The 144,179-nt window shown below is 34.2% G+C and overlaps 7 protein-coding genes and 1 gene segment (V, D, J or C); 4 read left to right on the top strand and 4 right to left on the bottom strand.

Moving 5' to 3' along the window:
• Positions 1-725, bottom strand: part of tspan7 (tetraspanin 7) — an 11,891-nt gene extending 11,166 nt beyond the window's left edge. Inside the window, exon 1 of the mRNA XM_056472106.1 lies at positions 514-725. Coding sequence (XP_056328081.1) covers positions 514-600 — 87 coding nt within the window. The 5' untranslated portion in view covers positions 601-725. The remainder of the gene's footprint in view (positions 1-513) is intronic.
• Positions 726-4,028: 3,303 nt separating this feature from the next.
• Positions 4,029-49,242, top strand: chrnb5b (cholinergic receptor, nicotinic, beta 5b). 2 transcript variants are annotated; one of them, XM_056472518.1, is made up of 6 exons: positions 4,029-4,145; positions 31,179-31,324; positions 31,556-31,600; positions 32,553-32,662; positions 43,877-44,840; positions 47,326-49,242. In XM_056472518.1, the coding sequence occupies exons 3-6, from the start codon at positions 31,574-31,576 to the stop codon at positions 47,470-47,472; spliced, it is 1,248 nt and encodes a 415-aa protein (XP_056328493.1). In that variant the 5' UTR covers positions 4,029-4,145; positions 31,179-31,324; positions 31,556-31,573; the 3' UTR covers positions 47,473-49,242. The 2 variants fall into 2 exon arrangements, with proteins under 2 accessions (XP_056328493.1, XP_056328492.1); XM_056472517.1 differs by lacking the exons at positions 4,029-4,145; positions 31,179-31,324 and having other exon boundaries at positions 31,535-31,600.
• Positions 49,243-53,105: 3,863 nt separating this feature from the next.
• Positions 53,106-63,565, top strand: chrnb3b (cholinergic receptor nicotinic beta 3 subunit b). Of its 2 annotated transcripts, XM_056472192.1 has the most exons (6): positions 53,106-53,283; positions 53,936-54,084; positions 57,820-57,864; positions 59,330-59,439; positions 61,578-62,451; positions 63,419-63,565. In XM_056472192.1, exons 1-6 carry the CDS (start codon positions 53,223-53,225, stop codon positions 63,563-63,565), a joined length of 1,386 nt encoding a protein of 461 aa, XP_056328167.1. In that variant the 5' UTR covers positions 53,106-53,222. The 2 variants fall into 2 exon arrangements, with proteins under 2 accessions (XP_056328167.1, XP_056328166.1); XM_056472191.1 differs by lacking the exon at positions 53,106-53,283 and having other exon boundaries at positions 53,933-54,084.
• On the bottom strand, positions 63,514-92,229 carry itga6l (integrin, alpha 6, like). Of its 3 annotated transcripts, XR_008838787.1 has the most exons (26): positions 91,979-92,229; positions 88,896-89,023; positions 88,672-88,763; positions 88,318-88,555; positions 88,075-88,173; positions 86,482-86,698; positions 83,924-84,129; positions 83,758-83,849; positions 83,186-83,313; positions 82,085-82,174; positions 81,933-81,997; positions 81,484-81,635; positions 78,609-78,752; positions 77,963-78,078; positions 77,112-77,268; positions 74,052-74,135; positions 73,880-73,959; positions 73,679-73,753; positions 73,265-73,367; positions 72,864-73,040; positions 70,945-71,055; positions 69,250-69,360; positions 68,433-68,531; positions 67,486-67,611; positions 65,391-65,508; positions 63,537-63,607 (listed from the first exon to the last, which is right to left on the bottom strand). XR_008838787.1 is itself a non-coding variant. In XM_056472190.1 (25 exons), exons 1-25 carry the CDS (start codon positions 92,140-92,142, stop codon positions 63,582-63,584), a joined length of 3,075 nt encoding a protein of 1,024 aa, XP_056328165.1. In that variant the 5' UTR covers positions 92,143-92,229; the 3' UTR covers positions 63,514-63,581. The 3 variants fall into 3 exon arrangements, 2 of the variants coding, with proteins under 2 accessions (XP_056328165.1, XP_056328164.1); XM_056472190.1 differs by lacking the exon at positions 65,391-65,508 and having other exon boundaries at positions 63,514-63,602; XM_056472189.1 differs by lacking the exon at positions 63,537-63,607 and having other exon boundaries at positions 64,789-65,508.
• Positions 92,230-101,183: 8,954 nt separating this feature from the next.
• Positions 101,184-104,127, bottom strand: nitr14b (novel immune-type receptor 14b). The gene is given in 7 exon segments (XM_056471670.1): positions 101,184-101,441; positions 101,443-101,474; positions 101,876-101,925; positions 102,061-102,129; positions 102,231-102,317; positions 102,860-103,192; positions 104,088-104,127. Coding segments are annotated over 7 exon segments (672 nt in total). The 3' UTR covers positions 101,184-101,380.
• Positions 104,128-109,667: 5,540 nt separating this feature from the next.
• nitr13 (novel immune-type receptor 13) lies at positions 109,668-113,506 on the top strand. The gene is made up of 6 exons (XM_056471669.1): positions 109,668-109,710; positions 110,049-110,396; positions 110,594-110,938; positions 111,991-112,107; positions 112,282-112,319; positions 113,315-113,506. Exons 1-6 carry the CDS (start codon positions 109,668-109,670, stop codon positions 113,474-113,476), a joined length of 1,053 nt encoding a protein of 350 aa, XP_056327644.1. The 3' UTR covers positions 113,477-113,506.
• Positions 113,507-132,713: 19,207 nt separating this feature from the next.
• On the bottom strand, positions 132,714-135,505 carry LOC130240239 (T cell receptor beta variable 11-2-like). The segment is given in 6 exon segments: positions 132,714-132,779; positions 133,243-133,292; positions 133,435-133,494; positions 133,594-133,677; positions 134,222-134,554; positions 135,439-135,505. Coding segments are annotated over 6 exon segments (633 nt in total).
• Positions 135,506-140,843: 5,338 nt separating this feature from the next.
• LOC130240236 (uncharacterized) overlaps positions 140,844-144,179 on the top strand; it is a 4,766-nt gene continuing 1,430 nt past the window's right edge. Inside the window, exons 1-5 of the mRNA XM_056471668.1 lie at positions 140,844-140,886; positions 141,196-141,543; positions 141,734-142,078; positions 143,447-143,560; positions 143,726-143,763. Of these exons, the coding sequence (XP_056327643.1) occupies positions 140,844-140,886; positions 141,196-141,543; positions 141,734-142,078; positions 143,447-143,560; positions 143,726-143,763 (888 nt within the window). The remainder of the gene's footprint in view (positions 140,887-141,195; positions 141,544-141,733; positions 142,079-143,446; positions 143,561-143,725; positions 143,764-144,179) is intronic.

Here is a 144,179-nt window from a genome sequence, read left to right on the forward strand (position 1 = left end):
ACTCATTTCAGCCACGTTTGATGAACAGTTTATATCAGTTCCCAGTATAAATCAATATTTTTCTGCATAAATCGATATTTGAACATCGACCAAAACTAATGTAACTTCTATCCAAAGTGCTTAAACGACAAAAAAATTCTTAATCTGGAAGAAATTAAATTGTAAATCCCGAAACTTGTGTTTTACGTTATAACGTTACTTTTGATATACTACTAATGATAACGTTACCAAAAACGTCACATTAATCGACACATCCTAAATAAACCGGTAAGTTAATATAAGGTCGTCGATGGGATTTATATGCAGCTTTTGTTATACGAGTAAGTAAAGCTAACTTAAATAAATAACTAAATAAAGATTAGAAATGGGTCTTGTTTGATATAAGGAAAACGAAGCTAGTAGTTAAAGTCTCAACTAGCTTGAAACTGTTAGTCGGCGAGCCCATTGTTCAGAGTTAGCAGCGCTGATAGCCGCCTCAAGCTAACGGCAAACCCGATCAAAACACAAACTCACCCAGAAAATCAAACTGTACGAAATGAGAAACGTCTTCAGACACGTTATCACGGGTTTGGTTTGCAGCCGTGCTGACGGAGGGGACATTTCTGCTGTTTTCCCTGCGGATCTGGCTGGAGACAGGGGGTTTTCAACGGAGAAAGAGCTGGAGGAGGAAAAGTTGCGGCTCGGAGTGTGAGTTGGTGAAGTTTGTTTGGGAACTGAAGGCTGATGATGATGATGATGATGATGCTGTGGAGACTTTTCCCGACAGGAAGTACGGATAAACAAGATAAAGGACTGGGAAAAGCTAAAAATATACTAATTGGACATTTAAAAGAAAAAATGTAAAAGAAATATAACAGATAAATGTTCTCTTTTTGAACAATTGTGATATAATGCAAAAAGTAAATTGTGTAGGTTATTTATTCAAAGCCAATCCTGCTGGTGAGTTTACACTGTAAACAAGGTTTGATTCCACACAATGGATTTGTGTTGGCACAACATAAAGGAATGAAGTTATCTTATTAGTTTTTACAAGTCTAAATGGATTGAAATCAATAATTGTGTTGTTTCAGCTTAATTTAAATAAGTAGTTTGAACAAACTACAAACATAATTTCTTATGCACAGTTTCTAAAAATACACCACTACCATGCTTATTATAGTTAAACACTTCTCTAAATAGTTCATATTAAAACAGTAAAAAAACAAACCAAAGGGTTTTTAAACAGGTCTGTGGAAATATTCGGGGAAAAAGCATAAGAAGTTATAATAATGAATTATAAACACTTATATTAGGTATTGTATTTGTTTAGCATTGAAGTTAATTATCTAACATTTTATTAATTTAAATAAACAAATGCATAACAACATTCAGCAGTTTTTAAATGAAACAATGAAAAAGCTAAAAACAGGATTTAAATAAATAAATAATGTGTAAAGAAATTAATAAATACACTATTTGAAATGTGTATTTAGAAACATTCAATAATGTAACTAAGGAGAAAATTTGATTATTTTCCTAAAAAATATTATTATATTCTTTTTTTAGTGAATAAATAGGGTCTAGAAACATAAATGTCTTTTACATTTTAGTATGAGGATCCCTTGGATAATCATATTGGGGGTAAAAGATGAAAATATCATTAAATATTTGGTTGGAGGATTTTCTTACATTTTTTTAACATCAAATGCATGTTCCTAATTATACACCAACATCATGGTTATTATAGTTACTTCAACACTTCAGTAAATAGTTCATATTAAAGCAGTAATAAAACAAACCAAGGGGTTTTCAAACTGGGGTCTGTGGAAATATTCAGGGATAAAGCATAGAAAAAGTTACAATAATGAAATATAAACACTTATAATAAGTATTTGTTTAGCATTAACATTAATTATGTAACATTTCATTAAGTTAAATAAACAATTGAGAATAATAGTGAGCAGAGGTTTTGAAACAATAATAAATAACAATAAAATAAAAATAGAATTAAATAAACAAATGATCAAACATTTGATTAAAAATAAGTGAACACAAGTAAGTGTTTTTGTTAAATTTCCATTAAAATAATGTTTAAATAAATTATAACAGTATTTTAATTATATATTTGGAAACATTCAATAATGTGACAAAATGGAGATTTTAATATTTTCCAAATAATATCATTATATTAATCTTTCAGTGCATAAATTGGGTTTTCATACAAACTACATGTATTTTACATTTTAGAAAGGGGATCCCTTGGATAACCATATAGGGGAGTCTGTGCCATGTAAAAGATGTAAAGCCCTGGTTTAACGCTGAATATTTGGCTGAAATTTGTTTTTATTATATATTTTAACATTAAACGAAGCATGTTTACCAAAAAAAAAAATCCTTTGCTTTATCTGGTTGAACATAACCATTAACTATGTAGAAGACAGGCAAACTTAAAATTAAAATGAGTTAATACAAAAATAAAATCAACTTTAAGGAGTTTGTGTCAAACGAATTTCAGCGGTTTTCTTTATTAACCCCCATTCTCCCAGTGGTTCAGGCTGAATGTACACTATGCAGCATATGAAATTATGAATAAGCTTTATAAAAGTGACAGCAAGATGCCGAGAACAACATCTAAATCAGCTTCACTGTCAGAGGTGGTAGTTCAGCCTAATGCACAACTATTCACATTAATAATTCATGTAAAAGAAAAGAAAAGAGTTCACCTGTTTAACCTCAGGAAAGAGAAATGACAAATAACTTCCTTGTTATTTTAATCTCTTTTCACCGGAAGAGGGCGCTGTTAGCCAAAGACCTGCAAATGCCACGCTGTGCGTAGGTAAACGAGTCTCACGTCTGGAAGTTAATCTAATATGTGAAGCAACATAATGTTCATTTATCACTCTGTATCTCGATATTTTGCTTGTGTTTTTCATAATTCATTGCAAAGTATTCAAAATGAAGCACATTTCCGTTTTGGCTATTTGCAAAATCTCACACGAGGCTTTTATTTACCTCACAACAAACACAGAGTACAACTGCGTCGTATGGAAAGTTAGAAGGTAGAGATATCTTTTCTAGCTACTATGATAGAAGGAATGGGGTGATAGTCGACAGCTGGTAAATTATTGATCAAGATATGAGATTTATTCAAGATAAAAGAACTGGTTTACCCTAAAATTGAAGCTTACTAACAGTTAGCCTACTTACACTCGTTCAAATCTTTGTTCTTTTGACCACAAAAAAAAAAAGGTGTTTCGAAGAATGTTCGACCATTGACATCCACATTAGGCTATTTTTTTTATTACCATGGAATTAATGGCTTCAAAATATCTCCTTTTGTGGTCAAGATAACAAGAAACTCTCAAACAGATATGTTTGAAGTGCATTTTCCACTCGCTTTGTTTTGGCTATTAGCAAAACCTCACACGTGGCTAACATTTACCTAACAACAAACACAGTACAACTGCGTCATATGGAAAGTTAAAAGAGTAGGATCTTTTCTGGTTACTATGATGGAAGTGATTGTATGGTAGCCGACAGCTGGTTAATTATTAGTCTTTATATGAGATTTATTCAAGATAAAAGACCCAAAGGTAGTATGGTTCACCCTAAAATTGAAGCTTACTAACATTTAGCATATTAACACTTGTTCAAAACTTATATATTTGCTTTTTGACCACAAAAGAAGATGTTTTATAGAATGTTTGGCTATTGACATCCGTAGTAGACAATATTTTTTATTACTGTGGAAGTGATGGCTCTCAGTTTCCAGCATTCTTCAAAATATCTTCAAAATAACAGACATGTTTCGATCCAATTAATGAGTAAATAATGAGTAAATGTTTAATTTTGTGTGAACTAGGCCTATCCATTTAAATATATTAATTTAAAAGTGCAACAGTTAGCCTACTACACTTGTTTATATCCAAAAACAGCATTTACATCATCCTACATGATTTGAAAGTTTTATGTGCAATATTGTTTATATTTTGTGCATGCAATTTTAAAACAATGAATTATATTATTGCTTTTTTTTCATTCTCAGATTATTGCGTTTATTCCAAGTGGAGAACGAATGACACAAGCTACATTTCACCCTCTGGAGATCAGATGACTGAAGTGTGTAACAGATGCTGAAGACTGAAGTGGTTGATCCTGGATCTGTGGTAGGTAAATGCTGTGAAAATCCATGGATGAGCGCTCTTGATGTGTAAACACGGAGCATCAGAATGGTGAGCTAATGTCTGTTAGCACTGAGCTCTGTACAGAGCAGTCTGCTTCTATCCCCAAACACCTCTCATTGGGGGAATTGGAGCATGAGAGGGATGGATAACCAGATTTCATACTGCAGACAGTCAGCAAAGGGTAATATGTGCAGTATATGGCAGTGAACGTCTAGCCTTTTGGGAAAAGAAAATTAAATAAATTATACATACAGCGCTCAGCATAAATCAGTACCTCTTACTGCTCTCTGTTTTAAATTAATATTTTCAACAGGATGATTTATAATAATTTATGTGTCCATAATCTGCATATACAGTACATTAGATTAGTCAGTTCTAAAGCCAAACAGGAACTAGTCTAGCGAAAAAAAAAAAAACAAGTAAGAAAATCATTAAAAACTTAAAAATTGCTGAAATTTTGAAATACATACAGTTGAAGACAGTATTATTAGCCCTCCTTTGAATTTTTTTAAAAATATTTCCTAAATGATGTTTAACAGAGCAAGGAAATTTTCACAGTATGTCTGATAATATTTTTTTTCTTCTGGAGAAACTCTTATTTGTTTTACTTTGGTTAGAATTAAAGCATTTTTAAAAATATTTAAGAACCATTTTAAGGTCAAAATTATTAGCCCTTTTAAGCTATATTTTTTATACAGAACAAACCATCATTATACAATGACTTGCCTAACTACCCTATCCTGCCTAGTTAACCTAATTAACCTAGTTAAGCCTTTTAATATCACTTTAAGCTGTATAGAAGTGTATTGAAAAAGATCTAATAAAATATTATTTACTGTCATCATGGCAAAGATTAAATAAATCAGTTATTAGAGATGAGTTATTAAAACTATTATGTTTAGAAATGTGTTGAATAAATCTTCTTTCTGTTAAACAGAAATTGGAGAAAAAAAATAAACAGAGGGGCTAATAATTCTGAATTCAACTGTATACATAATATTTTTTTATATATCTGCCCTTTTGGGAAAATAATAAAATATATATATTATGATAGATTTATAAAAAAAATATTTGACTGTTTTTCTTTTCTTAGAATGGTTTAACTTTTGGGGATTTTTTTTAATACTTTATGGTACTTTATGATATGTTGCTATATGGCAACAATGTCCAACAATAGATATAACTTAGAAATTTCTAATTTAGAACTTTACTTATATTTAATAATGTTGTTGTTTGTTTTGATTTAATTGGTGCTGTTATTATAATCTTTAACACAGAATGACACCTTATACTGTACATACTTTCCAGCAACTGATCTTCCTACAGCTTTCATTTAATCCATTCTTTTTTGCTGAATATTATTGAAAACAAACATAATATTGTATTATCATGTATACAACATACAGTATGTATAAATATTTCCTCCAGTAAATATTATAACAAATAAATAACAAGTCTAATACATTCAGATGCATCAGAATAATGTACAGTTGAAACCAGAAGTTTACATACGCTCTAAAAATAGAAATATAACCATTAGTTTTTTAAATGTCTAATGTTAAATCATACTAAACGTTTACTATTTTAGGCCTCTTAGGATTACCTAAATGATTTACATTTGCTAAATGCCAGAATAATGAGAGGAGTTTTTTTAGAGAATTTTCTAGACAGTCAAAAGTTTACATCCATTTCCTTGATTTTTTTATTTATTTATTTTTTTTTAGCTTTTCTTTTGAATTGTATAACTTTGGTCAAATGTTTTGGGTATCCTTCCACAAGCTTCTCACATTAGTTTGCTGGAATTTTGGCTCATTCCTCCTGACAGAACTGGTGTAACTGAGTCAGATTTGTAGGCTGTCTTGCTCGCACAAGCTTTTTCAACTTTGCCCACAAATTTTCTATAGGATTGAGGTCAGGGCTTTGTGATGGCCACTCTAAAACATTCACTCTGTTGTCCTTGAAGCACATTTTAACTAATTTGGCGGTATGTTTAAGGTCATGGTCCACTTGGAAGACCCATTTGTGGCCAAGTTTTAATTTCCTGGCTGATGTTTTGAGATGTTGTTTCAGTATTTCTACATAATGTTCTTTCTTCATGATGTCATCTATGTTGTAAAGTGGACCACTCCCTCCTGCAGCAAAACAGCCCCCCAACATAATGCATGATGATACTTTACAGTTGGTATGGTGTTCCTAGGCTTGTAAGCTTTCCCCTTTGTCCTCCAAATGTAACACTGGTCATTATGGCCAAACAGTTTAATCTTAGGACATTTCTCCAAAAATGAGTCTTTTCCCTTGTGTAATTTTGCAAATTGTAATCTGTCTTTTTTTGTTGATTCTGGCTCGTTGACTTTCCCATGTTGTCCCACAAAGAATTAGTGTGTTTGAGGTTTTCCTTAAATACAATTCTACAATTGTGCCTCCAATTAACTCAAATGTTGTCAATTAGCCAATCAGAAACTTCCAAAACCTTGACACCATCATATGAGCTTTTTCAGAGGCATAATAATCTTACTGTATGTAAACATTTGACATTCAAGAAAAGTTATAACAATTTCTCAAAAAATATCTCTCTCATTAATCTGCTATTAAGCATAACAGAAATTAATTTGATAATCCTAATTTACCTAAAAGGGAAAAAGTTTAGTCAGATTAACATCTGACTTTTTTAAATGGTTATAGCTACTAACCAACAATGTTCATACAGGGTGGGCTATTTATATGGATACACCTTAATAAAATGGGAACGGTTGGTGATATTTACGTCCTGTTTGTGGCACATTAGTATATGTGAGCGGGCTCATGAAAGAATAAAGTTATGCTAAAACCAAGCATACCATTGTTTTTTTGTGAAATTCCCAATAAGTTTGATGTGTCACATGACCCTCTTCCTATTGAAAAAACAAAACTTGGATCCAAGATGGCCGACTTCAAAATGGTCACCATGGTCACCACCCATCTTGAAAAGTTTGCCCCCTCACAAATACTAATGTGCCACAAACAGGACGTTAATATCACCAATCATTCCCATTTTATTATGGTGTATCCATATAAATGGCCCACCCTGTATATTATACTATATACTACGCCTGTCTTATCTGCCTCTGAGCTAACTTAATTGAACTGTCTCCATCACTGCTCTTATCAATTGTCCAATATGCATCATACTCATGGTCACTAAAACCCTTCTCATCCTCACTTTCATCTGCATTATCCATAATGCAAATTCCATTAACACATGACTCATCAACATTACACTACTAGCATTCATGATATTATTGTTACAACTTAAAAGATCACAGCTGACCTTGCTAGCTAGCAAACTTACCTATTGCAATATTGCACATTAAACTATTGCCATTTGGCAACACATACATTTACAAAAAGCTAGTTTGATAACTTTTTGTGGATCTGACATGGGTTGATCCTTTGTTTGTATTGACGTTTGCATTCAGCAACAACTCACAATAAACGCAAGTCTGTCAGAAATCACACCACAGAAAACACTGCATGTCATGAGACTTAACCAAAGCATATCATTGGCTAAATTAAGGTCTTTTTCCAGCAAAATAATTAGAACGTTGGTCCTGAAGAAACAATGGCAGGGAAATGAACATAAATATTATGTTGCCATATGGCAACACCATGCGGTAGAGCGTTAATGCAGTTATGAATGTGAAAATTGTGCTTCACTTCTACATGTCACAGTTTTATTGAAACAGTTTTGACGTAGATACACATTTTATATATAAATATGAGTGTTGATAGTGTTACTGAAAACAAATATTACAACTTTGGGGAAGGATTTTGGGATGATTGTATGTGTTCATGATGACATGAACATGATAAACAAACAAAAAAACAAAGAAACACAAATAAATATAAACAATTGTAATCATATAAAATATGTGCATGCATGCTATATATGTTCAAATATATGGTAAATATATAAAATATAAAATATATATTAAATTTAAAATGACATTATATGCAGGGTGGCATGGTGGTTACCATTGCCGCCTCACAGCAAGATGGTTGCTGGTTCGAGCCCCTGCCGGGTCAGTCGGCATTTCTGTGTGGAGTTTGCATGTTTTCCCCGTGTTGGCATGGGTTTCCTCCGTAGTCCAAATACATGCGGTGTAGGTGAATTGAATGAACTAAATTGGCTGTAGTGTATGTGTCTGAATGTGAGTATATGGGTGTTTCACAGTACTGGGTTGCAGCTGGAAGGCCGTCCGCTGTGTAAAACATGGGCTGGATAAGTTGACGGTTCATTCCGCTGTGGCAACCCCTGATGAATAAAGGGACTAAGCCGAAGGAAAATGAATGAGTGAACATTATAAGCAAATAAATTGTAATTTATTATTTAATATATGAAAATCATGGCATTATTTACTGCATTATTCTCTAGAATTGTAGAATACATTCAATAATTTCATACATTCATCATTCATATTTTGGAAACTTAAACGTTTTATTCAAAAGACTATGTAGGTTTTATATGCATTCAGTCCTGCATTTCATAGGTTTCATAGATTGTCATATGACATGTTTTAGAGTGCTCAAAATTGTTGATGTTTTTCATTTAGAGTATTTAAACTAAATGTTACCACAATTTAAAATATTATTGTTACAGTTTGTGTCAGAACATATATTTCATGTATGTTCTTAAAAGAAAGCTGCACATCAGAACAAACATACAACCATGTCTCTGTGCAGAAATCAATATTGTGCATTGTATGTGTATTTAATTATTTTGTTTGTATGAGGTCACACAATGTAAGCTCCTCTTTCACCCAGGAGCGAAATGAAGTTAACAGCCATTTACCCAACACTAATGGCTGTAAGATTTGGGCATGGCTGAGCGAGAGAGCCTTGAGTATAAACATGCTTGTGTGTGAAAATGTATGTGTATGCATAAGTGACTTAGATTTATAGCCACTTTGTAGAAACACCAGCCTTAAAGCCTCCATTTAGCTCTCTTGCTCGTTCTTGCTCTGATGGTTTTTTGATTTCTCACACATTCACTAACAGTCCAAAGTTTGGGCTTACTAACAATCATTAAAAAATGTAAAAAAAAAAAAAAAAAAGAAGCATGTTCTGCTTACCAATGATTTGGCAATGATTTGGTCACCACAGCGGAATAAACCGGCAACTATTTCAGCATGCACTCATACATCCATTCATTCATTTTCTTTTCGGCTTAGACCCTTTATTAATCATGGGTCACCACAGCGGAATGAACCGCCAACTTATCCAGCATATGTTTTACGCAGCGGATACTCTTCCAGCTGCAACCCATCAATGGGACACACCCATACACTCTCATTTACACACACACACACACACTACGGACAATTTAGCTTACCCAATTCACCTATACCACATGTTTTTGGACTTGTAGGGGAAAGCGGAGCACCCGGAGGTAACCTACACGAACACGGGGAGAACATGCAAACTCCACACAGAAATGCCAACTGACCCTGGCACTTGAACCAGCGACCTTCATGCTGTGAGGCGACCACTGAGCCACCATGCTGCCCTAACTATTATTAATAATAGTAATATGTATAATAATATGTTGTTGTGTTAAAAACTGTTGGGCTTCTTTATGTTTTTGTAGAAACTGTGATATAGTACACAATAGTAGAATAGTGAAATTAAATAGATTTCTAATTTTTAATATATTATTATATAATTATAATTTATATTATTTAAATATTTAATAAATGCTGTAATTTTGAACTTTTTTTTTTTTACAATTGAAAAATCCTAAAATGTTTAATCAAAACTATGAAGCAGGAAACAGTTTTCAACATTGATAATTATAATAATGTTTTATGATTTAGTATTAATACTAACTTATCATAATAGAGCTACTATCACAGGATATTTGCAGGTTTGTATCAGTTACATCTAAGACTTTTTAAGACCATTTTAACACCACACAAAATGAAATTTGAGACCAACTTAATGGTATAATTTATAGAACCGTATAAAAAAAAAGCACACAACTAATTAATTACCATCCTTATCACTCTTTATTATATATAGAAATAGTACAAAAACCTCAAACTAGTCTTTGAACTGACTAAAAATATCTAATAATAATTGGCATGCAGCAGAATCACTGGTATCCCAGTGAGCAAGTTCTACCCGTTTTGTTCTGGATGACACTGGGGTATATGCACACCGACTTTTAATTTCAGCCAGCCAGCCCCAGGGCTTCCGGTTAATTGTCATCCCATATAAAATCGCGCGCATTAAATATCTGATTTCATTTAAAACCAGCAATCTTCACTGCCTGGCTGAGATACAATATAAAAGTGGGTCTCAGACCAAACAAAAAGCACTGCACTAAGTAATATTTTTCCATGTCATGTCTTTAAAATATGGAAATTAATTTTACTCGAGAATTTTCAATGGAATTTCTGTGCTAGCCTGCCCCTAATGACGGGGCCTGCGTTTAAACGGTCTTTCATCTCTTTTTACGCTTTAACAACTAAATGAACACTTAAGTCTATTTAACAGATCATATTTGAATTACATTACAACATTGTTGCTGTAAAAGGAACCTTATGAAGCTTTAAATAGTCAAATAAAGCTCTCACTGGAATTTGATCATTGGCTGAAAAACACTAGCTGTGCATAGAGCCCATTAGACACAATTGACAGATCTTTATGCTCGATTGCATTTTTAAGGTCTTTGAGACGCAGATTTAATAAATTTTAAGACTAAATAATTTTTATACTTTAAGACTTTCTTCAGTATAATATTTCTGAAGAATCGTGACTGTCATATTGATGCTGAAAATTCAGCTTTAAATCAGGGGAACAAATGTCGATTGCAGATAAAAAAAAATCTTCCTTCAACAGGAAAACAGTTATTTTAATTTGCAATATTTTTTTCAGATTTTTACTGTATTTTTGGTCATATAACTACAGCCTAGCTGAGCAGAGTATACTTTTTAAAAATGAAAACCATTAAAAATCTCACACAGGTAGTTTTCTATTTTATTCTTCTGTTTTCTATTTTAACATCAGGTCCCTGCTATGCTTCTTCTCAAGAGTCCACTGCTTGGTCATGTCTTTTCTCATGAGAGTTTACGTGTGACAGGGTGTGAGAGATTAATTTGCTTCTCTGATTGGGGTTTTCATGGTTAATTAAGTTCATTGAAAGTTAATTAAGAAAACAATGCTTTTCTAGCATTATTGATCCTTTGAAGTGAGCGCTGAAACTGCAGTAAACTGCAATGAGCTCTGTACTGAACCTGACACACTAAGCTCTTGTCTGGGATGAAGGAAAAATAAAGTGATTTTGAGGAGAGCAGTGCTATAGTCTCACTATTAGTGGACATTTTTTAGGGTACCCTTAATTTGAAAGTCAGTTTTTGCAACACGCAATAAAACAAACTGAATTTAATTGATAAAAATATTATAAATATCATTATCAAAAATCTTAATTACTGTAGTGCCATGATTAATACTTGACAGCACTGAAAAAAAGAGTCTGTCAGAGATAAAAATACAGTACAGTATGTTTAATGAATTATATTGTTGTTTAACAGCATGCCTATTGTTCAGCTGGTAAAACTTTAAATAGACAGAACTTTGAATGATTATAAATGATTAATGCTTTTTTTTTTAGGATCTTTAGGCTTTAGGCTTTTTGGCTGTGCATGTTCACAAATACTTAATCAATGTTTTGACCATTGACCATTGGTCATTTTGGTGTCTGGTAAAATTAAAGTTTAAGCTTAGATTTATTTTATAGAAATCATGTATAAAAGCTTGTAACTATATATATATATATATATATATATATATATATATATATATATATATATATATATATATATATATATATATATATATATATATATATATATATATATATATATATATATATATATATATATATATATATATATACATACATACATACATACAGTTGAAGTCAGAATTATTATTAGCCCCCCTTTTATTTATTTATTTTTATATTTCCAAAATGATGTTTATTTTAGCTAGAATAAAAGCAGTTTTAAATTTTTTAAAGCCATTTTATGGTCAAAATTATTAGCCCCTTTAAGCTATATTTTTTTTCGATAGTCTACAGAACAAACCATCATTATACAATAACTTGCCTAATTACCCTAACCTACCTAGTTAACCTAATTAACCCAGTTAAGCCTTTAAATGTCACTTTAAGCTGTATAGAAATGACTGGAAAAATATTTAGTCAAATATTATTAACTGTCATCATGGCAAAGATAAAATAAATCAGTTATTAGAGATGAGTTATTAAAACTATTATGTTTAGAAATGTGTTGATGTGTGTATATTAGATTGTTATTTCATTAGTATTTTAGTGATAGTTGACAAATGTAAAATGACTGGTTTGAATATTTACAAAGTATAAAGATTAAAAACCCACATTTTAAACACACCGAGTATTTTGATGTCATTAAAAACTGAATAAATTATTAGTCCGTATCTTTCTGTAAACCATTGAAAAATGTATGATTTTTAGTAAATAATAAAATTAGACCGGACACATTTAAATGCATCTATACTTGTTTAAAGTTGCTCTTCTGTAGCTTTGATGCTTAAAAGGTGTTTTCTTTTTGACTCACATTGTGACTGTATGGGGCTGCAGATACACAGTAGCAAAATATGATGATAAGGGACTTTTGAACCAGCAAAATATTAAACCATTGTAACCATTCTTAATCCTCCAGTGCTTCCGATAATTGGCCAAGATGTTCAACCAACTCGTAAAAATGTGCATTTAATAAACTGTTTAATATGATCCATGATGCATAACACACAACCAGCAAACTCTCCTCCCTCGTGACGCACACCTAGACCCAATTGCCCATGCAAAACTCAGTGCCAGTTAACAGTGCAGTTGAGCCAGTAATTACCATGTTCACTTCATTTTCTACTATTTAAAGCGATTTTAAAATCGATAGGACATGAAAGGAAAGGACAAACGTGGGTCTAAATAGTCTTCAATAATATTCTCTAGTGACTATGAACTGTATTTAAGACTCGTTTTTGGCATAATCTGATGTCTTGAATTGCGCTCGCGGATGTCGAGTCTCCGGCGCGCGCCACAGAAGCGCACAGTCTGGCGAGAGCGCGCGAGTCGGTTCGCGTGCAGAAGAGAAAATCCCAAACAGTTTTAATCATCACGCTGCTGATTGTGGCTGATTATCCGTGAAAGGGAAACCAACATCTCTTCAGGCGTAAAGCACGCTCGTACTTCTGCAACCAGAGCGCATATTAAGCCTGGATTCTTCAGTGTCGCGCGCAAATGTGTTAATTTTAAACGCGGGGACTGCCGTGAAGTGTGCGCGGAAAATGGATCAGTAAAAACGCGATTTTTTTTGTCTGTCAATTTGTGTAAGTGTGGACGGAATGGTTTGATGGCAGCTCAGATGGCTTCAGGACTTTGGTTTGTCGCGCTCACCTTGGCGAGTAAGTAACAACGTGCTGTTTTTTCTATTGGTGTGTGTTACTGACAGTGATAAAAGCGTGTTATTATTAAATTACGCTTTTATACCAGTACGATTAGGTCTTACACACTTACATAATCATTTGGTCTCACTTTACAATGTTTCATTAGTTAATGTTAGTTAATGTATGTATTCGTATGAACGAATGAACAATACTTATAGTTCAACATTACCAATGCATTATTGAAATCACAATTCATGAATTTTAATAAGTTAATGCAGTGTGAGTTTGCATGAACTCACAGTGAACAGTTTTATGTACATTAATGTTAACAAAAATTAATAAACACTGTTATAAATGTATTCTTTATTGTTTGTTCATGTTAGTATTAACTAATATTAACTAAAACAGTCGTGTTAACCAATTTTTTTAACACAGAAAAACTTATTGAAAGCTTGTTTTATTCGTAGTTGCAAAATGTCTTTAAAAATGTCAAAACTACTGCGATGAAAGTGAAAAAGATGAAAGATGCTTGCATATAACTAGTCATTATGGGGAAAATATAATATAATGCTCAAACGGAATAGTCTTTACATACTAAATTATACATTTATTATATATTATACTTAAAATGTGAAATATTTGACTAGTAACACTTTATTTGTCTTTTATTTGTTTGTCTTTTGCATACTGTAAATAAATCCTGGATGCCTTGATTTTTTTAAGCTGAATCAAATTAACCTCATGAGTCCATTGAACTTATATTATGTTAAACTGACTCAAAACAGCTTGCATAACTTATAAAATTAAGTTAGAACATGATTCACTTTAGTTAATTCCTTACATTATACAATAATAAAAGAAAATGACGCATAATTGCATGCAATAACAATAATTCTAACCCTAAACTCAATAATTACATTTATGATGACACTAAGACCATGAAATAAGTTGTAACTGCCTTGTATGAGCTTTTACAGTACACCTTCAATTTTGATATGTGGTAAATATGAGGTATTATGACTTATTTTTATAGTTATACATGCAATAATTAATCAGATATATGACTAGATTCACATGAAATCATTACAAACTGCTCTTTTTATAGTATTTATATTAAGTACTATGACAGCTCTTCAGAAAATGCATTAGCAAGTCTCTTTACATCCTTGACCAGTGGGATTAAAGGGGTTAAGTTGGGTCAGACATCATCGCACGTTGTGTGTGTGCTTCATAGTTCAGTTCATCATTGCACACACAGCAGGGTTTTATGAGTGCATCATGTTTCATCCAGTATGAATGATGAAGTCTTGACATCCAATCTCTTAAAATCATTGATCAGCCTCACTCTAAACATGAAACAACTGTTAGATGATTTACAATAGTGATGGTTTACCTTTTGTTAAAGAGATAGTTCACCCAAAACTGAAAATTCTTTCATCACTTGTCCAGAGATTCTATTTTCTGCACAACACGAAATAAGTTATTTTGAAAAATGTTGGAAACTCATAACCATTGACTTCCATAGTATTTGTTTTTTCTACCATGGAAGTCAATGGATACAAATTTCAAATCAACTTCTATTGTGTTCAACAGAAAAAGGAAACTCATAAAGGTGGAACCACTTGAGGGAGAGTAAATGGTGATACATTTTCATTTTCTGGTGAACTGTCCCTTTAAGGTTGCATAATCCAGTGTGCAAAAAACAGTATTGGAGTTTCTTTTTTAGGGAACGTGTACTAGGGATAGTGTGTATGTGTGTTTTGGTTCTTGAGGCATGCTCTGTCATAACTTTGATTAGATCTTTTGCTCAGTGAGTCAGAGTTGCAGATAGGGTCTCTTAAAAACATTCATAAACACGAACACAAACATGGAGAACAGAAAAAGACCACAGAGACACTTTTATAGTCTTCTGTAGCAACCAGGCAATGTTGCCTCACCACAAGAAGGTCGCTGGTTCGAGTCCCGGCAGGGGCAGTTGGCATTTCTGTGTGGAGTTTGCATGTTCTCCCCGTGTTCGCGTGGGTTTCCTCGCCAGTCCAATGACATGCGCTATAGGTGAATTGAATAAACTAAATTGGCCGTAGTGTATGTGTGTGAATGTGTGTATGGGTGTTTCCCAGTACTGGGTTGCAGCTGGAAGAACATCTGCTGTGTAAAACATATGCTGGATAAGTTGGCGGTTCATTTCGCTGTGGCAAACCCCCGATGAACAAAGGAACTAAGCCGAAGGAAAATGAATGAATATAGCAATCAGCATTTTTCTAAATATCTCCTTTTGTGTTCAACAGAAGAAATCAACTCAAATAGTTTTTAAACAAGTGAAGTATGAGTAAATGATAGCAGAAATATTTTTTTTGGTTGATCTAAGACTTTAACACATCCATGCATTATCAAAATATTAGAAAAAACGTACTGTGAATTGCACAAATATATCACAGTTGGCAGATTTTTAAGAGGCAGAGTCTTAAAGGGCATCGATTATGGAAAGCATATTTTGTAAGCTGTTTGGACAGAACTGTGTGTAGGTATAGTGTGTCCACTGTCATATTGGAGTGATAGAAACACAATAGGTTTATTTTTTTAATTTAAAATTTCCTGACTTTAAAATAGGATCCAAATCCTTTCCAATTTAAGGCCCACCGCAATGTGATGTAGGAATGCGGTTTCCCTGCCCACCGAATTGGTTGACAGCCACATATTAGCATGTCTCTGTAGTAACGCATATAATCACATCAACAAGACAGGACGTGTGCAAAGTAACCGGGATTAAAAGATCTGTTCAGCTCTCTGTGATCAACAATCATCATCAAATGTGATCAAGAATGAGTTTTACAAGTTTAAATCCTTTTTAAAATAGTGCATGTTTATAATTACAACAACACGTGGGAACGATGGGTGGGGAGAACTAGCATTAAAGGCACAGGCAACAAAAACAGCTACACTGTGGTCAGAGCTTAAAATCACATACTTCTGAAAGGTATAATAAATAATCTGATGGGTGTTTTGAGCTGAAACTTTACACATTTAGGAGACACAAAAGACTCATCTTAAATCTTGAAAAAGGGGTAAACTATGTGCCCTTTAAGTGAATTTGTTAACTTTGTTTTATGCCTTAACAAATGATAAGCTAAGCCATTGTATGAGCTATGGATAAGGACTGGGCCCCATCTCGGTATGTTGTGATTGCCATTAGCAGTATTGATCCGTGTATCAGAGCTTCCGTTAATGACTTTTATTGCTGAAGTATTTCCACTTGTTAAGCAGTGAGTCAGTTGCACGTAGGTAATCAAGGTCATCATAATAAAGGGATAGTTTGCCCCCCCTCCCAAAAAACCTTCTTAATGTTTATGAGTTTCTTTCTTCTACTGAACACAAAACAAGATATTGTGAATAATGTTGGACATAAAGCAACCATTGACATCCAGTACATAGTAGGAACAAACAATAATATGGAAAGTCAACGGCTGCTTTCACCCTCCAACATTCTTCAGAATATCTTCTTTTTTGTTCAGCAGAAGAAAGAAACTCAAAGAGGTTCAGAATGGAGAATGAGTAAAATAATGATTAAATAATGACAGAATTTTAATGTTTGGGTGAACAATCCCTTTGATCAGATATACTGATTTTGTTTCATTTTTGCTGTTGTTGTTGCACAAAGCAAAGCTGCTTTTATAACTAACTACCAATATTTTTACATTTAAAATTTCAGTATTTAAAGTTTTTAATTTATTTTTATTATGAAAATCTCAATGTTCAGCTTTATTACTCTTTAGCATCACATTGTCCTTCAGAAATCATACTGATTTAACAATTTGGTGCTTGGATAAATGGTTTTTAATGTTCTTTCTGGAATGAAAACTTAAGAAAGAGCAGCATTTCTTTGAATATTTGTAAATGTAAATGTTTTGTCAATGTAATGCTGACTGAAAATGTTAATTTCTTTTAAATAACATTAAAGTATTAATACAATAACATTTCAGAAAGACTTTAAACATAAATATTTGAGTTTTTATATCAGTGGGAGTTCTCTTCTCTCTTCCCCAGATCGCCAAAGCTCTGCATGCACTGGTTGTGGAAATCATACAAATGTAGAAGTGAGTAGAGTAGAAGTGTGTTTTCTCCAGCACATGGGCTTTGAAATGTCCAAAGTAGAAATGAGTCAAAATAACACTTTTTGTTTTAGAATAAATCAGCTGCTTTGAACTAATTGGATAAACAAGCTCATAACATCATTTATTGCATTGTGATTCTAGTAAATTATCAAAACCTTTCATTTTTTTCAGTTTTGAAATTTTATCATTATTGTTATAAAACAAGCAAGCTAATTATCTTTATAATATAATAATTAATAATAATAATTATTATGAATTATGGTAATTCTATTTATAAATTGAATGCTTATTAATATTGATTGAATTTATTAATTAAAACGATGGTTATAAAAAAGGTTTATTTATTATCTTTTTGTTAATAGTATTAGTTTATATTAGTTTAAAAGCATCAATTCTTCTAAACAAACTAAACAATTTTATAATAATTATATTTATTTAGTTTATTTAAATAATATTATTAAGATGCTGTTATAATTGGAATTACAAGCCGGAATTGGTCCAAGATGAACATATAAACAAAAACAAAAAAGGACAAAAACAAGGATATCAGTAAACACAAGTATAGTAATAAAAGTCATAAAAAATAGAGAAAAAAAAGTGAATGAATTCAAAATCTTTCCTAAGCAGTAAATTTAAATCTGTTGGATAAATTTAAAGTACTAATGAAATCAAAACTAACCATATGATTTTGTTAGCTCACATTGCTAGTTTTATGGTGAACAATTCATCTGTGCATGTCATTAAGAAAAAAACAATGTTTGCCCTTGTAATCTTTAATTGAAATCTGAAAATGCACTTCCTGTTTGTATTCAGTTAATTTCTGTCTGAGGTATTGGGCGTGGCTAACATACTTGACCAGTCCCTCCAACTGTCAGTATTGACAACAAACAGAAATGGTGAGGAGGAGGTTTCTGTTAATAACTCTTTAAAAACCCATTTCCTGATCATTCTGGATAAAATGCCTACTTTACTACATCCAATCAGCTCGCAGCAGAAAAAACAAGCCACGCCCCCTGTTTTCTCATTTGGCATTCCATTTCTCTAGAAACTGCGTCACAATACGAAAAAAACAAAAACAAAAAAGGTTGCAGCTTCCAGTTTATGTGGACTTTAAGGAGTGCCGGTCTGATGTAGTCTTGTTTTCAGCTCCTTAAAATTTTGGTCTTGGTCTTTGCTACAACACCACACTACAGTAATATAGTTACAGTTACCATTCTTGGTGTGAACAAGGCATGTGCTCAGTGTGCATTTAAAAGGAAAAGTTCACTCAAAAATGAAAAGTCTGCCATCATTTACCCCCCCTTCTCTCGTTCAAAACTGAGTTTCTTTCTTTTCTTGAACACAAAAGAAGATATTTTGAAAAATGCTGATTGGTGCAACCCATTGACGTCCATAAGCTGCATCCCAAATGGCACACTATACACTATGCACTTATGCACTTACACACTCAGCAGCAGAGTATATGAATGTTATGAAGTATATGAATGAAGTGCACTTATTCTTTGTAGAATTTCAGTATGAATGCACTACTTACACTATTTATACTACAAAATGGCATAGAATAGTGCATAAGTATGCAATTGGGGACGCACCTATAAGCCCCTTTTACACAGTGATACCAGTAAAAATCCAGAAAATTTCCGGAACGACTTTACTGGTGAATTAAAAAAAGTGGTGTTCACACAGACAAGGACGTTCAGGAATTTTTCCAGAAAAGACCATTTACACATCTATTCCAAAATACAGGTAAATTCTGACATCATTAACCAGAAAGGAGCTCTAAATGGCCGTGCGTGTATTTGTAAACATAGAAGACGTCTGGCTTTTGTTGATGGTTTCACTTTTATTTAAAGCTTTAGCATTTATGCAGCTGCTTTGTTCCAAAGACTTCCACAGGCAGAAGCTCAAACCGCAGCTAAATGTTTACACATTTGACGACATTACAAATTTTGTGGATGAATAAGTATTGTGAACAACTTTGATAAAAACATATGGAGGAACTCTTTCGCATGTCGAGATGTACATAATATGTGTGTGCTGGCACTCACTGGAGCACTTCTTCACGTGCACACGCGTCAAGCAACTGAAGCAGAGCTTGAGGATAAACAAACAGCGGTTTTTCATAAGCATTTTGTCAATAATTTTTTACACAGTTGGCATTAAGAAGGATCATAGAAGCGTTATCTGACTAACATCTAGCAGCTAAATGTGTTTGGAAAGATATTAAAGGCTTATATATTCATAAACTGCGCAGATGTGAATGAGTCTGAATGTTCAGATTAGCTGAAGTGGATGTCTCACGTACGTCTCTTTCCGGCAATCTTCCTTCTGTGTGCACACAGAGCAGTATTCTGGCAAATTGCTGATAATGTTACAACTGCTCTTTCCGGAAAATTGCCGGAACGAATAATTTTTTTTTTAATAATAATTTTTTCAGGGTTTTCACCTTTAATGGACAGGACAGTAGAGAGTATTGATAGAAAAGCGTGGGGAGCAGAGAGAGGGCAAGGATCGGCATAGGACTGTGAGATGGGAATGTGTCTACGCACTAACCACTACACCACTGGCGCCGACTGCCGGAATGAATTTACCGCTATTTTCAGAAAGGGCCTGTTCACATATGATCCTTTTCCAGAAAATTGCCGGTAATTTTCCGGAAAGGTCTGTATGTGTGAAAGGGACTAATGTCATTTTTATCTTTCCAGCAACCAGCATTTTTTCAAAAATATCTTCTTTGAATTTAACATAAGAAAGAAACTCATAAAGCATTAAAACCACATGAAGGAGAGCAAATGACAAGGTTATTTCCATTTTGGGGTGAACTATCCCTTTAACCTGTTTCAGACTATGCAGATATTGTGAATACTTGTTCTGTTATTCCAGGAAAAAGTCCTAAAACCTCCACATCATCACATACTCTTTATATAATGCAAACTGACACTGTAAAAAATGCAGGGTTCCGCTCAATTCATTCATGTTGTCCCTACACAAATCGATTAAGTTAACAAATTTAAGATTGAACAAAAAAAAATCTGAAGTATTGTGTTGTTTCAGCTCATTTTTTATAAGTAGTGTGAACAAGCAGCCACAGTAACTATTTTGTGTTGCACAAAAGAAAGAAGCATCTGATCGAGGGGAAGAAAGTGTAACACAACGTGAAATCAGACACACACACACCACCTAAAACTGCGGCACTGGGGTAACTTTAGGGCCACAACTATGTGTATATGTATTAATGTAAGATGTTTGATGCAGTAGAGCTTGGCCGCAGATAGAGTATTCCCTTTAATAATTTAGCTGGTAGATATTTATGCCACTCAAACACTAGTAACACACATTCGCCGACAGTCAAACAGTAGAGCCTAATTATATTTCATTGAGATTCAGATTTGTTTATATGCAAGTCTTTGCACCAGTGCTGATATTAAACGCTCTGAAGTGTTTTTGTATCCCTAGTAAAGTATTCAGAGAGTTAGTCCAGGTTTTTTGTGTGTGTTGGTGTGTGTGCATCTGTTGTGGTTGTTTGTGTGATGAGCCAGGTTTTATTTTAGTGCAGCTGAATTATTCACAGAGTTGAAGTGCACCGGGGTGGAAAAGCTCAGTGCAAGCAACTGTGAGTGTGTGCGTGTTGTTTTGTGTAATCTTGAGATGGTGCAAGTGTGTGTGTTTTTTAAGTCTATGGTTGGTTAGGAGTGTGTGTTTTTAAGAAGAGCCCTGAAGCAGGACATGAGGCTTGTCTGAGCAAGTCTGGGTTTTAGTAACACTTTTTTTTAATCATATATTAGTCATTGTAGAAAGCATCTTCTATGCGTGTTTTTAGGATGTCAGCGTTTTTAGGCTGAGGATGGTGTATCTATCACAATTATATCACTGTTGTTCATGTTTTTTGTTGTTGTATTGTGTTACTTTGTTAATTAATGAATGCTGAATTTAGAATAGAGGGCAGCAATCAGGCTCTGGAAGTACAAACCAAACTTTAATGAGGAAATTTAGAGTTACCAATAACTTTTTTCGTGGAAGTCTGAAATCCATGTTTGCATTAATTCAGCTTATTTTTAAAACAATTAGCTTAATAGTGGAATTTATGTAGAAAACTACATCACCCATGATTCTTTACAAACATTCTACCAATCAGATAGTTAAGCATGGTGACTTTGGTAATCAATAAAAAAAAACATACAAATATTGCTCTAATATATTTAAAAAGGTGTATATGCTTTTTTTGTTGCAATGAGCGTGATATGTTTTTTAATACCAACCACTTTAAATGATAAAATAATTGTGCTTATTGCAGTACATCATAGGATTGTAGTTCTTTCCCTCATTAAAGCTGTAAACCTCACAGTCTAATACTGATGTTGTTGAGTTTTTTTTGTCCAATTTTCATGTACAACTTTGCTTTAAATCAATATTAAATATATATATATATATATATATATATATATATGTATATATATTAAAATATATATATATTAAATATTTTGAGAGCAATATTTGTGTTTTTTTTTTTATTGATTACCAAAGTCACCATGCTTAACTATCTGATTGGTAGAATGTTTGTAAAGAATCATGGGTGATGTAGTTTTCTTCATAAATTCCACTATTAAGCTAATTGTTTTAAAAATAAAAAAATAAGCTGAATTACTGCAAACAGATGAATTTCAGACTTGTAATCATATATATATATATATATATATATATATATATATATATATATATATATATATATATATATATATATATATAGTTGAAGTAGGGCTGCACGATTATTCGAAAAAAGATCTCCATTCGACCCTCCAGTCCACACGATCTTAATCCACTGTTTTTACAATTCAGCCAGTTGTATTTTCAAGTTCGGGAGAAGCCCAAAGGCGGTGGCACAAGTTTTCACGTTGTTTTATAAAGTTGCTCAGCAACATGGACGCCTCCAAATGGTGTTAAAAGTGTCATATACTGTATTTATAAGGTATAATTCACCCAAAAATGTTATTTCTGTCTTAATGTAAGGTTGTATTCGTGGCTGTGAAATTATACGTGAGCTGATGCACTGTTTGTTTACTATTGAGAGGACGCCCGCGTGCCTGCGAATAATGTATATTTAGTGAACAGAACCTACATAGGCTGTGAATAACAGGTAATAAAGTTGTAAATAACGTTCAGTTTGTTGCACAGAGTAATGGTTTGGGAGCCGTGTGGGACTTATGATTTGAATGTATGTTTTTCCCTCAAAGTGCGGCAGCCATGCCATGAGCGCACTCGGCAGTGAAAGTGAAATCGAAAGCACGCACATGATTTAAATGATCATATCAAATTTAAAAGTTATGATTACGACAAGTATTTTTTATGTTTTTTATTCATAGTGAACACAAAGTATTGTGCATGAAAATAAATGTTTAACAATGTCAATATAACTACTCCAGCCTATACAATGCTGAATATAATCTAATAATGACAAATGTCTCATTTTACCAGTGATAAACAAAAAAGAGCTAATAATGTTGTCAATGACAAATGGCAAGCATTCGTCTCAAACATATAATAATAATAATAATAATAATAATAATAATAATAATAATAATAATAATAATAATAATAATAATAACAATAATAATAACAATAATAATTTAAAGTCTATCCAAGTCCACCATTCCAAGTTTATACAAAATGTAGCATTTTAGCAACAGTAGAACTATAGGTCTAATATTATATTGTTGTTTTACCATATGTTTGAGAATTAACAATGATAATAGTCTACTCATATTAACCTTTATTTTACCTCTTCTTGATTTTAAGCAAAAAAATAATAAAAAATCAAACCTGCATAGGCTTGAACCTGCAACGGAAATACGATTTTTTTTCAACACACTAGTCAACATATTCAACACACAACATAATAGTTTTAATAACTCATTTCTAATCAATGATTTATTTTATCTTTGCCATGATGACAGTAAATAATATTTGACTAGATATTTTTCAAGACACTTCTATACAGCTTAAAGTGACATTTTAAAGGCTTAACTAGGTTAATTAGGTTAACTAGGCAGGTTAGGGTAATTAGGCAAGTTATTGTATAATGATGGTTTGCTCTGTAGACGATCTAATAAAAATATAGCTCAAAGGGGCTAATAATTTTGACCTTAAAATGGTGTTTAAAAAATAAAAACTGCTTTTATTCTAGCCGAAATAAAATAAATAAGACTTTCTCGAGAAGAAAAAATATTATCAGACTTACTGTGAAAATTTCCTTGCTCTGTTAAACATAATTTGAGAAATATTAAAAAATGAGAAAAAAATTCAAAGGGGGCTAATAATTCTGACTTCAACTGTATATATACACAGTACATAAATGTGTGTGTGTTTACTAGTACAAGACCTGAAGCCATCCATTGAGTTAATTCAAATTAGCAAAAAAAAAAAAAGACTTTATACCTATGTTGCTTTCTATAATATCAACTCGTAACCTGATATTTCAGCATGATGCTCATAATGCAGAACATGAAGCCATCGAGAATGAAAACTTGCATGGTTTCTGCTGTGTTTCTGCTGCTGTGTGTTGTGATGTTCATCCTCATTATGATAATTACCATCAGCCTGTGCTTTCATACACTGTAATGTGAGAGGTTGTGATAAAGTGAATGTGTGCTGATAGAGCAGTGATGGGCTCCACTGCTGACTCATGTTTGGCATTAAGAATGATCGTCCCCATAGGGTTTTAATGGCATAAGGATTGCATGACCCTCTGCGTGTTGTCTGTGAATCATGAGGATTGTTGCTTCAGTGCATCTTATTTACAGATGAGCGGGGCTCTTTATGCAGCTGTCTGGATTCATAATAATGGATGTGTTAATTCTTGTGCGAGGGCAATGAAATTTGACATTCATAAGACAGCGGTGATGGAGTGTGCATGTTTTCCACGTGCTGTCGTGGGTTTCCTCCGGGTGCTCCGCTTTCCTCCACAGTCCAAAGACGTATACGCTATAGGTGAATTGGATGAACTAAATTGGCTGTAGTGTGTGAGAGTGTATATGGGTGTTTCCCAGTACTGGCTTGCAGCTGGAAGGGCATCCGCTGCATAAAACATATGCTGGAATAGTTGACAGTTCATTCTCTTGTGATGAGCCCTGATAAATAAGGGATTAAGCCGAAAGAAAATGAATGAATTAATGAGTAACTGGTGAGAAGATAACAGAAGATACTTGTGTATTATTGATTTGGTCTCTTGTAAAATTTTTAAAAAGAGGGATTTTTTAAAATACAAGATGGCAGTACATACTATTACTTTTCATCTAATTTTCTTTTTTGCAAAAGTAACCTTAAAAGTAACCTTAAATTGGTTAATTAGGTTAACTAGGCAAGATAGGTTGGTTGGGCAAGTCATTTGGACAAAAGTGGTTTGTATAGCCATTTGATTTTTTTTCTATTATTAATATATATATATATATATATATATATATATATATATATATATATATATATATATAGATAGATAGATAGATAGATAGATAGATAGATAGATAGATAGATAGATAGATATATATATATATATATATATATATATATATATATATATATATATAGATATAGATATAGATATAGATATAGATAGATAGATAGATAGATAGATAGATATATATATATATATATATATATATATATATATATATATATATATAGATATATATAGATAGATATATATATAGATATATATATATAGATATATATATATATAGATATAGATATATATATATATATATATATAGATATATATATATATATATATATATATATATATATATATATATATATATATATATATATATAGATATATATATATATATATATATATATATATATATATATATATATATATATATATATATATATATATATCTATATATATATATATATATATATCTATATATATATATATATATATATATATATCAAGTTACACAGTAAATTTAGTTCAAAGTTCTTTTATCTGTAATCTTATTTGACAAAACCGTTTATTGTAAATTTGGTTACATTAAAATTGTTAGATTTTTTAAAAATTGATAGTTTTTTATGAATGTAGGTCATTATAATTATTATAAAATATAATGATAGAGGATAATGATATTTTGTATAATGTTTGCATCAGGGAGAATGCAAAATTACTATTAAAATTACTTTTGAATGGACACATTTTTTACTTTTTTTCTGGGTATTATTTAATATAATTTTTAAAATAATAATAATAATAAATATAATATTAATAATAATAATAATAATAATAGTAATAATACATTTTATTTATGATGCACCTTTTTTAAATACAGCAACAAATAAAATGCAACTCAAGCCAGAATTACAAGCCTATGTAAAATTCCAATAACAAGCTAAAAGTCATACCGCAATAATCAATGAAACAATAAAACAGTAAATAAGCAAAAAGATTACAAACTGCATAAAAATGACAGTGATAATCACAAATAAAATACTAAAAAGATAAGCTTTTGAAAACAATTCAGAGAAACGGCGTTCCTGACAATTGTGGGTAATGCATTCCACAATTTAGGTTTTGTTTTGTTTTGTTTTGTCTCATGTCATGTTTTGGCATTTTTGACGTTTAAAATTTTTATTTTAAAGTGTGCTCTCCAAAAAATGGTTCTGTTGCATGTTATGTTTTGTTGCATGTTTTGGCATTTAAAATTTTTATTTTAAATTGTGCTTTAAAAAAAGGGTTTTGTTGCATATTTTGTTGCTCGTTTTGTTGCATGTTTTGATATTTTTAGAATTTAAAATTTTTATTTTAAATTGTGTTCTATAAAAAAAGGTTTTGTTGCATGTTTTGACATTTTTATTTTAAAGTGTGCTCTCCAAAAATGGTTTTGTTGCATGTTTTGTTGTATATTTTGTTGCATATTTTGTTTTGTTGTATGTTTTGACATTTGACATTTTTATTTTAAAGTGTGCTCTCCAAAAATGGTTTAGCTGCATGCTGTGTTTTGTTGCATATTTTGTTGCACATTTTGTTGCATGTTTTGGCATTTTTAGCATTTAAAATTTTTATTTTAAAGTGTGCTCTAGAAAAAAATGGTTTTGTTGCATGTTTTGTTTTGTTGCATGTTTTGACATTTGACATTTTTATTTTAAAGTGTGCTCTCCAAAAAAATGGTTTTGTTGCATGTTTTGTTTTGTTGCATGTTTTGACATTTGACATTTTTATTTTAAAATGTGCTCTCCAAAAAATGGTTTTGTTGCATGTTTTCGCATTTTTAGCATTTAAATTTTTTTTAAGTGTGCTCTAGAATAAAATGGTTTTGTTGCATGTTTTGTTTTGTTGCATGTTTTGACATTTGACATTTTTATTTTAAATTGTGCTCTCCAAAAAAATGGTTGATTAGAAAGTAAATTTGTCTTTTCTCATATGTCCCCCAAAACTCCTCATCATGGCGTTGAATTAATTTCTCTGCTGTTTGAGTTGTACTTGTTGATCTGTTAGTCAGATGCAGTGTGTGTGTGAGACTGAGCAGAGGCGGGCTGATGGTGTGTTGAATCCTGACTGCTGCCCCAGTGCTTCTACTGTCAGCTTCAATCCTGTAGTCTCAGTGCTTTCTGTCCTCACACTGCACTGCTCGTCCTCAGACTGATGCCATTGGTCCTGACTTGCTGTCCCTTAGAGACTCTGCCACACAATCACCAGCAGAGTTTTGGGCTTCACTTCCTTTTAAAAACTTACTCTTTGGAGTCCCAATTTTGATGTGTAGCTTGTAAAGTTTTCCAAATGATCCCTTTGATACACTTGTCTTTAATTAGATGCAGTTGTCATTGACTACTTTTACATGAACATCAGTAGTCAAATTATTTTCCTTAATCTGAATAATAACATGATTAAGGTGTTTACATGAGTTGCTTTTGGAATGTTCCCTTCATGATTCTGTTTTACATGTTATAGCATATAATTCGATTAACTTCATTGCGTCACCGCGCTATCCACGTTTCCTGCTGAGTTTCATGTAATTTCATGCGTTTCATTCTTAATTTGTCGACTTTAACTGCAGTTGGGCACTTTCACTTTCATTCAGGAACATTTCATTCATGCCCCCATGACAAACGAGATATTGGATGCGAGTATGAACTGCTGGAAGAGGGTAGTTATAATGAAATTTGATCCCGCATGCTGTATAAGAAAAAAACCTCTGCATTTCATGATGCAGGTGTCTGTGGTCCTTCACTGACTCGGTGCATAGTGCACGGAAACAGCCGTGTGTGTATGAAATATCCTGTTGCAAAATGCGGCAAAATTCCTACACAATGGTAATAGTTTGATTAGGGTGTTTACATGTCTGTACTGCACTTGAATAATGCGACTAAACTTGGCGTACTCCACATGTCTTAATTCGATTTCTGTTTAGTTTAATTATGACTTTAGTCGGATTAATTTAATTAAAAATGACTGTTTACATGGTAGACTCTTAATCAGAGTATTGTCTTAATCATACTGAAATCGAATTATTGGTGTCCATGTAAACGTACTCATTGACCATGGCCAAAATGTTTTCTTGGTTATATGATTACGACTGGATATTTATTGAGCTGTATTTATTTGGTTCTGGAGCTCCAGATTTTAAAATGGTAAAAATGTTTTTGAAATTGTTTTGGTGAGTTTTACTTTAATGTAAAAGTTTTTATTATCTAAATTTCAATATTTATAATAATAAAATAATTAAATTATGAATAATATAATATAATAATTATTTTGTAACCTATTTTCACAGAATTGTATTTTTTTTCTCATAATTGTGATTTTTAAAGGCTTTCTCACAATTATTACTTTATATTTTACAATTCTGTGATATAAACTTTTGCAATCATGCAAATAAATTAGGAATTGTGGGATGTTAGAATTGTGGAAAGAGTTAGAATTGTGAGGAAAAACTACAAATAAAAAACTACATTTAAAAAATGTCATAGCATGGTAAATACAAGCTTCTTTCTTATCTTTTAATTTACACTTAAAACATTTACTTAACTTATATTATTTCCTAAAAAAAAACTTTTTTTGCCAAAGTGTAAATTTTGCATCACAAGAAAATGACTTTTTTACACAGGGTTTCCACACTTCTTGAAAGTATTTAAATATGTGGATTCAAGGCCTGGAAAGTACTCAAAAACAAACACAGGTCCTTGAAAGTGCTTGAATTAAATTTGTTTATGGTTTTATTTCAACAGCTGTACTTAATTGTCAAAAACAGAACAAAAAAATCTGAGAAATTCTTAATTGTAAATCTTGTACACTGACAAATAATGCACATTTGATCAATATTTCATACTTGATTGTCCGCATTTGATTGTCACCAGTATCTTGAATCCAACAAGTTTTATTAAAGTTCTTTGAAGTTGAAGTCTCATTTTGATGTTACATAAAGATAGTTGCAGTGGTTGATGGTAATAATAAATAAAACTACTGTCCAGAAAGGATGAACAAATGAATTAAATTTACAAATATGATAAAACATTGAATTAAAACAATAACATAAAATACGAGAAAGTAACTACAACAACAACAGCAACAACAAAATAGCAAAAACTAGCAAACAAAATAATCAATTATTCAGTGTCACGGTGGCGCAGTGGGTAGCACAATTGCCTCACAGCAAGAAGGTCAGTGGTTCGAGCCTCGGCTGGGTCAGTTGGCATTTCTTTGAGGAGTTTGCATGTTCTTCCCGTGATTGCGTGGGTTTCCTCTGGGTGCTCCGCTTTCCCCCACAGTCCAAAGACATGCGCTATAGGTGAATTGGGTAAGCTAAATTGTTCATAGTGTATTTGTGTGAATGAGTGTGTATGGATGTTTCCCAGTGATGGGTTGCAGCTGGAAGGGAATCCGCTGTGTAAAACATATGCTGGATAAGTTGGCGGTTCATTCCACTGTGGCGATCCCGGATTAATAAAGGGACTAAGCTGAAAAGAAAATGAATGAATCACTTATCAAAGTCTAACAGAGGTAATGTGTCAAGAAAATGGCCTCAAATATAATCAAAGTCTGCTGGCTTTTTTCTGACAGAATACAATATTTTCTCTGCAGCACTATAGGATACAAGCTCATTGATCCAGTGTTTTTTCTAAGGGGGATTCTCAAAGATACTCTTTTTATTTAAGTAGACATTTTTTTTAAATGCAGTGCTTGCAAGCAAAATAAAATAGCTTTTGTGGTAGGTCAATTGAAGTGAACTGATATCACCTAGAATCCAAATTTTAGGATCTGGATCAATTTGATTATTTGATATTTCAGAAGATGTTGCAATGATAAACTTCCAGAATGTCTCCAAAACTGGACAGCTCCAGAGCATATGAAGAAGTGCCCCAGTAGATATTTTACACCTTTGACAGATGGCAGAGAACTTGGTTCTAAGTTTGTTTAGTCTATAAGGGCGTGTAATACGTCCAATGCAAATTATTAAATACAATTTGTCTGTGTTTAGTGGATAGCAATACAGTTTGTGATGCTTTTAAAAGAGTACTCCAATCACTTTATAAGAACACTCCAAGTCTGATTCTCAATTTTGATTTAATAAAAATCTTTGGTACGCAGGGAGATTGTTATTTAGGTTTTACTGTATATGGAGAAAGTTAAACCCTATGTAGATGCATATCTTAAGTAATCTGTCTTCCAGTAGAGATTTGTTAGGTATGTTAGGGAATGACTCCACTGATTGACTTCTAACCCAATGTCTTATTTGTAAGTGTTTAAAAAATAGTGCTTTACTCTGACATAAATATTAAGTGTAAGTGAAATGTTGGGTACAGTAAGGACTTTAATGGCACTACATATGATGGGATATGAATTACAAAAGTGCTTGATTTAAAATAAATGGTGCTTCAGAAAGTCTTTGAAAGTCATTGAATATGCCGTTCATGAAAGTGTGGAAACCCTGTTTTAGGCATGGGCCGGTGTAAGATCTGACGGTATGATAACCTTGGATAAAAATATCACAGTTTCACAGTATCACGGTATTGTGATTACTGCTCTAAAATATATTCTTTTAAGTGTCTGGGTTAAAAACAAAAACTTTTTTCCCTTTTGAACACAGTATATTTAATTTTGAGAAACATTTAAAGTATTTTAGAAGAGTAAACATGTCAAGCTGGATTAATTATTGACTTCTGCTGTCTTCATTTTTTTTTAAACAGATTTTTTTAAATTTAAAATGGCATCTTTAGATATATTTTCTGCTGAAGATACTGTTGTCCTAAAAAACAACAACAAAAAAAGTAAATAAAAAAATCATGCACATACCTTTGGAACGGTATTGCAGAAAATTTTGACTGTTTTAAAACCTTGACTTTTCCAAACCGCGGTATACCTTGAAAACGGTTATCGCCCCATGCCTACCCTGTTTATATTATTGCTATTATTAATGAACATTTTTAACCTCTTCATGTTTTTTTTGTCCAGCTGTTTGGTGTGCAGAAGTGGAGGAGCGCTTGGTGAACTATTTACTCTCCCCTGACCGGTACAATAAGCTGATCCGACCGGCGGTCAACAAAAGCCAACAGGTCACCATTGCAATCCAAGTGTCCCTTGCTCAGCTTATCAGTGTGGTGGGTCATTAAAAAAAAACAAAAAAAACAAAAAAAAAAAACAAAACAAAACAAAAAAAAAAAAAAAATTAAAAAAAAAAAAAAAAAAAAAAAAATATATATATATATATATATATATATATATATATATATATATATATATATATATATATATATATATATATATATATATATATATAATGCCATACACATCTTTTTATATCACATAATATGTTAATATTTGAATTTCAGAATGAGAGAGAGCAGATCATGACCACCAACTGTTGGCTTACTCAGGTAAGAGCAAACAAGCTTTAATTTGGGTTGGAATAACTGACGACGGGATGTTGAATTATGAGAATAATAGCTGCTACATCTTGAATGAGTATTATGTTCATGATATGGAACTGTAATGTGGTCAAAATCTGCCTGTAATTGCTTTAGCTGTGCGGTTCCTTGGAATGACACCATAGAATGTTCATCAGCCAATCAGAATCAAGCATCCAGGAATCCCATAGTATTGATCTTAGTCTGCAGTGTGGAAGTTTGCTTGTTTTAGTACTTCTGATTCAGTCACCTATGGGACAAATGACTAGGAATAATGAACGGCAGAAAATGGGCAAACTACTTGCTCTACAAACATGTGTGTTCATGACTCATGAGAAGTAGGGCCAGACGGAATCTGTGGACATTTTGCTTTTCTGCACAGAATTTTGTACAAAATCTGCGGATTATGCAGAATGATTTTGGGGGTATGATAACTAAAACCTTAATATATGAACTAAAACGTAATACCTTTTTACCTTGTATTTAATGTTTACAATGCATATCCAATTGGATCCACTTTATTTGGTAAACAAAGCAAGTCTTCTATATAATATATCTACAAAAAGACTAAAAATATTACTTTACAAACTGTATTGTGAATAAATTTTATTAACATTTTCATATTAGTCAATAATTATTATTATATAATTAAAACAGAAATTCACATTTACACAAGTAAATAAACAGAATCAATGATAGGCTAAAAATCTGAGGAAATCTGCAGATTTTTGCTTGCGCAGATTCCATGTGGGCCTAATGATAAGTATAGTAATATAATACGGAAATATCAGTTTACAACATTAAGCAGCATAACGAGCTGTGAGGCCCGAAGTATGGAGCCAAAAAGATTCAAATGGCTGCGCTTGCTCATATTTGAAGAAGAAGGTCAATAAAAACACTTAAAAAGTGTGTGTTATTTCAGGTATGGAATGATTACCGGTTGATGTGGGATCCAGAGGAGTATGAAGGGATGAGGAAAGTTCGCCTTCCCTCTCAACATATATGGCTGCCTGACATCGTCCTGTACAACAAGTAAGACATTATATAGCTCTTAAAAGTCTACATGAAGTAAAAAAACAACAACAACTAATCTTTAATCAAAATCTGACCTCTGCTTCTGCTCGAAATATTTAGTTAGGGGTGGGGTTTTATTTATGTGCTTCTCCTGTCATCTTTCACTCGCAGCAAACCTACAGCTGGAGGGGCGTGGCTAATCATGTTTGGCCCAATCTGTCGAACTGACATCATTAGAGAAGGACTGCCATTCCAGAACAGAAGCAGATGCTCAGGTTTTGGTTAAAGATTACCAAGGGGGGGCGCTGTCGCGCGAGCACGATGCAGACGTGTTTATAGTGAGCTCCTCACAGGTGACATTTCATTTAAATAATAATCAGACCTAGAAGTTAATTTCAAACTTTCTTTTGCTTTAATACGACTTATACATACATTCGGACTGTAAATTTGTGGATATCGTGTGTGGAATGGCTGCTCCTGGCAATAAACGAGGTGGCAAAGATACGCGAGCTAACACAGCTAACATTAGCTCGGCTGACTCACGAGGTACTCACGAGGGAGAATCACTTTCAGCTGAAATGTTTAAACAATCGCTGGAGTCTATGAAAAACGACATTTGTATAAAAATTGAAAGTGCGATCAGCAGTCTGCAATCTGATATCAACGGAGTGAAGGAAGAGTTGACTTCAGCTGTTGCCACAATTCAACAATCGCTTGGCTCACAGGAGGAGCGGCTGAGAGCTGTCGAGGATTCAGCGACAGCAACGAGCAATTCTCTAACGTACCTTGAAACTACCGTGGCTAAACTCCAGACTGAGGTTACGGCTCTGTCTTTAAAGTGTGAAGATCTTGAAAGCAGATCAAGGAGGAATAACATCAGACTGATCGGAATTAGCGAGGGAGAAGAAGGCAACCGTCCAACGGAGTTCGTTTCAAACTTTCTCTGCGACCTGTTGAACATGGAGGAGAAGCCGTTGCTTGATCGAGCTCACAGGTCACTTCAACCAAAGCCCAAACCTGGTCAACCACCCAGGCCCTTCATCATTAGAATCCACTTTTTCCATATTCGTGAACAGATTCTTCAAATGGCGCGTCAAGAAGGAAGGCTGACATACAAGGGAAAGCCCGTCTTTCTCTTTCCTGACCTCACGGCTAACGAGGCTAGGAAAAGAGCGGCTTTCGGAGAAGTGCGCAAATTCATACGGAACGTTGAAGGGGCTCGATTTGGCTTTCGTCATCCCGCCAGATTTCGAATTACCTTGCCGGGTAATACAGAGCAGCTGTTTACGGATCCTAACAAAGCGATGGAATATGTGAAAAACACCCTTGCAGCTGACGTGAGTGGAACAAAGACCAGTGTTCTGCCTGAATAACTGAAAATCATTCGTCGGCTACCTTTTGAGGTGACTGTCCATTCTGGATTTTCTTGCAAGGTACTTTATCTTTGGAATAATCTGGATTGATTGCGTTTTACTTGGACCAGTCCATTATTGTTCTATTATTATTTCACTCTCTGAAAATCAGTCTGAGAACTCTGCATCTGACTGTTTATTAGCCTAACAGCTAGATTTAAAATCTTTTGATGTTGCCATAATTTAAAGCACTATCTGGACACATACTGCACATTGTGGTCTGCGTGCTAATTTTTTTTTCTCACCTGAGGACGCGCTTGTCTGAGTTTATTTTCACTAGCGCATTCTAGACGACAAGTTCATCGTCCGTGTTTTTTGTCTCATGGGGTTTTGTATACACCTGGTTAAGGGAGGTGTTGAAGTGGGTGGGGGATATCAACGTGTTGTAGTTCAGAATTTTGTTTTATTTTATTCTATTATTTTTTTCTCCTGTTTTTTTTATGTTGTGGCTACTTATATTTTACACAATCCATTCTGCCTGCTAAGCCTTAAAATATCTCTATATATTTTCAGTAATTTATCTAAAAAGTATATCAATAAGTAAAATCATAAATTTTGTAAGCTGGAATGTGAAAGGACTTGGTCGTCCCACTAAGCTTAACAAAGTGATCAATCACTTGGATAATTTGCAAGCTAAAATAGTCTTCTTACAGGAAACACATCTCAATGTTTCTGACCACACCAAGTTACGTAGAAAATGGGTCTCACAATCTTTTCATTCCTTATTTACCAGTAGAGCAAGGGGAGTGGCTATTCTTATTCATAAAGATATTCCTTTTAATACATCAGATGTGCTGGCTGACCGTAATGGTAGATATATCATTGTCTCTGGGTCACTTTTTAATACTCCGGTTGTACTGGCTAATATCTACGCACCAAACTTTGATGATGATAATTTTTTTATTAAATTCCTCTCCCTCTTACCAAATTTACATTCAAGATATCTGATTATTGGGGGAGATTTCAACCTCTGTTTGAATCCTCAACTTGACAAAGCATCTTTAAGGGGAACAGCTCTCTCAAAGTCAGCAAAAATTATAAATTCCTTTCTTAATGATTATGCAGTTACAGATGTCTGGCGATTCTTGAATCCACATACACGTGGTTATTCCTTCTTCTCTCATGCTCATCAGAGTTTTTCTCGGATTGACTACTTTTTAATTGACAACAAACTTTTACCGTGTGTTCAACATTGCGCTTACAATGCAATAGTCATCTCGGATCATTCTCCTCTCACATTAGGACTTAAATTTGAGTGTAGAAATGTTCAGCGTCCACTTTGGAGGCTAAATGTTCGTCTATTAACCACTGAGGATTTTGTCCAGATTATTTCCTCCCAAATAGACTTTTTTGTCCAGGTTAATGCTTCCCCAGACATTACACATAGCACACTTTGGGATACATTTAAAGCCTATATTAGAGGTCAAATTATATCTTATGTGTCATTTGAAAGGAATAAATATAAAAAATCCATTGCGGATCTGACAGATCAAATCTCCCAGTTAGAAAATCAATATGTAAATAGACCTTCTCCAAACATACTTAAAGAATATCTCCTCTTAAAAGCTGATTTTGACACACTTTCTACTGTTACAACAGAGGAGATGCTAATAAAATCAAGACATGCTTATTACGAGTATGGGGATAAGGCACATAGGCTTTTAGCTCACCAGCTTCGACAGTCCTCTGCCTCCCATATAATCTCTTCTATTAAAGCAAATGATATCCTACTGTCAGATCACTGTGAAATCAATAACGCATTTTTGGAATTTTATCGGTTATTGTATTCTTCTGAACAAACTTCTAATCAGGTGGACTTTCATAATTTTTTCCAAGATCTTTCAGTACCTCGCATTAGTTCTGCAGATATGAAATTTCTGGACAGCCCTATTTCTTTAGATGAAGTTCACAATGCTATATCAGCAATGCAAAGTGGTAAAAGTCCTGGACCAGATGGCCTACCAGCTGAATTTTTAAAGACATTTTCTGGACAACTAGCTCCTCTTTTACTAAATATGTACAAAGAATCATTTGATCTAACTTGTCTTCCTCAGACTTTGCGAGAAGCTTCAATTTCTTTAATTTTGAAAAAGGACAAAGACCCTCAGTTATGCAGTTCATATCGACCAATATCACTTTTAAATGCTGATGTAAAAATTTTAGCCAAAATTCTTGCTCTACGATTAGAAACTATTCTTCCTAAAATTATTTCTTCTGACCAAACTGGCTTTGTTAAAAACAGATTTTCATTCTTCAATGTCAGGCGATTATTTAATGTCATTTATCATCCTATGTCTTCATCTGTACCTGAAGTCTTGATTTCACTTGACGCAGAGAAGGCTTTTGATAGAGTGGAGTGGGATTATTTAATTCATGCTCTTAAGAGTTTTGGCTTTGGAGATAATTTTATATCTTGGGTCAGTTTATTGTACAAAGCCCCACTTGCCTCTGTTCGTACCAATAACGTTTCTTCTGCATATTTTCAGATTAATCGAGGCACAAGGCAGGGCTGCCCTCTCTCGCCTTTATTATTTGCAGTTGCAATAGAGCCTTTGGCCATTGCATTGCGTCAAAATACAAATATAGCTGGTATAATAAGAGGGGGACAAGAGCATAAAGTGTCTCTATATGCAGACGATTTGTTGCTTTACGTTTCTGATCCATCTAAATCCTTACCTCATATTCTCAAAACGTTTGATGTGTTTGGCAGGCTATCTGGCTATAAATTAAATTTACAGAAAAGTGAAATATTTCCCATCAATAATGCTGCCCGTGAGTTCTCCTTTACATCTTTCCCATTCAAGATATCAAATTCATTTATATACCTCGGCATACGTTTATCTAACGCTTACTTTAAGCTCTTCGCTGAAAACTTTATCTCCCTATTGGAGCGAGTTGAACAAGAGTTAAAGCGTTGGACCTCTCTTCCATTATCAGTCGCAGGTCGAATAAACTCTATTAAAATGAATGTGCTACCTAAGTTCATCTATTTATTTCAATGTGTTCCAGTGTTTATTCCCAATTCCTTTTTTCGTAGGCTGGACAGTGCTCTCACTTCATTTATATGGAATGGTAAACCTGCTAGAATGCGTAAAAGTCTTTTGCAACATCATAAATCTATAGGTGGAATGTCTTTACCTAGTTTTAGATGTTACTACTGGGCTTCAAATATTCGTCCTATACTTCACTGGCTTTACGAAGATCCTGGGGCTGATGCTTTATCATGGATAGCCATCGAGTCTACCTCATGCTTGCCCTCTTCCCTAGCAGCCTTAGTTTATGCTCCTCTTTCCTTCCCTTATGACAAATTTACCAAAAATTTGCTGGTAAGATCCACACTTAAAATTTGGAAACAAATTAGACGTCATTTTGGTTGGCAAACCATATCTCCAAAATCTCCCATTCATTCTAATCCGGTTTTTAGACCATCAATAATTGATAAATCATTTGCTTCCTGGCAAACTAGAGGTGTTAAGGAAATAAATGACTTATACCATGAGGGAATTTTCTCTTCATTTCAGCAGCTTCGCGAAAAGTTTAATATTCCAAATAACAACTTTTTCCGCTATCTCCAAATCCGTGATTTTGTGCGTAAAATGTTCCCTCATTTTCCGGCATCGCCTCCTTGCTCCTCATTTGATAATTTACTGGAGAAGCCGACAATTTGGAAAGGGGTTATATCATCACTCTACTATAAAATTATGGCACCAACTGATACATCCCATTCCCAAATAAAATCTGTGTGGGAAGACGATCTGGGAATCACAATTTCAGATGAGGATTGGGAATCAGTCTTATACAGAATTCACAAGTCCTCTGTCTGTGCAAGACATGGATTTCTGCAGTGCAAAATTGTGCATCGTGTACACTGGACAAACCTAAAGCTCTCAAAGCACTTTCAGCACATAGATCCGGCCTGTAATCGCTGTAATTCCACCCCAGCCACGCATGCACATATGTTTTGGTCTTGTATAAAGCTTAATTGCTTTTGGCACACTATTTTTAAAACTATATCTGGTTTTTTGGGTATATCTATCTCCCCTTGCCCACTGATTGCCATTTTTGGAATTTTGCCTACGTCGTATAACCTTACAAAAATACAATCTGATTGCATAGCTTTTATTGTGCTCCTGGCCAAACGACTAATATTGCTTAGGTGGAAGGATCAGAAACCTCCAACCCCAACACAGTGGATCCGTGATGTCCTCTTCTTTGTAAAGTTGGAAAAAATTAGACTGTCTAGAGGTTCATCTAACCAGTTTCAGAAAATTTGGGACCCATTTAGGAAATATATCCAAGAACATGTTTTATTGTCAACTACAGACCAAGTCCTTGTTCCAGCAAATTGATTTTCTTTCTTTCCTAATTGCAAATTAGAGTGTATTGTGTGCTTCAGATTATACAATTGTAGTTTTTGTTAAGCCACATTATTATTATTTACATTTCTCTTTGTTGGTATTTTTATTTTTTTATTTATTTATTATATTTTTTTTTTGTATTTTTATTTTTTTCTCATTGTGTGTGCTTAAGTTGATATTATTTATACTTTTAATTAGAAATATATTTTTGCTTTTGTCATCCTTTTTTTTTTTACTGTAATTTGCTATAAAAGTCATAAATAAATAAATAAAAAAAAAAAAAAAAAAAAAAAGATTACCAAAACAAATAGATTTTTTTTTTAACTTGCATGGATTATTTGTTCACCATAAATGGGACCTATTATGCAAAAATCACCTTTAAACACAGCTGTGTGGCAACAGTGTGTGTGATTATAGCCAGCCTCTAATGGTAAACATGAATTAACTAGATTTTTTATAAGCACACTACATAAAAAAGGATGCACAAATGACCACTGTATAAACTACCTTCTTTTGACATTTTCGTTTTTCCACAGAGATAATGTTAGTCCTGTTTTCAGGGGTGGATTTAGGCCCCCCAATAAATACCTAGAATTTTTAATAATTATATATAATGGCGTTTTGTAACATGTTGTTTGGTGAGTGTCTAACAAATACAATTTTACCCTAATTATTACATCCATGCAAATGTGTCCCCCACACCCCAATCATGGATCAGTCCAGCATTCAAATCAGATGAAGATTTAGTTTAAAAAACCAAATAGTTTATTCAATGTTTTTAGTTATGAATTCATTTTAAGCAAACAGATAATCTAAAATATATTGATTGCATTAAGATAAAAATAGTGAAAACAAGACTGAGTCATATATGAAAAAGGCAGCTAAAAAAATAAATACAATATAAATATGAAGGGTGCATATTACTTTAGGACTACTAGGTCCTGTGGCTGGAACTGCTTAGGGCCCCCCAATCACTAAATCTGCCCCTTGAATCTGCTGCTTTGCTGAGGCATAGATGTTTGTAGCTCCGCCCTGTTTTTAAAAAAAGAGCACAATCTCATTTGAATTTAAAGCAACATTCACCAAAATGGCATAATTTGGATCAAAGCCTAAAAGGGGCAGTTATAACAAATAATTTGTGTGTATTTTGAGCTGTAACTTCACATACACACTCTGGGGACATCAGAGACTTATTTTACACATTGTAAAAAGGGGCATAATAGATCCCCTTTAAGACTAACAATGTGCACTAGTAAAATAAACATTGTAAATTTTGATTTGATGCAGACTTTAAGATGAGACTTTTATAAGACCTTATGATGCATTATAAAAACAGGCTTCTTGGATATTAGACCTTCATTTCCTCACACTCATATCATTCTAATGCAACTTACTTTCTTCTGCGGGGAAAAAAGTCAGAATTTTAAAAGTTTGATTCAACTGTTTTATTAATTCAAGGGGGCACAAAACCACACTGGACCTCATTGACTTTCAGTGTATGGGGAAAAATGGATTTTGAAATTTTTATCTTGTGTGTGCTGCAGAAGAAAAAGTCAAACCGGTTTGGAGTGACATGAGGGTGTGTAAGTGATGACAGATGCTTCGTTTTTGCTGAACTATTCCTTTAAATAATTTATTAGAGGTTTTAGTAATGCAAAGGTTGAATCTTTATAAAAAATACAGGTGGCAGCAGGAGACCTTATGTTATGATTTTTTTTTTACATTGATGCATTGATGCAGAATTTAGGCAAAGTTTCACTTTTTCCAAGGACAGAGTTACTGCAATAATCTCAAGGACTGAGATCATACTGACACTGTTTTTTTCACATGATGGTCAATAGGGCTGGCCGGTGTTCTGAGTTTTTACAAAATATCTATATATATTTTTATAAACTGTCAAATATAAAAGCTTAGGTGCATTTTCATCAAGGTGTTAGAACTGAGGCCTCATGGTGGCCAGTCGACATTTCTGTGTGGAGTTTGCATGTTCCCCCCTTGTTCACATGGGTTTCCTCTGGGTGGTCCGGTTTTACCCACAGTCCAAATACATGCACTATAAGTGAATTGGATAAACTAAATTGGCCGTAGTGTATGAGTGTATGTGAATGTGAGACAGAAATGACTATAATTGGCCATGAAGGTCATCGGTTCACCGAACTCACCTCTGATTACTGAGTGTAACCACAGATACACGGATACTGTATTCATTTGCCTTTAATATGAACATTGCTTCATTGGAAATAGGGCTGAACAATACAGTGTATCAATTGAGCTTTGATATCGAATTGTGTGTATCTGCAATAGTCACATTGCAGGATTTGATTATTTATTAAAGATTAAAAGATATTATCATTTTAGATAATCATTTTTACATTTGATTGTTCTGTATTTGAATACTGTTCGATCTCCAGAAAACCATAAAGCACTGTTTATTTATTTATTTTGCTTGTAATTTATTATAATTTATGCAGATGCACTCCATTAAAAAAAGATGTGATCAAAACAGTCGATTTAAATGAACTTAATCTTTCAATATAGATCAATTCAAATCATCTGGTGATATTATATTCATATCGCAATATATCGCTGCAAAAAAAAAATCACAATGTCAGATTTTTCCAATATTGTGCAGCCCTAATTGGCAGGGCTGGATTAAGCAATGGGCATTATGGGCACAGGGCAGGCCCAGGGACCCGTGCGCGCTTGGGGCCCCCTGTGGGGGGAGAAAAAATGCCACTTTCAGAGTGTCTGTTTAGGCTAAGTGCACATTGCGCATCTTGTTGGAATAAGCTATTTGCACTATTTTCGCTCATGACATTCCTGATTGACAGAGACAATTTTACTAAAGAGCGCCACTTACAAAAGTGAGAGTGGCGTAGCTCATGGAGTGCATGGCAACATTTTCTCTCCAAAAAGTTACACATCAGATTAGAAATAGATTTATTTTTAATAGGTAGGAAACAAAACTATATAAATGAAATTGTGATAAAAAATCACAAGTGCCTCGTGGGTATTTAATAATGTTTAGCCTATTTCATGTGTGAATAAACAGCATCTAAATAGTTATTTTAAATATTAAATAAAGAGTTATTTTCCACCTGGTTTTAAATGTTAGTGGCATCTTAGTAGAATTCATGTGTGTTTACAATGTTAGTCGCCTTCTTCCGAACCCTGGTTCGCCTGTTAATACTTCACACATATTTGGAGAACATTTAATGGGACATGCCTTAATAAAGGTGCCTCCCTTTCTGTAAAAACCACATTGCTTAGACAACTATATATTTCCTCTCACCCAATAGTCGCAATCCTGTATAATAATAATAATAATAATAATAATAATAATAATAATAATTATTATTATTATTATCATTATCATTATATTTATATTATAAAAAGTGTACAGATTTTTTTTAACTAAACTGAATGCTGTAATTGGTAAAGTGTGGAAACGTCAGTTTTGAAATAACCCATGCTGAATTCAGTGGACTGTAGTGTAGTAGTTGTCTTGGAACCGACAAGTGGATTTAGCAAACGCACAAGAAAAAGACGAGAGGAACGCATCTTTATTAAGGCATGTTCCATACACACCTTCTTCAAACAGACCAATGATCAGGAGTATGAGGGTACAGAAGCAAGTTACTTTAGCAAGCTAACGTTAACCAGGCAGGGGAGAATAACGGTAGTGCAGCGCAGACTGGATTTATCATGTGTCTGAATAGGAGAGAGAGAGACAGACAGAAAAGAGAGAGACGGGAGAGAGAAAGAGAGAGAGAGAGAGAGAGAGAGATGGGAGAGAAGAGGTATAGTGTGTGTGATTTTGGATACTTTCAGGTTTATAATCAGGTTGACTTATGCTGTTTGCCTACTTTTCATCATGAGGAGAATAGAGAAGATACAGGGAGGGAATCATTAGGTGTGTGTAGAACTAAATTGGACCAGCATTATGTTATATGCCAATAATATGCTTATAAGTTTGTAGAAGTCATACGTTGTATACCTTTTAAATATATACATTTTATATAAGAATATATACAGTTGAAGTCAGAATTATTAGCACCCCAGGATTATTAGCCCCACCGTTTATTTTTTCCCCAAATTTCTCTTTAATAGAGAGATTTTATCAACAGATTTCTAAAGATAATAGTTTTAATAACTCATTTCTAATAACTGATTTAATTTTATCTTTGCCATGATGACAGTAAATAATATTTGACTAGATATTTTTCAAGACACTTCTATACAGCTTAAAGTGACATTTAAAGACTTAACTAGGTTAATTAGTGTAACTAGGCAGGTTAGGGTAATTAGGCAAGTTATTGTATAGTGATGGTTTGTTCTGTAGACAGTAGAAAAAAAATACAGCTTAAAGGGGCTAATAATTTTGACCTTAAAATGGTTTTTAAAAGATTTTAAAATAAAGATTTAAATGTAAAAGATTTAAAAATATGTAAAAGATTTTAAACTGCTTTTATTCCAGCCAAAATAAAACAAATAAGACTTTCTCCAGAAGAAAAAATATTATCAGACATACTGTGAAAATGTCCTTGCTCTGTTAAACATCATTATCTGGTAAATATTTAAAAAAGGAAAAAAATTCAAAGGGGGCTAATAATTCTGACTTACACTGTATATAAGTATACTAAAAAAACAATAATTTTCACTAGCTTTATTAGTATTTTTTTCAAAGTGTGCTTTATATGCTTTAAAAATAAGTTAAATCGTTGTAGACTTTAAATATATGTACTATAAATAATTTACTTAAAAGTGTGTTAAATACATTACAGATCAATTTTATTAAAACTTTATTCTATTATTTTTATTTTTTAATTAAACTGTAAGGGTTCGGCCGGGTAGGGGGCCCTACAAGACAATGGCTGCGTCCGATACCACCTACTACTCAGTAGGTACTGCATTTGAATTTAAACGTACTCGGCCGTTAGAAAAGTATGTTTTATACTGTATGAATGTGAGAAGTATGAATGAAAATTTGCATGTACCACGTCCGCCATTTTGTCATGGTCACGTGACCTACCTGCGTCAGTTGCGTCGCTTCACTCCCATTCATGAATTCTCTCACGGGGCATCATGGGAAGTCATCTGGGTACTTTTCGCATACTGATTTCAGCATACTGTATAGTATGGGAGTATGTGTATTTGGACGCAGCCAATGTGCCCAGGGGCATCTGAATTCTTAATCCGGGCCTGCTAATTGGACAGCATAGTGTAGCATATAAGAAGTGTACAAATACAGATTTTTAAAATATAAAAATAAAGATAATACTTGCATATTTATCTGAAAAATACAGAAATGTGATTTCTCACCCAGCCCTAATGATAAGCTGACACTCAGCATAAGAGTATCAACTTTGAGTTTCACCTTTATTTTTATCCACACAAGCAAAATAAGATACTCACCTTTACTTAAAACAACATATTGAAAGCGGTGTGTTTGTCATTTTTAGTGCTGATGGGACATATGAGGTGTCTTTCTACTCCAATGCGGTCGTGTCAAATAACGGTGAGGTTGCCTGGCTTCCACCGGCCATTTATAAGAGTGCCTGTAAAATCGAGGTCCGGGACTTTCCTTTTGACCAGCAAAACTGCACGCTCAAGTTCCGCTCTTGGACGTACGACCACACAGAAATAGACCTCATATTACTGTCAGACTTCGCCAGTCGAGACGACTTCAAGCCGAGTGGCGAATGGGACATCATCTCCTTGCCTGGACGCAAAAACGAAGACCCAAATGACGTCACGTATTTGGATATAACCTACGATTTCATCATCAGACGCAAGCCACTGTTTTACACCATTAACCTGATCATCCCTTGTGTCCTCATCACCTCATTGGCCATCTTGGTTTTTTATCTCCCGTCAGACTGTGGGGAGAAAATCACATTGTGTATTTCGGTTCTTCTGGCCTTGACTGTGTTTCTCCTACTGATCTCTAAAATCGTACCCCCCACATCACTCGCTGTTCCCCTCATCGGAAAGTATTTAATGTTCACAATGGTGTTAGTGACTTTTTCTATCGTTACGAGTGTGTGTGTGCTGAACGTGCACCATCGATCTCCAAGCACACACTCTATGCCCAAATGGGTGAAGTACTACTTTCTGGTGCGTTTGCCTGCTTTTCTTTTCATGCGACGGCCGGGAGAGTCCAACAAACGGGATCGGTTTCGCAGGAAGCACCAGCAGTGCTCTTCGTCTGATGTCCCAGTGAAGAGCGAGGCTGATGAGGGTGATTCCACCTTCTTCGTGAACGAGGATTCAGCCAATCACATTGGATGGAGAGCAGGAGAGCTGCAGGAGAACAGCGAGTTTCGCAAGCGGATGGCGGTGAAGTGCTCAACGGACATGGAGGAGGCTGTGAAGGGGGTGAGATACATCGCTGACAAGATGAAGAACGAGGATGATGACGAAGGGGTGAGTTTTATATATGTGTGTGGTAAAATACGTACACAACAAATGACATTTGCTGGTTGCACCTACTTATTTAAAATGAGCTGAAACAATACAGTTTTTAAAGGTTTAAGACTCCCTCGAGTACTTTTTTTGAGATTTGAACAGATTTGTGTGTGTTGAGCATGATTTAAGACAATGCTAGCACCTGTCAGCTTTAATTGTGGGGAAAACTGGATAATTTTGAGCTTTTGTCAGCTAGTTTCGTCTTCCCAATTTAAAATCATTTTTGGGGCGGGATCAAAATCAGTGGCATAGTGCGAATCTGCTAGTGGAGTGATGCTGCGTCGGTTTCTCATTATTATTCATAGCTAAGTTTTCTTATCCTATGAGAAGACATAGACTGCTTTTTGATTATTCATGAGAGCACATGCTTTTTGAAGGCAAGGCAGACCTGACATACTGTGAGACCCAATGACTGGGTGAGACCGTGTCCAAACACGGCACACAGTATTAAGCCGTTCATGAAGGCTCGTATGTGTTTGTTTTCATGATCCGCGGGGTTTGTTGCATGTTTTTCCCTGCGATGCTGTCAGGGTCGATACAGCAAAGCTGTTGGTTTGCAGCAAGCATTTTTGTCGAGAGAGCTGTACGAGAATTGGAGAATGGCGGAATTTGTCTTTTATCTGTTGAGTTTGTTACCATTCAGACACATCACCTATCCATGCTGCTGTGTTCGCCTACGTTTAAAAGTTAAGTTAATTCCTTCATCTTGCCCTAACACAGATCCCAGCAATTTTTACAGTGTATGCAATGAAGTAAATGGTAGGTTTCACCCCAATTCCTTTATGTTGTCCTAACACAAATTGATTGTTAACTTAATTGTTTTTACAAATTGAACATAAAAAATAAGTTGTCTCAAAAACAAAACCTGAAGAATTGTATTGATTCAGTGCATTTTAAATAAGTAGTTTGAACATGTAGAAAAATAATTTTAGTCTGTCTTTCCAACACAGAAATGGGATATAAAGTCTAGATGTTGCATTGTGGTTTTCAAATCAATTTAAACTTGCAAATAAAACATATAAAAGAATATGTGATTATATTAATACTTTATATTTTTATCTTGTTGACAAATTGGTGAAACCAATTTTCGGGCTGCTCATAAAAAATATAATATATAACAGGACACAATTTATCACCTAGGGAATTATCATATTTTAATTTTTAGATTGTCAAACCTAAAATTATAAAATAAATATTAATATAAAGTGCTCAGGATATACAAGTACACCCCTCACAAATCTCTCAATTAAATTAATATTTTTTATAGGATGCTTTGCAATATTTTATTTGTGCATATTTATCAGATTAGTCAGTACTGAAGCCAAATCTGACAAAATCTAACAAAATAATTTACGATAATGGTCCAAACACTAGTACAACCAAATATATATATATATATATATATATATATATATATATATAAAAATTGTAATAAAAATTTATGAAAAATCAAGAGAAAATAAAATAAAAAATGGAAATGAAATTTTGTAGCTTGTCATTTTTTTCAATATTTCGCATGAATTTAAACATTAGTTTTCTATTTTTTAAAGACATTCAGTGACTAAAATATTATTTTAATAAATGTATCTGTTTAATAAATCTGTTTTGTTCAAATGCACCAAAATTTATTACCCATAGTCACTAATTTTTTAAACAGGGTGTACTCTTTTGTGCTATATATGAGCAATATCACACGAGTAGCAGAGCAATATGATGTTGCTGTATATCCGCACTGGTGGGAGGCGTGCGTTGGTACGAGACAGCAACCTGAGTGCCTTAGTGATAATACACAGCCATATCACACTGCTACGAGTGTGAAATTGCATTTATACAACAGTTCGACAGCATAATCGTGTATATAATCTAACATGGAGAGTCTAAAAATCCTTTTGTTCCAGGAACTACTTTCTTCCGCCATTCATTCACATCTGCAGCTGACGTCAGAACAGCAGAAGCCATTATTAATTCACCAACGTCACTTTAGAGCTAGTATTTGAATGATTCTTGAATGTAATGTCTAAAGTGATGACAAAACAGGTTATTTTGCTCACATTCTAAGATTATAAGGCTGGAATGTCATCAGTCTACAGGGATTTCCCAGTATTTCTCTGTTGCAATCGGGAGATCACAATAATTAACCCCAAAAAAGCCAAAGCAAAGCAAACCCTACCAGATTACTATAGTATAAATACAGCACTACAAAACACAAAAGAGAGAGATCGACTTATACACATGTACATATACAAACATAATACACACACACACACACACACACACACACAATCCATATACAAATAAATGCTACATAATATTCTTTTACAAAACACTAAAGAGATTGTTTGTATAGATCAGTGGTCAACTACAACAAAGTGTCATTGATTTGTTCAAATCTAATTATTAAATTATTTTAAATGAATCATTGCACATTGTCTGTTTCCCACAGATTATCGAGGACTGGAAGTATGTGGCTATGGTGATCGACCGTCTGTTCCTGTGGATCTTTGTTTTAGTGTGTGTTGCAGGAACCATCGGCCTCTTCATGCAGCCGCTCTTCAAGAGTTATAACACACCGGCCACTGAGGATTTGTAGATCACATAAACTCAGATCAGCTTCAACCCAACCCACATAACGGTTTCATTTCAATGCCCACCGAACACCCCAGTCTTACCATGTACTCAACATTACAACCAGCTTATTTCAATAAATATTGTAGCAAAAAAGACCCCAACAATGGACCTGGCGCATTTCATAAAGCGTTAAGCACTGTGGACGACTCAAATCACACTGACACAAACTTCTTGGATGCCGATGAGTCAGAGCACAATACAGGACACAGTCTGAATATTTAGCTGACCCCAACACTGACCCGAACCCTTCAGAGCTGTCATTCATTCTCAACATTCAGCCCTGAAGGCCTCAACATTCTCCAGCCTCTCACAATATAAAGCCCCAAAATCCCACAATGACCTCAAACCAACACGAAACTAAAACATACTGCAAACATGTGTGTGTAAAGGATACTTATGCAGGCTTTTACATAGAGAACACTTAAATTGGAGCAACTTTCTGGTAAACTACCATTTAGAGATCTTGATTTAGAGATGCAATGGTAATAAAAAGAATCTTACTGGTAAAAAGACAGAAAGCCATCACTTGTGTGACAATACGATTTCTGCAAAAGTAATTTTAGGATAATTTTATGGTAAATTATGAGACTGCTGTGTGAAACAGACCTATAGCGTGTTTTAACTAATGTACTGACTATAACAATGTCAACCAAACATCAAGATCAATGTGGCCGCTTACTTTTAAGTGAAATAAAAGTTGTTTACTGGAATACACATATTACAGTTTAACTTACTGTACCCACACATGTATACACTACCTGACAAAAGTCTTCTCGACAGTTGTAAGAGCAAAAGATAATAACTTGACCTCTAGTTTATAATTGGAAAAGTAGCAGAAGGTAGATTTTTTTTCCAATGAATCATCTGTTGAACTGCATCCCAATCATTACAAATACTGCAGAAGACCTATTGGAATGCACATGGACCCAAGATTCTCACAGAAATCAATTTGGTGAAGGAAAAATCATGGTTTTGGGTTACATTCAGTATGGGGGTATGCGAATGGATGGCAACATCAACAGCCTGAGGTATCAAGACATTTGTGCTGCCTATTACATTACAAACCACAGCAGAGGGCAAATTCTTCAGCAGGATAGCGCTATTTCTCATACTTCAGCCTCCACATCAAAGTTCCTAAGAGCAAAGAAGGTCAAGGTGCTCCAGGATAGGCCAGCCCAGTCACCAGAAATGAACATTATTGAGCATGTCTGGGGTAAGATGGAGGAGGCATAGAAGATGAATCCAAAGAATCTTGATGAACTCTGGGAGTCCTGCAAGAACGCTTTCTTTGACATTCCAGATGACTTTATTAATAAGTTATTTGAGTCATTGCAGAGATGTCTGGTTGCAGTCCTCCAAGCTCATGGGAGTCATACACAATATTATTGCTTTTTCCACTGCAGCATGACTTTATATTCTATACTGTACATTATTGCAGTTAAGTGACAAAACTTTTGTCTAAGCAAAGTCAGACCTTACTGTCCTAATTAATTGATTAAAAATCAAGGCATGATCATGTTTTATTTTGGTAAAATAAGCGTAATCTAGAGGCCTTTGCCTTAAATATAAGCCACTTCTGATACCAAATGATCAACTACAAGTCAAGTTATTGTTTGTTGTTCCTAAAACTTGGATAGGTGACAAGACTTTGGTCAGGTATTGTATACTGTTCTTTAATACAAACTTCACATTTTCCCTTATTATACTGTTAAGTTGGTTCAAACATAACATAAACAGCATTTACAGAATAATTTAACGATTGCTTAATGTATAATTATCGTAATGTTATTTTATTATGATGATTATGGAATAAATTAAGAAAAAAGCTATTAAAACTATACAATTGTATTATTATTTAGTTATATATATATTTTATAGTTATAGATTTATCTTTCTCTCTCTCTTTCTCTCTCTCTCTCTCTCTCTATATGTGTATATGTACACATTCAAAAAAAAAAAAAATCAAATATTCAAACTACTTATTGAAAATAAGCTGAATCAACACAATTCTTAAGATAAGCTGTGGTGTTGACACAATGCTCAATTGGTACTAATGGGCCCAAAGTGTGCCAAGAAAGTATCCCACGCTCCACTACACCACCACCACTAGCAGCCTGAACCATTGATACAAGGCAGGATGGATCCATGTGTTTATGTTGTTGACGGCAAATTCTAACCCCACCATCCGAATGTGGCAGCAGAAATGGAGACTCATCAGACCAGGCATCGTTTTTCCAATCTTCTATTGTCCAATTTTAGTGAGCCTGTTTGAATTCTACCCTCAGTTTCCTGTTCTTAGCTGACAGGAGTTGCACCCGGTGTGGTCCTCGTTGTGTGTTCAGAGATGCTCTTCTGCATACCTCGGTTGTAACGAGTGGTTATTTGAGTTACTGTTGCCTTTCTATCAGCTGGAACCAGTCTGGCCATTCTCCTCTGAAGTCACTTAAATCACCTTTCTTCCCCATTCTGATGCTAAGTTTGATTTACAGCAGATCGTGTTTACTATGTCTACATGCCTACATGCCTTGAGTTTCTGCCATGTGATTGGCTGATTAGAAATTTGCGTTACGAGCGGTTGGAAAGGTGTACCTAATAAAGTGGCCGATGAGTGTATATCTATATATTTATCCATATATAATTAAAGTTATAGTTGATATTTATTTTATATAAGGTTTTTTTTTTAAATATTTGGATTTATCTATATGAGTTAGGAGCAAGGCAGTAATATATTGATTTTTATAAAACGACAGTAAAAGGAAAACATGCTGAAATGGCTTATTTTTTGTTAGTAATCCACACGACTGCCTGTAACACTCTACACTGGTGAATAAAAAAGTCAAACAAAAGCCTCTGCATCTGCTATGCAGAGGGGGCCTCATTAGCACTTTAATCACAGTATTTTGGCTGTATTAATTACTCAGGACTCTCCGAGTTATTTTTAGTGTGTTTCAGTGTTAACTCATCATGACTGTGACTCTGCTGATTTGACAGGTGGCGACGGTGCAGTCAGGGGAGTGTGCAAATGGAGGCTCGGATGCATTATTTAAAGGACTCTATGAATATTTAAGTCATTTTCCGGTCTGTTTTCCTCTCTTCTGAAGACAGCAGTCTGCGCAGACATGCACATGCAGGGTGGATGAAGGAAACTAATAAGCACAGAATGCGAGTCAGCAACCATTAAATCATAATGCCAGATGCCATGATACCAGCATAGACTTCTCTTAACTTTACCTCCGCAGTGCAGTTTTCTGTCTCTATCTCTGCATTATTGATTTCGACTCAAGAGTTCTGATGTGTATCAGAATATTTGAGCTTTTTTTGGTGTTATCCAGTGAAGTTTATGGCCATTTTCCAAATAATATACAGATTCATATGCAGTGGTGTGAGAGAAAGTGACACAGACCCTCACGAGGCCACAGCTGGTTCCAACTGGAGCAGAAAATCATGGGAGCTCAGACTGTAGCTGTGAACAGTAAGGAGATGCATTTGCCTGCGCTGCTGATGCTGTGAGTGTTTACACAAGACACACTGCAAAGGTTTCATTTCAATACATCTGATCGGTTGTTGTAGGTAAACACATTCTGTAGACTACAGTGCATTTCCAGAACATTTCCAAAGCCATTTTAGTTTGACTGTTAAATTGTAATTCTGTTATTATTTTTTTCCACAATTTCTGTTTAATGGAGAGATTATTTCAACACACTTCTAAACATAATAGCTGAGCAGAAACAAAACAAATAAGACTTTCTCCACAAGGAAAAATATTATAGGAAATACTGTGAAAAATGTTCTTGCTCTGTTAAACATCATTTGGGAAATAAAAAAAAAATCTACAGGATGACTATTACATTTGACTTCAACTATTACTGTATATATACAGTACACACACACACACACTCACACACAAAGCCTGAAGTTTATCATACCCCTGGCAAATTCTGACTCGATATTTTTGTTCAAATGTAAATAGTAGTTGTATTAATAATAATAATAATAAAAAAAAAGATTATCAGGTTAATTTCAGGCTTGCCTGTAAATACAAAGGAAAAATGTTTTCATATACAAATACACTCTAGATACACACAACTTTCCAAAGCATGAATAAACATAAATATAATCTTTTAAGTTTAATATTTTATTAATCATTTTATCACTTTTTTATGTTAAGCATCTTTAAAATTATTTTTAATAAAGAGTATTTTTTTTAACTATTATTTAGTTTAAGCTTGCTTGGTAACAAAAACAATAATTAAAACAATCTCTGTGTTATGTCTCATTGAACATATGAGCAAGTTTTAAAGTCTTTTCAGGTTTCTTTTAATTATTCATCCTTTCATTTTCTTTTCAGCTTAGTCCCTTTATTAATCAGGGGTCGCCACAGCAGAATGAACCGCCAACTTATCCAGCATATGTTTTACACAGCGATTGCCCTTCGAGCTGCAACCCATCTCTGGTAAACACCCATACACTCTTATTCACACACATAGACTATGTAGGTCTATCTAGAAAAAATAGAAAGTATGTCGGTGACTTTGTATTACTCAAATTGGTACAAATGTAATTGTCTCAAACAAACAATTCAGACAGCATACAAACAAACTGAAATGTTACTAATATGTTACTACATCTGGCCCTTTAATGCCTTTTTTGCTGCAAAGTCACCAATTAATATTCATATATATATATATATATATATATATATATATATATATATATATATATATATACTTTTAGAAATTTACTTTATTAGAAATAAATAAAATTATTATTATTATTACTATAATTATTATTATGATTATTATTATTATACAATCATTATTCTAAATAAATAACAGAAATCAATCCTAAATGTAACTGGAAAAAATGTAGACACATCTGGAGTGATATGCAAAGATCAGTTAAGAAGTCCTTTGCTTGATTATTAAAGACAATTCTATAGAATACAAAAAAATATGTAATTATGTATTGTCTTAGACCCGACTCATGGCCGAGAATTAATGTTATTCAGTCTTATGCCTAAATCCGCCACTGGGAGAACATGCAAACTCCACACAGAAATGCCAATTGACCTAGCCGAGGCTCAAACCAGTAACCTTCTCGCTGTGAGGCGATGGTGCTTCCCACTGTGCCACTGTGATGCCTTTTTTAATTAGTACTGTTTTTATTTAAAATACAAATGCATTTGACTAACTTTTGCATAAAACCAAAGAAAAGAAAAAGTTATTTTCTGCATGGACATGATCTATTTTACAGACATTTTCATTTCTACTTCTCTGCAGTACTAAAATACAGGTAAAACGCTTGCTAAACATTTTAGGGTACGTACAATTATATCTTTGTGTCAATACAGTAAAATATTAAACTTGTGAATGTGTATATCGTATTGATTATATAATATGTAGAAACGTAAATAATTGGAGAAATCTTGGTGAAAAAGGGACAGCGCTATCCACACTGCAGCATTTTCAGGGTAAATTCACCTGTCCCTTTAAACGGTCACGCACGCGCGCATCCTAGTCTGTTCTAGGACACGAGCACGCGCGCGCCTCTGGATGGATTCTCTTCAAGAGTCAACCTCCGCTTTTCCTGCAGTTTTCGCGGCAAACTACAAACTTTCATCGCTTGTTATGAAAAGTTGTTTTTAAACACCAGCTAGTACGTTCAAATTGATTTTAATTAGAGTCAGGCCAATATTTAATACTTCCTCCTGAAATGACGCTGACATTTATTGGGCTTTTTACCTTGTTTACCAGCATCTTCGCCACCACGCCTGGTAAGTGCAAACCAATCACTATCTTTCTGTCCTGTCAGGTACTTTCTTGATTGTTATACTTTAAATAGATTATAAAAAAAGCCTGAACATGTCGATTATCTATACCTAAAATTTGCTTCTAATTTTGTTATTCATATCTAACATCTTGAACAGTATTGAATGGTTGTATCAGCAATGTTAATCTACGAGCTGTAATAAATATAATCACATTTTAAAACGAGTTATTTCTTAAATTTAGTATAACAGCTGTTTTATTTTTCGTTCATAAATTGCTTTAATTTCTTTTTTGTCTACTTCAGTGACTCCAACCTAATGCTATCTGGTCACTATATGCAGTTAAGTGCTCTTGTCCTCATTTGAGGTCAGTAAACAATTTGTGGAGGACACAGTGAGTGAACATCTGCTGATCTCTATGAAGTGTCTGGTTTCTATCTGCCCTTGTATCTCTGCCATTACTCTTAGAGTACTTAATCTTAGTGCTCTTACTGCAATATTTAGCTTTTAAGTCAAGCACAATCACTAATAATTACTACCAGAAGGTGGCATTAATACCTGGTCTGTTGAGGAATGTATATTTTATTAAAATGATGTGAATACAATACAGTATTAATGCAATGAGGTGTAAATAATGCTTATGTGTGTGTTTCAGCAGCTAGAGAGTTTGTATCTCTGGCAGAAAGTGAAGATGCTCTGCTCAGGGACTTGTTTCAGGGGTACCAGCGCTGGGTCAGGCCCATTCTGCACGCAAACCACACTGTGAAGGTCCGCTTTGGCTTGAAGATCTCTCAGCTTGTGGATGTGGTAAGAAAAACACACAGATTCACATTTTATAGATTTCATGTTGAAGCTTTAGTATCATGGGCCTGGGCTGGTCTCTGTCCATGGTGCTGAAATGCAGCAGTCGGAGCTGTCCGTGGTTTTAAGACCAGTGGATTATTATGCCCATATATTAGGGACATCTGCTTTCTTAGAGTCTATATATAGAAGATATTGCTTTCTTGCTTCTCCCCTCCATCTTTTCCCTCCCATTTTCCTGTTTTTTTCTGCCCTCACTCTTTCTCTGAAAGGATTTTGTTGTTATATGATGGAAGGTTGAATTATTAACCAGGGAGAGATCCAGTGGACTGTCATTTCTTTTAAGCTGCTCTGTTTTCTTTTTCCATTAGTGTGCAATTTATCTATTTGTGCATGATGGAAAAAAGCTCCAGATTTGCCCAGAACACATAACCATAAGATATTACTTCCACAAACACCTATGTCAGAATTAAAAATATTACAGGGTATCTGCAGGGTCTTAAAATGTCTAAAATTTCAAAAAGTCTTAAATTCACTGAAATGACGATGTGTATTGTAATTGAAATAATTTTAAACAGGTCTTAATTTTTTTATGTCCATGTAAAGCTATCCAATCGGTCTAACACCTATACAATCACATAACATTCCATCTCAATAAAAGTTTTAACAAAAGCTTATTTATTATCTCTATATACCGTATATAAATGGTTTAATTATCTTCTTTACAATAATATTTGTTTTTAATGTTTTTTTATCTTTTAACTGGGCTATTAGAAAAAAAACCTTAGTGTTTAGCCTTCTGTAAGTCTGACATTAAATTCATAATGGGGTTAAAAGGTTTAAAAAAGTCTTAAATTTGACTTGATGAAACCTGTAGAAACCCTGTATTAGCTAAATGCTGTCCGAATGCATACACAAAAGGAATTAACTAACTAGAAAATATAACTGTTTCTGGGTTTAATTACAATATATGGTAATGTATTTGGGTAAAATTTAATTTTGCCTTCATTTTGTAAACTACTGGTGACATTTCTTATTAATTTAAAATAAAAATGTTGTCATTTAGAGCATTTTCATTTATTCATTTTCTTTTCGGCTTAGTCCCTTTATTCATCAGGGGTCGCCACAGCGTAATGAACCACCAACTTACCTAGCACATGTTTTTATGCAGTGGTGCCCTTCAAGCTGCAACCCAACACTGGAAAAATTTAGAGCATTTTGTGTTTCATAAAGTCAAGTCAAAGTCAGCTTTATTGTCAATTTAAAAACATGTACAGGATGTACAGAGAATCGAAATTGCGTTACTCTCAGACCCTAGGTGCCTAACAGATAATATTAATACAACAAATAGAATTTAAAAAATTACAATAAATACAATTACACTTATAATATAGTCTAAAAATATAAGTAAAAACAAAAAAATTATAAACAATAAAATTACACTTAAGGCCATATGGCAAGAATCAAACCAGAGTTGTGAAGATGCAAAACAGTATATAGTGCAAAAATCATAGTATAATGCAAAACAGTAAATAGTGCAAAAAGCTTGTAAATATGATAAAGTGACAGTGTCTTAAAGGTTCAAGACACCCTTGAGTATTTTTTTTTTGTAATTTGAACAGATTTGTGTGTGTTGAGCATCATTTAAGACAACGTTAGCACCTGTCAGCTTTACTCATAGGGAAAACTGGATAATTTTGAGCTTTTGTCAGCTAATTTCATCTTCCTCTTTTAAAATAATTTTTGGGGCGGGATCAAAATCGGTGATATAGCACGAATCTGCTAGTGGAGTGATGCTGCGTCGGTTTCTCACTATTATTCATAGCTGAGATTTCTTATCCTATGAGAAGACCCTGCTGCCTAATTATTCATGAGAGCACGTGCTTTCCGAAGGCAAGGCAGATCTGCCAAGCTGTGAGACCCAATGACTGGGTGAGACTGCGTTCACGGGTTGTATGTGTTTGTTTCCATGATCCATGGGGATCAGGGTTTTGTTGCATGTTTTCCCCCGCGATGTTGTAAGCAAAGCTGTTGGTTTGCAGCAAGCATTTTTTTTTTGGTCGGGAGAGCTGTCGAAGAATTGGTGAATGATAGACTTTGTCTTTTATCAGTTGAGTTTGTTACCATTCAGACACATCGACAATATCCGTAGTGCTGTCAACAGAGTCACCAATTTTTTAAATTCTCTGGATTACCGGCAGGGCTAAATGGTTGAAATAGATAGGCCTAGAGACCTGCTACAATACTACCCACTGTGTCTGCATTCAGAAGCCCTCCTCATTGATAGTGTTTATATATCCAATAATCTTTATAATGATATAACAAATTGTGGTTATGAGTGTATGAAATTACGAATAACAAATGTAGCAGGACACACTGAAATACTGTTTATTTCTTTGCATTTTAACTATGTAAACTATAAAATCATGGGTCTCCTCACGGTTTGTGTCTCATTTTGTGAGCCACTTGACAACAGTTGTTCCCTTCCATCTTTTTCTTCTTCTTTGCACACCCACTCCTCCCTCTGCTCTCAATGCTTCAGGCCCTTTATGAAGCATATTTTGAAAAAATTCTGAGGTAGACATAAACCGAAAGAAGGGGGTTTCATGGCCCTTTAAAATATACACTGTCACTTTAAAATAAAAAATAAAAAATTAGACTGCACACTGCCAATGTTTTAACTTTGGAAGAGTTTAGAAAGCAACATTTGGCGTAATTACCTTAAATTACAATATTTTTATTTGAAATGTGGAAGCAATTTGATCAGACCTTTTTAGAATGAAACAAATATTAACATTACACCCAAACCCATACCTAATAAATCCAGAGACACTAAGAATTTCCAAATGCTCTCTCTTAATGTTCTCCCATAGCTGCATATATTTAACAAAATAATTGCTTCTTAAAATAGCATCACATGGCCTCTTAAACAGCGAGCCTCTACACTAATCCACTGGTGTACTATTTCCCGGTATGATTAAATTCTGCAAAGTAAATTGATAGCAATTCTGCCTATTTTGAAGAAAAACCATGTGCTCAGCAAATAACGTGGTATTACTTTCATCTCTTGTGCTTGCTTGCTCAAACAAATGCACAGACACAGCCTAACATCTGCAGTAGCTGATAAAAACCTGAATGAGTAAATAATGCTTTAACGTTTGTCACTGACCGTCCTGCATTAGATCATCAATGTGTATTTTATTAATGCACTGACAAAGCAAATTAGCATTAATAAACGCACAACACGGTGTGTGTTTCTCTCAATAATAAAGACATCAGCTTTGTTTTGTTACATGTGTATCTTGCAATTTGATTTAGTGTAAGGGCTCAGATGTGCCTGTTTGATATAATTGATTTAAAACCCACCTGAAGGCAAAGGTGGCCAAGTGCCTCATAATTCAGAGTGTAAGATGGCTTAAAAGTGGTTATGCAGGACGTCTATCAAAAGATATAGCCGATGATTTTTAGGGCTATGAAAATAAATAAAGACAGCTATTATTATGTGGACTGAGTCACCTCTCCAAGCACCGCTCCTTCTCTGATTTCTCATAATCTAAAGAAGAATGGGTGATATAAACCTGTGTTTTATATATATTTTTTCCTCTCATCTTTTTTTATTGTGTCTTAAACCAGAGTTTGGAAATGATTGGAGTTCAACCTTTCAGATTATTTAAGTGGAGACTGCATTATTCATGTTTATTGATACATTTGTCTTTCTCTCTTCTCTGTTTATGAATTTAGGATGAGAAAAACCAGCTCATGACCACTAATGTATGGCTATATGAGGTATGTAACTTGAAACATCACTGACAGTGTTTGAATATGCTGTATGTGGTAATATCTAAATTAATTAGTTGTATTGAATTCACAAATATTATTTCATGACTGAATCTGTAAAGACTGTGTAGTCAAGCAGTTGTAATGGTCACATGGCTCTTAAAGGAATATTTTTAAGGCATTTATATACTGATTATAAATCCCTCCCTGTCTCAGCAGAGTGTTTTCACACCTCTAGTTTAAAAAAAAATTAGGAAAGCGGCTGAGTCCAGCTCTGTTTAGGTGGGAGTTTTTTAATGGAATGTTTGATACCGCACGGCGAATGAGAGAAAAAAAGTCTCCGCATTTCTCGGTAACTTAGATGCACTCGGTCGTGTGTGTATAGACTATCCTGTCACAAAATGCGGCGAAAATCCTACACGACGGTAACAGTTTAAGGTGTTTACATTCGGAGAGCAGCATTTACAGCGGATCTCTCAGTCCATAATATTGTAGTGATATTACTGTGAACTACTGTAACTAAATCATTTTGACTAAGGTATGTCTTTAAAAAACTGAAAGAGTATTGCTGACGATACTAACTAACTTTGCCATCTGAATAAACATAAACAAAGAATATTGATCACACACTTACCAAATTTGTGAGGACAAGACACAACTGGAATCGCGTCTTTTTTAAAAAGAAGATGAGTGGCAAATCCGGATTTCACCATTTCCAGATGTGAAAAGTTCTTTGGTAAAAAATGTTTCTTACAAACATATTTTTGTCGTGTGTGCTCTAATCACGGGGAAATGTAAACAAAACCTTCGTTGCGGCACATTTACAAACACAACACTGACGACCCGTGTTTCCAAACAATTCTTCTTCTTCCACTCGTTTTAATTACACTTGGCAACACAAAGTTTCTGTAACAGGTAAAAACAGTCTTCGAAGCTATATCATGCACATTAATGAAGTTGCATCACGTTCACAATAGAGCGTGCTGATTGGTTCGAACCAAGTCTTTCTCATGAATTAATGAACAGATGTGCTGAAAACTCAATGATGTCACTTTGTACTGGCCCGTACAGACAGCCAATCTCCATGCTAGAATTTACACAATGATCTTATCTCTGTGACGTTGCTTCAAAATTTCTCTTCAAACCAGAAGAACGAATTAGCTCTAAACAATGCAAAAACAACCACTTTTCACTGTGTCCTAATAGTGTTTTTAGCAATGTGGAAGACATATATGACTGTCAACATCTCAAAAAAAATGTTTTGGTGTTTCTTGACCCTTTAAGAAACTTATTAATAATTATGCTTAAATGATCATCATCATCATCATCATCATCATCATCATCATCATCATCAACAACTGAAAAATAGTAAATGCATAATTTTTTTCTGTGAATGGTACCTGACATTGACAGTAGTGAAGTAATGAAAGATTTTTGTCATGATAAACTCATTATTATAATCTGGGGTTTGTAGGAATGGCTGGATTATAAACTGCGCTGGAACCCTGAGAATTATGGTGGGATCACATTTATCAGAGTCCCGTCGGAGAGCATCTGGCTCCCAGACATCGTTTTATATGAGAAGTAAGTTTTACTGTCAATCATATATGACAGTAGGTCATTATGAAAAACATTTAAGAGTTATGAAATCGCAAGGTTTTCTTACCACAGTTTTGAAAAATGGAAAAAAAATTAAATAAAAAAAATAGTGGACTCGAACCAGCGACCTTTTTGCTGTGAGGTGACAGTGCTAACCTCTGAGCCACCGTGTCGCCAATTTAACTTGTTTTAAGCAAAAAAAAAATCTTAATTTTGTCCTGTTTCTTCTGAAGGTGAAAACAAAGTTAATTTTTACTTTTTAATTTTTAGATATTTGGACTAAAAACGAGACAAAGCAAAGTAAGAACAGCTTTTTTTTTGCATTGTGATTATTTAATTTCTGCATATGAATACGGTTAGGCTCCCCAGAAAACCAATTTAAATCTCGTAAAACTGTATTCATAACGTAATATTCATCGCAGAAAAATGAAATATCGCAATATCAGATTTTTCCAAGATCGTGCAGCCCTATCCCTTTAACTGCCCCACCAAGAAAAAAAAATTGGATTACATTTCTTAACTCCTAATGTCGCTAGTTAACACACTGCCTTTTTTCAACACATCCCATAATTTCTAAAATATCAACCTCCACCAAATGGTTGATATGTCGGTTTATGGTAAAAGTACCTGAACTAATACATACAGTGCTCAGCATATAAGAATACACCTCATTTTGAAAATGAATATTTTTATCCATTTCTCAGTGAATGTGGGTAATATATTTGAACAAAACAGGTTTATTAAACAGATATATTTATTAAAAAATATTTTAGTCACAGAACATCTTTAGAAATGGAAAGGTAATACATTTAAATTAATGCAAAACTTTGCAAAAAAAATTACAAACTACAACATCTCAACAAAATTGCACACATTTTGTTTCTCTTGATTTTTGCTATGTTTGAAATTTTTATTTAATATTTTTCTGTAACAAATTTGGGCTACTATATTTTGAACCATTATTGTAGTTATTTTGTTAGATTAGCTCCAGATTTGGCTTCAGTACTGACTAATGTATATGCACAAATATAATATTGTAAAGCTTCCTATCGAACATATTAATTTAAATGAGAGATTTGTGAGGGGTGTAATCGTATATGCTCAGCACCGTATACTATGAAAAATCTGAAAATATGAAGTGTAAGATCAATTTAATTAAAAACATTATCAAAATTAAATATTTTTAAATACTAAATCATCTTTATTTTTTGTAGTGCGCTATAAAATATTTCAGATTCTCAATAACATGCTTTCTTGCTATTTTTTTTTAACAATCGAACCAAAATCAAGTGTAGTAGTGTGACAAGATTATATTTGTTTGATTTAAACCAACAAAGCTGTGTGTGTAAACTGTTATATAAAGCAGTCATACTTTAAATGATTTTAACAGTCATTAATATATTATTTTTTATACTTATTTTATTATTATTATATTAAACTTCTGCCAAACACACACGTACAGTCCGGCGCAGCCTTTGCATATCTACGTACCTTCAAAAATTTAACTACACGTCACAACGATGCATAGAGCAAGCTTTGTGATTGGTCCGTTTGGGAGCGGTGGCGAAGGTGTGTGGCGTGGAGAGCAAGAAGCAAGCAAGTAGGTCGCTGATTCGAGCCTCTGCTGGGTCAGTTGGCATTTCTGTGTGGAGTTTGCATGTTCTCACCATATTGGTGTGGTTTTCCTCCGGGTGCTCCGGTTTCCCCCACAGTCCAAAGACGTGGTATAGGTGATATGGGTAGGCTAAATTGTCCATATGTGTGTGAATGATGTATGTGTTTGGATGTTTACTGAAAGGGCATCCGCTGCGTAAAACATATGCTGGATAAGTTGGCGGTCCCTTCCGCTGTGGCGACCCCGGATTATTAAAGGGACTAAGCCGAAAAAAAATGAATGAATGAATGAATAAACTTTCAGTGAACTGTAAGGGCAAAAACGTAAAATAAATGATTAAAATAATCGTTTATTAATTGTAATCGAGTTAAAATGTTCAATTAATTGAGATTTTGATTTTAGGCCAAATTGCCCAGCCCTAATGCAAACTGTTGAAATAGATAATGGAGTATGTATAAAATGTCAAGTCCTTCACGACTCTTTAACAGTATCACTTGCCCGCTTGTAGCGCAGACGGACGTTTTGAAGGCTCCATCATGACCAAAGCCATCGTGAGATACAATGGCCTGATCACCTGGACTCCTCCCGCCAGCTACAAATCTGCCTGCACCATGGACGTGACCTTCTTCCCGTTCGATCGGCAGAACTGCTCCATGAAGTTTGGCTCCTGGACCTACGACGGAAACATGGTGGAGCTAGTCCTGGTCAACCATCAGGTGGACCGAAGTGACTTCTTTGATAACGGCGAATGGGAGATTCTCAGCGCCACAGGCCACAAAGGCAGCCGACAGGATGGTCATTACTCCTACCCCTACATCACATACTCATTCATCCTAAAGCGCCTTCCTCTTTTCTACACGCTCTTTCTTATTATCCCGTGTCTGGGTTTGTCTTTCCTGACCGTTCTGGTTTTCTACCTTCCCTCTGACGAAGGAGAAAAAGTCTCTCTATCCACCTCCGTCCTGGTGTCGCTCACCGTCTTCCTTCTCGTCATCGAAGAAATCATTCCTTCTTCCTCTAAAGTGATCCCTCTGATCGGAGAGTATCTGCTTTTCATCATGATCTTCGTGACTCTGTCCATCATTGTGACGGTGTTTGTTATTAACGTTCACCATCGCTCTTCAGCCACGTATCATCCCATGTCTCCATGGGTTCGTTCTCTGTTCCTCCAGCGGCTGCCGGACTTGTTGTGTATGAGGGGAAACGCCGACCGCTATCATTACCCGATGGAGCCCCAGAGCCCTGATCTGAAGCCCAGGAGCAAGAAAGGGCCACCGGGGCCTGAAGGAGACGGTCAGGCGCTGATCAATATGCTGGAGCAGGCCACTAACTCAGTGCGCTACATCTCACGACACATCAAGAAGGAGCATTTTATTAGAGAGGTAAGAGCTGGATGAAATGTGCTAAGATGAAGGTAAAGGAAAGTGTTGAATGCATTACCTACCTACCTACCTACCTACTTACATACTTACTTACTTACATACTTACATATATGCCATAAAATGAGCAATGAGTCTATCTAATCTGTATATAAACTTTTTATATGTGTTTTTGTAATAATGTAATACTTTTGTTCAGCAAATAAATTCTCCCATATCAGCTTAAAAGTATTTAGTAATTTTTGGACAATTTCAAATCAAATAAAAGAAAGAAATGCTGAGGAAAAACAACAAAAAATAAAACCAATGGATCAAAACATTAATCAATATTTTATATGATTAATAAATGTTTTGAGCATCAGATCAGTAAAAATAAATCTGTCTAAAAGTAATTCCAAGAACAGGAACATTAAAGATTTTTTAATTTAACTTTTTTGATGAATTAAAGTACAATTTGTGATATATTTAGTCATTTTGAACTACTGGTCAAAAGTTTGGAGTCAGTTTTATTTATAACATATTCTGTTTTTTTTGATGAAATAAATGCAGCGTTGGTGAGCAGGAAAAGCTTATTTTAAAACATTTAAAAATCCTACTGAGCCCAAACTTTTGACTGGTAGTACAGTATATAGATGCTCTAAATAAAATACCTAATAATTGTAATAATTAAAATGCCCAAGAATATGCTGGATTTACTAAATATGGGTGTGAGTAAAAGGTTAATGTTTATTTTATTCTATAAAGGTTTGATAATTTTTTTCAAGACAGATTTGTTTATATACTTTTTGGGACATTTATTTATATTTTTGACAGTTGGTTAGAATAACAAATCATGAACAATAAACACATAATTGTAAATTGTAAGTCCAGAGAAACGTGTCCATTATGTACTGTTTAATTATAATATGTGTAGTTCAGCCATAAGGACTGAAGATTTTTCTGATGATACCGAGTGATCTTTTTTTCACAGGTTGTACAGGACTGGAAGTTTGTAGCTCAGGTTCTGGACAGGATTTTTTTGTGGGCTTTCCTCACCGTCTCTGTGCTTGGCACCATCCTGATCTTCACTCCTGCACTGAAGATGTTTCTGCGCACTCCTCCACCTCCGTCTCCTTAACAATCATCCACCCAAATCAGCACTGAAGACCTGAATACTGTACTTAAAGTAACATACACACAGCGCACATTATTAGGTAGACGTTTTTTTCACTACTTAGAGATATATTTAATTTATTATTATTCTTTTACAATTGATAAGGTTTTAATTGTTGATTCTTAGGTCAATTTTTCTCACATATTTCTCCTAAACAACGTTCAGCAATTAATTGCACATAGAAAATGCAGTAAAACACTTGATATGAATCATTCCAGAATTGCCGGTACACTGCAAGCATTTTGCATTCATTTTTCTTGACAGGAATGACATAAAACAAATGGATAATTGACAGTAAATGTAATACAATAGCTAATTGTTGTTTAACTTAGTAAACCAAAAGTTGACAAAATGTGTTCATTTTCTCAACTATTTTGTGCTTTAGCTCAAGATGCTAAGCTCAACCCAGATACTGCATGACGTGTCTAAACCTGAATTGTATGTTCTCTCGTCATAATATTGTTTTTAAAAAGTAAATAAGAGATTCACTAAAATATCGCAATAACAAAGTTGACAATTGAAGACAACAAAAGAAGATATGAAGAATTTTGTAAACTGGTAACCGTTGACATCAATGACAAAACACTGTACCATAAAAACAAATATAAAAGTCAATAATTACAGGTTTCCAACATTTTTCATATCTTTTGTGCACAACAGAACAAAAAAAAATGGTTTGGAACCAGTCAAGGATGAGTAAATAGCAGCAAAATGTTAATTATATGTTCATTTAATGTTCATTAATCCCTTTAAGGAGACACAAGTTGATGCAGACAATAAGATGAGCAGGAAGAATGAATGAATTGTTGGATCTTAGAAACATTTCGTCACTGCAAACTCAAATATCCAAACATCAGGTTGAGATGCAAATGAGCTGTAACATTTTGACAATATGCAACTTTTTATAGTGTGGATAAAGCAGAAGGCTCTGCAGTAAGTTACGTTATGAGTGCAGACTACAGCTAATATAGATAACTTTGTTTAAAAATAGATATATATAAAAAATAAAATCATGGTCACGTTTTTTTTTTTTTTTTTACATCAGGATCAGAGCGAGTATTATTATTATTTTTTTTCAATTGATGATGGAAATATAAATCTTTAAGCCCTGTTATTATCAATTTTATTCATAGTGTTTTAGTTTAAAATTTCATTCGTTTTTGGTAATGTTTCTTTGCAATATTTTAAAATAACTTAAATTATTGTTGTCATGAAACAAAACATTCTCATACTTCATAATAAGATTTGTCAAATCACCAATACCCTCATAACACTAAGAACGTCTGTCATCCAACAAGGAAACAAGATTTGTGGTATATTTCAAGAGGGTATTACTGTAGAAATAGAGCAAAATTATATTTAGTTTTGTACTTGATTTTAGCAATTTTGTACATCAAACATGTAAATTGGCCAGTAGCGTACATACAGCAGTACATTGAGTTTAGCTTGTTTTTGATAAATCCTGTCATTTGAAAGATGTAGTCAGTAAATGCATTGTGTGAAAGCAATAATAAATGATCCACAGTTTCGCTCATACTGTATATAGACTGCTGTTGTGTTCACTGCGCTGTTGTGTTGAGAAGGTGACTAAACTATTGAGAAAATTATCCTAGCAATTGTTAAAAAATGTAAATGTAATAAGTGCAGAAAAGTATATTTTGTCTTATAATTAACTACAAACTGTCCTCAGTCCTGTTAAATCACTAAATTTATTTATGCACATGAAATATAAAAAATACAGATATGTGTACAAGGGGAAAATATATCAGTATAAAAGAAAAATTAAAACCTGTACAGAATCTTGTCAATCTTTGAGAAGACTTGTCTCAGTCTGCTCAACATTTCTTCTCTTTTGATTCTTAAACTTCCTTCTGTTTGTCACACGCTCCACACGTCAAGCACTCAAACTGAGAAACAACACAAGTAACAGCATCTTTAAACACGTGAATGCCCTTTCAATATCAGCATAAAGACAGGAATTATGGAGGTAAAGTGAATACCTTTTAAAACCTTTTGAAAAACTTTTATATAAGACCTCATTGCCAGTTTTATCTAGTGACTCTTGAACTTACATTTACTATACATTTATTGTAAGACAGTACAACTAAACACTCTTAGTTGTGCTAGGAGTTTGATAAATAAAAAAATGGCAAATTCACCGTTTTTCTTTTTGTTTAGTGGAGACGTATAACACTTTATTTTAACTCAAACAATGACTGAAAAAGAAGTTAGCATGATGCATATCTGTGTCTGTAAATGTATCTGTGATTTAATGCAGCAGTTAGTGAGCATGGAGATGATAACAAAACCAGTAGGATTGTGGAAATAAACGACATTGAAGACCCCAGTATGCAATGATTAATCTTACTTTAAAAAAAAAAAATCTTTAAATGAGCAATATCACATGAGTATCAGTGTGATATGGCTGTATATCAGCACTGGTGGGAGGTGTGTGTGCAAGCAATCGGAATGAAGAAGTCCACCGCTTGAGAGGAGTCCAGAGAGCACAGTCACTGTGAACTTTGGTTCCGACCACAGTTGTTCCCAAAGGGTTTGATTATTGCGGTCGCCGGATTTCCAATTATTTGCAATGTTTTCTTACAGGAACATGCATTAAATAAGTTACTGGCGAGTTTCTGATGTGCATTAATGTTGTATATATTTTTCTTTAAAAAAGCGTGAATCTCATGCGACAATACAAAACAGTGTTGCTATTTCAGACGTATGGACATATTGTATAATCAAGTGGAGTAAAGCCACACCACATGCAACTTGATCTTCCATTGTTAAATGAATTTGCAACGGCCCCTTTAAATACGGGATTATTGTAGCAAATTTTGACGCTCTCGCCGCTGGAGCTGAAGGCAGACAGCGTTGTCTCCAGGACGGCCAGAGCAGCCTGTGACGCTCTCACCGCCTTCGGTGTGAACAGACATTTAGTGTCCCACCAGTGACGATATACAGCCATATCGCACTGCTGCGAGTGTGATATTGCGTTTATACAACAGTTCGACAGCATAATCGCATATACAAAAAAGAAAATCAAACACGGAGACTTTAAAATCCCTATTGTACGAGGAACTACTTTCTTCCGCCATTCATTCACATCTGGAGCTGACGTCAGAACAGCAAAAAAACACTTTATAGCTAGTATTTAAATGATTCTCTGTCACAATAATTAACCCAGAAAAAGCCAAAGCAAACCAAACACTAGCTGATTACGGTATAAATACGATATATATGGTATAAATACACCACTACAACATACAAAAGAGATCAATTTAGAATGTCTCTTACCAGTTTTATAATGATTTGTTCAGCTGTAGTTTGCAATACGAAAAGAAAACGCTGAGTTCTTCACTCCTAAGGACTTATTATGCGGTCTCTGTCACCATCTTGTGGCGCAACCGTCTTTGTTCTGCTCAGTATGACAGGCTGATGGCCGCCAATCTCTGAAATTCTAAATAATTTAAATAAGGCACTATCCTTATAAATAAACTGCAATAGAAATAGTTGCAATCTAAACAACTACATTCTCTCCTAAAAAGCCTCAAAAGTACATTATGTTGTCCAACAGCTGCAATGTTTGTCAAACTGAACTGAGTCTATTAATCTATTGTCACTATGTGGGCGGAGTAATACACAGGAGTGAAGAGGCTGTAAGAGTGCTATTATTGCAGAATATCGCACTGCTATCAGCCAATCAGATTCGAGAACCAGACAGAACTGTTGTATAAAAATAAATATATAATGTAAATATTATACCAAATGTAATACCTAAGACTTTTTAGGGGCCTTAATTTTCTCTAAAATCAATGAATTGTATTCCTTCAGGTGAATTCAAGAAAGTGTTTATGTTTGCAGAAGTGATATTTGCACATTACCTTCCACAACAGGTAGAAGAGCAAAGCTAGTAAAAGCAGAGCGGTCACGACGCTGAGCAGAATGAGCCACCACGGCACTCGGCTGAGCAGAGCAGCTCTTCTCTCTGCAAAAACTGTCAGCTTCACCTGCAGCAAACACACACACATGTATATCATTCAGGTACTTTCACCAAAACTTTACACACAGTCTTTATATATAGTTGAAGTCAAAATTATTAGCTCTCCTTGGAATTTTTTCTTTTTCCAATATTTTCCAAATGATGTTTAACAGAGCAAGAAATTTTTCACAGTATTTCCTATACAATTTTTTCTTCTGCAGAAAATTTTATTTGTTTTATTTTGGCAAGAATAAAAGCAGTTTTTCCTTTTAACCATTTTAAGGTCAAAATTATTAGCCCCCTCCACCCCCCCCCCCCCCCCCCCCCCCCATTATTTTTTTTCTCCCTGTTGTCCACAGAAAAAAATCACTGTTATACAAAGACTTGCCTGATTACACCCTGCCTAATTAACCTAACCTAGTTAAGCCTTTAAATGGCACTTTAAACTGAATACTAGTATCTTGAAAAATATCTAGTAAAATATCATTTACTGTCAAAGAAGTCTGTTATTAGAAAGGAGTTATTAAAACTATTATGTTTAGAAATGTGTTGAAAAAAAAATCTACTCTACGTTCAACATAAACGGGGGAAAATATAAAGGGGGGCTAATAATTTAGGAGGGCAAATAACACTGACTTCAACTAAATTTTCAGTAGTCAACATTTGAAGTAGATCCAAACCTTTATTAGTTGTTTAACTAATGAACAACACCTACTCTTGTCTTAGGACAATTTAGAAAAAATTGTGTTTTGATCCACTTCAAATGTTGAAAGCTATATGTATGTATGTATATATATATATATATATATATATAATATATAAAGATCAAATGGATTATCTGCTATTAACCTTAGTATCTGATGGTTGCATTCCAATATTCCCTTGAGTCCCATTAAGGGTCAAAGATGCATTTAATATGATGTCCAAGTAGTTCAATGAGCTGTACTCCTGCAAAAGAAGACATAGTCAATATCCATGTGGTTATATTTAACTTAGTTATTATATTAAATAAAACAAATTAAGTATTTTTATGTTGAAGTAATTCATAACCTTTCTTTAAAAAACTGCATGTAAAGTCTGCCGGACACAGGATAAATAAATAAAAACAGTAAGAAAGCGTTTTTAGCTCATAATTCCGTTTTTTCCCCATTTTTCTATTTTTCTATGTATAATAAGTGACTAATATCATGCAAATGTCTGAGCCTTTTTGCCCTTATAAAAACAAAAATTGCAAAGGCAAAACTGCTTGATATAACACAATTATATACTAATATTTCACAATTCTCAGGAAAATGTCAGAATTGTGAGATATAACCAGTTTAATTTCTACAATAATTAGTATCCATATATTTTAAGAAAAGGGGTAAAACTGCTTAAAGCTGGACATAGATTTAATAATAATAATAATAATAATAATAATAATAATAATAATTATTATTATTATTAATTATGAGCTTGCAACATGCATAGGCTATCAAAACTTTTTAATTCTAAGCAATTTATCGGCTTTATTAAATAGAGATTGGGAAAAGCAACAAACATAGTTTTGCCAACACTGAGAAGATCTAGTTTAAGTTCTTGATTTCTACTAAGTGATCTTTCAAGTAAAATGAACTCACATTATTGTGAAGATTTTACTTTTACGTGAAATAAAAAGCAACTGTACCTGAAGAAAGGTGTTGTTCCATAAGCGCGCATGCAGCAAGATTACTGCACTGCTGTCCAGCGCCTCTAGAGGGCATCGCAGCTCCACACAGCTTAACTCATCCGCGCACGACTGGAAGAACAAACAGCCAATCAAAAGAGCTTCATGGACAGGTAAGTTTACATATATGATACGAGGAATTTGTTTTCTTAACAGAAGTTTTCACAGAATCACAGCAACAGGAAAAAAAAAACACAGATAATAAAGGAATAAAAAGAGTAGCCTAGTAGATAAAGAATAAAAATACACCAATTGACAAATGTATAGAAGTAGACTACATTACTAGCTATACAATATTGTATGTACAACTATCAGACCCCCTAATTTTCCACGATTTTTTTTTTTTTTGTGATTAAAAATGACACATATTGTGGTGGTAATTACCAGAAATTTGCGGAAAGTTTTGCAATAAAAAAAAATAGAAATATAACAAATTATATATCTATTACAGTATGTGCAAATTGAAATGTAAACTAAGCATGTTGTTAAATAAATAAGTGTATGTGGGTGTGTAAATAGAGTTGTTTGCTCCAGAAAAACGGAAAGAGTGAGATAAAAGCATATATTTAAAAGAGCTTGACAAACAAAGGTCACATAAAGGTAGGGAAGAGCGGGGCACAAAGTAACACTTTTTGGTTTTGACCAAACAGTGAACAAAGTAATGGGGTTAAACAAACCATATTTTTTTTACCAACAACACACAAACCTCTCCTACAAATGAGCACTGATATGATTTATGGTTTCTGTGCAGTATTGCCCAAAGTGCCAGGAGTAAAAATGTTACCATTTACCCCACTTGCAAGGCAAGTTGTAATAGACAGAGGGTTAGTTGTAACACATGCATTTAAAGGCAGATTTTACACTATTAATTTTAATTCAGTTTACTTTAAATACTAGCTATATTTACTTAGTACTTAGCTCAATTTATTTTTAATTCTACATAGCACAGCATGTTTATATATTTATTTATTTATTGGATGAACACATTTGGATTTATTTGCATTATTATGCATTATTATACAATGCATTTATTTGCATTATTAGCAATAAAAAAATTATTTAAAAATATTTTCTATTAAAAACATTTTATATAAAAAGTTCTCAAAATTACACTCTAAATTTAACAATTATTTTGTTTGTCTAATTGGTGTCCAACAGTGTGTGGCTTATTTGTAACACCCTGGTACAACTAATCCCACTGTGTTTTCCTCATAACTATCTAGCCGTAACTGTGTTTTTTACATCTTTCAAAATGGTTCCATCTTTTAGCCTAGTAGACGGTAATCACAGCAATAAAAGATTTTACGTTCATACTTTCACAGATTAAAAATAAATAAATTACTATAATAAAAAATACTTTCATCCTGCAAAAATGGTTTCTTCTGTTTCTCATCCAAATTTCGCAGAACTTTTACAATAATTATCAGGAAGACGTCTGCCGACATTGTGGTGAAAACCTCAGAGGCATGCTATGGCTAACCCTGAGCAAATACCTTAAAACTCTGTGTTACATTTTCCCCCGTGTTACTTTGTGCCCCGTGCTCCCCTATAGTTCACCCAAAAATGTTAATTTACTCTAAACCTTTATGAGTTAATAGTAAAGGAACTATCCCTTTAAATGTTCTAGATGTTGTGGAGACAGAAAGTTGAATTTACCAGGGTTTTATACTTCCTTTTGTTGCCCAGAAAGGGGAAAAAATCAGAAGTGGAGGGAAGAGCTTTCAAGCCGGATTCACGCTCCAGTTCCCGCTTTCCTCTGGATGAAGCCTGAGGTGTGAACACAGAACATTACTGACCTCTTACACAGTTTAAAGGATTTATATCAAATACAGACAGCTGCAGAGTAGAAAAGCTGGTCAATCATTGATAGATTTTTAATGTAGGCTAGTTTTTAATGTTCACCCCTCTAGCAGTTGTTAAAAACTGCACGTGTCTCTTTGAAGAATAATGTTTTGGTTGTGATTTAGCTCTGCATGGATTAATGTTTCACAGAACCATGTGCGCTGAAATTCATAACAGGCGTCATCCCGTCGGGTTAAGTCTATTGTTATTAGTAATTAAAAAAACATTGTGACATAACATACAGTGAGGGAAATAAATATTGATCACGTCATGTTTTTTTTTCTGGGAATAATATTTCTAAAGAAGTTGTAAAAACCCAAACAATACAAACATGAAAATAAAACAAAACCTAAAAAAAAAATCTGATGAATGAGTTATGTGTAATATAAAAGGTTTTTTTTGGTGATGGCAGCTTCTCATAAAGATAATGAAGTCACATGATCTGCTCAGGCATAGCTTTAACAGAGTGTAAAAATCTTGATGGTTCTGTGGGTCAAATCTGATCTTTATTTTGTATTCTCTATTGGATTCAAGTCAGGTGATTGGCTGGACCATTCTACAGCTTGATTTTCTTTCTTTGAAAGCATTTTAGAGTTTCCTTGGCTGTGTTTTGGATCATTGTCTTGCTGAAATGTCTACCCTGGTTTTATCTTCATCATCCTGGTAATCTAGATGTTGGACTAAAGCAGCTAATATAATAATTTACAATGACGAAGGGCAGAGGGTTGCTGAAGAACTACTGAGAGATTTCAGCTGTTGTCTGGGCTTTCACTGCCTTTCTACACCTCCCTTTTTTCATGTGTTCACTGCTTTTATCCCTGCGTCATTTCATTTTATCATACATAACCTCATTTGTTAACTAATGAGATTTGTTTGCTTTGCATATACAGATTTTTTTAGTTACCAACATCTGGTGAAAATTTCAAGTCAACATCATCTTTAGAAGTATGTTTTCTGAGAAAAATGGCGACGTGTTGAATACTTATAGTTGAATAAGGTGTCACAAAAGGTTTCACTGAAGTAGGAGTGAAACTTTCTTGGCATATGGAATATAATTTCAAGAGATCAGGAAATTTTCTTCTAAAATTAGCCTTTTTTTTTCTTAGGCTCCTTTGTGTATATTGTGTATTTTAAGTTTTTATGGTAAAGAATAGGTTCATTTCATTGCCTTTAACGTCAAATAACTGAATGTGAACATAGGATGCTGAGACAAAATGTTTTAGAAGAAGATTTCATGAACTCTTCATTTTAAAACTATAGTTTTACTACAAATAACATGGTTAATTTGGTTAGTGTAGTAACACCTGCTTAATTTTGTAAGGTGACATGCAAAGCATAAGCTCAGGATGGAAATCGGACTGCTGAAAATTCTGTTAAAAAAATCACTTAAAATTAAATAATTTGGTCTATTTCTGAATATAAAATACAGCACATTACCACAATAATATAATCACTACTATAAAGCTGTGTTGTACGAAAGTATATCTAGGTTGATTTTAAATATATAATATAGCCAAGCCTTTTCTGAACGCACTCTAGTCTTTTTATAGTTTTTGAAATTGAAGAATTTGCCAGGGTCAGTATTTCTTGCTCACTGATAACTAGGCAATTTTTGTAGAAATCCCTCAGGACTAAAGTAAAACACTAATTATATCATAGTGTTTCAGGGTGAACACACTTTTCTTTGTACAATTTGATCACATTTACAGCTGTACACCCGATGGAGGATTTACCATGTTAAATCTGAGTGTGTTGATATCCTCTGGCGGAGTGCAGTGAATGAGGTTTTTTCCTCGATCAGTGATCTGCATCAGGTACAGCAGCCGTTTTCCTGCTTTAGTCGCTTTTGGCCACTGAATATTCAGCACAGCAGAACCGAAGGACTTCAGAGGCCGACCGATGTTAAAAATCTGACACCAAAATGCATAAAATGGACAACATTCAGTGGCTATTTAAATCATATATATACTGTGCATTAAGACATAAATCCAGTAGCTCTATTATTTAAAATTGAGGTAGATATTTGACTTTCATAGACTTTTATTATAATCATTCATTGGTATAAGTGTTTAAATGCATTATATAAAAGTTAATGATAATGACGCATTAGCTAAAAGGAGACAGAGATACTAACCCTAAACTCATATTGGACCAAAGAGCCAACATCATCTTCTGCCTTCATGGATTTCTCATCTTTCACTTCTCCTCCAAAGAACAACTGGGAAGGTTTAGCAAGACTAAAATACATCAGAAAATCATAACTTTAAAATCACAAGTTTTATTAATGCTTGCACATCAACATCTTAAGGTTAGAATGTCTTTTATACTGCAAATCATATGAATCAGGGATACCTTTAATGAATACAAAGTTTAAAAGAACAGCATTAAAAAAAATAGTATTCCTCAGTACCAATAGAAATGTCTCTAAATGACTCTAGAAATGTGTCTTTTTTATGCATTCTTGCAAAATTACTATAATAATAACAGTAATAATATCTCACTGACTGCTAACCTGTTTCTATTTTTGTTTAAGAATTAAAAGTCTTACCCAATGATATTTAGATGCAGTTCAAATATAATTTTGGCTTCCGCAACAACTATTGGGACATCTTGAATGCTGATCCTGCAGAAAAAAAGGTTGATTAAAAATAATAAACAGCTTGTAATCCACTCTTCTTGTAATAAATGTAATAATACTTCTATAGTTGATTAAATTGACGTTTAACTGTAATAAATATAATTTTCTTACGTTTTAAGGGCCAAAGTCACGTTAGCAGCAGTTACTCTTAAGGAAAGTTTTTCTGTGTTCAGCATCAGGAAGAATGAAACCTGTGAGGAAACGACCCTTGATTAGGAGGCTGACAGATCTGATTATTGATTGAAAATATGCTTGATGGTCTGAAAATGAAAAGTTCTCAAACCTCTGCGTCTCTTTTCAAAGGATTTCCAAGTTGGCAGTCGGCCTGTGTTTTATTCTCATTGGGGTTACACTGCACCTGGGTATCCTGCACAACATAAATAGTCATCTGAAAACACCTCTATATGTGACCCTGCACTGTAAAATATATCTGTTAATTTACAGTTTAAGTATTATGTGAATCGCAGGTGTTTTCTGTTTATTTATGATTGTGAATTACATTATGGGATGTTGATCTCTGCACTTTTGATCTTGAATATTCGACTCTACAGTTTAACATAGTGACTTTTATTGACATTTGAGTAGTTTGAAATAATATAATTTCTAAGAAATTATAAATAGAGAAATAAGTCTGTAAAATAACAGAAAATGTACAGGTAGTTTATTACAAGGTTTTTGTAGTGTAATATACAACACCAACCCAGACAATATATCACTTTAAACTATTAAAAATTTTCATAAAAGTCACTTTTTCAAACTTTTCAGGGTTAAAAGTTGTTGGAAGAAAGATCAAGGTCCCAGAATGCAATTCAAAAGCATAAATAAATGGGGAAAATAAAAATAATAACATGAATCGCAAAATACAGACAACTTTACTAGAATGTACTCAACTGTTAATTTACAGATTTTTTTACAGTGTGGAGCACAAAAAAAACAACCTTTGTGCACAGGTATAATTTTGGAAAAAGCTGAAAATACATTGAATGAGTTAAAATTATTTTTATGTCAAAAATCATTAGAATATTAGGTTAAGAGCAAGTTTCATGAAGAAATTTTGTACATTTGCCACTGTAGATCTATCAAAACCTAATATTTTGATTAGTAATATGCTTTGCTTTGCACTATGTTGGAAAAACACGTTACTAAATACTACTACTATTACTACTACTTCTACTTACAAACCGAACATCAATGGAAAGATTATTTATTCAGATGATAAATATACATTTCTACAATAATTACCCTTATGACTGGTTTTATGGTCCAGGGTCATATACAAAACAATGTAAACAAAACCAAAAAAGTATTCTCTCTTGTTACTCAGCAACTTTCACAGATTTATTTAATCAAATTAAAGTGTTCGTCAAGTAAGACGAACTAATCAATAAACAATGTAGGAAGTCCCTTTGTGCACATCTTAATTACTTTTAAACACAGCAAATTTGGGTGGCGCAGTGGGTAGGTTGTTGCCTCACAGCAAGAAGGTCGCAAGAAGGTTTGAGCCTCATCTGGGTCAGTTGGCGTTTCTGTGTGGAGTTTGCATGTTCTCCCCATGTTACCGTGGGTTTCCTCTTGGTGCTCAGGTTTTCCCCACAGCACAAGACATGCGGTAAAGGGGAATTAAATAGACTAAACTGGGCATAGTGTATGAGTGGGAATGAGTGTTTTTGGGTGTTTCCCAGTACTTGATTGCAGCTGGAAAGACATCCGCTGTGTAAAACATATGCGGAATAAGTTGGTGGTCCATTCCATTGTGGCGACCCCTGATGAATAAAGGGACTAAGTCGAAGGAAAATGAATGAATAATTAATAAATGTGTTTTATTAATAAATGAATATGTAAATATATACATTTCATTCATTCATTTTCTTTTTGGCTTCTTCCCTTTATTCATCAGGGGTCGCCACAATGGAATGGACCACCAATTTATCTAGCATGTTTTACGCAGCGGATGACTTTCCAGCTGCAACCCTTCACTGGGAAACCCCCATACACTCTCATCCACACACACACACTCATACACTACAGACAATTTAGCTTACCCAATTCACCTATACAACATGTCTTTGGACTTGTGGGGGAGACCGGAGCACCCAGAGGAAACCCACGCAAACACGGGGAGAACATGCAAACTCCACACAGAAATGGCAACTGACCCAGCTGGGGCTCGAACCAGCGACTCGAACCAGGTGATTGTGCTACACTGTAAATAATAAGTCCATAAAATTTGTGGTAAAAAAAACGCTAGCTGTGGTTGCCAGTATTTTACCGTTAAATATACGGTACAAACCGTAAAAGTAATTTCTCATTTTTACAGTAAACTACCGTATTTTTATTAATTTATAGTAATTTACAGTATGTAATATGTCTGTATTTTGAATTACCAACATCTACACATCTTTTGTTACACAGTTAGACACATTAACACAGCCATATGCAGGTGCTGATGATAATGTTACATAATGAACCAATGCAGAAAAGTGTTTCAGTGTGTAGAAGGTGCTCAGTGTCATTCACACAGCTACTAAACACCAGTATGGTAACATGCATAAAATTAATGTCATGAAATAAACATTGTTTATCAACATTAGATGTCTCTAATGTACATCTCTAATGTACATAACTGATGGGGAAACGACTAAAAAGATCCATAAAAATGTCAACAAAAGCATAAAAAGTGATGTGCCATGCAGGGAATTCTGGGTGAGTCAATTTACGGTTATACACCATATATTAAGGAAATATATTGTTAACCAGGTTATGGATTTTTACTGTAGCATTTTTACAGTTATTTACAGTTGAAATCACTGCCATTTTTTACAGTGTACCCACTGTGCCACCATGTTGCATATATACATTTATTATTAATAAATATACTAATGACAACTGGATATTTTATTAAAATATAAGTGTTATTTGATCTTGGATGGATGTAAACCTATTGTAGGAGGCCTCCAAAACCAAATTAGTATATTAGTAATAATTTTGAAAATACGTCTATAAATATCTGACTTAAAAAATTTGAGTTGTCTTTAATTGCAGATGATCAATTTTCAAGTTAAGAAGTTCAAATTCAAAACAATTTTAAATGCATATAATATTCAGCTTCACTCAATTACAATTGTTAATAATTCAAATGAACAATTCAAATTCAGATTGTTTTGGCATATTTTAAGCTCCAAACTGAACAACTGGATGAACTTTAAATCCATTGCTAGTTTTGAGAGCACAAGTCTAGGCTTGAGTATGACAGTCCATCAACACAATCAGACTTGTTGCAACAAACATTGAACATCAAATATGATACAAAGATAGGATGAATTCAGCTAAATAAGAGACTCACGCTGTTCTTCTTCAGCACGACTGATGATAAATGCAAAACTTCTGGAAACATCACATAGAGTTGAGTGTGATGGGCATCGTCTCCACCTGTGTTGGTGACTGTGACCTCCAGGGCAACATTCACATCGCCAGGCGAAATTACAGGAACACCGTTTTCTCTTTAATACACACAAAAAACCCAGATTCAGCAATGCGAAAGAATATCAATATTACAGCAAAAATCTTCTAAATATACAAATATGAAAAAATGAGAAGACCACATGAAAAGAATTTACAGTTTAAAGTGTTTTACTAACAGATCATTTTAGTTTTAATATGTAGAATACTTAATAATATGACATTTCTTTCAAGTTTCTACTTAAAATGTTTTTAATACAATTTTTATTGCATAAAAAGGTGCAATATTTAAAAAAAATCTATATTTAGTGAAATAACCCTGATTTTCAAACATAACAACATTAATTTATTATATATTTAATATTTTTTTTACATTTTTTAATCTGAATAATTGTTATTTTCCTAATAAGAATGCATTAAATTACAATATTATTGTTTGAAATTGACAAGAAATGTTCTCAGACCTTATTAGAATATATTTATATTAGCATGATCTTACTCAAACCCATATCTAATACTGAATAAATCGATTTTTTTAAAGTTGTCTGCGCCTACAGTATATAATAACAGTAGAAAATGATGATTACTTGATGAATTTAATTGACTGTCAGGTCAGCTTCAGCTTTTGTCAGTACATTTTTTGCAGTTAGCTGTTGCCAAATCATGTGCTTTTTAAGCCTTAGTGTTTGGATTAAGTCTTAAATCTTGCACAAAGCACACAGTCAGTAATTTTACATGGCTAGAGGGTCACACTGGTCCTGCTGTTGGTCTTTGGTGCAGAAGCTGTACTGGAGCTGCAGGTTACTCTGGCAGATGTTGTCACTTCCACAGCCCGAGTTCAGAAACGAGACCTGGGAGAAAGTGGAAAGAGTTGCTGAAGCTTTTATCACAATATAAGCTATTGTCATAAGCTGCAAAAAACAGGTCACTTTAACACTTATAATAACAAATAGAACTGTGGTAGTTTATACAAAATGCAACTGAATTGTATTACTTATTGGCTCCATTAAATAAGTTACAACTTTTTTATTTAGTTTAATGTGTTCTTAAGTATTAACTAAGAAATTACCATCATTTAAGATTAATAGATGATTTTCATGTAGTTTTCATCACCAGTTATGAATTAAATAAATGCTTATAAATGTAGCCTTATTGTTAAGGATGAGTTAAGGATTAACTAAGAAATTAACATCATCTTAAGATTAATAAAGTTAATTAAGAAATGCTTATAAATGCCTTATTCTTAAGTGATAATGAACAAAGGCCTATAAAGAATCAGAACATGTGATCTTGGAAAAAAAACAGTCTTAAATTGCACACGCATATCTGTAGGAATAGGCAAGAATTCAGGGCTCATTCTGAAAACGTATGTTGTGTTCACCTCTGCTTTGCTTGTGTTTTCCTGCAGTGAGTTGAGAACTGGCTCTAGATCAGGCAGGTTTCTGATGGTCTGCTTTGGATTGTCAGATGGTAGAGAAACAGACAGGCTGATGCGAATACTGGTCAGCTTGTCTTGGATTTCTCCCTAAAACAAAACACAATGGTTTGCATCATGAATTCTCAATTGAAATTGTAGTATTTATTTATTATGGTACTGGTTCTCCGGGTGCTCTGGTTTCCCCACAGTCCAAAGACATGCGCTATAAGTTGGTCGTAGTGTGAGTGTGTGTGTGAATAGGAGAGTATATGGAGAGTGAATGTTTCCCAATTTTCCCAATACTGGCTGGAATAGTTGGCGATTCATTCCACTGTGGCGACCCCTGATAAATCAGGGACTAAGCCACATGAAAATGAATGAATGAATGGTACTGGTTCTTAGACTACAAAAGGAGAATGTTTAAAAAAAAAAAAAAACTTCGACTTGAGCTCATCCATATACAGTAATGCTAAAGAAACAAAAAACCAGTATAAAAGGGGTAGTTGACAAAAAAAAGTGTAGATAGCATTTTATGAATCACCAAGGATCACAGTATCAGCTAAAAACCTTCTTTAATGCTCCCTTAAATTTTGTGTAACTGTCTCTTTAAGATAAAATAAATATGACACAAAGGATTACAGAATGGTCACATGCTACATGTTGTATATTACAAGTGTGTTTTGAGATGCATAATAAGGTTTGGTAAAAAACAAATAAATATTTTATGTATTATTTAACTAAAATCCTTACTTTTGTATTTTGTGCACAACTTGGTAAATATAATATTAAATACAACCCCTAGAAATCCAAAATCATCTGTTTTGTTTCACCAAACAGCAGCTGTCAGATTGGCAGATGAAGGTAATAATTTGCTGTTGTGATGAACCGAACAATACTTTCCTCAGAGAAGAAAGAACATGGCTTGTGTGTTTTGTGTTGTGTTTCTATTAATCTTGAAATTTCACAAGTTGTTTGCTTTTCCTGGGTGGGTCAGAGTGAAGTGCTGTGCTGAATAGAGTCTCACAAATGCACACTCTTAAATAATACATTATGTTTTGGTTTGTTTTTCACCAAACCCGAATACTGTTCACCCTCAACACACTTGATGTATACTGTATGTGTGCTGTGTTGCCAAACTTTTACTTTTTCATAATTTTTGTAAAAGCTTAATGTTAGCTCATAAATGCACAGTTGTGTGCAGAAGATTTTGTTTTAAATAATACATTAACAGTTGGTTTGTTTTTCACCAAACCTTATCATATACCTTATAATATTTGATATACAATCACTGGCCACTTTAATAGGTACACTTTACTAGTACCGGTGTTGTACCTGCTTTTTACCTCCAGAACTGCTTTAATCCTTCGTGGCAAAGATTCAACAAGGTACTGGAAATAACTGGAAAATTTGGTCCAATGACATAATAGCATAACGCAGTGGCTCATTCCAGTCTGAGATGATTCTTGCTTTATGACATGGCATGCTATCCTGCTGAAAGTAGCCATCAGAAGATGGGTACACTGTGGTCATAAAGAGATGGACATGGTCAGAAACAATATTCAGGTTGGCTGTGGCGTTGACAAGATGCTCAATTGGTACTAATGGGCCCAAAGTGTGCCAAGGAAATATACCCCACACCATTACACCGTTGATACAAGGCAGGATGGATCCATGCTTTTATGTTGTTGATGCCAAATTCTGACTCTACCATCAGAATGTCGCAGCAGAAATCGAGACTCATCAGACCAGGCAACGTTTTTTCCAATCTTCTACTGTCCAATTTTGGTGTCCCTGTGTGAATTGTAGCCTCAGCTTCCTGTTCTTAGCTGACAGGAGTGGCACCTGGTGTGGTCTTCTGCTGCCGTAGCCCATCCGCCTCAAGGTTCGACGTGTTGTGCAAACCAGTCTGGCCATTCTCCTCTGACCTCTGGCATCAACAAGGCATTTGCACCTACAGAACTGCCGCTCACTGGATAGTTTATCTTTTTCGGATCATTCTCTGTATACCCTTGTGATGGTTGTGCATGAAAATCCCAGTAGATCAGCAGTTTCTGAAATACTCAGACCAGCCCGCCTGGCACCAACAACCATGCCATCTTAAAAGTCACTTAAATCACCTTTATTCCTGCAGCAGATCGTCTTGACCATGTCTACATGCCTATGTCACAACCATGTCTAAATGCATTAAGTTGCTGCCATGTGATTGGCTGATTAGAAATTTGTGTTAATGAGCAGTTGGGCAGGTGTACCTAATAAAGTGGCCGGTGAGTGTATATGCTGTGTTGCCAGTATTTTTAATTCATTCCTCTGTGAATATAGCCAATAATTTTTGGTGTGTTTGTATAAAACAGTTTTATTTAACAGTTATATCCATTAAAATTAGAGTTTGGTCACCCTAATATCTTTAGGAATACAAAAATAATAAAATAAAAAATTACAAACTACAAGATTTCAACTAAACTTCATATTTTTATGTTTCTCTTAATTTTCTCATGTTTATAAAAATTGTATTTTATATGTTCGTCCAACATATTACTGATTTTTGGACTGGAACCTGGAGTTCTTTTGTTGGATTAGTTCCAGTTTTGGCTTTGGTACCGACTAATCTAATGTGTATGCACGAATGTATAATTGTATAGCATCCTATAGAAAATCTGAATTTAAAAGAGAGATCTGTGAGGTACTCATTTATGCTGAGCACCGTATGTATACCTATTATATATGCAAACACATAAACATCATTAGAACATCACCAGGGTCAGTAAATCATTAATAAATATTCATTTCTGGCTAAGCTAATCTTCAGTTCCCAGCAAATATGAGTGTGAGCTGACAGTACCAGTAGTCTCAGCTTGGTCTGAACACATGATTTATGCCTTTGTCCTTTCAGTTGCTGGTGTCCGTTTGCAGCGTCCGAATTAACAAAGACCACTCGTGAAGGAAGACCCCTCTCTCTGCGCAGCGTATCGACCTCCAGTTTGTACTCGATCCCTACAGAGAGGTAAAATACATTTGAAAAGGCTGAAAAAGTTCAAAGAATTTGCTCTGATAAGACGCTGTTAGCCAAGAAGTAATCAAACACACCCAGCTGGAATGATATACAGTAGTCAACATTCGAAGTGGATCAAAACATTTGATCAAAGTTGTCCTACAACTATTGAACAACACCCATTCTTGCCTTTGAAATACTTTTATGATCCACTTCAAATGATGACTACTGTAGATTGCTCTGGGGTGTTTTATCATTATCAAGTTTTTAAGCATTGCAAACAAGGAATAGACACTTACGTAGCTTGGGATTGTATGTTTGCGGCTCAGCAGTGTAGGTGAAGCAGGATTGAGCTGTAATTATGCTGAAAGATTTCCAAAATGCATTCAAATGAAGACTGAATCATTTTAATAATGTGAACATTACTTGAAATATTTTGGTTTTATCTCACCATGGTTTTCTCTTGCAGTCCTGTGCTTTGAAGTCAATATTATTTGGTGTTAATGTTAAGGTCTTTTCTATGTTTATCACTGGCTTAGTCCTTAAAAAGAGAATGTATTATTTATTAATATAACTATTTACATATTTACATTTGGTTTATTACTACATATAGATCATACTTTATATTTCATGAAATACAGCTATGGAATTATTTGCTATATATTTACAATTTTCAGTTAAGGCTGTGAGTAAAACATATATATATTTATTAGATTAGATTAGATTCAACTTTATTGTCATTACACATGTACAAGTACAAGGCAACGAAATGCAGTTTAGGTCTAACCAGCAGTGCAATAGCAGCAAGTGCAGGATACAGGTATACGTTATAAAGTGCAGTTATAGAAAAACTATGGTGATATTTACAGATGGATGTACTATCAACATTATATACAGGTTGTATTAGCTATGAACAGAGATTTAAAATAAATGAATATATGTACATGATGCTATTAATAGCAGAAGTGTGCAGATAGATAAACATAATTACAAATGTATATGTACAGTGGGTGTGTACATAATTAGAAATGTCAATGTGCAGTGGGTATGTACAGTTCAAATAAGTGAATCAGTGCAATATTTATATATATATATATATATATATATATATATATATATATATATAGTTTTAATCTGTAAACATTTGCATTTCTTCTAAATTTAAAATAAAAATGTTGTCATTAAAAGCAATTTTGTATGAATAATTTTTTTTAAATGCCACAATTGTATTAATTTTACATTTTATATTAACACAATAACAATGCTGTAACTTCAGAAGAGTTAAGAAAGCTATAAATGGTGGAATAACACTTTAAATAACGCTCTAAATTACAATATTTCTGTTTCAAATTAGGAAGAAATGTTATCAGACTGTTAAATGAAAGAATAAAACAAATATTACCATTTTACTCAACCATATCGAATAAATCCATTAAACTGAGAGTTTTCAAGTGGTCTCTTAATTTTTTCCATAGCCGTAAATTTATAATGAATGCGTCCGATTATTTTTATATGAACGAATATACATTTATAAGAGTGGAAATCCTCCAACCTGTAAATAAGCACAGTATCTGAGAATGAACCCACAGCCAGGTCTGGATAGCCATTACCATCCATATCCATGTTTCCAGCCAAGGAATAACCAAACAATCTGATGCTATGATCTCCAGCATCTAAAACCTATAAACAGAGATTACAATTTAACATATTTAACTTATAATGCAAGTTTAATATTTAAAAATGGTCAAGTTTTAATTATGATGCCAAGTGAGGTCAGAGCAACATGGCAATGCATCTTTAATTAAAAACATTCAAGAAGATTTTTAAGCTGTAAAAATTCAAAATGAAGATGCATCAGGATGTTTTTTTTAATGAATGTTCTGTTATAGTTGTATAACACTGGTATTTATTTTTAGATGCAGCTAAAAACTAATTGTTTAAAATAAAATGCTTATATTTCAATTCATTTTTCATTTATAATTAGGACTTTTGGTATCATTAATATGCATTTAACTCATAAATGTGATCTCTTCAACATGGCTTAAAAGTAAAACAAATCATCCTGAAACTCTAATGCAACAAAAATCTACATATAAGTTCTAAATATGCATTTCTAATACCAACCGTTGGTTTGTGATGAAATCCTGCAGCTGAACCATGATAAATATACACTTGACCTCTCCCTGAATCCTCATTTGGTGCGCTCGCTGCAAAATCTGTACAAAGTCATCAGTAAGATGCACGGTAAACCTGATTCAATAGACTGAAATAAAATAACCTCTCATTCAACCTTGGTATCCATCTTGATTGAGATCCCCAACATGCGCCACCGCCAATCCAAACATGGAGTCTCTTTTACCATACAGACACACTGGCTGGATCTGGCTCCAGTGTTGTCCTTCGGCTTGGTTGATGTAAACGTACACAGCACCTCCTACATCATCATCCATGTTTTTACTGGAGAACTCGGGTGCTCCCACAACAAGGTCATCCCACCTGAAGCAATGTTAAAAGGAACTGACTTAATATATTGGCAATTATTTAGATTAATCCTTTAACTTGCACTTTAAGAATTATTTGTAACGCAGGCTTATTTGGAAAACTTGCCCAGGGATGCATATCTGAGAACCAAGAATATGTGCCTCTGGGAACATAATGGCTGCATTTTGTGTGTAAAACGAATGATACAGAGTGGTACTGCTGACCGATTACCTCCATATGAATGGCTTTTCCGGCATTACTGGTTTTCTTAGTAGCTCGTATGAGAAAACATGCCCCAGTAGCATATTTGAGATTGTCAAAAATGTACATGGTGGTCTCTAGTGGAGTTGTAAAAAATAAGAATTGCAAGAAAATATAGTCCAGCATACACATTTCTTGGTTCTCAAAAATGTAGCCTGGGCTCATATCAACAATGAGCTTGGGTTGTTTTTTTGGACCAGTTTCAGTTGTGTTCCTGACTCCAATCTAATCTAATTATTAAGAGTTTTTGGTTTATATAACCTTTGTGCAAACGGTCAACCAGGTTATGATTCCTGTTAAAGGGTTTAATGAATGTAGTAGCCATTGAGAACCCACTGAATATTTATGTTATTTCAAAAAATCCACATTTATTTTGGAAGGTGCCATTATTTTTGTGTGGTTTTTACCACAACAATTCTCAGAAAATAAAACACTGACACAATTCTGTGCAGCTTTAAGTAGTAATTTTTAATTAAAGGGCAACAAAAACACCTAATATAAATCTTTACCATTAATGCTCGTCAACATTTGTCTTAAAATATTTTACAACAAGATGCAGTGTATGTTTTCACTGCTTTTATTGCGATTAGAGCACTGTAAAAATGCTGGGACAACATGAAGGAATTAAATTAACCTAATCATTTCTACAAATTTAAGTAGATTAAACAAAATGTAATTAATTTGTCCTCCCAAAAAACTCAAGAAATGTGTTGTTTCAGCTTTATTCATATAAGTAGTTTGAACAAACAGGAAATATTGTTTTGAGTGAAGAGGAGAAAAGGCTGGCAAAGATGCCTGTGGATGAAAACTGTTTCTTTTTTTAGAGTTTCTATTTAGAGACAAAAAAAATGACAGCAGTAAATGAGATACATTACTCCCCTTCAACTAAAAATTACAACCAAATGCCCCACAATGTGGAATTGTATCAGTATTTTACTTTCCTACAATATTTAGACTAAAAAAATTACTTTTGCTGCGTGTTCAAAGTATTTATTTAAAATTAGTTGAAACAATACAATTCTTAAGTTTTTTTTACAACTTAATTGTTTTATGTTCAATCCACTTAAAGGTGCAATAGGTGATCTGCCAAAATGCTGTCCCTTAGCAATATATCTTTGAAAACACAGACCCTCCCTTGCCATTCAAAGCCACGTGCAAACATCGGATGTGTCTGAACGGGGTGCGCAGATGTACAAATCTACATTTGTTGACAGACAGTTTGGGCTACTTATCAGAATTATGGGAATTGTTGGCCCTTCATTCATTCATTCATTCATTCATTCATTCATTTTCTTTTCGGCTTAGTCCCTTTATTAATCTGGGGTCACCACAGCAGAATGAACCACCAACTTATCCAGCATATATTTTACACAGCGGTGCCCTTCCAGCTGCAACCCAGCACTGGGAAACATCCATACACACTCATTCACACTCATACAGACAATTTAGCTTACCCAATTCACCTGTACTGCATGTCTTTGGACTGTGGCGGAAACCGGAGCACCCAGAGGAAACCCACACAAACGCAGGGAGAACATGCAAATGCCACACTGAAACGCCAACTGACCCAGCCGAGGTTTAAACCAGCGACCTTCTTGTCGTGAGGCGATTTTTTTTACTTTAATCTTTACTAGTTGAATGTAAAGAGACCTTCAACCAACACAAAAACAATTTTTTTACTGCACCGATTAATTTAACTTAATCAATTTGTGTTGGGACAACATGTAGGAATTAAGTGGAAAGCAGCATTTGTTTTTTTACAGTGCAATAAAATATTCTGGTTTGCTGTAAAAATAGCAACAAGCAGCATCAGTAGCTCACAGAGTGAAACTATTTTACATCAAGCACTTCACACACAAACTAATGGTATCTCCCAATAGACCAAAATGAATGTGAATTTTGTCATATAAAATAAATCTACATACTTCAATAAAAGCCTTAATTTTACTGTACATAATTTAAAACCATAAAAGTCCTAATAACTGGGGTTCCCTTTTTACACATAATAAAGCAGGTTGTAAAAGTAGAGTGTACTGATTACTCATGACACATTTTACAGCCTCATCCGGTTGAGTCATTACTGTAACTGGTTAAATGAAGACTCACCCGTCTGAGTTTAAGTCAAGAATGGTGAGGTCGTAGCCAAAGGAGGAGGCCAAACCCGGTCCTCGAAGGATGTGTTCGACTTTTAAGTTTCTAGCTTCTGTTCTGTCTTCTGGTCTCAGTAGTAAAACCTCCCCGCTGTGGTTTGATCGTGGAGCGCCTGCTACCACATTCAGTTCTCCTTTCTTCATCAGGTTCATCCCAGTATCCAGAGCAAAGCCTGAGAGAATGCAATGAAAGGGCTGAGAAATGGATCATTTCACTGCTATATCGTACACTGAAAAAAAGATTGATTGGATTTACATTTTGTAGTGGTTGCTAATCATGTATATGGGCTGAATTTAAACAAACAAATAAGTTGAATATTCCTAAATTTAGTTTGTTTAAATTTAGCCCATATAAATTGTTTGCAACCACTTACCTTAAAAAATAGTAAATCCTATTATTAATTTTTTCAGCATACATACACATACAGTTGAAGTCAAAATTAAGATTATCCTCCAGCGTTTTCTTTTACTTTTTAAAATATTTACCTAATGCTGTTTAAAGGAGCAAGGAATTTTTCACAGTATTTCCTATAATATTTTTTCTTCTGGAGGAAGTCTTATTTGTTTTATTTCAGCTAGAATGATTTTTTTTATTTTAAGGTCAATATTATTAGCCCCCTTAAACAATATATATTTTTTCAATTGTCTACAGAACAAGCCAATGTTATACAATATTTGTCTAATTACCCTAACTTAACTAACTAACCTAACTAATGATTTTGGATAAAATGTGGCTTCATGAAAGCATCCAGCTATTGTTTTCACAGATTTGCAATTGCAGTTTTCTTCAAAAAATAATAAATAATAAATAAAAAAAATCAATGAAATAGATTTGTCATTGCACCCTAAAATGCAATCCGATAATAGAAAATAATAAAATATACTTACATTTTTAAAGTCAAGTACCCTGCTGTTAAAATAATAAAATGTGTAAAATTTATGTATGACCAAAAAACAAATAAAAAAAAAATAAATAAAATATGTTAGACTAGCGACTATTTTCTTATGCCTAGTTCACACAATCTACATTTACACATTTGGGTCGATTTCTGGTATGTCATAATTAATTATAATGTTATAAAAGTCTTATTAATGCACTATTATGTCTAGAAGATTTTTCGTAAAAAATAAATAGAATGGTTTGTTTTCCAGCGAACCCTATCGTATACACCATGGCACTTGATATACATGTGTCTATATGTTTTGTTTCTCAAATATTTCCCAAATAATGAGGGGGGTTACATTTTTAAGGTCAATATTATTAGCCCCCTTAAGGATAAACTGTTATGTTTAGAAATGTGTTGAAAAAAAACTGTCCGTTTTACAGAAATTGGGTGGAAAATATACAAAGGGGCTAATAATTCTGACTTCAACTGTATACACACACACACGCACACGCACACACACACACGCACGCACACACGCGCACACACACACACACACACACACACGCACACGCACACGCACACGCACACGCACACACACACACACACACACACACACACACACACACACACACACACACACACACGACATTGTCCATGATCACCTAAAAAGCTGCTGATGTCCAAAGGATTGAGCTCGTGTTCATCTGCTGTTTCATAGATCTCCAGAGAGAAATCCTCAACAGGCTCCATGTGCACAATGCCTAAAGGGTGAAAAAGAGAAAGGGCATTAGCAATTACTTCACATTATATATTTTTGCTATAATTGGAAGTTACAATGAATACTTTACAAATGTGAAGTTTTACTTTATCATTAAAAAAAACACCTTCCTGTTGCTTTGCAATACCTTTCCAGTCATATGCTCCTGGAGCTCCATAAACAAGATATTTGCCGTCTTTGGAAAAAGCTACAGAGAGACCCTGTTGACAGTACCCAAAGTTGTGTTTATCTGTCTCCCGAGTCCTACAAAATGACCTTGTGTCTGCCCCATCTGTCCCTAGTACAAGGTCCTGTCCCATGACAAAGCATCTGCCCAATAACCGTTGATTGGTGAAGCTCCAATCCTGGTACCGGTGTGCACAGGTCTAGACAAAACAGCGTATGGGCATATTAACGTCTATTAAACATATATTGATAGTTTAATTCTGAGGTGTCAACTTTAGATAGTGTCTTCATAAGGAGAATAAGAGGACTTTTTTACCACTACTTTGCCTCCTCGTCCTTGACTTTGAACACTAACACCCAGCCATTGGTTTTCTCTATAGTCCACTCCTGGATGATCTTTAGATCGAGCTGCCAGTACAGAATAGATATATTAAAATATCTCTGTCAAGATACTTAACCACATTACTTTAATCAATACAACTGATGAGCAAATAAATGAGTAAAAGTAATTCAAATGAATAAAGTGAAACCCCAACCAACCTTTTATGTCAACAGGGATGCGTTCACAGTCATCAGGTTGAGTTGTGAATTTACACCTGTACAGGCCACCAGATATATTGGCGTTTTGAACAGGCAATGCTTTAGCACGAGGAGCTCCAATCAGCAATCTGAAAATATATGACAATGATGTTGTAGATACAGTGTTAGACGAAAGTTTGGGAAACCCTAGCAGATACTGTGAATATAAGACATCGAATAAGAATAGGAGATCAAACATAATGCATGTGATTTTTTATTTAGTACTGTCCTGAATAAGATATTTCACAGAAAAGATGTTTACATATTGAAACTTTTGGACAAATTTGTTGAAATATCATGTTTTCCCCATTTAGTGTCCTTCAGAAGCAAAATAAGATACTTGCCAGTCTTCCAGAAACAAATCAAGTATAATTTACAAAGCATCAGTGAGAGTTTGAACCTAATTTTTCTTCAGTGTGAAAAGATGGATCTCAGATTCATACAGTCCCTGCTGGAAAAAGGTTCAAATATAAAATAATCACTCATTTTTTATCTATCACTTTTCCGGGGCTGGGTCGCGGGGGCAGCAGTCTTAGGAGAGAACCCCAGACTTCCCTCTCCCCAGACAATTTCTCCAGCTCCTCCGGGGGTATCCCGAGGCATTCCCACGCCAGCCAAGAGACATAGTCCCTCCAGTGTGTCCTGGGTCTTCCCCGAGGCCTCCTCCTGGTGGGACATGCTTGGAACACCTCCTATGTAGGCGTCCAGGAGGCATCCGAAACAGATGCCCGAGCCACCTCAGCTGACTTCTCTTGGTGTGAAGGAGCCGCAGCTCTACTCCGAGCTTATCCCGGGTGTCAGACCTCCTCACCCTATCCATTAGGGTGCCCCCAGCCACCCTGTGAAGGAAACTCATTTCGGCCTCTTGTATCAAAGATCTTGTCCTTTCAGACATGACCCAAAGCTCATGACCATAGTTGAGAGTAGAAACATAGATTGAAAATTGAAAGCTTTGCCTTTTGGCTCAGCTCCTTTACCACAACGGACCGCTACATCAACCGCATTACTGCTGCTGCTGCACCAATCCGCCTGTCAATCTGACATTCCATCCTTCCCTCACATGTGAACGAAACAACAAGATAGTTGATCTCCTCCACCTGGGGTAAGAACTTTCCTCCGAACTGAAGATGGCAAACCACCTTTTTCCGGTGGAGCACCATGGCCTCGGATTCAGAGGTGCTGATTCTCATCCCAGCCACATCACGCTCTGCAGCAAACCCCAGTGCATGCTGAAGTAATAATAATAATAATAATAAAAATCGGCACACTGCTCTCAAAAGACAATTTATTAAGTATTAGTATATTATTTTCTGTATGTTTTTTTCTGTATTTTTCATATAATTCATTAATTGATTAATTTGCACTATTGTTGACTTCAGATGATATACCTAAAGTTTTCTTGTATTGCTGGTGTGACCTGATGAAGACCACGTACAATATTAAAAGGTCTTTATAAATTGTCCTTAGCAGTAGTGGCAGTGTGCTGATTTTTGTTTGTTTTTAAAATTATATTTTGTTTAATTTATTCGAGCACCTGCTTAAAGTTTTCTAAGTATGTGCGCACACTGACCCTTTTTTCATCCAATCATCCAATAATTTCAGCATTTTTTTTCTGTTTTGTGGACTATGTAAACATTCATTCATCCATTTTCTTTTTGGTTTAGTTCTTATATTAATCTGGGGTCGATACAGCGGAACGAACTGCCAACTTATCCAGCATATGTATTACGCAGCGGATGCCCTTCCAGTTGCAACCCATCACTGGGAAACATTCACACACACTCATTCACACACATACACTTCGGACAACTTAGCTCACCCAATTCACCTATAGCACATGTCTTTGGACTTGTGGGGGAAACCGGAGCACGCGGTGGAAACCCACGCCAACACGGGGAGAACATGCAAACTTCACCCAGAAATGCCAACTGACCCAGCCAAGGCTCGAACCAGCGACCTTCTTGCTACGATTGTACTTATATGTAAACATCTTTTATGTAAAATACATTACAAGGACAGTATTAAATTAAAAAATAAGATGCATTTTTCTATAATCTCTCAGTTTGTTAATATTGCATTTTCACATCTTCTGCAAGACGTTCCCAAACTTAAGCATAACACTAGTGTACGAATTACAAGGGGGTTTAGGGGGGATTGACCCCCCCCCCCCCCAATTAATGGTTGAAGGACATCAAAGCAACATGTATGGGGGCTCAGTCCTCTAAATAGTGAGAAATAGTTTGCTCTGATCTGCATCTTAAATACTATTATTACTAATTAAATATTATATAATAAAAATATATATTTGACCACTTCTATAATAGATTATACCATTGTGATTGCAATTAATATAAGCCGATAGACATGGCTAGTGTTCACGAAACACTTTTCTTGTAAAATAGGTGTATAGTCTAAAATTAAAATGAAATTAGATGCATAGTTTGATCTGCAGTAACCTCTGAAATGGCTAATCGCAGGATATTAGGTCTGAATACTCAAACTATCCCACAAAACACTACAAATTAAACATGGCGCATTAATAAAATAGATGTCATTTAATTTGATTCACTGAAGCTTGTATTACACAAAATAACATTATCGAAAAAGTTGACCCCCCTGATTATCAATGTATAATTCGCACTCTGCATAACACCATAGATAGATAGATAGATAGATAGATAGATAGATAGATAGATAGATAGATAGATAGATAGATAGATAGACAGACACAGAGACACGACAGGTTTCCTCCACAAATTTTAAAAGCAGGTAATCAATGTACTTTTGTAGAACCGTTTTTTAAAATAGTAGAACAATATCTATTTTACATTAATATAATTTATTAAATTGGGATACATTTACAGGCCTATATAGTATACAAATGTAAATCAGCATGTGACAATACTGTTACTGACATAATATGGTCATTATAAAATGCTAGTGCTGTTTTATATAATATAATATAATATAATATAATACAATATAATATAATATAATATAATATAATATAATATAATATAATTAATTGAAAAGCGTTTTCTCACACGCGCTGGTCTGAAGGTTTGAGCTGATGATGCATGGCCATAGAAAATCCAAACAAACTGTCTGCTTCTCCACGCTTCCTCATCACGTTCTGTGTGTCCAGGTTAAAGACAAAAACCTGTGCTGGAAGAATTATCCACACGGTGAAGAGGAGACTAAACAACATGGTCCTGGAGCTCGGTGGAGGAGACTGTAGTTTAATCCCAGAAAATACCCCAACAACTTCTACTGCAGGGTGAGGCGACACTTTATATAAACCCTGGCTGATTTATGTCCTCAGGGTGGGGATAAGAACAATTGTACAGTAAGTAGGTTAATGTTTAGCTGTGTAGGAAAGGTGAACGCATGCCCTTTCATCCTCAGTCATTTCCTAACAGGTTTAGTCAAGTTCAAGATAAGACAAGACTCGACGACTGTAGCCTATAATGGCGCGATTTGTGATGAGAATCAGCATGTGTGGATGGGATGGATAAAATAAACATTTGTACACCGCATGCAGGACACAGAGAAAGAATAAAAGCTCATAACATATACATTTGTAAATGAAGGCCAATAAAACCGCCGTTTGATTTCTAAAAGACTATTTGATAATTTAAACATTGAACCAAAAGATGGCGCTAAAGATTTTGTGTAATAGAGACATTCGGGTTCAATCATTAGACACGCACACACACAGCCGTTGTGTATTGGAATATATTTTTATACAGGCCCGTAACCAGAGGGGGTTCGGGTGATTCGAAAGGTTCACCCCTCTTCTGTCCAGAATTTGGCCCCTATATGAGCTCATTTGTCTCATTTTTGACAGTATGCCATTATAAATTGTGAAGATAACCAATAGAAGAAGGGTTTAAGAAGTATAATCAATAAAATAACCAACGAAAGAAGGCTTTTATTCTTTAAATAGACAAATTCTGACTGAGGAAATGAGTTGGCCAGTTTGTTATTTGCCTATAGGCTACAGTTTTACATTTAACAAGTTTTAACAGATTCCCAATTTTTGGTTTGTTTTTTTTTTTTTTAATGATGAATTATAATCAAATAGCATTTAAACATAAGTATTTTTTTCCCATTTAAAAAAAAAAATGTGTATCTCATTACATTATATATAAAACTGTAACAACTTGTAAATAAACACACATTTTTGTAAACAAAAAATAGTATGTTAAGCACTTTGACAAAAATGTAGGAAGTATTTTTGCTGCATTAAAAAGTATGGTAATGATAACCATCCGACTAGTTAATCCAGCACAGATTAGTGCTCAAAATGTCACTGAAATGCAGTATTTGAATCTCGAATAACTGCAAAAAGCTCCACTTTTTGAGAAAAAAGAAAGCTCTTTTAATAGGCTGGCTATGGGCCTGTTATAATAATTGGATATTTGGAAATATACAATATTTTTATTCTAATACTGTTAGAAATATTGAACAGAATATTGAATATTGTGACCTCATGTACACTGTAAAAAAAAATGCAGGTTTTCACACAATTCATTCCTGTTGTCCCAACACAAATTGATTAAGTTAACACTTTTTACCAATTTATGTAGATTAAACATAAAAAAAGAAGTTGTCCCAATGAAATATCAAGAATTGTGTTGTTTGAGCTAATTTTAAATAAGTAGTTTAAACAAGCAAATTAAAATATATTTTTTTTGAGTGTAGGTGAATTTAAGTCGTCATACAATTGTTTTTTTATATAGTTTTTCTGTCACAATTTTATATTAAACAATTTTAGATTTATAAATTGCCAGATGTAAACATATATTTAAAGGAAATTCTGGAAAAACTAAAAGTCTGGTATAAGAAGTCTAAAATATAAAGCAAAATATAATAATTAAATGAATTTAGGTTTGGACAGAATTAACAGAATGTATTTTAATGTAAGTGGAATTTGAATTAGCTGTTTGACAAAAACAACAACAAAAATGGCTAGAAATTATTGATTAAAAGATTAAATTAAATAAATATATTAAAATGTTAAACATTTTAAATAAAAAAACACATTTTATCTAAATTCTCTGACAAGTAAAAGTATAGCTGTACAGTTTTACAGTATGGCAAATGTTGAGTGGCAGTATTTGTTTTTCGTAACCATGGTTTGGAAACTAAAGCATCATTGTGGTTTTAGCACTAAGAGGTGTATAATGTCAACAACAACATGCAAACGACAACTAATAACTAATTTAGAAAAAAACCCTCACGGCATGCTTAATGTATCACTAGTGAGGAGTTTTAGTGTTGAGCATTATTATACATGTTCAACACAATCCATTGCATTATACATTATATACATATACCATATACATTAAGCATACAGTATATTGTATTCAAAGAATGAATAGCACAAGAGTTTTAAAATGCTATATTTAATTTGTTGTGTCAGTTCTGTTAATATACCATTTAATTAATTTTAAATATGACTATTTTTAGAGATTACAATTGCTTAAAGTATTCCCTTAAATAACAAACAGCATGCATTTAAGCACTACTAACTTTAAGCGTGATCAAAAATAACTATACATCCTGTGGAAAATGTAAGCTTATGCGGCGAGTGTGTTGTTTACTGAGAAACCCACTGTGAGTCTAGTCGAGATGAGTGGTCATGGGTAAGATGAGCGAGGGTGTGGGTAACAGGAGGACAAGAGCAGACAAGGTGCAGAGAAACCGCTTAAAATAGCAGGTCTATGCACTTCCACACACTAAAAACACTCATGTGAACTGCAGCTCCAACACTGCACCGCAAACAATAACTGAACTTTAAAAATAACGGGTCAGTATCTCTGACACTGAGATATTTAGATGGACTATTTTTGATTTTAGAATATTGATGACTATAAATAACTTTTAAACTACAGTACATGTCAACTAGAGGTCATAAGAGAACTATTAAACTGTGTTCTCAATGTGTTAACACTTTACTTTGAGATTTGGAGATTAATACTGATTACATTTAGTTGACAGTCAGTTGAAGAGCTACTTAGAGTCAACAAAAGGAAGGCATCAAAAATAAAGTGTAATTTATCTTATTAGTCTTGGGGTTACACTGTTAACAATTTCCTGTAGAATCTACAGCAACTTACAGCAAAAATACCGTATTTACATTTTCAGCACCATTTATCTTGCTGTATGTATTTACAGTATTGTATATCTTTATTGTAAAATATACAGTAATTGTCGCAATGCAACTTTAAAATACAGTAACTTAGTGCATAACCGTCCTAAAGTAAAAGACTGTTCATATTACAGTTAAACACTGTAATTTACTAAAATCATTAGTGTATTATTAATGATGTTTGTAATGCAGAGATATTAATTGCTTTTTTCTACTACTATTGTTTTGTCGGTTACTCTCTCAAATAAATTTAATTTAAAGACTTGTCTGTGTAGATCAGATGAATACATTTGCATAAAGCACATTTTGAAACAAAGATGGGTGTCTTATTAAACATTTGATGCGATGCTATTAAAGATGTAGCAAAAATATCAAAGAATTTCATACATTTAGGTAAGAATCTATTTAATGTAAGTACATTTTGAAGTAGCTGACTGAAATCAACGTGAAACACTGCACAAAATGCTGGGTTCCACACAATCGATTTGTGTTGCGGAAACATGAAGAAATTAAGTTACCTTATTAGTTTTTACAAATTTAAGTTGATTGAACATAAAACAAATAAGGTGTCCCCAAAAAACCTCAAGAATTGTGTTGTTTCAGCTCACACTATCTTCAAGTTTGAAATATAAACTACTAAGACACTTGGCTTACAAGGTATATTTTTAGGTTATTACATCAAACATTACATTACATATGTCCTGTGTTTGTATATGAAAAACAAATATTGAACACAGTACAATTTTTCTTTCTCATTGCTTCATAATGTATAATTGTTCATATTTTTTAGCATGAAACATTCTAGATGGACTATATTAAAGCCAATGATACCTAATTTATGTTTATAGCTCACAGGGGTCAAGAACTGTCACTATGTAAAGTTAGGTAAATCCCCAAAAGTGAGTGCTGGCTATAGTTTGAACAAACAGCAAACATTTATTTGAGTGAAACACTGCTAAAAATAGATTAAACGGTTAAATTAAATAAAAATATATTTATAAAAATTACAATTTTTGCTAAATTTTCTGACAAATCCAATAAGAACATAGATTTGTATGGCGAGTAGAATCAATGATGTTTGTACTGCAGAAATAGTAATGACTTTTTTAAAAACACCACTATTGTTTAGTCTTATATACAACATACAGTATGATCTAATTGACCTTATTCTTCAATGTGGAAGTGCTTATTTTTGCGATTGCATTTTTAATTCAGTTGTCTATGGGAGAAATGACTAGGAATAATAAATGGCAGAAAACGGTCAAACTACTTGCTCTACGAACAAGTGTTTACATGACTATACAGACAAAAAAGATCAATACAATAAGAAACTATCAGTTTGCAACATGAAGCAGCAAAACACGCTGTTTTTAACATCTAAAAATACATGGAAGTGAATGAGACCAGAAGTCTCGAGCCAAAGAGTTTCAAATGGCTGCGCCCACTCGAATACGGAGAATAAGGCTGGTCTGAGTAGCCCAGGCAAATGCAGATGCAAAAAGCACATTTTGAAACATGTGGGTGTTTTAGTCTCAGTGATGGAGGCGGAGCGTAAATCAAGACTGAATGTTTCCCTCCCACACACAGATAACATATGAGTGTATGCTAATGCATTAAATACAAAAAAGCATATGCAGAAAATGAAAGAATATCTGAGAGAAAAGCTACGAGCTATGCTGGAAGTGTAGAAATGAATGAAATGTGGGTCCTGCTTTATATTAAGTGGACTTTATTAAGATGTACTTACCACATGAAATACGTACAACACTTCTGGTACTCCTGAGGTGGGACACAGGTAGGGTTAGGGATAGTTCTGGGGGTAAGGGTAGGTTAACTATGGGTTAAAGCCAGGGATGGGTCAACAGTGTAAATCTAAATGTAATTAGAGAAATTAATTACAGATGTACATATTTTTTAAATGTTAGTACAATGTAAAAACCTGATTTAGTTTGCATATTTAGTGATTCACAAGTATTTTCTGTTTATTTACGCTTGTGAATTGCATTATGAGATCATAATCTCTGCTCTGTCAGTATTTGATGTTGAAAATTCAACTCTGCAGTTTAACAAAGTGACTTCAATTGACATTTTAGTAGTTTGAAATAAAATTATTATGTAAAAAATAATATATAGAGAAATAAGTCTGTGTAGTGATCAGCGGTAAAATCAGGAACTTGTAGTAATTCACTTGTGGAAATTAATTTTTAATATAAACAAATGCTGCAGCCAGTACTCTGCCTCTTTTGTTTAAGCTTATCAGTTAAGAGTGGCAATGGAGACAGTGAAGAACCATCTGTCCTTTGTTCATCTGAAGAACAAAGGTGTTAAAAGTGCACAACTTGTAGAACGGCTTCTTGATCTAGTCAACATTTTCCTTCTAATAAGCAATCTCTCAGACACAGAAAGACATGTGGATTACAATATTCCCATCTAACAAAGTGGACACAAAACCGAATATTTTGATTCATGGGCATAGTTAGACAAAGTGCACAGGGCCCTGGCAATTAAGGGACCCAGTAACGTCTCCCACTCCACCCCCCCATTGACCTTATTCTTCAATGCGGAAGTGCGCTCGATTTTGCGATTTGTTTTAGAACTTCCGATTCAGTCGTCAATGGGAGAAATGATTAGGAATAATAAACGGCAGAAAACGGTCAAACTGCTTGCTCTACAACAAGTGTGTTCATGACTATTCAGACAAAATAGAATAATATAATAAGAAAATATCAGTTTGCAACATCAAGCAGCAAATTGAGCTGTTTTGAACGTCTAAAAATGAATGGAAGTGAATGAGACCGGAAGTCTTGAGCCAAAAGGATTCAAATTGCTGCGCCCGCACGTATGCGAAAAATAAGGTGAATAGTCTTTATATTCTCAGCACAATGTCTTGGGTAAACTAGAATTGGTGTGGAAAGTGAATTATGCATAAGAAAATATTTAAGACTCTTAAATATAAAAACAGTTGAACTGTAGACTGTAACTATGCAAATGCCGGTCACACCATGGACGACACTCTCCATTGACTACCTCACAGGATCATCCAATCACAATGGTGGATTTGAAAGGTGCCATCTTTTCAATCCCGCCTTTCAGAGCAAGGATAAAATGTTCCCTCAAAGAAGTTGAAAGTGTGGTTCACAATATTTGCAATATTGGTGTAGTGTAAAAGTTTGCTTGTGTTGCTGCTTGAAGGGGGGATGAAAAAGATCTTCAGCTTCAGTAATTCTCTCCAAAGTATTCTCTGCATGTCCCAGGTCATCTGAATTGCTCAAAGACTTCAGAACTTTTCAGAGCTTTTGCTGCGTGTTCCATAAAGGATTTTCATAGCGTTTGAATTAACACTATTCCAAGGCTTGAGAACCTCTACCTTCAAGGATAAAGACATTGGCATATTCCCAACATCAGCACCACCAACTCCAGAAATCTGCAGTCTGCTTGTTCCAAAGTAGCCAGATTTCCTCTTCTCAAAGCTCAAGTGACCCATGTCTACTTATTCCAAGCATCAAGACCTGCAGGAAGATCCAGCTTCTTCCAAACACAGCATCAACAGCAGAAGCGTAAATATCACTTTCCAAACCTCTATCAGAGACCTTGGCATAGTGTATTTCAGTATAAGATATACTAATTAATTAGATGTTTATAACTGATATTCATTAATAACAAAAACAGTTTTAGAATAAGATTTCAGAAAGATATCAGAAATCGAGGAATACTCATTTATTACAATTGTGTTGAAAATACAGCAATAGGCTCTACAAGTCAGACTATCCAACACAATCTCACGGCAATTCGTAACTTTTTGATTTAGTGGCTAATTCGTACGATCTAATTCGTACAATTTAGTACGATTCGCTCATCCGCCAATGACGGTTGGGTTTAGGGGTGGGGTTAGGTGCCACGCCTCCTTTTTAAAATCGTGCAATTTCGTACGACTGAATTCGTACGAATTAGCCACTAAACTGTCAAAACGTAAAATACTTACGTTTTCTCGTGAGATCAGGCTGGACTATCTTACTATCTTTCAGATTTGGCCAGATAATAAACACCTTCAAAATTTGTAGAATTAATTTCAATTAACAATCTTTATTGTTAATTATTGCCACGTTTATTCATCTGTTATTTATACACACCTTAAGAGTGGAGTGACCAAGATCTCAATGTAATATTAATACTGATGTTAATTTTAATATTGGAGTCAAGCCAAATAAAGTATCACTACATTATTTAGTGCCTTACAAGAGGCTAAAATATCAATATTAATATCAATACCAAAATATTGATGTTAATATTTATGATGAATTCAAAATAACACTACATCTGTAAAACAACAGAAAATGTCAAGTTTTTGTACCATAATATACAACACCAACCCAATATATCACTTTAAAATGTTCATAAAATTCCCTTTTTTTGCAAATTAACACGGGGAAATAAAACCATGAATCACAAAATATGAAAAAATGCTAATTTATGGATATTTTTACAGTGCATGTAAGTACATTACAAGTGCATTGTGCACAAGAGCATAGTAATTAAGTACACTTAATAATATAAAGTGTCACCGAAATGTGTTAATTGCATTCTATTTTTAGAATTGGAAAATGGGATGAAAACATCCTTAATTGCTAGAATAGCATGTGATATACTCAAATAATACTAATAAAAAATTATAACTGATAAAGAGGCAGTCACAACAACAAAGAAATAGGTAATTATACAAAATGTAAGACATAAACAGATTTATCAGTGAATAAATAAATAAATCACATTGAGAATGATGCAGAAACGCTTGAAGTAAAATTCAGTTATTAACTCTCAGACACTACAACCCACTGTATCAGCAGCCCACATGAAAGCTGAGCAGTGCACACTTTCTAGATTAGTCCCGTTTCCAGACACTCACGAGAGCACATTCACACATATGTTGCACAACAACAACACCTTCATCATAGTGTTGCATTAACAGTGCAGAAAAAAATTCCAATTCACAGATACATCAGAGTCTGAGGAAGAGGACTGATTAAAATATTACAAGTAGCATTTTTGAGTTGCATATGAAATAACATCAGCGCAAACAAAATAAATTAATAAAACCATTCTTTCTCTAATATTGTTTCAGAGATTTAATGACATTAATAGCAGCAAATAATCTGTGAGAAATGAACATGTACTTTACTTTTAGGCCATCTAAATACACCTATTTTACAAGAAAAGTGGGTAACACTTTATTTTGATGGTCCATTTGAGTATTAGTACACTGTCCGCTTAATATCTGTTAATACTGCTCCTTCAACAGACATTTAACTGAAACTTTGCAGGTACATGTCAACTTACACTAACCCTAACCCCAATCTAACAGTCTATTTATAATCTAATGAGAATTATTTGGCATGTATATGCAATGTAACTTAAATTCAACAAACATACTATCAAAATAAAGTGTGACGAAAAGTGTATCGTGACTGACCACTTACGATATCCATTGCTGCTCTAGATCTGGTTAACTGGTTTAGACTGTTGAATGATTCTTGCAAAGACTGATTATGCATTAACCCTAGTATGCACCATTATAGGGGTGGTCAAATGTATATTTGTATTATCTTTTATTTTTATTATTATTGTTATTATTAAAGATACAGATCAGGGAAAACTAGTTATTTAAGGGCTGACCCACCCATACATCTTGTTTTGACGTCCTTTAGGGGGGGATTGAGCGTTAATTAATTTGCACACTGCATAACAGGCATTTATGTAAAAAGACACATATTTATTCTAAGCTGTATTCATTCAAATACATAAAATAATAAGTTATCATACTATATTTTCTCATGTTTAAAGGATTAAAAATATATGTCTGACTATTGCTTAAAGCCCAGTTTGGAGGACTGTAGCAAAGTATTGAAATTTTAAATAATTTGTTTTGATAAAAACGTATGATGGTCACATCTCGTTTTTCCCCATGAAACACATTCTAATTAGTGGAGGAAAACAACAAAATTGAAAGCTATATAGTTGTCATTCTTGAAAATTGTATGTATAGAGAGACCAAAGTATATTATTACAAAACAAGAATTCTTTACAATAAATTTGCCAGTTACAGATTTAAAATACAGTGCATGGACAAATAATGGACAGGACCAAGGCAAATGATCTATAAAGTTGATCTCATGTTGAATAAACCACAATGTAAATGGAATAACATGTAAATATACTGTAATACAAGACATATTTTTTTCAATTCACTATTTTACATAATTTTATTTCTCCTACTAAATAAAAAATAACTATATATTCAAGTGCACTCTCTGCTGAGGTTTTCCACCAGATTGAATGTTTTTCTGAGTGAATTGCAAGGCTGCATATGTCACATTTTCACCATCAGGGTCCTGGATAAAGTGCCAGATTTATCAAATTAACTTATATTTTAATTCACCACATTTGTAAGCAAAAATCAAATGGTTAATACTGACATAGAAATAGGCTACACTTTATTCTCAAAATTCATAAAGGCAACTCGAAATCATCGTATTAATATATTGTTTACAAACTCTTTTGTTGCGTTAATTATTTCTAATTATTTCAGGCTAATGAAAATGTAATTAAATGAAACAAACAATGATGATGATGAAACTATTGTCCATATTAAGAGCAATATGTATTTTTTTCTAAGCTGAACTAAACAACAGATTAAACAACATCAGCATGTAATGCTACAAACAATTCTATTGAAGCATTACTAAAAAATAAATAGATTCCTCTTTAATAGACAGTAAAATCATCATCTTACCTGAGCATTCGCATGCCCTCTGATTTGATTGTCTTGTCTAGAGCTTCGCACTGTGTGAAAAGATGCAGAAATAAAAATGCTACATGTGTAATTATTAAAAAACATAAATTCAACTGAATGAATGCAAATGAAGAACAGACACGCACCTCTGCTAAATATGAACGCAATGAGAGCAAAAACTAGACTTCCACAAAGTCCTAAAGCACACGCCAAACCAAGCATTGCTGGAGAGAGCCTTTCTTCTGAAACACTTGCTGAAAGAAATGCACATTAATGTTTCTGAGAATACATACACAAACTTGTAGATGATTCATTTCAGTCACAAAATGAAAGAAATAGGTTTACAAATAATTACACATTTCTGTTGTGCTGTTCACATCGCATTTTTGTTCAGAGTTGTTCAGATGATCCAAACTTGAGGTCTTAGATGAAGCTTGATGACCTACAGTATATGGTTAATATAAACATAAAGGTAAAACTGCATAAATTAAATCCATAATTGTGATCCTGGATTACAAAACCCAGTTATAAGTGTAATTGTTTTTTGGAAATTCAGATTTACACATCAAATTAAAGCTGGTTTGTTAAAATAAAATAAAAAAATACATATATATATATATATATTTAGCTGTGATATGACTATTGGAAATCTGGAATCAGGTAAAAAAAAAAATCACCTTTAAAATTAAACAAATGATCTTTTGATGTATTTATGGTAGTAAAATTATTAAAAGTTTTCATGGAAGATGACATTTCATTAATAGTCTAATGATTTTTGGCATAAAGGAAAGCGATCATTTTGCCTCATACAATATTTTATTGGCTATTCCCACAAAACCCGCGCAACATAAGACTGCTTTTGTGGTCTAGGGTCACAATATAAAATTGTAATTTGTTATACATACATTATGTAACATAATGAAATCATTCTAATGCATACATTGCTTCTGATAATTATTGTGATGATTTAAAAATAACTGTTACCTTTAATTTTCAGATGTGTTCCACTTCCAAACTCAACATAATATTCTCTTGATGCACAATAGTACACTGCTTCATCTGACTGAATGATGTCTGAGATTGTCAGATTGATGCTGCAGCTCAGTCTTTTGCCCTCAAAACGTTCATTTTTGAATTTGTTGTAAAAAATGGGCTCTGACAGTTTATGAAATGCTGATATGACTCGAGGTTGTTGACCAGCAACTTGCTTGAACCAAAAAATGTTATTTTTACATGAAATACACCGCAGAGTCACAGTGTTGCCAAGTTCCACAGTCATGACTTTATCTGGCTGATCAATACGTGAATGTGCAGTGCCTGAAAAAATGAAAATGCCATAAAACAGCTTGGATATTCAACATCAATAAATAAATAGTGCTTTATAGAATAGAACAATATTTATCCGAGATACAACTATTGAAAATCTGGAATCGGATGGTTAAATAAAAATCGAAATACGAATCGAAATTCACTTTTAACGTTAAACAAATTGTATTTTGATGTACATATGGTAGTAAATTTACTAAATGTTTTCATGGAAGATGACCTTTGTTTAATATACTAATGATTTTTGACATGTATTAAATATATTGGTAACACTTTCTACAAAAGCCCATGCTCATAGTGAATTATAACAGTTGATAATGTTTCATAATCAAGCATAACACATTTTATAAATGCATCTACAAACACACAACAGAACCTTCACTGTAATGACAGTTATATATAGTGTTCATTTATAAAAGCATTCACTTATTTGACAGAAAAAAGTGGTTAAGTTACTGAGTTGTTGTTACTACAACATAACATTGTTTTAACATTGCAGACTGCATCTTTATAAATACAGTTATGACCGACTAATTAATACTAATACATCAGTATTTAATGTGTTTGAAGAAATAAAAATGACATGCATCACTAATAAGCGTTAATAACACTGTTACAAATGTAGCTATATCTGTCATAATACATTACAGGTTGTGTCTTATAGATGCATTTTTAAAATTGTTATGCTTGATTATAAATAATTACAAACAGCATTATAATTCATTATGAGCATGAGCTTCATAGAAAGTAATGTTTACTTTATTTACTAAATGTGATCAGAATAACAGAGCTCTAAAACTAAATAAGTCACAGCAATGTATTAAAATAAATATTTCCAAAATTATATTTTAAAGCAAATGAGCAAGAAACACACAGTGGTACTTACATGCAATACAAAGAACAGTAACAAATGCCCAGAGAATCATTGTAAAATAGTATAACAAATTTTTTCATCTGTCTTTTAAATCTATCAGAGAGTAGAGAGTCTTATTGCAGTGCAGGAGGTCCTTATACGTCCTGTACTAACCACACTGTTACCTCGAATAATTACCATTGGTTGAGACTCTAAAAAAAGGGGATCATGTCACCCACATTCTTATAGCAGTAGACAGTCAAAGTCACTGATTCATTTGTGTTTTTATATGCCCCTTTTAAAAACAATGTCTTTGAGGACTGATTGTGCAGATGAGCTAATATAACTAGATAATGAAAATATCTGTCCCAGTTTCTATCAACTTTTTTTGTTGTTCAGTGAATTGGTAGATTTACAAATGAATTTATTTTCATGCTGAAAATCTCCGCATCACTTTATTAATCCCAAAGAATTCACATCTTTGCTGATGAATCTAGTCTGTAAAAAAACATTCAGAGCTTGTGATTTACAATGTTTTTTTTTTACATTTATTTATTTCAGTCTTCGAATTTGCATTATAGGACTTTTTTTCTTTTTTTTTTTTTTTAAGTTTTTCCCAAATGATGTTTAACAGAGCAAGGAAATTTTCTCAGTATGTCTTTTTTCTTCTGGAGAAAGTCTTATTTGTTTTATTTTTTAAATTTTCGGCTAGAATAAAAGCAGTTTTAATTTTTTAAAGGTCAAAATTATTAGCCCCTTTAAGCTGTATTTTTTTCCCTATAGTCTACAGAATAAACCATCATTATACAATAACTTGTCTAATTACCCTAACCTGCCTAGTTAACCTAATTAACCTAGTTAAGCCTTTAAATGTCACTTTAAGCTGTATAGAAGCGTCTTAAAAAATATCTAGTCAAATATTATTTACTGTCATCATAGCAAAGACAAAATAAAATAAGTTAATAGAAATGAGTTATTAAAACTATTATGTTTAGAAATGTGTTTTCTCCGTTAAACAGAAATAAAAAAATAATAGCGGGGCTAATAATTCTGACTTTATGTAGTTTCAAATAAAATTATTATTCCAGTCATTATTGCTTTTATTACTATTAATAATAATAATAATAATATTTACTATTATTATTATGGGCAACGCAGTGGCGCAGTAGGTAGTTCTGTCGCCTCACAGCAAGAAGGTCACTGGTTCGAGCCTCGGCTGGGTCAGTTGGCGTTCGTGTGTGGAGTTTGCATGTTCTTTCTGCATTCGTGTGGGTTTCCTCCGGGTGCTCCGGTTTCCCCCACAGTCCAAAGACATGCGCTATAGGTGAATTGGGTAAGCTAAATTGTCCGTAATGTATGAGTGTGTGAACAAGTGTGTATGTGTTTCCCAGTGATGGGTTGCAGCTGGAAGGGCATCCGCTGCATAAAACTAATGCTGGATAAGCTGGCGGTTCATTCCGCTGTGGCGACCCCAGATTAATAAAGGGACTAAGCTGAAAAGAAAATGAATGAATGAATTATTATTATTATACTTATTAATAATATTAGAGTGATTTCAGAAGGATCATGTGACTCTGGAGTACTCTGTGACTCTGGAGACTGGAGTAATGAAGCTGAAAATTCATCTTTAAATCACTGGAGTAAAATATTAAATTAAATTATAAACTACTTTTGAACAGTTATTTTATAGTGCAATAGCATTTCACAATTTTACAATTTGTTTTGTATTTTGAGCAGGATAAGCTTATTTTAAAACATTTAAAAAACCTACAGATCCCAGCCTTTTGACTAGTAGTGCATATAAAAAACTATATATAAGCAGATGCCATGAAACCATCTACTTGTACAAAGGGAAGAAAAATAAAATAACTAAAACTCAGCCATATATGATAGAATGTCAGCTTTTAAGTTTGTCTAGCAACATTGCACCAACTTTCAGTAGTATTGTCTTTTGAGCCGTTGAGCCTGGCAGTTGTACCTTTCAGCAAGGCAATGTCTCTAAAATATTATAACCAGGTATAAGTTGGGGGAGTGGACGGTTCAACCAGTAATTTGGAAATAGTCTTTTTAGCAGCAGTGCACACAGCTGACAAGGTCCTTTTCTGATGAGTGTTCAGTGAATTATTTCTGAAAATGAACTGTGTTTTAATTTAAGAAAGGAACTTCCAGTTTATGTCAACTTTAACTCAAAGCGCATGTGTTTGGACTTGTAGGAGAAAACGGAGCACCCTGAGGAAATCCACGCGAACACGGATAGAACATGCAAACTCCACACAGAAATGCCAACTAGTCCAGCCGGGACTTGAACCAGCGACCTTCTTGCTGTGAGGCCACAGTGCTAACCACAGAGCCACCACGCCACCCCCTCTATGAGTTTCACCAAATTATAATAATTTTTACATCAGGAAAAGTATGTAACAAATTTTATTTACTTTTAATTCATATAAGCAGAGTTCACACTTAGCTGATAATTAATCGTGTTTGGCATGATGTCCAGAGAGAGTGCCCTGAGTTTAGAAGATCCTTGAGCCTGGGGCTCCCTCCCATTTCGTAGGGCAAGAGAGGAGTCTGAGCTCAGGTGGGTCTCAAGAATTCATTCTTTCGGCCTGTTCTTTGACTATTAAAGTTTGTGCATTTAAGCTTAGTACTAAATGCTCATATATGGTGCCACTTTGGTTTATTTAATTCACCTATAGTGCAGGTCTTTAGACTGTGGGAGGAAACCGGAGTACCTGGGGGAAACCCACACGAGCATGAGGGTAAACACCAACTGGTCCAGCCGGAACTCGAACAGTGCTAACCACTGAGCCACCGTGTCCTGGATTAATCTAGGACAGAGTGGGAGGAGTAGGGGTGGATGGGGGATTCTTCAAGACAAAGATAACTAAGGTAAGAAATCCTGGTATTTTACAGTGAGTTTAGATTCATCAGATTGGTAAATCATGTGATAGCTAATGCGAGATCAGCCGTGGTCAATCGTAAGCACACGATCCTCTCGAAATTGGTTTATAAACAAATTTCATTAGTCACACATGTTGAAAAAGTGAAAAGGTGTACCATGAAATGCCAGATCAAGGAGTTATTATAATGATTATTCTTACAGATTATTATGAATTGTTACTTACTATGTAGAGTGGAGAAGGGGTAGGACTAAATAAGCTTATGATTCTTCTTACTCCTTTTTTGACATTTATATGTTAAAGGGCATCTATGATGAAAATCATCTTTTGTAAGGTGTTGGGACAGAACTGTGTGTAGGTGTAGGGTGTCTACAGTCATATTGGAGTGACAGAAACACAATAAGTCTCTTTTTAAAATTTCCTGAGGCTAAAATAGGATCCAAATCCCTCACATTATGAGGCTGACCACAACTTCCCCGCCCACTGAATTGATTGACAGCTGCGTATTAACATGTCTCCGCAGTAACGCGTATAATCATATCAACAAGACAGGACCAATGACTATAAAATATGGACGACGCGATATCGCTATTTGCCATTAAACGCTTTGAGGGCAAAATGCCTCCGTGACGGGCACAAACTCTTGCAAAAGACTGCAGAAATTGGAGCCTGCATGCGCAGAAGGACTGCCTGACGGAGCCCGAGGAGGAGCCGCGGAATCGAGCTTCCAACCAAACGCTTGATGTAAAATCAACCACGCCCCTCGAACTTCTCACTTGACCGCCGCTATCTGCGCTATAACAAAGGCCCGCTAATATAAAAATAAGCACTTACATTTAAAAACAAGCAATAATATACGGTTTAAAAACAGTGTGATGGAAGCTGTTATAATTTAATAAAAGCAATATATGTTACACTCTAGTCTGAGTTAGACTAATATGAACACAAAAAATATTCTCTTATAACAGGGTTGTTGGCATTTGTTATCTTCACAGGGGTAGAAATAACACTTGTAAAATATGATCAATAACATATAAACAACACATACATTTTAGAAAGGTTTTTATTTTTAATTAGAAATCAACAGAACCCAAAATACAGCCTACCATGTGGGAAAAACCGTGTGTTTATTGTTTTTTGCTTGTATTGTGTTGTTCGCTTGTATTGTTTATTATTTTTTGCCTCCGTTTTCATTTGGTTTATTTGATACCTTTATTATATCTGGCAAAGAGGAATTTACAGCTCTATTTGTTATTTAAGATTCGGTTTCTAGAACATTCATATTTTATAACAGCAAATTCAGTCGATTAACTCATTAACATCCTGTAACTCAAAATGCAGAGACGTCCTGTAAATCAAGTTCAAATAACCTTACAGGAGATCAACGTGGAGATAGACTAACATTAGTTTTGCCTTCCTAATTATTATTTCAGACCCATAAAGAGAATTACTGCTAGATAGTGATCACCTGTATTTTCCCCGCCATCGTTACTTAAATTTGTTTATGTGTCATTTATTGTGCAGTTTTATTGTTATTTTTATATTAAAATTCTTAATTCTTGTGCACTACAAAATATATTCAATTTTATTATTATTTGTTTAATACTTGTGCAATCAATACAGGTTTATTAATATTTATTTTGTCCTTTATTTGAATATTTGCGATATACATGTATGCTGTTTGCATTTCATTCAAAGGTTAAACTCCAGTGCCTACACTTAACGTTTACATAGTAGCCTGCGTTTGCTGTTATATCAACACAAATGGTTGTAATAGCGTTAACAAAGGTGAGGTTTTATATAATGAGGATTTAATCGCGCCAGCTCCAGGCCGCAGCGCACATAGTCTACTTGCGGGCCGATAGGTGAAAGGGGTGAACTAGGCGCCCTTTAAAATGGATTTGTTAGTTTAGCTATCTTTACATGTTTGAAATAAAGTCTAAAGGGAGGAGGAGTTGAGGCAGGCAAAGCTCCACCCACTACATCAAAAGAGGAGGAGCTGGACACCATTTGGCTCAGCAGTGAGAAAAACTGCATTTCCAACACAATCTCACTACAATTCATAACTTTTTGATTTAGGGGACAATTTTAATTTGTATGATCTCATCTGTACATTTTAGTAAGAACTGCTCATCATCCCTCTATGAGGGTTGGGCTTAGGAGTGGGATTTGGGGAAGTCTGTATAAAAACAAATGCTTTTGTTGCCACCTTTTCACAAATATGTAAAATAGTAATGAACTAGAAATAGTTGAAATAAAAAAAGAAAACTACAACAACAAATAAAAAAACTACAAAAAAGTGATCACTGTGTTTTATCGGGTTTCTGGCTTTTCTTTTACAATACATGAAGCAATAAATATTTATAATATCGATGAATATCACGTTAGACGATTAAATTATATTATGCGATCTCCATCTTGACATGCCTATGATAACTTGACTTGGCAGCATGATGGTTGTGGATTCGATTCTTATGTCTTCCATTTTTATTTTATTGAACAAACATTTGCAAATCCCAAATAATCCTATTATTTCTTTCATGTGCCAGTAGTTATCCACTATTCTACCTTTAAAGCAGTGGTAGTACATTTTTGTGGTCTACAAAGTTTCCAAATAAAAAAGGTCACAGGAAGTGTGTGATGTCACAAAAAATAAAACGACACCACAGAGGTGTACAGTGCAGTAGTTATTAAAGCAAGTCAATCAGAGTAGATGATAATCCTGTGGATTTCTCTCATGCTTCTATGTGGGATGAGTAAGTGGGCAATATAATATATTTTATTCATATATATGTGCATTTCTTTGATCATTCTAATATGCCATCTTTCACATTATTAAATGTCATTTTATTCCCACAGAACTGAATTACTTGGTCTCCCACAATGTTTTGCATTAAAAAAAAAGAAATGATTTCTTCTTAAACTAATCATTTATTCACAGTTATTTTTTTCTGTTTTAATTTTTATTTTGAGCTTTACAGTTTTATTTTAACAAAGAGTTAAAAGCAAGGGTTTAAAAGATTTCCACAGCAGTTTCTAAAGAATGTGCACAAAAATATTTTCTGATTTACTGCCATTTCTCTCCCTCTTATAGAGCGAACACAATCTGAAATTGTTCAACAACCAGACCCAGTGATGATGGCCTCTGTTGGGGAAAATGTTACTCTGCGTTGCATTATTTTACAAGATCACAGTGACCCGATTACCTGGTACAAGCAAACTGCTGGACACCAACCACTGGCTGTAGCAATGATGCAGAAATTAGCCCAAACTCCTGTTTTCTTTAATAACTTTAAACCCTCACATTTTAACCTTGAGGTAGAGTCAGGAACATGTCATTTAAAGATTTACAATGTCACTTCATCTGATGAAGCAACATATTACTGTGGCTGGAGAAAATATGAAACATATTTTGGCAGAGGCACATATTTAGCTTTGAAAGGTTTGTGTTTTTATCTTTGAATATGATTTCTTTTTTTTAAATACAAATTGCATTTCTTACAGCTATTACTGTACATTTGGGAACTCTAAATTTTATGACAATCTTTATTTCATAGGATTTTTATTATTTTTAGACTATTTATGCTATAAAAATCACTTTATACATGTCACATAATCCTCTAAAATGTCTCTGTTTAGGTTCAATAAACAACCAACACAAGTCAAACGTGTCTGTTGTTCAGCATCCAGCATCTCAGTCTGTTTGTTCTGGAGATGCAATGACACTGATATGCTCTGTATTGTCTGAACACAGCACAGAGAATATTAAAATGTTCTGGTTCAGATCAGATTCTGGAGAAAAACCTGTTCCAGAAATCCTGTACACTCATAATCAATCTCTTCAATGTGAGAAGGATTTTACACACAGCTGCACATTCAATCTGTCTATAAATACAGTCAGTCAAATGGACACCGGCACTTATTACTGTGCTGTTGCCACCTGTGGAAAAATCCTGTTTGGCAATGGGACGAAAATAAATATGGGTAAGTGCACAATTATTTCTTATTACTTGTTAGCATTTTTAAATTTTAAGTTCCACCATTTGATTAATATATAGAGCTTCTTTTTATGACACTTCTGAAAATATGTGCAATGTCGGTGCATAAAAGCATTGGTTATATTTAAATGTACAGCTATACCTAACATTTTTGAAGATATATTTTTTTTGGATTTATGGTAATAAGATATTAGATGGTTATGGTTATATATGGTTGCAGTTTTATTTTGTAAATATAGCATACACTTTCTTTCACATTTAAAATAACATTGATAATAATAATAATAAGAGTAGTAGTAATAATAATAATAAAATGTAATTTATTGTATTAAAAAGGGGTCATGTTTATTTTTAAAGAACACAGAAATGTCCAGAAGTGTTAATATTTAGAGGAATAAACTTAATTTTCAAATCACAAAAAAATGAAAACATTGTTATTCTGACCAACTCTCATTTTCTACATAAAAGCATTGGTTATATTTAAATGCACAGCTATACCAAGGGCTTTTCAGGATTTATGATTTATGGGAATAAGATGATTATGGTTATAAGATACAAGATGCATTTTATTTATTTTATTTTGTGAATAGCATAACATTTCTTAATAATAAAAATGTATTAATTAATAATAATAATTTTTAAAAATCTAATTTATTGTATACATTTTTTATGTTAATTTTCAAAAAAAGTGTTTAGAAGTGTTAATATTTAGAGGAATAAACTTAATTTTCATTCAAAAAAACACAAAAAATGTGTTATTCTGCCCTCCCCTATTTAAAAAAAAGCTCTTTTATTGGAAAATCACCTTTTTATTGGAAATTTGGAATAAATGCTATCAGTTTTTTAATAGAATGCACACAGTGTATCACATTTTATTACATAGTAAGATTTCATACAAACCTATACTAAATGATTCCAATAAATCATGAGAAGCAGAAGATGAATTTCCCCCATAGCTGTTCACTTAATGTATTCTTAAAATTATTATTCTAAACAATAATTGTTCATTAATTATGCATTTAACATTCTGTTCTACAGTAGAGCCGGTGGATCCTCTGCTGATCATCATGTGTGTGTTATTGGGTGTTTGTGTGGTAGTGATTATTGCACAAATTATATCAAGTCATAAAAAGGAAAGACAATACAGCAACAAAGGTGAGCGTTTGGTGCTCGTTTTAATCATATAGAATTAGATGCAAACTGATTCATGTTAAATGTGAATGATCTACCGTTTGATTTAGTGATTACCACATTATAGTTTTCTTTAGACTTCCTTTATAATATATGGATTGATTTCTTGATCAATTAATTGTCTTTCAACTGAAAAAGGGCTACGCAACAGTGAAAGGCAACATCCCTTAAATCAGGTAAGCATCACAAATGCATTTTGATTCAAATGTTGCATGTATTTCATAGACATATTATTATTATTTTAGCTATTTAAATTACATGTAAAATTAGATTTACATTTTCAATGCAATTTTTAATCTAGAATTTGTTTTTAGAATAGAATTAATTTTTAAATAATACTTGTAATATTAAGTAAAATATTTCCTAAACACAGAGAACATGTCAAATTTAAGTGTTTTCATTAACTTAGAAATACATACAATTAATGGGATATAAATGTATAAATAAATCAATACAGATTTCCAGATAGGGAGGAAATCAAACTACATACTTCTTCTGACCTGTACATATTCAATATAAACAACTATTGTAAATAGTTAATAAAACCTGTTAAATACAACTTTGTACTGGTCTAAACATGCCAGAACCTTTTCTTTTGTTAAATAATCTATTGTTACACCAAATTACATTTTTGCAGAAATCATCAGTATTTTAGCTATTATTTGTTTTCATAAATAAGTCAAATTAAGCTAAATAATTTTCTAAGCTCTCACTTCATATTATTTCTTTTTTGTTAATGTATTGCTAAACACTTTTGTTGTCATTATTTTAATGCTTCATGGTATAGTTAGTCCACTGTAAAAAAATCTTGCTGCCCTATTTTTGTTTAAACCTCTTATATCAATCAAACTGGCTGAAAGATTCTTGCAGAACTTAAAAAAAAAACAGTTTAAACCTGATTAACTTAAGTTAAAGTAACAAAATAATAAATAAAAAGTAATAAAAGTAGGTAAAACGTTTGTAGTCGTGACTTTTTGTCGTGTCATTATTTAAAGTGTAAACTGTGCATTGTACAGTATAGGAAATTAATCATTTAAATGCTAGTGCATAGTAGTTTATGATACAAAATGTTTGTGTGTGTATATATTGTATATTGATAATGAACTTAACTGTTAAGAAACCAGAATACATTTAAAACTATCTGTATGTTTCTATAATGTTACTCTTGCAGGAACAGGATACAGGGCAGTTGAATTACGCTGCACTGAATGTCATAGAAAGAAAACACAGAAGAGTCCACAGAAAGGCAGAAACTCCTCAAGACAGTGTTTACAGCCAGGTCAATTACTCCAGTGTGACTGACCTGAGCACAGCTGAGCCTGTTAGACAATAAACTCAACCTTCAGCACATCTGCTCTGTACAGTACACTCAATATTGTGATTCATTTACTAGCAGTCTAATATTGTGCAATATTGCCCATTATTGCATCTAATTTTGTTTGTGTGTACTCATAAGATATATCTGAATTTACATAAACGTGATAACATCTTATTATTTATTGTTCAAAACAGTAATTGCTTTTAAATGGAACATATTATTACTGACAGATAAAGATGACCACACCAGAAGAGTTGTCTTTATGGGGGTAGATAGGTAAAGGGTCAGTGTGTAAGTTTGACACCCAGTGGTTGATCTATGTATTGCATTCCTGGATCAACACAAAGGCAAGTGCAGGTTGCCAGATTGAGGACATCAACATCAACATCAACAAGCCGAAAGGCGATTAAAATCCATACCTGTCAGTCCTCTCGTTTTTCCCAGGATTATCCCGTATTTTACAGTTCTATCCCGCTGTCATACTGTAAAGGTATTTTCCCATATTTCTCCTGTATTTTTTATCTTTCTGTGAAGGGTGGCATGGAACATTAAAGAGCCGATCCTCCCTATACACAACCCATACCGCCGAACCACCAGGGGACGCTCCCTGCTCTTAAATGTGAGTCTGTTCTGTGCTTTTATTTTATTAAGGCATAAAAACACTTTAAAATAAATATAGAAACGGCACGATTCCCTTTCTTTTCATTACAGGCGCTGTTGCCCCTATGCAATCCTCAAAACAGTCATTTCATGAAGCGGTGCGTGTGTGTCAGACGCGCTACATAGTTATAAAAAGACGCTGTTTCCCAAACGGATTCTGTACACGCGTTTTGAAGCGGAGTTAAAGTGAACAGGGTAATGGGTGCGTGCTTGAATAGGCATATACAGTACACATAATAATAATAATAATAATAATAATAATAATAATAATAATAATTATTATTATTATAATAATAATAATAATAATAACAACAACAACATCTAAACATGTCAATCTTGGTGAGTTCTTTTAAACACAGCGAAATTTAGTCTTAAGTGATCATAAACAGTTAGGAAAGCAATCAAATGCTTTCATTATAGATCTGTGCATTTTTAAAGTGACACCTGTGTTATTTAATGTGATCAAATGAAAAATTTTTATGAGAGCTTCATTCTCTGCTCTTTAATTAGAATGTTTAAATTATACATTGAAGAAAAGATTAATGACATTTGATAACTTGATTTAATTTCTTTATAATAGCTATTAATTTTAATAATTTATTTTGTTTGCTAATTTATTTGCAGCTTTTTCTACTGTTGTATCCCTTATTTTGACAGGTATGTAAAAAACCATTAAAACAAATGGCACCCGATAGAAAGAATATTTTCCATATTAAAAGGAGTTTGAGTTCTAATGAACACCTCGAATTCATATATTAGAGACAGCTTCTATTTCTCACAGGTGAACAACAGAAAACTGACAATGATCACCTCAGGTACACCGCATGTGCTTTATTCAGTGGTAAATGCTAATAATGTGAATTTGAATGCCATTTTACATGATATTTATTGCTATACTACTGAAAGCAGCAGCAGATAGTTCAACTCAGATCTTGAAAATAAAATAAACCCTTTGAAATTGAACATTAGAACTGTGAGTGAGCGCAAACCAACACATATCAGTGATTCAGCATCTACATTTAATAATGCTAAGGAGGCTTAATAGGCATTAATTAGACTATAAACCTTACCATTTCATGAGTGAGTGCATATTCTGTGCTTCTGAATGTCTGTATTTAAGTGAAGTTTCATAAACCAATTTCGAGAGGAGCACATGATATGATTGAGCACGTCTGGCCACTCATCTGTAATCAGTAATAATCCAATCAGAGTGATCCTAGTTTACTATAAATGGATCATTTTCTCCTTAATGTTTTATCTTCGTTTGGAAGAATGCTTCCCGCTACAAACGCTCCAGCATTTAACCTAGGCCTCAGCATTGTTTAACCTTTCAACGTGGAACAACAAACAAACAAACAAACAGCAGCAACAACAACAACAACAACTCCAGCCAGAACCCCGCTCTCCCCAAAACTTCAGCCGCCGCCTCGCCAGCTATCAAGCCTGAATTACAGCAAGACGCCGGCCCACCAGCTCTTCCAACTTCTACTCCTACTGCCCCACACAACGCAAGCCACACCTTCCTTTAAACTCAAGACGCCGGTGATCCAAGCCATTTTTATGAAGCCTGACTCTCACTGATATCCTAGAGGTCCACTTTCGGTAACGTACATGCTTTAAGCGGAAGCTTCGCTACATAACTACACTTTAACAAAGACTAAACATTTTATAAAAGTTTTGAAAGATGAGACCAGCCTGAATCAAATGATTTCAATAAAGAACTCACCTCTCAACCTCCCACCTGTCCACAGATCCATAACTTTCTGACTGTAGAAGTAATTCGATTGCAACTGACCAAGCGATCTATTCCACAAACATTAGTCCACAACATATTCATATGTTGATAAACGTCCATGGAAGGATGCACTGTTTTCAGTCAAACCAGCTGCTGAAGCGCGTGCAGCAGAATAGTCTTTCAGGCACAAACACTATAGCGATTTTGCTTGACAAAATGGCCGCCGACCTTTTGCACTCTGACTGATACTCCAAGGAGCCAATAGCCGAAAGGAGAAGTGTCACCATCCAATGAGCTTTCCAAACTTTAGATGACCCCGCCTTATCTCTTGACAGTTTCATGAATGGACTGTGTGCTAAGACTTTGTGAATGAATCGGGCCAGATACGCTCGAGATTTTTCAATCACGTTAAGATTCCGAACGTGATGATATTTATCTTGGCTTTAGCAAAAGCCCATGACAAACAGTACATTCACACAGTTCCTACTAAGTGGTGACATCGTTTTTGAAGTTAAAGGTTTGATGTTGGCAATTGATATTTACATTTTATTTATAAAAAAAAAAAAAAAAAAAAAAAAAAAGATTATAATAAATAATAACCCCTCTGCCACATCTAATCTGATAGCCACGGAACCAACGAAAAGAGTATTACCCAGCCAGTGAAAAACATTCAACACATAAAGCATTGAAGCTCTTTTGCAACATGCCAATAGCTACTCTTATATCAATACACATGAGTGCCATAGTCATGCTTATAATGGCAAGTCAGTGGGATGCGAAACGGCAAAGAAACAACTTCCTGCTTGACTCCTACGAACAAAGAGGACATTTCTGGCAGTAGAATAACGTTTCATCCACTGACTCTGTTAGATACATTTTGCTTTTAAACAAACTACTATATCACTAAGGGGTTAAACTCCACTTCACCATACTATCACCTCACCTGCTCTTCAAGAGGTACTTCCAGGACCACCAGCCAAGACACGCCCCATATCCTCAGCTCTCCATCCATTTGCCACCTTGCAGGGGGACGAATGTCCACTTCTACAACCCTTGCTTAATGTGACATCTAAGCTATTGTAACATGTATTAACAAAGGCGCTTCCATTCACAGTTGCCCACGCTCTTATGAAGTGACCTTGCATGAATATCAGCTAAAACATTTAATTATGTCTGCTGTACATGTACCATGTCGTGACCATTTAATCTCTAATTCTTTCTTGTTTTCTCATTTTAGAGGTCATGGTTACCGGCTCCAGAAACTACCCTTATTCAACCCATCACACTCTACATCCATTTCCAAATGTATTCACACTCTTCGCAAAGATGCAATTTCCCCATACAGCCCACACACTTTAGGCCATATTCACACTAGCCCCTTTTTACCTCATACAGCCCACACACTTGAGGCCATATTCACACTAGCCCCTTTTTTGGTTTTTGAGAAGTCTGAATTAACATAATTTCAATCCCACATTCCATCCCATCATAGCTGATCTAACTAGGCAGGAGGAGGAAGCTCTGCCTTTCTTTATTAATAAGCCCCCCCCCCCCACCCCACATACACCCATTTCAAACACTATTAGCTTTCTTACACCTCAAGAGAACAATACCACATCACGGAAGCCAAGCTGATCCTCTCCAACCGACCTCCACCCACATGCATTTCTAGCCCTCTTCCCCTCTTTTCTTCCTTTAATTTCCCTCCAAACTCAAACTATCCCATACTTCCATTTACTTTTTTCACCACAGCTCTGACCCATTTAGAGGTCACCCAAGTTTCAATTGATGTAGCAGCAATGCTCTAAACAAGTCATATACACTTACACTTCAAATAGCACTATCGTCACACTCCCAACCCCCCATACTGACCCACTGCACCTCTCATTCTAACCGACCCCTTATTCACTCACCTCTACATATCACTAACAACAGTATTTTTCATTCTTACGGGAACATGCATAACCATCCAATACTGACTACCACTGCATCTCGGCAACTGCAGAGACACTCCACCCAGTTACATTAACCAATAACACCATGGCACTGGCACTCTAGCTAAGCTCCTCTTTTACTCATCTCTACATATCACTACTGACTCTCACTTCACCTCTACATATCACTAATGACAGTATTTTTATTCTTACAGGAACATGCATAACTATACAATACTGACTACCAATGCACCTTTGCAACAGCAGAGATGCTTCAAGTTACATTCACCCATAGCACCACTGCACTGGCACTCTTGCTAAGCCCCCCTTTTACTTCATCTTTACATATCACTACTGACTCTCACCTCACCTCTACATATCACTAATGACAGTAATTTTTTCTTACAGGAACATGCATAACTATACAATACTGACTACCACTGCATCTTTGCAACAGCAGAGATGCTTCATGTTACATTCACCCATAGCACCACTGCACTGGCATTCTAGCTGAGCCCCTCTTTTACTTCATCTCTACATATCGTTACTGACAATATTTAGCACTCATAATGCTCCAATGCTGACTACCACTGCACCTCTGCAACAGCAGAGACGCTCCGCCGAGCCTTATTTTCCCTCTGCCTTCCCCCTGCCTTCCCCCTGCCTTCCCCCTGCCTCCTCCCCTCTCCCCCTCCCCATTTATAGTTGACAATCGCCCAGTAACACTATTCCGAATTTAGAGATGATTCATAGCATTCTCCGCCTCTCAGGCTCCCACTCACTCTCCAGTCACCCTTTTCACAGGGCCTCTGCGAGGGTGTTAAGGAGTTAAGTCAATATAGAAAAGTTTGAGGACATTAAAAGTTTAGATAGTCTTAGATTCCTGCAATGTACTAAATTTATCTATTTCATACAAGGTATCATTGTATAGTAAAATTTGACTGTATTAAATCTGTGAATATCAGGATGTTGTGTAGTTACGAAATCAGTAAAATCCTAGTAGATTTGACAGCTTGTTGCTGATTTACCACAGTTACCAAGGCAACACCATTATTTCTGCAGCTCTATAGGGACATATTGAATCGGCTAGATTTTATAGATCTATATTCCATATGTATGTTTTAGTTTGGATTAATTTCTTTCATTTTAATATTTAGTAAATATATTGTAAGATAAATATCGCCAGTATTTCTCATTGAAAAGTGGTTATAGGTCTTTAAACGTATTGAAAGAGTCTTAAAGGTATTTAAAGGTGTTGAATTACACTTTCTGATTCCTGTATATACTCTGTTTCAGAATATGAGCAGCCACCACAGAAGCCCAAAGGGCTTTACAACAACAGATCCAGACCCTGGGAAGGTGGTCATCCAATGCCTTAAAGACATACATACGTCTTCGCCAAAGGCACCTCAAAGAAGCCCAGATGACTCTCGCCAGCCACCAACCCACAGCTACTCAAGGGCGAGGGCATGACCCAGCCACCTTCCCTCCTCCTTTCCCTTACTTTTAAACTGAGTAACACTCAACCTTCTCCCCCAGTCACATAGTAAATCGAAAGTGCATACAAGCCCCCTCGTCACCTTGCCACCCCCAGCCGTTTCTGCATGAGTCTTCACAGCCCCCTCCCATTTCCCGACTCCTGCCAGACCCTGCCCACCCTAAGGCTCTGACTCCTGCAGGAGTGTTACCCCGAGCTTCGACTCCCGCAGGAGTCATCTCACTGCCCCCCCCAGGCCTTAGCAAATTTCTCTTATATGTTTGCATATATATAGGTGTATGCGTTTGTGTACGTATGTATTTATGTATATGTGCGGGCGTAGATGTTGTATATGCATGTATGTATGTACACATGTATATAAGTATACGCGTGTATGTGGGTTTATATGTATATGCGTGTATGTATGGATATGTGTGTGTATATATGTATCTATGTACGCAAGTACATGGACATATATATTTTTTATTTATAGCGCTGTCACTCCCCGCTCCATCTCCTCACGGAGTGTTCCTCGAGCACCTAACTCATCCCGTCACCCTCTAACAGGAGTCTTCACTGTCCAAATCCCCTTTTTCCCAGTCTCCTGTCAGAGTCGGCCAGCTTGCCCTGTTCCCCGTGAGCCGACCCCCGCAGGGGTCATGTCACTGCCCCCCCCCCAAGGCCACTGAAACTCATTATTTATATATATCTATGGATTCTCGTCCATGGTTACATATTTATATAGAGCGCTGTCACTCCCTGCTCTATCTCCAAGTAGGAGTGTTCCTCGATCATCGACTCCCACAGGAGTCTCGTCAAACTTGCCACTCACCCTCTAGCAGAAATCTCCACCACCCAAATCCCAATTCACGATTTCTGCCGGAGACGGCAAATAATAAGAATTGCTGCCCCCAACTCCCGCAGCGCCTATTCTGACTCACAGAAGTCTTCTAATTGCCCCCTCCAGGCCTTAGACTACCCCATTATATATATATATATATATATATATATATATATATATATATATATATATATATATATATATATATATATATATATATATATATATATATATATATTTATATACTCTCATATATACATATATATTTATATATAGCGCTGCCACTTCCCAGCTCTATCTCCGTCAGGAGTGTTCCTCGAGCATATTTTGTTTTGATTCTTAATGAGTCAACCCTGGCCACCCCTTTCTGGCCCCCCTCCACTAGTCACCTTTCCCCCTCCCCCCCCGCTCAGGCTCCAACAGGAGTCTGTTTCACCCTTTGATCCAACTGGAGCTCCCTAATCTCTTTCCCTTTCCATAACCTCTATATCCTGCAGCCGGATATAGCAAAAACTTTCTAGCTTTTGGGGGGAAATTCTTCGAAATACACGGCTGCTGTCCCGAGTTGATAGCATTTTGGGGAGCTCTAGAGACCTACCTGATCTCGGATCTCCTGATATGCTTATCGACCGGGCGGGAGCCCTGGGCTCAAATATCTCCGAGCTCAGGGTTCTCTCTCGGGACAGCATGCCAAACCTGCTTTATACGCCAAGCATATCTAAGTGGGAACTCTTGAAATTTCTGTCATGTTTCATCTGGTGCAAACAGCCAAATTGCTCATCACTGCAAATCTCATCACGTATTGTGTTGTTTGGACACGTGGTTACGATGCTCACCTAATGTTTACGCTCGTAATATTTATATTATTTGCTAAATAATAACCTCATGTGGAACTCCGAATCTGTGTCTCCTAATCCGCTACTTATCATTGGAGGTCACATTTCGATCACGGGCACATGCTTTGAGAGCCTTTCTAACTAAATGAACGAAATACGCGGTTTTCCAACAAGGCAACCCGGGGTGCAGAAATAATAATTGGCTAAAGTGGCAGTGGATGGGTTAAAGGGACCAAAACAAAGACTGACATTCCGGCACAGAAAACACATTTTCAAAAGCAGAATATCTGACTTCAGCATTCTTTTTCAGATAAACAAGAATGTTCACTTAGCATGTTTCTTAAATATCTGCAAACATATTGTGGTATTTTTTATACTTTAGTGGGGTCAAAAACATACAGCACTTTAAAGTAAATGTATTTAATTACAGATCATAGATACTGGTCATTTATTTATTTGGTGTTGTCATACTGTCCCGTGGCATTCATTTCACCTAAAGCTGCAGTAAAACTTATGTTGAACTACATTGGTTTTTGTGGTGTAACTTTTTTTAGTAACATATTTTACATAAAAGATTTACATATAACTTTGTAATTTACTAATAACACTAATAATTTACTAGACAAAAATATGGTTTAAGCTATTCAAATATCCCTATACAAAGGTTTACATAACCTGGGTTTTCAACACTGTCTGTGATTTCCTGATGATCTACGAGTGCCTTTTTTTTTTTTTGCTTTGTGATGTTCCAACCCTAATTAAACACACCCAATCAAACTAATCATTCTCTAATCATTCACTAATCAAGTCATTTAGGCTCATTTGAATCCTACAGATAAAGCTGTGGTCACACTAGAGTTTATTTATTTGTCTTTATTTAGTACTGCCCTTCGGAATTTACCTTGCATTTACCTTGGTCTTCAGATTCTAAACGTTTTCACTTTTTAGGTAAGGCCTGTTGTTTCCTTCTGGAGCATCAGTGAGAGTTTAAACCTTTTTTAACAGTTGTGTTTGAGTCCCTCAGTCATACTCAGTGTTAAAAGATGAATCTCACAATCACACAGTCACTGCTGAAAAGGATTTAAATCTGCAGAAGACGCTGGAAAACAAATTATACAATGAAGATCGGGCAGGGGGTCAATTTTTTTGATTTTGTTAAGTAATACGCCTCAGTGAACCAAATTTATAGATTTAATTCAATTCCATCTAATTTAATCAAACTTGCTTGTTATTAAGTTTTCAGTGTTTTGAGGGATATTGAGTGGCTCTCACTGACATATGTGATATTAAATAAACATTAATGGATGACCATGAAAGACTGCACATATTTTTTTACTGTTTAACTTCTATGTGCGAGCCAGTTTATAATAAAATACAAGCTATGCATCTAGTTTTACAGACACCTACAGTACAAATGCCTATTTTACAATAAACATGTTTTGTGAACACTTCCACTGCCTGTTGGTGCTCTAGATTTGCCGGTTTCAAACTACAGAATTATGCATTCACAATGGTATGGAGCATTACAGGGGTGGTCAAATATTTAAGTTATCTATTATTATAATTATTAATATTATTTAAGATACAGGTCAGAGCAAACTATTTTTTACCGCTATGTTTTTTGTCTAATGAACTTTATGTAAGCATCTTTTATGGAAAATATGGTACTCAGGTCAGTACTAAATAAAAAATAGCAAAAGTAAGTCCAAGGCACTCGAAAAATGTGGAAAAAAATATAACATTTTTAAAATTATATTTACTTTTTTCACATTTTTCTTACTTTTGCTATTTATTCTGATGAATCCCTTACACAAACAACACTGACACATTATTAAGCTAACCCTGAGCCCTTTTTGTTTGATTTTAAAAATAACATGCATTTTGTTTGAGCTCTCATGTTTTGTTACAAATGTTAACATTTGAATAAATCCTCCATTAAACATAAATTCAATTCAATTCACCTTTATTTGTATAGCGCTTATACAATGTAGATTGTGTCAAAGCAGCTTCACATAAAAGGTCATAGTAAATTGGAACAGTGTAGTTTAGTTTGTAGTGTTTAAGTTCAGTTCAGTTTAGCTCAGTTCAGTGTGGTTTAATAATCACTACTGAGAGTCCAACCACTGAAGAGCAAATCCATCGATGCGCAGCTCTATAGATCCTGAACCATGCAAGCCAGTGGTGACAGCGGAGAGGGAAAAAAACTTCACTAAATGGCGGAAGTGAAGAAAAAAAAAAACCTTGAGAGAAACCAGACTCAGTTGGGCACGACCATTTTAATTTCTCCGCTGGCCAAACGTCTTGTGCAGATTGGTTAGATAAACAGGAGCTAGATTATTTAAAGCTTTATATGTAAGAAGCAATATTTTAAATTCAATACGAAACTTAACAGGCAGCCAGTGTAAGGAGGATAAAATTGGGGTGATGTGATCAAATTTTCTAGACCTGGTAAGAACTCTGGCAGCTGCATTTTGTACTAATTGAAGTTTGTTAATAGAGGATGCTGGGCAGCCAGCAAACAGTGCATTACAGTAGTCCAGCCTAGAAGTCATGAAAGCATGGACTAGCTTTTCTGCATCTGAGATGGATAGCATACTTCGTAACTTAGCAATATTTCTCAGATGAAAGAAAGCAGTTTTTGTGACATGGGATATATGATTTTTAAAAGTTAAATTGCTGTCTAATATGACACCCAGATCTTTTATAGTAGAGCTAACGCTAACTTTGTATCCCTCTAATTGTAGGTCGAGTTGTGAGATCTGCTGTGTACAGGATTTAGGCCCAATAAGTAATAATTCTGTTTTGTCTGAGTTTAAGAGAAGATAATTGTTGGTCATCCAGTCTTTAACATCTTTAATACACTCAGTTAGCTTGGGCAGTTTAGACGTCTCATCAGGTTTAGTTGAAATATATAATTGAGTATCATCTGCATAGCAGTGAAAGCTGATCCCATGTCCTCTAATAATGTCTCCCAGGGGTAGCATGTATATTGTAAACAGCAAAGGGCCTAAAACTGATCCTTGAGGCACCCCATATTTTACTGGGCTGATTTGTGAAGGCTGTCCATTAATATTCACAAACTGGTAACGGTCAGCTAAGTATGACTTAAACCATTGTAGGGCCTGTCCCTGGACACCTGTAGACTTTAAGCGATTAATAAGGATACCATGGTCAATGGTGTCAAATGCCGCACTAAGATCGAGTAGAACTAATAGCGAGATGCACCCTTGGTCAGCAGCTAAGAGTAAATCGTTGGTTATTTTCACTAATGCAGTTTCTGTACTGTGATGAGCTCTGAAACCTGACTGAAGCACTTCAAAAACATTGTTCGTCTGCAGACAGGAGCATAATTGAGCAGAAACAACTTTTTCTAGAATTTTAGACATAAATGGAAGGTTTGAAATAGGCCTATAATTAGCTAAGTTGCTGGGGTCCAGTTGTGGTTTCTTAATAATAGGTTTAATAACAGCTAACTTGTAAGGATTTGGAACATGGCCTAAAGATAAAGAAGAGTTGATAACGTTAAGAAGAGGTTCCCCTATAACAGGTAGCAATTCTTTCAGTAACTTTGTTGGAATTGGGTCCAATATACACGTAGCTGATTTAGAGCTATTTATAATTTTGTCTAGCTCTTCCTGTTCTATGATTTTAAAGCACTGTAGGTTATTTAGATTCAGTGGCGTGTTTACTGGATCTGAAGTATAAGGCGGTGCAGAAAGTTTAATATCTCCTATTTTCTGTCTAAAGCCTTCTATTTTATCACTGAAAAAATTCATGAAGTCATCACTACTAATTTGCGGTGGAACATTTTGTTCCAAAGATGACCGATTATTTGTTAATTTAGCAATGGTGTTAAATAAGAATCTAGGATTGTTATGATTATTTTCTATCAGTTTGCGGAGGTGCTCAGCCCTGCCAGATTTTAAAGCCCTCCTATAGCTGGACATACTGTCTTTGTACGCAGTTCTAAAGACTTCTAAATTAGTTTTTTCCATTTACGTTCCAGGGCACGGGTTGCTGTTTGCTGTTGACTATTATACCACGGTGTAGTTTTATTCTCTTTAGCCTTTTTTAGTTTGATGGGTGCCACAGTATTTAGAGTGCTAGTAAAGATAGCATCCATACTGCTGGTTACTACATCAAGGTCATTTGCGTTTGCATTTCGAAGTAGAGAAAGATCAGGTAAGTTATTTATAAATTCATCTTTGGTGGATGGAACAATAGTTCTACTAGGGCGATATATCGAAGTGGATCTGCTAATTTCAGGTAAACACAGCTTATATAGTAAGAGGTAGTGGTCTGTAATATCATCACTTTGTGGTATAATGTCTACATCAATGACCTCAATTCCATAAGACAGAATTAGATCTAGTGTATGCTTTAGGCGATGGGTTGGACCAATAACATTTTGCTTTATCCCTAGTGAGACCAGCAAGTCCGTAAACGCGAGCCCTAATGTGTCGTTAGCGTCATCTATGTGGATGTTAAAGTCTCCTACAACTAGTATTTTATCAGTTTTAACTAGTAAGTCAGAGATAAAATCAGAAAACTCTTTTAGAAAATTGACATAGGGTCCTGGGGGTCTATATATGGTGATTAGAGCGAGAGATAACATAGGTTTTTGCATGGTGTTTGGAAGAACAACATTAAGCGCTAATACTTCAAAGGAGCTAAACATAAGTCCGTTTCTCTGATTAACATAAAGAATATCACTAAAGATTGACGCAACTTCACCACCACGACCAGTTTGACGAGCCTCATGTTTATATAAGAATCCTGGAGGAGTTGCTTCATTTATACTAATATAGTCATTTTGTTTCAGCCAGGTTTCAGTGAGACAGAGTGCATTAAGATTGTTATCTGTTATTATTTCATTTATGATAAGTGCTTTAGGTGCTAGTGACCTGATGTTTAGGAGACCAAGCTTCATGAAATTTGTATTTTCACTTTTAAGTGGTTTTTCTGGTTTAATTCTTAATAGATTATTTCTGGAGCACACAGTACGTTTGTTCGTTGATCTAATAATGCGAGGAACAGACACAGTCTCTATGGGGTTAGCTAGGTATGCATTACTGTTATTTATGTGGGACGAATAGGAGTCTGTGTGGCTAAATTGTGAATTTTGTGAATTTTTACTTACTAGTCAGATAGAGCGAAGAATTCTGGAGATGTTGTCCGACAGGAGTTCAGCTCCAGCTCGACTGGGGTGCAGCCCGTCAGCGCGGAAAAGCCTAGGACGCTCCCAGAAAAGATTCCAGTTATTGGCAAAGAACAATTTCTGTTCTTCACACCATGTTAATAACCATTCATTCAGAGCAAAAAGTCTACTGAACCTTTCATTTCCTCGGCGGTAGGTAGGAAGCGGTCCAGAAACGATGATCTGCGTGGCAGGCGAGGTGCGTCAAACCGTCTCGATCAGGCTCCTGAGGTCCTTCTTCAGGATCTCTGTCTGCTGGAGCCCGGTGTCGTTCGTCCCCACGTGGAGGACGACAGCACCGAGGCTCTCAGCAGCGCTCAGGATAGTAGGTATCTGTGCAGAAATATTCTTAACTCGAGCACCAGGGAAGCAGAAAGTGCGTTGTTACCTTTGGAGGAAGCGGAGCGGACGTGACGCACGATTGAGTTGCCAATGATGGCCACATTGCGACCCGTCTCGCGGAGAGGGGCGAAGCGGTTCTCCGTGGGGATCTCGAACACCGGAGGAGGAGACGTTCTGCCCCGGGACCCGGTAAGCACCTTACGCGGCTGCACCCAGGGGCCGTGGTAGCCGGGTGTCGGCGTGAACGACGCCTGGGAGAGCCGCGCCATCGGTGCGCTGGGCCTGGACAGAGAAACACGCGGGGTTGAGGAAGAAGGAAAAATGTTATTGTACTGAACACTTGCCTCAGACGAGCGAGTACGGGTTAAGAGCTTAGCCCTGAGCCCTTCTCGCTTCGTCTCAAGGGAGCGAATCTGGGACTTCACTGCTTCCAGCTCCAGCGCCTCCATCGATGCTTCTCCTGCACTCAAGGACAGACACGCAAGCGACATTGTACAAGGTGAAGAGCAAAGCCAGTAAGTGAGAAAGGAAGTGAATGAAAGAGGTCGGTAGCTTTAGCTGACCAGCGGTGCTAGCAGGCTAAAGCTACAAACACCAGGCGGATGCTCGAGAGACAGAACGTTTAAAAGTAGATTTGTTTGTATGAGTGTGTTAAGGGATTGTTCACCCAAGTAGGAGAGATAAATATTTAGTGAATGAGGAGGTATTTTATAATAAAAATGTAAATTGCGAATCTAAACTCCAAACAAATGCAGAGAAGCTACCGTCCGGTGACAGCGACAGTGACGTCACTCGAGCATGCGTCTACTGGACAGTCTACACAGTCTACTAACACTCAAATGAGAATTGTTGCAATGCACAATGTGCAATAGGGACCATCAAAATAAAGTGTTACCAAAAAATAATTGCGATGCTATTAAAGATGTAGCAAAATTATCAGAGAATATAAAAGCATTTCATAAATTTTTTGGTACTGTAGGGAAAGAATCTATTTAATGTAGGTACATTTTAAAGTAGCTGACTGAAATCAACATAAAACACTGTAAAAATGATTAATTACACACAATCCATTTGTGTTGGGGCAACATGAAGGAATTAAGTTACCTTATTATTTTTTTACAAATTTAAGTGGATTGAGCATAAAACAAATAAGGCGTCCCCCCAAAAAAAACTCAAGAATTGTGTTGTTTCAGCTCATACTATCTTCATCAAATTTGAAATATAAACTAATGAGACACTTGGCTTCATAATGTATTATTTTACATATTTTTTTAGCATGAAACTTTCTAGATGGACCATAGTAAGGCTCAAGGTGTCTTATTTCCAATGATACCCAATACCTTATGTTTATAGCTCACAGGGGTCAAGAACTGTAACTATTTAAAGTTAGGTAGGTAAATCCCCAAAAGTGAGTGCTGGCTATAAGTAGTTTGAATAAACAGCAAACATTTATTTGAGTGAAACACTGCTAAAAATAGGTTAAACACAAAGGTTAAAAGTTTAAATTAAATAAAAATATATATTTTGTATATTAGCAAAATTTTCTGACAAATCCAATATGAACATAGAATGGTATGGCAATTAGAAGTAATGATGTTTGTACTGCAAAAGTAGTAATGACTTTATTTTAAACACCATTGTTTGGTCTTATATACAATATATGATCTAACAGGGCTGGTCTGAGTAGCCCAGGCAAATGCAGATGCAAAAAGCACATTTGAAACATATGTGGGTGTTTTAGTGACGGAGCGTAAATCAAGACTGAATCTTCCAGCTGCAACCCATCACTAGGAAACATCCATACACACTCATTTACGCTCATACACTACGGACAATTTAACCAACCAAATTCACCTACACCTATGTTTTTGGACTTGTCGGAGAAACCAGAGCACCCGGAGGAAACACTGGGAGAACATGCAAACTCCACACAGACACGTCAACTGACCCAGCTGAGGCTCGAACCAGCGATCTTCTTGCTGTGAGGCGAATGTGCTACCCAGTGCTCCACCCTGCACCCCTCCTACCGCCTTCTTGATCATATTAAGTGGCCTTTATTAATATGTACAGTACTTACCAATAAGTACAACACTTCTGGTGCTCTTGAGGTGGGACATAGGTAGGTTAGGGACAGCTCAGGGGGTAGTTGTAGATTAAATTTGGGTTAAGGTAAGGGATGGATCAACAGTGTAAAACTAAATGTAATTACAGAAATTAATTACAGATGTAAGTACAAGCAGATCATTTTTTAAAATGTTAGTACAATGTAAAAACACTAAAAGTATCTGTTATATTACAGTTTCAGTATTTTGTGTTTTCAGTTTATTTACAGTTGTCAAATGCATTACGCAATCTTAATCTCGGGTCTGTCGACTTTTGATGTTGAAAACTATAACAACTACTGATTTAACTTTTTGTGGTTTGAAATAATATAAGGTGTAAGAAAGAATATATAGAGAAATAAGTCTGTGTAGTGATCAGCGGTAAAATCAGAAACTTGTGGCAATTCAGTTGTGGAAATATTTTTTTAATAAGAACAAATGCTGCAGCCAGTACTCTGCCCCTTTTGTTTAAGCTTATCAGTTACAGTAAGAGTGGCAATGGAGACAGTTAAGAACCATCTGTCCTTTGTTCATATAAAGAACAAAGGTGTTAATAGGGCAACTTGCAGCACGGCTTTTGATTTAATCAACATTTTCATTCTAATCAGCCATTTCTCAGACACAGAGAAACATGTGAATTACAATATTTCCATCTAACACAGTGAATACAAAATGGAATATTTAGCTTCATATACCCAAGACAGAGTGCATAGGGCCCTGGCAATTTAGGGGCCCAGTGACGTCTCCCACCCCACCCCCCTATAGTCTTTATATTTTCAACACAATGTCTTGGGTAAACTGGAAGTGGTTGGGAAAGTGAATTATGCACTGGAAAATATTTAAGACTCTTAAATATAAAAACAGTTTAACTGTAGACTATAACTATGTAAATGCCCATCAGTGACCACCTCACAGGATCATCCAATCACATCTTTTCAATCCCACCTTTCAGGAAAAGGATTAAAATTCCCTCAAAGTAGTTGAAAGTATGGTTCGCAATATGAGTGGTTTGAAAGACTGGTGTTTTGCAAAAAGTTGCTTGTGTTGCGGCTTGAAGGGTGGCTGAAAAAGGTCTTCATTTTCAGTAATTCTCTCCAAAGGGTTCCTGCATGTCCCAGGTCATCTGAATTGCTCAAAGACTTCAGAACTTTTCAGAGCTTTTGCTGCGTGTTCCATAAAGGATTTTCATGGTGTTTGAATTCACACTTTACCAAGACCTGAGGACCTCTACTTTCAAGGATAAAGATGTCGGCATGTTCCAAACATCAGCACCACCACCTTCAGAAATCTGCAGTCTGCTTGTTCTAAAGTAGCCAGATTTCCTCTTCTCAAGGCTCAAGAGACCTGTCTACTTATTCCATGCATCAAGTACCGCAAGAAGATCCAGTAGTTTCCAACAACTGCATCAACAGCAGAAGCGTAAATATACCACTTTCCAAACCTCTATCAGAGACCATGGCATAGTGTATTTCAGTATAAGATATACTAATTAATTAGATGTTTATAACTGATATTCATTAATTACAAAAACTTTCACAGTTTGTTATTTTAGAATAAGGTTTACTTTATCAGACTCTAGCTTATCTTTAGAAAAGATAACAGAGTAATTAATCCCAAATCCTCAACTTAATCACCTTCATGAATCATGCCCAAGCACTTAATTTATTGTACATTTAGTTATGCATAGGTATTAATTATACAAATTCTGAAAGTGTTTATTATCAGGCCAAATTTGAATGATAGTGAGATAGTCTGACTTGTAGAGCCTTTTACTGCATTATCAACACAGGAATATTCATTTTCCTGTATTATTAACATAAGGGTAACTAAAATCACTAAATGTACAATAAATTAAGTGCTTAGGCATGATTCATGAAGGTGGTTAAGTTGAGGATTTGGAATTAATTACTCTAATTTAATATTGGTGTCAAACCAAATAAATTATCACTACATTATTTGGTGCCATAGGAGATGCTAAAATATCAATATTATTATCAATACCAAAATATTGATGTTAATATTTGTGATAAATTTAAAATAACACTACATCTGTAAAACAACAGAAATGTACTGGCAGTTTATTACAAAGTTTCTGTATGAAAATATACAACAGCAACCCAAAATATCACTTTAAACTACTAAAAACGTTCATAAAATTCACTTCTTCGCAAATAAACTGGGAAAAAATAAAAACATGAATCACAAAATACAGAAACTGCCAATTTGTGAATATTTTACAGTGCATGTATGTACATAACAAGTGCATTGTACTAAACTATTCATTTAAATGTATGTACGTAGTAGTTAAGTACACCTAATATAAAGTGTGACCGAAATATGTTAATTGTGCATTCCATTTTTGGATTTGGAAAATGGGGTGATAAATCCCTAATTGCTAGAAAAGTATGTGATATACATACAATATTAATAAAAAACTGATAAATAGGAAGTCACAATTACATAGAGATAAATAATTCTACAAAATGTAAGCAATAAACAGAATTATCAGTGAATTAATAAATAAATCACATGCTTGAAATGCTTGAAGTAAAACTCAGTTATTAACTCTCAGACACTACAACCCACTGTATCAGCAGCCCACATGAAAGCTGAGCAGTGCACACTTTCTAGATTAGTTCCATTTCCAGACACTCACGAGAGCACATTCACACATATGTTGCACAACAACAACACCTTCATCATAGTGTTGCATTAACAGTGCAGAAAAAAAAATCCAGTTCACAGATACATCAGAGTCTGAAGAAGAGGACTAATTAAAATATTAAAAGTAACATTTTTGAGTTGAACTTGACATCACATCAGCGCAAACAAATCTAAATGAATAAAACAAATTCTTTCTGGTGTATTGTTTCAGAGAATTAATGACATTTATTAATAGCAGCAAATAATCTGTGAGAAATTAATGGGAAATATTGGTGTCAACATCAAAGTGTACTTTCCAAGTGGTGTGTATATAATTACAAACATATAATTGTAAACATATAAACCTTTAATATATAAACATTTTATAAACATATTAGATCAAGTAATTAACTTACAAGCAAGCATCTACTTTAATGTTTCAAAAAAGTTTTGTACAAATAAACAGTCAACATGTGGGTTAAACAATGTTCCATTATCATCCTTCAACATAATGGGTTGCATAACAGCAGGGTGCAAATTATACATTCGCAGTCAGGGGGCTGTGCTTTGCTAAGTTTTCAATTGATCTATTTACTTAAATGACATCAAATTTATTAATAAGATGTATTTAAGTTTTCAGTTTTCATGTTTTGAAGGATATTTAATGTATTCTGACATACAGTAACCTGATTATTTCAGAGGTTACTGTAGCTCAAACTATGTATCTAACTTTATGTTTTGTACTTTACTTTTAGGCTATGTAAATACAAACACCTATTTTACAAGAAGAGTGCTCTAGATCTGGTTAGCTGGTTCAGACTGTTGAATGATTCTTGCAAAGACTGATTATGCATGAACCCTGTATTATCTTTTATTTTAATTAATAATGTTATTATTTAAGATACAGATCATGGAAAATTAGTTCTCACTATTTAAGGTGTGATCAGCCCATACATCTTGTTTTGAAGCCGTTTCGGGGGGATTGAGCATTAATTAGGCGGGTTCAACCCCCCCCCCAACCCCCCTGTAATTCACACCCTGCATAACAAGTATTTATGTAAAAAGAGACATTTTTATTTTAATATATAAAAGAATAATTTGTTTTGGTAAAAGTGTATCACCTCTTGTTTTTCCTCCTGAAAACACAATCAAATTGAAAATAAAAGGACACATTCTAATTTGTGGGTGAAACCAAATTGAAAATAGAAATTTGGAAATTGTATATATACAGATACTGAAGTATACTATTATAAAATAAAAATTCTTTACAATAAATTTGCCAATTACAGATTCAAAATACAGTGCATGGAAAATTAATGGACAGGACCAATGCGAATGATCCAAAATGTTGAATAAACCACAATGTAAATGGAATAACATGTAAATAATGCACTACATATTTTTTTAATTACATTTTTTTTCTCCTACTAAATAAAAAATAACTATAATATCAAGTGCACTTTCTGGTGAGATTTTCCGTCAGATTTAATGTTTTTCTGAGTGCGTTGCATATGTATAGACTACATATGTCAAATTTTCATCATCAGGTTCCTGAATGAAAACAGGTGCCAGATTTATCAAATTAACTAACATTTAAATTCACTACATTTGTAAACAAAATGCTAATAATTAATACTGACATAGAAATAGGCTACACTTTATTCTCAAAATTCATAAAAGCAACTCGCAATCATTATATTACGATATTATTCACATGATCTTTTGTTGCTTTGATTATTTATGTTCTAATTTCGCAAGTCACTTTGGATGAAAAAAATGTAATGTTGGTGAAACATTGTGAATAATAATCTAAATGAAAAAATACTGTGCTCCTGGTGATGATGAAACTGTCTATTTTAAAAGCAATTTTTTAATTAAATTTTTTTTTGGAGCAGAACAAAACAACGGATTAAACAACATCAGTGTCTAATGCTACAAACTAATCGATTAAAGCATTGCTAAAAAATATAAATTCTTCTTTAATTGACAGCAAATAACCTTAAAATAATCTTACCTGAGCACTTGAATGCCCTCTGATTTGATTTTCTTGTCTAGAGTTTCTCACTGTGTCAAAAGATACAGAAATAAAGATGTTATGAGTGTAATTATTTAAAAACATAAATGCAAATGAAGAACACTGAGTCAGACACGGTTCATGCACACACACCTCTGCTAAAAATGAACGCAATGAGAGCAAAAACTAGACCTCCACAAAGTCCCAAAGCACAAGGCAATCCAAGCACTGCTGGATAGACACTTTCATTTGCTGAAATAAATGCACATTAATGTTTCTCAGAATTAATAAAAACTTGTAGATGATTCATTTCAGTAACAAATTGAAAGAAATAGATTTACAAATAATTACACATTTCTGTAGTGCTGTTTTCATTGCATTTTTGTTGACACGTTTTGTTGAAATTTGATGTCTCAGATACTGAAGCTTGATGACCTGGGATTAACATAACATTAATGTAAAATTGCATATATTAAATTCATAAATGTGATCCTGGATCACAAAAGCAGTCATAAATGTCAATTTTTGAAGATTGAGACTTACACATCACATTAAAGTTGGTTTGTTAGAATAGTAAAATGTTTAGCTGAGATATAACTATTGAAAATCTGGAATCAGATGGTTAAAAAAAATCGAAATACTAGGAAAATCACCTTTTAAGTTTGACAAAAGATCTTTTGATGTATTTATGGTAGTAAATTTACTAAATGTTTTCACGAAAGATGACCTTTCTTTAATATTCTAATGAGTTTTGGCATTAAAGAAAGCGATCGTTTTGACTACAATATATTTTTGGCAATTCCCACAAAACCCGCGCAAAATAAGACTGCTTTTGTGGTCCAGGGTCACAAAATATCATTTTAATTTGTTATACATGCGAACTACAAATAAGCTAAATACATTATGTAACATAATGAAATCATTATAATGCACACATTGTTTCTGATAATTATTGTGATGATTTAAAAATAACTGTTACCTTTAATTTTCAGATGTGTTCCACTTCCAAACTCAACATAATATTCTCTTGATGCACAATAGTACACTGCTTCATCTGACTGAATGATGTCTGAGATTGTCAGATTGGTGCTGCAGCCCAGTCTTTTGCCCCCAAAACGTTCATTTTTGAATTTATTGTAAAAAATGGGCTCTGACAGTGTCTGAAATGCTGATATGACTCGAGGTTGTTGACCAGCAACTTGCTTGTACCAAAAAATGTTATTGCTACATGAAATACACCGCAGAATCACAGTGTTGCCAAGTTCTACAGTCATGACTTTATCTGGCTGATCAATACGTGAATGTGCAGTGCCTGAAAAAAATGAAAATGCCATAAAACAACATGGATATTTCAACATGAATAAATAAATAGTGCTTTATAGAATAGAACAACATTTATCCGAGACACAACTATTGAAAATCTGCAAACGGATGGTTAAAAAAAAATCTAAATACGAATCGAAATTCACTTTCAACGTTAAACAACGTTAACGTTTTACTAAATGTTTTCATGGAAGATGACCTTTGTTTAATATACTAATGATTTTTGACATGTATTAAATATATTGGTAACAATTTCTACAAAAGCCCATGCTCATAGTGAATTATAACAGTTGATAATGTTTTATAATCAAGCATAACACATTTTATAAATGCATCTATAAACACACAACAGAACCTTCACTGTAATGACAGTTATATATAGTGTTCATTTATAAAAGCATTCACTTATTTGACAGAAAAATGTGGTTAAGTTACTGAGTTGTTGTAACTACAACATAACATTGTTTTAACATTGCAGACTGCATCTTTATAAATACAGTTATGACTGACTAATAAATACTAATACATCAGTATTTCATGTGTTTGAATATGTAGATATAAAAATGACATGCATCACTAATAAGCGTTAATAACACTGTTACAAATGTAGCTATATCTGTCATAATACATTACAGGTTGTGTCTTATAGATGCATTTTTAAAATTGTTATGCTTGATTATAAATAATTACAAACAGCATTAGAATTCATTATGAGCATGAGCTTCACAGAAAGTAATGTTTACTTTATTTACTAAATGTGATCAGAATAACAAAGAGCTCTAAAACTAAATAAATAACAGCAATGTAATAAAATAAATATTTCCAAAATTATATTTTAAAGCAAATGAGCAAGAAACACACAGTGGTACTTACATGCAATACAAAGAACAGTAACAAATGCCCAGAGAATCATTGTAAAATAGTATAACAATTTTTTTTTCGGCTGTCTTTTAAATCTATCAGAGAGTAGAGAGTCTTATTGCAGTGCAAGAGGTCCTTATATACGTCCTGTACTAACCACACTGTTACCTCGAATAATTACCATTGGTTGAGACTAAAAAAAGGGGTTCATATCACCCACATTCGTATAGGAGTAGACAGTCAAAGTCACTGAATCATTTGTGTTTTAGATTGTTACTTTTAAAAAGAATGTATTTAAGGATTGAATGTGCAGATTAGCTACAGATTATGTTGAATTTAAACAAGTTAAATTTAGTAATGTTGAACCTAATTTGTTTATTTTAATTCAACCCAAATCAATTGTTTACAACCACTTAACTTAAAATAATTAGTAAATGCAAGGAATCATCTTTGAATCATTTTTTTTTCAGTGTACCAATATGTCTTGACAACAGCTGTGTCAGGTTTTTTTTGCATGATGTTTTTAAAAAAATTATTCTGTTCATCAAGGCAGAATTTATTAAATGTAATTATGTTTTTTAATATTTATAATTTTTTTAAATAACTGCTTTCTTATTGTACAGTGTAAGTCAGAATTATTAGCCCCCTTTAATTTTTTTTCTTTTTTAAATATTTCCCAGATGATGTTTAACAGAGCAAGGAAATTTTCACAGTATGTCTGATAATATTTTTTATTCTGGAGAAAGTCTTATTTGTTTTAAAAAAAACTATTTTAAGGTCTAAATTATTAGCCATTTTAAGCTTTATTTTTTTGACTGTCTACAGAACAAACCATCATTTCATTCATGTGACTCTGAAGACTGGAGTAATTAGGCTGAAAATTCATCATTAAAATCACTGGAATAAATGATTAAATTAAATTAAATTCTAAACTACTTTTGAACAGTTATTTTATAGTGCAACATTTCACAATTTTATAATTTGTACTGTATTTTGAGCAGGAGAAGCTTATTTTAAAACATTTAAAAATCCTACTGAAAAAAACTGGCAAGCAGATGCCATTAAGCAGTCTACTTGAACAAAGGGGAGTAAGAAAAATCAGAACTAAAGAACTAAAGATCAGATGAATATGATAGAACGTCAGCTTTTAAGTTTGTCCAGAAACATCGCAGCAATATTGGTCCAACTTTCAGTAGTATTGTCTTTTGCGCGGTTGTACCTTTCAGCAAGGCAATGTCTCTAAAATATGATAACCAGGTGTAAGTTAGGGGAGTGGATGGTTCAACCAGTAATTTGAAAATAGTATTTTTTGAAGCACTGCTTAGCTGATGAGGTTTTTCTGATAAGCGTTCAGTGATTTATGAGAGGAATTTCCAGTTTAGGGCAACTTTAACTCAAAATAAACGAAACAAATAATTTGAAATATCAAGGATGCTCTACAAATTATTCTATCAGTTTCATACATTCATTTTCCTTCAGCTTATTCATTCATTCATTCATTTTCTTTTCTGCTTAGTCCCTTTATTTATCAGGGGTTGCCACAGCGGGATGACCAGCCAACTTATCCAGCATATGTTTTACACAGCGAATGCCTTTCCAGCTGCATCCCAGTACTGGGAAACACCCATATACTCTCGCATTCAGACACATGCACTACAGTCAATTTAGCTTATTCAATTCACCTATTGCTCATGTCTTTGGAAATGACACCGGAGCACCCGGAGGAAACCCACGCGAACACCAGGACAACATGCAAACTCCACACAGAAATGCCAACTGGCCCAGCCGGGATTCGAACCAACAACCTTCTTGCTGTGAGGCAACAGTGCTAACCACTGAGCCACCGCGCCACCCCCTCTATCAGTTTCCCCAAATTATAATATATTTTATTTTATCTACCTGGAAAAGTATATAACAAATTATACATATCTGTAACAATCTGATCTATTTATTTAATTTTAATTCCTATAAGCAGCCTTTATTGGAATATTTACAATCTGGGAAATGCATCATCGTTTTGTCAGAATGAGAAAAAAAACTGTTAAAATTGGAATATCCAATAATTGCAGAAAATCTTTAATTCAGTCAAAACTACATACTTTATATAGGACAATTATTATTACTAATACGTCTAAAAGAATTTGATTTTCTTTTAAAATTAAAAAAGTAAATCTTAACCTGCCTCAAGCTTTGATTTGATAATAATTCTGAGGGTAAAAATTTTATCATAAAATAATGATTGATGCATCCAAATACAGTTATTATAGTACAACAATAATCCAGCTCTTTGTTATTATTTATATGTATTATCAACAATAACATGCAAATTAGTAACAGTAACAAATAGATAAAGTAAAAAACAACAACAAGCATTTAAGAAATAATAAAAAATATAATAATAAAATCCAATCAGTTTGCAGTTAGGTAAGAAGTGCAGTTCTTTAACATTGGCACAGTCAGGATTTACTAATCATTTGTGTTGTATTAATTTTATTGTATCTACATTTGTAAGAGTTTCACTTTCAGATTCTAAATTTATAGCAGGAGAGGATTTAAATAATTTGCCCTGTTTATAAAGACTGGCCCTTCATAAAATGATGAATTTAAATCTGAACATTCAATTTTAGGGAGCTGAATTTAGGATTACATACTGTCTGAGACAAGCTCCACCCACTGTATCCAGGTCAAGGTGAAGCTTGAACAGATTTGATTGGTGCTCATATAGTTTATTTCAAGAGTTCACACTTAGCTGATGATTGATAGTAAGGCATGCTTGGCATGCTGTCCCGGGAGAGAGTCTAGGTGGGTCTCAATAACTCACTGAATTCATTCTTTCGGCCTGTTCACTGATTATTAAAGTTTTTTTGGTTTATTCAATTCACCTATGGCGCATATCTTTGGACTGTGGGAGGAAACCGGAGTACCTGGGTTCTTGCTGTGAGGCGACAGTGCTAACCACTGAGCAACTGTGTCCTGGATTAATCTAGGAAAGAAGGGGAGGAGTAGGGGTGGGTGGGGGGATTCTTCAAGACAAAGATAACTAATAAGAAAGTCTGGTATTTTATAGAGAGTTAGGAATCATTTGATTGGTAAAGCTGCGGTCACACTGGACTTTTCTCCCCATAGACTTCCATTCATATGCACGCGAATGCGTCAGAACAGAAACGCAATCTCGTGTGATAAGTTTCACAATTCCCTGCTTTGGAAAGTTCAAGCTTGGTGAACTCTGACCTGTGAAATCACATAGCATGATTGCGTGAGACCAATCAAAGACAAAACATCACCTCTCTGGACAGAAATTTAAAGCATGGACCCATCGCTCATTCAACCCTGCCTCTTTCCACAGCACCACACAACAGAATTTCGCACGCACAAACTCTAGTGTGACCACAGCACCTACTCCTTTTTGGACATTTATATGTTAAAATGGATTTGTTAGTTTAGCCATTTTTACATGTTTGAAATAAAGTCTTAAAGGGAGGAGGAGTTGATGGAGGCAAAGCTCCACCCACTTCATCAAAAGGGGAGGAGCTGGACACCCTTTGGCTCCGCAGTGAGGAAAACTGCATTTCCAACACAATCTCACTGCAAGTCAAAACATTTTGATTTTGGGGCTAATTTAAACTGATTTTAGAAAGTTTCTCATCATCTTTTTTTACCAATATGTAAAATAGTGATGATAATAGCATCTGAAAATAGTAATGAACTAGAAATAGTTGGAATAAAGCAAATATTGCAACAACAAACTTCTAAACTACAAACCAAAAAAAAAAAAAAAACATTGTGGTCCCTCAATTTATGATTCTCTGAAACCACTGTGGGAATGGAACCTAGGAGTTCTAGGGGAGAACATGCAAACTCCACACAGATATGCCAACTGACCCAGCCAGACAGCAACCTTCTTGCTGTGAGACGGTTGTGCTACCCACTGTACCACCATGCTGCCCTAAATTTATATTTATTCATTTTTAAAATTAATTTCACTAATATTATTGACATGAAAATGTTCATTTAATTTATTTACAGCAGTCTGTGAAGTAATTTTTTTGTCTTTTAGTAGAGATATATGAGAGACTTGCTATGTTTGCCAAATAAGTGGCTCTTATTGAATTTGCATTGTAAACAATAAAATAAAAGTTGAAAAGGTATTATTTTTTATTTCATATATTAAGTTTTAGTTAAGATACTCCCAAAATAATTCCGCATGAATATGCAGATTTTTATTTTACAAAATTCTGTGCCGAAATATCATAAAATGTCCACAGATTATGTCTCGCCCTAATAATAGCAACACATATTTATTCCCCTTGCTTTTTTGTTGAATGACATTCCTGAAGACCTCAAATCTCTGTTTGCAACTCTTACATTTGTGGGTAAGAAATTTAAACGTCTACTCAGATTTCAACTATTTCATGTAGATTTCTCACTTGTCCGCCTTTCTTCCTTTGGAGAAATTAATTATGACCTCAACCACAAACAGGACAAATTAAGGAGACTTCTCCAATCCTTCCTACACTAACTTTTAAATTATTATTTTAAGAAAGTGCTGGCGTCTTTTGTTTTGATTTATGTGTTTGTTAACAGACACACGTGTATATTTCATTTAATTGGCAGCGCTTGGGGGTTGTTTGTTTGTCTGTATGTCTTTGTTTTGGTTGTTTGTACTGTTTTATTGGTTTTCTGGCTTCTCTTTTTACAATACTTGATGCAATAACTATTTATTTATGACTTGTAACATGTGCAGTGGTTAGCACAATCGCCTCACAGCAAGAAAGTTGCTGGTTCGAGCCCTAGCTGGGTCAGTTGGCATTTCTGCGTGGAGTTAGCATGTTCTCCCTGTGTTTGCGTGGTATAGGCAGAATTTGTTAAGCTAAAATTGTCCATAGTGTATGTGTGTGAATGGGAGTGTATGGATGTTTCCCAGAAATAGGTTCCAGCTGGAAGGGCATCCGCTGCGTAAAACATATGCTGGATAAGTTGGTGGTTAGTTCTGCTGTGGCGACCTTAGATTAATAAAGGGACTAAGCCGAAAAGAAAATGAACGAATGAATGAATGAACATTAGATGTTTGAATCCTACTATGCGATCTTCATCTTTACATGCTTACTGTAACTTGACTTGGTTAGCAACACAATGGTTGGGGGTTCAATTCTTAAGTCTTCCATTTTTATTTATTGAACAAACATTTGCAAAACCCAAATAAATCCCATTCTTTCTTTCACATGCAAGTAATCCACTATTCTACCTGTAACACAGTGGTAGTACAATTTTTGTGGTTTACAAAGTTTCCAAATAAAAAAAGGTCACAGGAAGTGTGTGATGTCACAAAAAAAAAAAAAAAAAAAAACGACACCACAGAGGTGTACAGAGTAAATCTGCAGTAGTTTATTAAAGCAAATCAATCAGAGAAGATGATAATGATAATCGTGTGGATTTCTCTCATGCTTCTATGCGGGATGAGTAAGTGTGCAATGTAAAGATATTGTATTTGTACGTATGCATTTCTTTGATAATTGTAATATGCCATCTTTCACATTATTAATTGTTATGCTTTCTCCACAGAACTGAATTACTTTGCTTTGTACTCAAAAAAGAAATCACTTCTTGAATCAATTATTCACAGTTTGAGTTTTTATTTTTTTTATTTTGAGCTCTAAAACTTTATTTTAACATAGGCTACGTGATTTCCTTTAGCAGTTTCTGAAAAATGATGTGCACTTATCCAGATAAAATATTTTTTGATTTACCTTTTTTTCTCTCCTCTTATAGAGCGAACACAATCTGAAATTGTTCAACAACCAGACCCAGTGATGATGGCCTCTGTTGGGGAAAATGTTACTCTGCGTTGCATTATTTTACAAGATCACAGTGACCCGATTACCTGGTACAAGCAAACTGCTGGACACCAACCACTGGCTGTAGCAATGATGCAGAAATTAGCCCAAACTCCTGTTTTCTTTAATAACTTTAAACCCTCACATTTTAGCCTTGAGGTAGAGTCAGGAACATGTCATTTAAAGATTTACAATGTCACTTCATCTGATGAAGCAACGTATTACTGTGGCTGGAGAAAATATGAAACATATTTTGGCAGAGGCACATATTTAGCTTTGAAAGGTTTGTGTTTTTATCTTTGAATATGATTTCTTTTTTTTTAAAATACAAATTGCATTTCTTACAGCTATTACTGTACATTTGGGAACTCTAAATTTTATGACAATCTTTATTTCATAGGATTTTTAGACTATTTATGCTATAAAAATCACTTTATACATGTCACATAATCCTCTAAAATGTCTCTGTTTAGGTTCAATAAACAACCAACACAAGTCAAACGTGTCTGTTGTTCAGCATCCAGCATCTCAGTCTGTTCGTTCTGGAGATGCACTGACACTGATATGCTCTGTATTGTCTGAACACAGCACAGAGAATATCAAAATGTTCTGGTTCAGACATGATTCAGGAGAAAAACCTGTTCCAGAAATCCTGTACACTCATAATCAATCTCTTCAATGTGAGAAGGATTTTACACACAGCTGCACATTCAATCTGTCTATAAATACAGTCCGCCAAATGGACACCGGCACTTATTACTGTGCTGTTGCCACCTGTGGAAAAATCCTGTTTGGCAATGGGACGAAAATAAATATGGGTAAGTGCACAATTATTTTCTTCTTAGCATTTTTAGATTTGGAGTTCCACCATTTCACTAAAATATAGAGCTTCTGACACTTCTGAAAATATGAGCAATGTCGGTGCATAAAAGCATTGGTTATATTTAAATGTATACCAAACATTTTTGAAGTGAGTCTTTCGGGATTTACAATTTATGGTTATAAGATATAAGATGGTTATAAGATATAAAATGTTTATACAGTAGAATATAAGATGGTTATTGTTATAAGATATAAGATACATTTTATTTATTTTATTTTGTAAATAGCACAATCTTTCTTTCAAATTTAAAGAAGTAGTAATAATAATAATTACATTTATTTTCAAAAGAGTGTTCAGAAGTGTTAATATTTAGAGGAATAAACCTCTAAAAACACACACACACACACACACACACACACACACACACACACACACACACACACACACACACAAAAACATTGTTATTCTGACCAACTCTCATTTTCTGCATGAAAAGCAATTGTTATATTTAAAATGTACAGTTATACCAAACATTTTTGAAGAGAGTTTTTACGGATTTATGGTTATAAGATATAAGATGGTTATGGTTATAAGATACGCTTTATTTATTTTACTTTGTAAATAGCATAACCATTCTTTCAAATGTAAAATAATAATAATAATAAAATGCAATAAATTGTATTAAAAAGGGGCCATGTTTATTTTCAAAAGAGTGTTTAAAGGTGTTAATATTTAGAGGAATAAACTTAATTTTCAATAAAAACATGAAAACATTGTTATTCTGACCAACTCTCATTTTCTACATAAAAGCATTGGTTATATTAAAATGTACAGCTATACCAAACAGTTTTGAAGTTTTTCTGGGGATTTATGTTTTATGGGAATAAGATGATTATGGTTATAATATATAAGATGCATTTTATTTATTTTGTAAACAGCACATTTCTTAATAATCAATTTAACAATTAAAATAATAGTAATAATAATAATAAAAAACGTAATTTATTGTATTCATTTTTTATTTATTTTTAAAGGAGTGTTTAGAAGTGTTAATATTTAGGGGAATAAACTTAATTTTCAATCAAAAAACATTTGTTATTCTGACCAACTCTCATTATCTGTAAAAACTGTTCTAAATGACAACCCTTTATTTGGAATAAATGCTATCAGTTATTTAATAGAATGCACACAGTGTATTTGATTTTATTACATATTTCACACAAACCTATACTAAATGATTCCAATAAATCATGAGAAGCACAAGATGAATTTCCCCCATAGCTGTTCACTTAATGTATTTTTAAATTATTATTCTAAACAATAATTGGTCATTAATTATGCATTTTAACATTCTGTCCTACAGTAGAGCCGGTGGATCCTCTGCTGATCATCTTGTGTGTGTTATTGGGTGTTTGTGTGGTAGTGATTATTGCACAAATTATATCAAGTCATAACAAGGAAAGACAATACAGCAAAGGTGAGCGTTTGGTGCTCGTTTTTAATCATATAGAATTAGATGCAAACTTATTAATGTTAAATCTCAATGATCTAACTATTGATTTAGTAATCACCACATGGAAATTAGTTTTAATAATTTATTGATTGATTTCTTGATCAATTAATTGTCTTTCAACCAAACAAGGGCTACGCAACAGTGAAAGGCAACATCCTTCAAATCAGGTAAGCATCATAAATTGATTTTGACTCAAATATTGCATCTATTTCATAGACATATTATTATTATTTTAGTTTTACATACATTTGAAATTAGCTTTAAAATGAAAATCCAATATTAATTCCTAGAATTTAATTTAATTATGGTGTAATTAAAAGTTCTTGCTGATAAGTCGACAATTTGGGGGTTTAAAAGATAATAAAACCTGGTAAATATAGTTTTTATTGGTCTAAACATGCCAGAACCTTTTCCTTTGTTAAATAATCTATTGTTACACTGAATGACATTTTTTGCAGATGTCTTCAGTAAATCATAATGCAAAGCAATGTATTTTAGCTATTGTTTGTTTTCATAAATAAGTCAAATTAAGCTAAACAAGTGTCTAATTTCTTTATATTATGTGTCTTTTTTTCTTCATGTA

The sequence above is a fragment of the Danio aesculapii genome, chromosome 14, assembly GCF_903798145.1.
Source record: "Danio aesculapii chromosome 14, fDanAes4.1, whole genome shotgun sequence".
NCBI classification, from domain to species: Eukaryota; Metazoa; Chordata; class Actinopteri; order Cypriniformes; family Danionidae; genus Danio; species Danio aesculapii.

Excerpts from the sequence above, each read along its gene's own strand:
- chrnb5b (XM_056472517.1), top strand. The coding sequence starts at position 31,535 with ATGTTAATATTTGAATTTCAGAATGAGAGAGAGCAGATCATGACCACC. Across the intron at positions 31,601-32,552 it reads CCAACTGTTGGCTTACTCAG|GTATGGAATGATTACCGGTT; the intron begins GTAAGAGCAAAC and ends GTGTTATTTCAG. Across the intron at positions 44,841-47,325 it reads ACGAGGATGATGACGAAGGG|ATTATCGAGGACTGGAAGTA; the intron begins GTGAGTTTTATA and ends TGTTTCCCACAG.
- itga6l (XM_056472189.1), bottom strand. The coding sequence starts at position 92,142 with ATGTTGTTTAGTCTCCTCTTCACCGTGTGGATAATTCTTCCAGCACAG. Across the intron at positions 86,699-88,074 it reads GGACATCAGCAGCTTTTTAG|GCTTTGCTCTGGATACTGGG; the intron begins GTGATCATGGAC and ends GCATTCTCTCAG. Across the intron at positions 68,532-69,249 it reads GGAACAACACCTTTCTTCAG|GAGTACAGCTCATTGAACTA; the intron begins GTACAGTTGCTT and ends CTTCTTTTGCAG.
- nitr13 (XM_056471669.1), top strand. The coding sequence starts at position 109,668 with ATGATAATCCTGTGGATTTCTCTCATGCTTCTATGTGGGATGA. Across the intron at positions 110,939-111,990 it reads TGGGACGAAAATAAATATGG|TAGAGCCGGTGGATCCTCTG; the intron begins GTAAGTGCACAA and ends TCTGTTCTACAG. Across the intron at positions 112,108-112,281 it reads AAGACAATACAGCAACAAAG|GGCTACGCAACAGTGAAAGG; the intron begins GTGAGCGTTTGG and ends CAACTGAAAAAG.
- chrnb3b (XM_056472192.1), top strand. The coding sequence starts at position 53,223 with ATGACGCTGACATTTATTGGGCTTTTTACCTTGTTTACCAGCATCTTC. Across the intron at positions 59,440-61,577 it reads GACATCGTTTTATATGAGAA|CGCAGACGGACGTTTTGAAG; the intron begins GTAAGTTTTACT and ends GCCCGCTTGTAG. Across the intron at positions 62,452-63,418 it reads AGGAGCATTTTATTAGAGAG|GTTGTACAGGACTGGAAGTT; the intron begins GTAAGAGCTGGA and ends TTTTTTTCACAG.